The sequence below is a fragment of the Cervus canadensis genome, chromosome 1 (genome assembly GCF_019320065.1).
Source record: "Cervus canadensis isolate Bull #8, Minnesota chromosome 1, ASM1932006v1, whole genome shotgun sequence".
Taxonomy (NCBI): Eukaryota; Metazoa; Chordata; class Mammalia; order Artiodactyla; family Cervidae; genus Cervus; species Cervus canadensis.
In genome coordinates this window covers 40,826,771-40,936,348 of record NC_057386.1, presented here as the reverse complement: position 1 = coordinate 40,936,348, position 109,578 = coordinate 40,826,771, and the positions used below count along the sequence as shown (strand labels likewise).

General features: G+C 49.6%; 2 protein-coding genes, 1 long non-coding RNA gene and 1 other non-coding gene across 8 annotated transcripts; 1 reads left to right on the top strand and 3 right to left on the bottom strand.

Moving 5' to 3' along the window:
• Nucleotides 1–10,072: 10,072 nt before the first annotated feature.
• LOC122448658 lies at nucleotides 10,073–24,450 on the bottom strand. Its single transcript, XR_006271717.1, has 3 exons — nucleotides 24,380–24,450; nucleotides 18,787–19,001; nucleotides 10,073–10,273 (listed from the first exon to the last, which is right to left on the bottom strand). It is a non-coding gene; the product is annotated as an uncharacterized LOC122448658 (long non-coding RNA).
• On the bottom strand, nucleotides 22,914–22,986 carry TRNAG-UCC. Its single transcript has one exon. It is a non-coding gene; the product is annotated as a tRNA-Gly (tRNA).
• LGALS9 (galectin 9) lies at nucleotides 23,814–42,103 on the top strand. 3 transcript variants are annotated; one of them, XM_043480127.1, is made up of 11 exons: nucleotides 23,814–23,961; nucleotides 30,060–30,151; nucleotides 32,581–32,782; nucleotides 33,634–33,744; nucleotides 35,066–35,161; nucleotides 37,007–37,042; nucleotides 37,700–37,750; nucleotides 38,413–38,454; nucleotides 38,926–39,014; nucleotides 39,111–39,273; nucleotides 41,427–42,103. In XM_043480127.1, exons 1-11 carry the CDS (start codon nucleotides 23,923–23,925, stop codon nucleotides 41,571–41,573), a joined length of 1,068 nt encoding a protein of 355 aa, XP_043336062.1. In that variant the 5' UTR covers nucleotides 23,814–23,922; the 3' UTR covers nucleotides 41,574–42,103. The 3 variants fall into 3 exon arrangements, with proteins under 3 accessions (XP_043336062.1, XP_043336079.1, XP_043336070.1); XM_043480135.1 differs by lacking the exon at nucleotides 35,066–35,161 and having other exon boundaries at nucleotides 23,815–23,961; XM_043480144.1 differs by lacking the exons at nucleotides 35,066–35,161; nucleotides 39,111–39,273 and having other exon boundaries at nucleotides 41,427–41,505.
• A 1,442-nt stretch (nucleotides 42,104–43,545) lies between these two features.
• On the bottom strand, nucleotides 43,546–84,514 carry NOS2 (nitric oxide synthase 2). Of its 3 annotated transcripts, XM_043480100.1 has the most exons (27): nucleotides 84,326–84,514; nucleotides 82,604–82,776; nucleotides 73,748–73,832; nucleotides 72,846–72,968; nucleotides 71,215–71,363; nucleotides 67,448–67,610; nucleotides 66,384–66,475; nucleotides 65,294–65,435; nucleotides 65,063–65,202; nucleotides 64,330–64,504; nucleotides 64,135–64,236; nucleotides 59,553–59,747; nucleotides 58,432–58,514; nucleotides 57,526–57,670; nucleotides 56,575–56,679; nucleotides 55,363–55,412; nucleotides 54,835–55,009; nucleotides 53,921–54,053; nucleotides 52,730–52,808; nucleotides 51,548–51,729; nucleotides 49,790–49,953; nucleotides 48,293–48,500; nucleotides 47,358–47,445; nucleotides 46,780–46,901; nucleotides 46,309–46,457; nucleotides 44,955–45,149; nucleotides 43,546–44,141 (listed from the first exon to the last, which is right to left on the bottom strand). In XM_043480100.1, exons 2-27 carry the CDS (start codon nucleotides 82,711–82,713, stop codon nucleotides 44,022–44,024), a joined length of 3,474 nt encoding a protein of 1,157 aa, XP_043336035.1. In that variant the 5' UTR covers nucleotides 82,714–82,776; nucleotides 84,326–84,514; the 3' UTR covers nucleotides 43,546–44,021. The 3 variants fall into 3 exon arrangements, with proteins under 3 accessions (XP_043336035.1, XP_043336044.1, XP_043336050.1); XM_043480109.1 differs by lacking the exons at nucleotides 82,604–82,776; nucleotides 84,326–84,514 and adding an exon at nucleotides 77,125–77,315; XM_043480115.1 differs by lacking the exons at nucleotides 82,604–82,776; nucleotides 84,326–84,514 and adding an exon at nucleotides 76,470–76,544.
• Nucleotides 84,515–109,578: the final 25,064 nt, after the last annotated feature.

The following is a 109,578-nucleotide window of genomic DNA, read 5'->3' as shown; positions in this document are numbered from 1 at the left end:
TCGGTGTTGACCATCTGGTGATGTCCATGTGTAGTGTCTTCTCTTGTGTTGTTGGAAGAGGGTGTTTGCTATGACCAGTGCGTTCTCTTGGTAAAACTCTATTTTGCCCTGCTTCATTCTGTACTCCAAGGCCAAATTTGCCTGTTACTCCAGGTGTTTCTTGACTTCCTACTTTTTCATTCCAGTCCCCTATAATGAAAAGGACATCTTTTTTGGGTGTTGTTTCTAGAAGGTCTTGTAGGTCTTCATAGAACCGTTTAACTTCTTCCACATTACTGGTTGGGGCATAGACTTGGATTACCATGCCATTGAATGGATTACCTTGGAAATAAACAGAGAGCATGCTGCCATTTGTGAGATTGCATCTAAGTACTGCATTTCGGACTCTTTTATTGACTATGATAGCTACTCCATTTCTTCTGAGGGATTCTTGCCCAGAGTAGTAGATATAATGGTCATTGAGTTAAATTCACCCATTCCAGTCCATTTTAGTTTGCTGATTCCTAAAATGTCAATGTTCATTCTTGCCATCTCCTGTTTGACCACTTCCAATTTGCCTCGATTCATGGACCTAACATTCCACGTTCCTATGCAAAATTGCTCTTTATAGCATCAGACCTTGTTTCCATCACCAGTCATACCTACAACTGGGTGTTGTTTTTGCTTTGGCTCTGTCTCTTCATTCTTTCTGGAGTTATTTCTCCACTGATCTCTAGTAGCATATTAGTCACCTACTGATCCGGGGAGTTCATCTTTCAGTGTCCTATCCTTTTGCCTTTTCATACTGTTCATGGGGTTCTCAAGGCAAGAATGCTTAAGTGGCTTGCCATTCCCCTCGCCAATGGACCACATTTTGTCAGAACTCTCCACCATGACCCATCTGTCTTGGGTGGCCCTAGACAGGTGCCTTGTAGTTTCATTGACTTAGACAAGGCTGTGTTTCATGTGATTAGATTGGTTAGTTTTCTGTGATTGTGGTTTTCAGTCTGTCTGCCCTCTGATGGAGAAGGATAAGAGGCTTATGGAAGCTTCCAGATGGGAGAGACTGACTGAGGGAGAAAATGGGTTTTGTTCTGATGGGCAGGGCCATGCTCAGTAAATCTTTAATCCAATTTTCTGTTGTTGGGTGGGCTGTGTTCCCTCCCTGCTATTTACCTGGGGCCTAACTCTGGTGGAGGTAATGAAAATAATGGTAGCCTCCTTCTAAAGATCCCATGCATATACTGCTAAATCAAATCCCTTATGATTATACAGTGAAAGTGAGAAATAGATTTTAGGGACTAGATCTGATAGACAGAGAGCCTGATGTACTAAGGACAGAGGTTCATGACATTGCACAGGAGACAGGGATCAAGACCATCCCCAAGAAAAAGAAATGCAAAAAAGCAAAATGGCTGTCTGAGGAGGCCTTACAAATAGCTGTGAAAAGAAGAGAAGCAAAAGCAAAGGAGAAGAGGAAAGACATTCCCATTTGAATGCAGAGTTCCAAAGAATAGTGAGGAGTGATGAGAAAGCCTTCCTCAGTGATCAGTGCAAAGAAAGAGAGGAAAACAATAGAATGGGAAAGACAAGTGATATCTTCAAGAAAATTAGAGATACCAAGGGAACATTTCATGCAAAGATGGGCTCAATAAAGGACAGAAATCGGGGGCTACAGTCCACAGGGTAATAAAGGACAGAAATGGTATGGACTTGACAGAAGCAGAAGATATTAAGAAGAGGTGGCAAGAATACACAGAAGAACTGTACAAAAAAGATCTTCACGACCCAGTTAATCACGATGGTGTGATCACTCGCCTAGAGCCAGACATCCTGGAATGTGAAGTCAAGTGGGCCTTAAAAAACCTCACTATGAACAAAGCTAGTGGAGGTGATGGAATTCCAGTTGAGCTATTTCAAATCCTAAAAGATGATGCTGTGAAAGTGCTGCTCTCAATATGCCAGAAAATTTGGAAAGCTCAGCAGTGGCCACAGGACTGGAAAAGGTCAGTCTTCATTCCAGTCCCTAAGAAAGGCAATGCCAAAGAACATTCAAACTACCGCATAATTGCACTCATCTCACACGCTAGCAAAGTAATGCTCAAAATTCTCCAAGCCAGGCCTCAACAATATGTGAACTATGAATTTCCAGATGTTCAAGCTGGTTTTAGAAAAGGCAGAGGAACAGAGATCAAATTGCCAACATCCTCTGGATCATCAAAAAAGCAAGAGAGTTCCAGAAAAACATCTATTTCTGCTTTATTGACTATGCCAAAGCCTTTGACTGTGTGGATCACAATAAACTGTGGAAAATTCTGAAAGAGATGGGAATGCCAGACCACCTGACCTGCCTCTTGAGAAATCTGTATGCAGGTCAAGAATCAACAGTTAGAACTGGATATGGAACAACAGACTGTTTCCAAATAGGAAAAGGAGTACGTCAAGGCTGTATATTGTCATGCTGCTTATTTAACTTATATGGAGAGTACAGCATGAGAAATGCTGGGCTGGATGAAGCACAAGCTGGAATCAAGATTGCTGGGAGAAATATCAATAACCTCAGATATGCAGAAGACACCACCCTTATGGCAGAAAGTGAAGAAGAACTAAAGAGCCTCTTGATGAAAGTGAAAGAGGAAAGTGAAAAAGTTGGTTTAAAGCTTAACATTCAGAAAACTGAAGAAACATTAAGATCATGCCATCTGGTCCCATCACTTCATGGGAAATAGATGGGGAAACAATGGAAACAGTGACAGACTTTATTTTCTTGGGCTCCAAAATCACTGCAGATGGTGACTGCAGCCGTGAAATTAAAAGATGCTTACTCCTTAGAAGAAAAGCTAGGACCAACTTAGACAGCATATTAAAAAGCAGAGACATTACTTTGCCAACAAAGGTCCGTCTAGTCAAGGCTATGGTATTTCCAATGTCATGTATGGATGTGAGAGTTGGACTATAAAGAAAGCTGAGCGCTGAAGAATTGATTCTTTTGAACTGTGGTATTGGAGAAGACTCTTGAGAGTCCAGGAGATCAGGCCTGAGTGTTAATTGGAAGGACTGATGTTGAAGCTGAAACTCCAATACTTTGGCCACCTGATGTGAAGAGCTGACTCATTTGAAAAGACCCTGATGCTAGGAAAGATTGAAGGAGGGAGAAGAAGGGGATGAGAGAAGATGAGACGGTTGGATGGCATCACCAACTCAATGGACATGAGTTTGAGTAAGCTCCGGGAGTTGGTGATGGATAGGGAGGCCTGGTGTGCTGCAGTCCATGGGGTCACAAAGAATCGGACACAACTGAGCAACTGAATGAACTGAACTGACTGATTCCCCACTTCTGAGCAAACTCTCAGCCTAACCAAGAGATGTAATCAGAATTTAAGGCATTAGCATCACTCTCAGCTGCTGATCTATAGTCTGCACAGCTTTGTTCACCCTTGGAGTGATATTCAATGCTCATGAGGTATATGTTTAATCCTGTGACATTTGTAACAGAACAAGACCCAAGGAGGTTTCCTGGGACAACCCCATCCCACTTCCATGTCTGGTGGTAAAACTTTAGCCTCCTAGGCTTTTCTAAGTTTCAAGGAAAAAATTTAATCAACAAAGTGAGAAAATGCAGAAGCAAAGGAAAACAATCAAGCAAGACAAAATGATAATAGTTTAGCCATTAAACACAGTCAAAGACCTTTAGTTCCTCCTCAAGGGCTATAGATAATATTCTGAGCCAAATCCTTTGTGCTGTTTTGCATGTATAGAAACCCCAACCACGTGGAAGGAGTTAACTGTATGCTGCCCACAAGGACATAGAACCTGGAAGCTTGATGATGGTGATTCCTGTTTACCTCACAACCCACCAGTCTGAAGACATCCATGAGCTAATCACACATCCCACAACCCTCTCCCTCACCCTGGGTTTAAAAGCCTTTTACCTGAAAGGCATCAGGGAGTTTGTGTGCTTTAAGCAATAGCTACCTGGATTCCTTGTTTGGTGCCTCCAATAAATGCTACACTGTCCATCATAACCCAGTATTAGTAGATTGACTTTACTGAATGTGAATGAGCTCTTAGTGAGTGGAGGTAAATCTGATCTAGATAGTGATGGATAGATTGGAAACTTTGATGATAATTTCAATTGAAAAATTACCTTCTTTAGCAATGGATTGGGGAATACAGATAGGGCATTATCTTTCCAGATCAATGCAGAAGAAAGGAAAGGAGAAGGAGAAAGGGTTTCATGTTTATTTAAAATATGAAGTCTTAATCCATTATCCCTACCAAAGGCAGCCTACCTGAATGTCAGCTACTTTTCTTCCTCATCCGTTTGATTCGGAGGTTTCCAGCACTTGTCAGGAGCAGGTGGCAGGTGGGGTCATCTTCACTTGTGAGACGGGTACCCAAGGTTCAAGAGTTTGACTACCATCTGGGCAGCTGAGAGGACCTGGTACAGTTCCTTCCAAGCAGATTAAAGGGCAGTGTTGGCTTTTGGTGATTCCAAGCAGATGGTAGAAGACAGTTGGGAACATTACTTTGTTGTGTCATAGCCAGATGTTTGAAGAAACTAGAATTCAGGATCCAGTCTAGTTTGCAGGTATAAGACAAAACCTCAAAGACAATTAAGAGCACTAGAATCTAAGGTCTACAGAGGTGCAAGTATAATTATTCCATGAACAATCCACTTTTCCCAGCTTAGGAGTGGCTTCCAGAACAGTCCTGCCCATTATGCCAACTCACATGTTCAGTTCAGTCAGTTCAGTCACTCAGTTGTGTCCAACTCTTTGCGACCCCATGGACTGCAGCATGCCAGGCTTCCCTGTCTGTCACCAACTCCCGGAGCTTGCTCAAACTCATGTCCATCAAGTTGGTGATGCCATCCAACCGTCTTTTCCTCTGTCATCCTCTTCTCCTGCCATCAACCTTTCCCAGCATCAGGGTCTTTTCCAATGAGTCAGCTCTTTGTATCAGGTGGCCAAAGTATTGGAATTTCAGCTTCAGCATCAGTCCTTCCAATGAATATTGAGGACAGATCTCCTTTAGGATTGACTGGTTTCTCCTTGCAGTCCAAGGGACTCTCAACTCACCTGGGTCAAGTACAAAGATGTAGGGCCTGAGGGGCATCATGAAGGAATGTGTCCCATGCTGCCTGGAACCCAAAGTACATGTGCAGTGGAGAAAAGCAGGTCACTGGAAAGACAGAATGATCTTTCTACTTTCTCTGTAGAGAACGTGTCCAATCTTCATCACACGAAGAACCAGAGTGTGAGGCCAAAAAAAGAAAGTCTTACGGTGCCAAGATATTAATTAATAAAAATAGTATTTTCCCAGATTTTTGTGATGTCTAGGGTATTTGTCAACAGCTTTGGCTTGAATATGGTGCCCTGCCATCCACCCAATTCATGTGACTATTGTCCCCCATTTTGGCCCCCAGTAGTTTTTATTTATGGATGTAGTAATGTTTTTCATTCATGGTCATGACACAGGGTTTCTTTAAAAAAAAAAAAAAAAGCTCAACAAAGATATAAAACTACAGTCAACCACAGAAAACATCAGTCACCCTTAGATGGACATCGCTATAAAGACTCTGAGGCCTGAGACTAGCAAGAGGGGGAGGCCCAATGCCCCTCGCCATCCCAGTTCAGCAGGAAGTAGCCAGAGAGACCTCGACGCCCCTATTCCCAAAGAATCGGGCCTCCCATCTCTTGAGGGGGGGAATGTTAGGTAGTTAGAATAGGGAAAAAGAGTCCAAAATGGCGGTGGCTAAAAGACCTGGAAGGGAAAGCCCGCGAAAATAGAACAAAGGAAGGTCTGAGGACCGGAATGAGAACCTCAGGTAAAACAAACAGCACTCCTGGCTGGCCCAATTTACATAAGACAGGCCCAGGGACAGAGAAACGTATAAAAAGAGAAGCCAAAGCTCTTCTCTCTCTCTCTCCCGCGCGATGGGGCGACCTTCTCTTCGCATCTTTGGATCGACGTGCCCTCATGCCTCTAAGATGGATTTTCCTGCTATTATCTAAATAAATAGAGCTGTAACACTGATTTATTTAAGAGCTATAACACGGTCTATCCTCCGAGAGCTGTGACCTGCCGAGGGGGCTTCAATGTCCGTCACTCCAAATTTTTGTTGTGACGAGACAAAGAACCGAGGAGCATACACTCACGTGACAGCCCTCATGACTTTAAACAACTAAAGCCTGGACGTTTTTTTTACCATGGCCTGAGTTCTGTGCTGAGTTCTCCACTGCTCAAACCCCTTCACGAAAATCCATGTACCTTTAGGTTAAAACTTTCCCCAGTTTGCTTTTGAAGGGGAGGGAGACACTGCTTTGGCAGAGATCATGAGTGTTACTTGTCACAGAAACAATAAATGCTTCCTCCCCGCCCCCCCCCCAAAAATGCCTATAATAAGTTGTTTAAAGGAAATTGAGAAGTAAGGTTGATTGGTCCCAAGGGAGTCACACAAAGCCTGAAAGCAGAAATAGCTGCCAATAAGACACAGATTCTCCCCCAAAGGAGGAAGTGTAACCAGCTCGTGACTTCGAGGGTGCTGCATCCCTTGGGGCTACAAGTTCTTCTACTCCTTACCCCTACCCCTCCCATCCAAGGAAAGGACACCTCTGACCCTTCACAACCCAGCCCAAGGGCCACCTCCTCTCTGAATTCTCTCAGGGCCTCGCAGGTCAGATACTGGAGGGCACAGACAGAATCTATGGGGTACTTGCTTTGTGTCAGGCATCAACTAAGTGCCTTAGAAGCTTTAGCTCATTCAGTGCTCACAGCAGTCATATAAAATAAGGCCTGTGATTAGCTGCTTCTCACAGAAGAGCAAATACTGAGGCTTAGAGAGTGTTGTTGTTTAATCACTAAGCAGTGTCCGACTCTTGGGACCCCATGGACTGTAGCCCGCCAGGCTCCTCTGTTCCTGGGATTCCCCCGCAAGAATCCTGGAACACGTCCAGGTCTTCAGGTGATCTTCCTGACCCAAAGATGGAACTTGAGTGCCCTGTTTGGCAGGCAGATTCTTTACACTGAGCCACTTGGAAAACCTTTAGAGAGATGTAGGGAAGTAAAGTTTGTCACCCCCTAAAATATGTAGTTTTGCTTTGCCATGAGGATTCGTTTAAACTGATTTTTTTTTTTTTTTGGCCTCCGGGCAAGCAGGATCTTAGTTCCCCTGACCAGGACTCAAACCTGTGACCCTGCAGTGGAAGCGCAGAAACACACAGCCTTAACCACGGGAAAACCAGGGAAGTCCCCAGGCTGATTCTTTTTCAGAAATGGAAGACCTGAAGTTTTCTTGCTGTTGTTTAGTCACTCAGTTGTGTCCGACTCTTTGTGACCTCAAGGATTGCAGCACGCCAGGCTTCCCTGTCCTTCACCACCTCCCAGATCTTGCTCAAACTCATGTCCATTGAGTTGGCGATACCATCCAACTCTCTCATCCTCTGTTATTCCCTTCTCCTCCTGCCACTCAATGCCAGAAAGAATGTAGATAAAGGGCCTGTTCCAGAAATAGAGCCATGACCAGTGATATTTATGGGAGAACATGGGTGAGGTGTGGTGGGGGAACCTGGAAGGGCCTCGAGATTGGAGTCAACTCTGTGTCCAGCAAGCACTTATTTACCAAACATTTGTTTTCCTGTGCATAGCCTTCCTCCTCACTGAAGTCCCAAAACATTACTCTCAACATTCTCTTGTGTCTTTAGCTGAAAGTGGCATTGAAGGTGAGGGCTTTGACTATTTTGTTAGGTTAGTTCTCCTGCATCTCTCCCTCGTATATGTGTTATTAAACCCTTGTTAGATTCTTCTCCTGTTAATCTGTCTCATGTCAATTCATTTCTTAGACCAGCCAAAAGAAGCTAGTCAGGTACAGGAAAATTTCTTCCTTCCCCAACATCCATGTTGTGTCAGAATTCCCTTTCCCTTTTTAATTTCTTTTTTTTCTGGCTGTGCTGCACATAGTGTGAGATCTTAGTCTCCTGACCAAGGATTAAACTCAGGCCCTTGGCAGTAAATGCGCAGAGTCCTAAGCACTTGCCCAGCAAATAATTCCCAGAATTTCCTTCCTTTTCAAGGCTGAATGATATCTCATTGTATGTACAGACCACATTTTGCTTATCTAGTCATCCATGATAGACACTTGGGTTGCTTCTATCTCTTGGCTGCTGTAAATAATACCATGAACACGGGTGTACATACATCTCTTCAAGTCCCTGCTTTCAGTTTTTCAGGGTATATACCCAGAAGTGGAGTTTTGGGATCATACAGGAATTCTATGTTTAGCTTTCAGAGGAATCTTCATACTGTTTGTTAATGTCCGTCTCAGCCTATGCACAGTGATGCTAAGCATTCAGGAATACCTGGGGCCCTCACAGGGGCTGTCACCACTGGTGGGAGTGCCCAAAGGCATTTCCCCAGTTGGAGGCAAAGTTGTGGCTGGACAGGACCTTGGAGTTCTTCTTACCGTTGTGAGACACAGATTAGCAAGGATCATCAGGGGGCTCCAGGCTGGTTCCTCCCAGGCCCTGAGGGCCAACAGCGACCACGGCCAGTGGAGGGGAGATGGAGAGAGCACGGACCTGGGGTTCTGCCTTTATTGGGACCCAAGGGTGGGGCTCCTTGGACCCCAGATAATAACCGAATATCAGTAACCTCAAATATGCAGATAACACCAACCTTAAGGCAGGAAGTGAAGAGGAACTAAAGAGCCTCTTGATGAAAGTGAAAGAGGAGAGTAAAAAAGTTGGCTTAAAACTCAACATTCAGAAAACGAAGATCATGGCATCTGGTCCCATCACTTCATGGAAGATAGAGGGGGAAACAATGGAAACAGTGACAGATTTTCTTTTCTTGAGCTCCCAAATCACTGCAGATGGTGACTGCAGCCATGAAATTAAAAGACGCTTGCTCCTTGGAAGAAAAGCTAGGACAAACCTAGACAGCATATTTATAAGCAGAGACATTACTTTGCTGACAAAGGTCTGCATAGTCAAAGCTATGGTTTTTCCAGTAGTCATGTATGGATGTGAGTTGGACAACAAAGAAAGCTGAGCACTGAAGAATTGATGCTTTTGAACTGCAGTGTTGGAGAAGACTCGAGAGTCCCTTGAACTGCAAGGAGATCAAATCAGTCAATCCTAAAGGAAATCAGTCCTAAATTGAAGGCAAGAGGAGAAGGGGATGACAGAGGATGAGCTGGTCGGATGGCATCACTGAGTCAATGGACAAGAGTTTGAGCAAGCTCCAGGAGTTGGTGATGGACAGGGAAGCCTGTCCAGCTGCAGTCCGTGGGGTTGCAAAAAGTCGGACTGAGTGACTGAACTGAACTGAGCAGAATTGAAGGGTGGGGTGCTTAGGCAGGAGCCAGGGGGCAGGAAGAGACATTTGGGTTCTCTCACATGATTATCTAGGTTCTTTCTCCAAGGTTTTCTAGAAAACAGAACTTCATGGGCTGGGCTGGCCTGGCGCCTTGCATTGAAGCTATCTCCAGCTGGAGATGTGTTTATTCAAGATGTGTGTTTGAAAAGGATGCTTTAGCAAAGAGAAGCTTAATGCCTCGCCCTTAGGCTCAGGCACATGCACTGCATTTCCCGTCACAGCTTCACCATTTAACATTGCCAGAGCTGGGCTGCTGGATGAGATTTTATGTTGTAAACAGCTGTGTCACCACCATCTGGACCAAGCTCCAGACATTTTCAGCACCCAGATGACTCCTTCAGGTCTCTCCTAGTTGGCTCCCACAATGAGTAATCACTTTTCTGATTGGCTGTTGGATTTTACGTAATCAAAATGCTCCCAGCCTGTGCTCAGCTGTGTCTGGCTCATGCGCTCAACTGTGAGGTTCATTGATGACCTTGCCTGTATCTTCAGTCCCTTTTTATTGCAGAGGGCTAGTACATTGTAGGTATATTACCATTCATTTTTCCTTTCTCTAACTTGTAAACAGTTGTGTGCTTCCAGTGCGGGGTTATGATGAGTGAAGCTGATATGCACATGTGCATATGTTCTCATCTCTCTTGGGTAAATATCTAGGAACAAAAGAGCCAGGACACAGGAGAGGTAGAGGTTTGACTTTATTATGATCCACCAACATGTCTTCAACACTGTTGTGTTTTACACTCCAACCTGCAGTGAATGAGTTCCAGTTGCTGTGTATCCCAATCAATGAGGAAATGGTCCCCGCTTCCCTGGCGTCGAAGAGGATTGCAAAGAATGTGTCCTTCTTTTCCTCCTTTTTGCTCCCGCTGTGTCTTCTGCCTCTTAAATCCATTTGAATTCTGGTTGATCCAGGACTCTATTGGGATTGGAGGGTAGAGGAGGCAAATGGGCTCAGTCTATAGGAACATCTCAAAGAAGTCGGTCTTTGCAAATTCTGGGGCACCCAGGTAAGTGCAAGAAGAGAGAGGTACAGACACATATGTAGACCTAGGGACACCTGCTCCCCCTCAGTGCCTGTAGGATGTCAACTGCCTGTCCAGGCTGGACCCTAGGGCCCTGTCTCTAGCACACGATGGGACCCACTTGACATCACGTAAGTCTATTGTCATTGTGTCTTTCCTCCCCACCCTGCATCCTTACCCAGCTGATCCTGAGTCTCTGTTTCAGTCAATCACTTCCTTTGACAAGGTGCTGTTGCCCATTAAAAAGAGTTTATTCAATACATTGCACCCGCCTTCATGTCACCTGAAATTTTGTATTATGTCTGAGACCTCTCTGCTCCCCATTCTAAAGCCCAGAGAGAGAAGAGAGAAATTCATAGAGAGGAGGGATCAGAAGCTCCCGGGGCATCATTGTACACAAGGATAAGGGAACTTCCATTATGATGTTTTCTATTTGCAAGACATTTCTTTCTACATGATAATGTTTATATGTGAGGAATAGAATTTTAAAGGGGAGGAAGACCACTTTAAAAACCCAAGTAGCCTCATATGGCTCAGGCTGCCACTAGTGAGCTATGTGACCTTGGGCATGACCCATAGAGTCTCTGAGCCTCAGCTACCCTGTCTGAAAAATGGGTATAACCAGGCCTTCCCAGCAGCACCGCCATCCCATACACAGGCAGGTCCCATCACTTGGGCTTGTTGTCTGGACATTCATGACATAGCCACACGCTCAGGGGCAGTGTCTTCTAGAAGCTCGCTGTGGTGTGCATGTGGTGAGGATCTCTGAACATACATGAACCTCTATGAGCTATCTGGTCTCAGATCAGAGAGCAGGAGGAGAGCAGAGAGAAAGGGTCTTGGGTGAGGAGCACCCACTTCCATCCTCAGCCCTCCTCCCTTTCTCCTCTTCTCTAAACCCACATTATCTTATTCTTGGCTCCTCCCCATTGAATAACTGCTAAGTTACTTTAAATTTTATATCTTGTTAAGTCCTCTCCAGTGCAGGGCCTGATCACTCAGCATGCAAAGTGGCAGTGGGCACAGAGGTGGGCTTCATTGACCTTCGTTGAGAGAGACGACCTTCGTTGACACCCAAGCTGCCTATGTGAATCCAGTGAGTTCCAGGGCTGGGGGCAGCCTCAGTGGGCAGGAAGCAGCTCTGGGGCTCTGAGGAAACAGTTCCTGCTGGTGACCAGGGGGTGGGAGAGGGTGGCGTCCAAAAGAAAACACAAGGACAGATACACCAGATATGGCAACCTTACACAACTTCTGCTCCACCCCCGTCTCCCAGGGGTCCCTCTGGGTTGGAGTGGGTGAGCATCCCCAGGTTTTGCGCACCTGACACATGTTTACTGCCTCTCCAGGCACCTCTCCTGTTCTACGTGCTCAGAGGAGCAAGAAGGACCTACGTAACAACTAGTAAGGAGATGCTCTTTTTTTTATTGTTTTGCATGAAGGGAGAGGTAAACAGAGCCTCTGGGAGGGTAACAACTCACCATGGCAGCAAAAGGTACTTACCTTGAAGAAGTCTTCCCTGGGTTCAGCCACTTAATAACTGGGTGACCTCAAGCAAATAACTTTCCCTCTCTGGGCCTCAGTTTCTGTATCTGTATAATGGGGATAATCCTCCAGTCACCGCCCTGGGCTGGGGGGATGATAAGTGACTTAGTCCATTAAGAGAACTTGAATGGTGTCTGCCCCACTGTAGACACCACGGAGGTGTTTAGAATTGCTAGGAGTCTGGGGGCAGCAGGGAAGGCCTCCTGAGGAGGTGTCTGCCTACTGAGGGGTGAGAGAGCAAGGCAGGGCAGGTCAAGGGTGTCTGAGTCAGGGGAGCAGGTGTCCCTGCACTGTGGGGCACAAATGGCTGCCTGTTTGCTTCCTTTGTGGATGCACTGTCCTGGGCAGCCTTGTTTAAAACAGGGTTCCCCAAACCCCAGCCCACAGACTGGTATTGGTCCCTGGCCTGTTAGGAACCAGGCTGCATGGCAGGAGTTGGGTGGCAAGAGGGTTAGCAGAGTTTCATCTGTATTTACAGCCCCTCCCCATCACTCGCATCCCCACGTCCTTGGAAAAACTGTCTCCCATGATACCAGAACCTGCTACCAAAGGCTGGGGACAGCTGGTTTAAATCCCTATCATCCCCATATCATATACATAAGACTGAGTTTTATAGAGGTAGAGGCCACTTGTCAAAGGCCCCTAGATGGCAAGTGGCTGAGGAAGGAGGTGCCCACAGAGAGGGCCCTGGGGGAGGAGGAGGCAGGCAGGCGGGCAGCAGCCTGCGTCCCGGGAGGTTTCTGTGCTCCCTGTGGCCTGGCCCGGCCCTGCAGTAGGAGTCTCTCCCGGCCTCAGCTTCCTGAGAGGCTGGACAGGTGGGCTGATGGAGCCCTTCACAGGCATAGGGGTGGATGGGGGGCAGCAAGTGCTGGGGGGCTGCTGAAGCTCACGTTTAAGCCCACAAAGAGAAGGAGGCGGGCCCACTGACCACTGTGTTCTCCCCGCAGCCTCTGTCCTTCACAGGATGATAGTATGGGGTCTCCAGGATGGACATAAGGTCACCATCATCGGGACCTTTCTTCCCTCAGATGAAAACAGGTACCGGAAATTGTTGTGTCTCTCAGCCTCACCCCTGAGGGAGCCACAGTGCTGTCAGCTCAGGAGGGTCCACCCAGCATCCTCTGAGCACCCAGATCCAGCTCAGGGGAAGCCCCGGCCCTGCCAGCAATGCTCGGCACCCCTGCCACCTGTCCACAGCATCCAGGGCACCATTAAGCAGACTCCCCAGAGAAAGGGGGTGATGGAGGCTCACGGTCTAGGGAGGGAAGCAGGCCAGCCCAGAGAAAGAAGTTCTAGGACTGAACTTCATATATGGTGGCCCAGCACTGCAGATACATCAACCTCCTTCCTTCCTACAGCTGCCCCCATTGACTTTGGAAACCTCATGTGGACTGATGTGGAAACATTTAAACTTGCCTCTAAGTTGTAATTTGATCTCTTTCAGTTTCAAGATCATTTTTGGAAAATGCTAAATCAATTCAAAATATTAGTATCTCAGCTCTGTTTCCCATCTCCCTCCTTCCCAAGGTGGGCTGTTCGGGAACAGAGAAGAACTTGCACATATTCTCAGAAGTGGGAGGGATCCTCAGGTGTTCACAAGGAACTCTGCTGAGCTCTGGGTGGCTGGGAGGCCTGGGACCTGTGCCAAGTTTGGGTGGGGTCCACATGCGCTGCACCGTGAGGTCCACAGTGCTCATGGGAGCCCCTCTAGACATATGGCCTATCACAGAAGCCTCTCTGTGTGATTTCAGCTGGCTTCTGCCCTCACTGGTCCTCTCATCACTTTGCATGGGGTCTAGGACCTTCTGGATCCTTCCAGGCCCCTTCCCCACAGCTCTACCTCTGCATCTGGGTTCTGGATGACTTCCTCTGCCGCTGCCTCCCCTGCCCGCTGACCCGGCTACACTGACCATGGGACTCTGAGAGCCCTGAGTGCCCCCAGGGGACTCGGAGGGAAGTGAGGCACCCAGTTCCCCAGAAACCCTCCCAGCAGGGGAATCCGCAGCTTGACTCTGAACTTCCATCCCTCTCTCTCCCTCTTCCTCTGCTGACCCTTCCTCCCAGCACAGGAGCACTTCTACTCCCACTCTGTCTAATAGAGCCTATCTCTACCTCTGAGGGTCCCCCTTCCGATGGGAGCTGCTGTTCTCTCTTTCCCTGGGGCGGAATTTTCAAAGAAACACAGCAATGAAGCTGGGGGACTGCAAAGGGAAAACTACCCACAGAGATATTTCAGAAACACTCTTCATTTTAAGAGGAGAAGGAACTTAGATTTTCTTGTTCTAGGATCACCAAGAGCTCCCTTTCCATTTGGTGTTTCCAGGGGGAGCAGCTTAGCTCAGCTTTCAGCCGGCTCCTATGAGGCCTGCTGGTTGAGGGCTTACAGAGTGCCCCAGTGTTGAGGACAGCATCCAGAACTCGCCCCCTTAAGTGAGAAAGCAAACAGGTTCTCAGGAATTCCCTGGTGGTCCAGTGATTAAGACTCCACACTCCCAATGGAGAGGGTGCAGGTTCCATCCCTGACTGGGAAACTAAGATCTTACAAGCCAAGCCACAAAAAATAAAAACCGAAACAAAACACAGGATCTGCAGGTAGACTGTCCATCAAGGGCCACCCATGGGTGTGGTCCAGCACCTAGCTCTGTGGGGATGACGTGGGGGTGAGGCATGCTGTCTGACTTCCGCGTGTTAGCTAGGGAGCCTGAGTGACCCCAGGAAGCTGCAAAATATACAGGTGCTGAGTTCAGGCAAGGTGGTGGGAGTCAGACCCATACTCACTGGAGAAACTGAGATTGGAAGGGCTTGATTTGGGAACATGAGCGAGAGCTGACTGGGAAAAGGCAAAACAAACATTTATTGTGCTCTCTCCCTGATAGCTCAGCAAATAAAGGTTACGCCTGCAATGTGCGAGACACAAGAGACACGGGTTCCTTCCCTTACTTGGGGCAAGCCCCTGGAGGAGGAAATGGCAACTCACTCCAGTATTCTTGCCTGAAAAATCCCATGGACAGAGAAGCCTGGCAGGCTACAGTCCAAAGGATCTCAGAGTTGGACACGACTGATCGACTATGCGTGCTTGGTGAGTCAGGCCCCTTGGAAGCTCCTTGTGTTCAGTCTTCTTATACTCATGGCTGTACTCAGAGAAAATTGAGACGTGAGGCGCTTCCTCAGAGGAGAGTTTAGAGCAAGAGTTACTTGCTTGGGAGCATACTTGGGCTGCCTCAGTCATCATTCCTGAAGGAAGGCAGTCACCCCCTTTCTGGGTAGACCTCGCAAGGTCATTGCAAATGACAAACAGGGCAGATCTGGGGTCAGGGTCCAGCCTGCTGACCTCACTCAGGTCAGGTGGACACACGACAGCCTCTACTGATGGACAGACACACACTCTGAGATCCCAGTGCCTGGAGATCTAGTGTTTATTATGTCTCCTTTAGACACCATCGCTGTACATGTCCCATCAATGCACCTGTTCTTTCCATTTGTCCTCTTCTTTTCCAACTGAGCAGACCTGGGCTGGCTTCCAGTGAACCACCACTTGTCCCCAAAGACTCTCATATCCAGGCACATTTCTCCACTTCCATCTTGGACACAAATTTCTTTACCCATTCCCTCCTTATTTTTAGAAAATCACACTCAAGGGCAAACTGTGGTAACTACACCAAGACACACTAAATGCAAATTAGGTAGACAAAAGTGATGGCAACAAGCTAGGCATGGTACCAACCAGGCACAGAGATTGCTTGCAGGTTCCCAGACGGATGTCAGTCAAAGTGTGAGCACCTCCTGTTCCTGCCCTTGGCAGTAAGCCAGCACACTCTCTGATTTCCCACCATCTAGGTTTGCTGTGGACTTTCAAACCAGCAACAATGACATTGTCTTCTACTTCAACCCTCAGTTTAAACGTGACAGGTATGTGGTCTGCAACACAAGGCAAGGAGGAAAATGGGGGACTGAGGAGAGGATCTGGGAGGTTCCCTTCCAGAGGGGAGGTCCATTTGATCTCTGCTTCCACGTACAGAGCTCGGAGTTCAAGGTGAGTTGGAACTCTCCTGTCTTCCCTTCAGCTGCCTGTCCCCCAGCTCAGTCAGGCCCATTGAGCAGTCTTTAAATAGTCACGTGAGCAACACCTTTGTACAGAAAAGAGGACCGTTTCCTTGTAAGGCTGCAGTCCCCTTACACATCTTCACCTGCATCTACAGGTACACCTGTTCCTTCTGTTACTCTCACCATAGTGCTTTTTGGCCTCCTGAGTCTTTAATATCCAAAGGATTTCCATTTCTCTGCTGTAGCCCTTCTTCCACTCCAGGTCCCTGGGGACATTTGTTTTTCTGTTACAGTGTTGCTTAGTTCCTCCGGGCGTTGCACATTGCTTTTGCAAGCAGAGTGGTGTCTCTGGGCTTGGGGAGATGGGAGGGGAGCTGGCCACTCATCTTTTGTCATTCTCCATCGCCCACCCTGGTTAGGTGGCCATGTGGTTCTAGAAAGAACCCAGGCTTGGAAATAAAACTGAATCCAGTTTGAATCTCCAGTTCTGCCATTCTCATTGGCTGGGAGATCTTAGAAATGACTTCACCTCTCCCAGCCTCATGTCCTCACCTGTGGAAGGAGCATGGTCTGCTGTCCCAGGGGTTTTTGTGTGAGTTCAACGAGGCACTCTACATCAGCGGGCACAGAATAGCCTGTCTGGGTCACAGCTGAGTCTATTTGACCCTCTCTGTGTTTTCAAATTCTTGAATGTCTAAAATTCATAAAGGGCAGGAATTCACAGAGCACCGAGGTGAGCTTCCTGAGTCACAGGGCAAATTCCCAGGGGCTGTCTGGTTTACTTATGGTAAGAGGAGTGGGAGATGAGAGGGAGGTTCAAGAGGGCGGGGACATATGCATACCTGTGGCTGATTCTTGTTGATGTATGGCAGAAATCAACACAGAAACCAGCAACAATGCTTTACAATATTGTAAAGGAATTATCCTCCAATTAAAATTAAATATTTTTTTTAAAAAAGAAAAGGTCAGGAGCTGTTTTGCAAGATGAAAAATTCTAGAGCTGCATGGTGGTTTGTTGGCTCCCCATCTATGGGACTCAACTCTATACCACTAAACTGTACAGTTTAAAATACTTAAGATGGTCAATTCTTTGTGATGTGCATTTCACCACCATTTAGGAAAAAAAAAAAAAAAAAGGTCACACAGATTGCTTCTTCCTCCTGAGGATGGAGAGAGCCCAGGAGGCAGATTACCTCCAGGGTGCTGACCAGAAAATTCCAAACTGGCTGATTAAGACTACATTTCTGGGGAAGGTGGAAGCTATAATTAGGTCAGGTATTACATTGAGGTTTGGTATCATAGGCTTTAGCAAAAGTGACTTCATTTTGACCCTGTGGTTTTCTCTTTTACTATTCCCCACTTTTGAGCAAACTCTTAGGTTAACCAAGAGATAAGGCATTGGCATTACTCTCAGTAACTGATCTTGTTGACCTTTGATATGGTATTTAGTGGTCATGATGCTTCTGTTTACTTTCCATAACATTTGTAACTGAGCAGGGCCAACGGAGGCTCCCTGTGACAGCCCTACACCTACCTCCCTGTCCATAGTAAAAACATTAGCCTCCTAGGCCTTCCCCAAGTCCAAGGAAAAACATTTAATCGGAGAAGTGAGAAAAGTGCAGAAATGAAGGAAAACCATCAAACAAATCAAAATGATGATAGTTTAGCAACTAAACAAAGTAGAACTTCCTCAGGGGCTATACGCAATATTCTGAGGCAAATCCTTTGTGTTGCTTTGCAGATGTAGAAAGCTCCACTAGGTGGAAAGAGTTACCTCTGTGCCACCCACAAGAATGTAGACCTCAAACAGGCTGGAACCAGAAGCTTGATGATATTGACTCCCAGTTATCTCACCATTGTCAGCTACAAATTGGCACTCACCAAGAGCATTGTCAAAGGCTGAACAACAAAGGCGTTTGCCATCTGCCTCTGTGGAGACTGAACCCCATGCTGCTTTGCCTGTTGACCTTCAACAACCCCTGACGGAGTTCAGGGTGCAGTGAGGCGCTCTGTGACCCAGGGAATGTGGTGGGACAGGCCTTTAGGTAGTTGGATGTTTTTAGGAACAGATTTTATGATCTCAATGCTCATATCTCACCTCATATGATCTCTCCTCATATCTAGAGAAGCACTAAATCCCTTCATGGTGACATCAGATCCTCATGACTAACAAAAAGCCTTTTGTAAAATGACTGTTTCCTGGTATTGAATTCCCTCTTCACCAAAACCTATATATTGACCTTTCCCCATGGCTGCTTTGGAGCAGTCTCTCAGAGCTATCTGAGATGCTGCCTCCCACACTACGGTCCTCATTTTGCCCCCAAATAAAACTTAACTCACAACTCTCAAGTTGTACATCTTTTTTTAGTCAACACCACCAACCAGTCAGAAGCTTTCCATGAGCTGATCATGCCCCACTCAACCCTCTACCTCACCCTGTCTTTAAAACCTGTTCCTGAAAGCCATAGGCGAGTTCAGGCCTTTCCAGCATTAGCTGTCTGGACTCCTTGCTTGGTGCCTGCAATAAATGCTGCACTTCCCTTCCCTGCCACCCAGTGTCAGTAGACTGGCTTTACTGCAGGTGGATGAGCTCTTAGTGAGTGGAGGTAAATCTGATCTAGATAGTTACAGATGGATTGGAAACTTAGATGATAAATTCAGTTGAAAGATTACCTTCCTTAGCAATGGCTTGGGGAATTTAGATGAGGGTATTATCTTTCCAGGTCAATACTGGAGGAAAGGAAAGGGAAAAGGAGAAAGGGTTTCATGTTTAATTAAAGTATAAAATCTTCATCCATCATCTTGGACAGAAGCGGTTTACCTGAATGTCAGCTACTCTTCCTCCTCAGTTTGCTTCAAGGTCTTCAACATTTGTACAGCACCAGGTATCAGGTGGGATCTTCTTCAGTGGTGAGATGTATATCCAAGGTTCAAGTCCCTGGAGCCTGACTGCCATCTGGATAGTCGGGACGACCTGGTACAGTCCCTTCCAAGGAGATTAAAGGGGAGTCTTTGCTCCGAGTGGTGTCAGATCTCCTGATGGAGGACAACTGGGATTCAGTTTGGTGAGTCATAGTCAAACTAAGTGCTTTCCAGCCTTAGCTCAATCAATGTTCATGACAATCATATCAAATAAGGCCTGCAATATGCTACATCTCGCAAATGATGAAAGACTAAAACAGTGTAGGGGAGCAAAATCTGCCATCCCAAAATGTGTCAATTGGGCATGAGGATTCATTGAGGCTGAATCTTCTTAAGAAACTGAAGACCTGAAGTTTTTCTTGTTACTCCCCCTCAACTGCTGCAAAGAAATTAGATAAAGGACCTGTTCCAATAATAGAGCCGTGACCTATATTTACAGAACATGGGCGAGGTGTGCTGGGTGAAACCCAGCACCCTGTAGAGATCAGAGTCCAGTCTGCACCCAGCAAGCACCTATTAACCAAGCATTTGCTTATCTGGCTTCTTCCTCATTGAAATCCCAACCATCACCCTCTACATCCTCTTCTGTCTTAGCTCAAGATGGTATTTAATGTCAGGGCTTTGACCATTTTGGTGAGTTAGTTCTTCTGGGTCTCTCCCATATATATGTGCTAAACTTTTGTTAGATTTTCTCCTGTTAATCTGTCTCCTGTCAATTTAATTCTTAGACCTGCCAGATGAACCTAGAGGGGTAGAGGAAAATTTCTTCCTTCCTCAACATCATCAAAGTTCACACATGCTGAAACCTGGGTCAGAATTCCCCTCCTTTTCAAGGCTGAATGACATTGCACTGTATGTATAGACCACATTTTGCTTATCTAGTCATCCATAATAGACACTTGGGCTGGTTCTGTCTCTTGGCTGTTGTAGATAATACCATGAACATGGGTGTACCAACATCTCCTCAAGTCCTTGCCTCAGTTCTTTAGGGTTTATACCCAGAAGTGGAATTGCTGGATCATATGGTAATGCTGTGTTGAGTTTTTAGAGGAACCTCCATACTGTTTTGGACAGTATGAGACATCCGTCTCAGCCTATGCATGGTGACGCTGTCAGCATAGGAACATCTGGGGGCACTCACGTGGGCCTTTAGAACCTGTGGGAGCCCCCAGGTCATTAGCCCAGCTGGAGCCAGTGCTGTGGCTGGACTGGCCCTTGTGGTTCTCACTAGTATTCCAGGACGCAGCTCAGCAACAACCATCTGGGAGCTTTGAAAAAAACAAGGATTATTACTCTCAAGTCCTGAGGGCTACATAAGGAGATTGTCCAAATGGGAGGTGGGAGTGGGGGCCCTTACTAGGGTCCAAGGGTAGGGTGGTTAAGCAGGGACCAGGAGCAGGAAGAGACATGTGGGGTCCCACACATGGTTATCTAGGTACCCCAAAGCTTCCCAGGAAGGAGAATGTCATGGGTGAGGCCAAACTGGGTGCTTACTTAGAAGTTGTCATACAGCTGGTGATGTGTTTACACAAGATGGGTGTCTTCGAAATGGATGCTTTGACAATCAGAGGCTTAATGCCGGGCCCTTAGGGTCAAGCACATATACTACATTTCCCACCACCACCTCCCCATTAAATATTCCCACCCACAGCACAAAAGACCTCCTTCCTTCATGTCCTCATCAATACTTGTCAGTTTCTGGTTTTTCAAGAGTGTGAGGTGGCCGACACGTTTAGAACAGATCCTACCCTCTACGATGCAGAGAATAGAGAGCCTCAGACAAGTGTCTGGAGTTTGAATAATGGAGCTCTGAGGGCTGCCTCTCACCTTAAGACCAAAGCCAGGCCCTGGGAACAAGTCTCATGACTACACGGTGATGCCAGGCTGCTGAGGTCAACTGTGCCAGGCACTGGGTCTTGGAGACGCCTCCCCACTGTCTCCATCACCTGAAAACCCATTGGCCTTCGTGTTGGCTGTTGCCCCTCCCTGCAGGGCAGGAGCAGAGGACCCTGGGCTCTTCTCTGGGGGTGGACTCCCTGGGACTCACCTCCAAGCCACCTAGCAATGCCAAAGTGAGTACTTCCTGGAACTCTAGCTGTGCCCGTGTCTGCCTGGGCCCTGGGAGGTTTTTTTTTTTTCTTAATATATATAAAAATAAAAACAGAACTTTATTGAGATATGATTCAGGTAAATCCACAGACCCTAGTCTTCTGGATGAGTTTTTATGTTGCAAACAGCTGTGTGGCCACCATTGAGGTCAAGCTCTAGGACATTTCTAGCACCCAGATGACTCTTTAGGGTCCTTCTCAGTTGGTTCCCTCCACAGGTCATCACTATTCCGACCAGATGTTGGGTTTTATGTAATCAGAATGCTCCCAGCCTGTGCTCAACTGTGAGTTTCATTGATGAACTTGCTTGTATCTTCAGGCCCTTTTCATTGCTGAGGGCAGCCCACTGTAGGGCCTCTCTGTGCCTCAGACCATTAAGAATCCACGTGCAATGCAGGAGACCTGGGTTCGATCCCTGGGTTGAGAAGATCCCCTGGAGAAGGGAATGGCAACCCACTTCGGTATTCTTGCCTGGAGAATTCCATGGACAGAGGGGCCTGGCGGGCTACAGACCATGAGGTCACAAAGAGTCGGCCACAATGGAGTGGCCAACACTTCCGTTTTCAGTCCATTGTAGGCACATCACCATTCAATTTTCCTTTCCCTGCTGGAAAACAGTTGCATTGTTTCCAGTAAGGGGCTATGATGAGTGAAGCCATTATGCACACATGTGTATGTTCTCATCTCTCTCAAGTAAATATCTAGGAGCAGAAGAGCCAGGACACGGGAGCGGTAGAAGTTTGACTTTATTATGATCCACCAACAAGTTTCCAATGCTGCTGTATTTTACTCCAACCTGCAGTGAATGAGAGTTCCAGTTGCTCCATATCCCAGCCAATGAGAAGACAGTCCCCTTGTCCCTGGTATTGAAGAGAATTGCAAAGAATTTTCCCTTCTTTTTCTCCTTTCTGTTCCAACTGTGCTACCTGCCCCTGCCCCTTAAATTCGGTCAAGTTTCAGTTGATCCAGGAATCTAGTAAGGATGGGGAGGGGAGAGAGGAGGTATACGGCCTCAGTCTGTGGGAACATCTCGAAGAAGTCAGGCTTTGCAAATTCTGAAGCACAAGAAGGGAGCAACCCTGGAGCACCTGCTCCACACTTGGTTCCTGTAGGACCCTCAACAGCTTGTCCAGCCTGGACCCTCAGGCCCTGTCTCTGCCACATGGTGTGGGGGACCCTCTTGACCTCAAGTAAGACTATTGTTGCTATGTCTTTCCTCTGTATCTCCATCCGTGATCCAGTTGATCCTGAGTCTCTGTTTCAGTCAATCATTTCCTTTCACAAGAAGGTAGAGCCAATTAAAGACAGCTTATTCAATATACTCTCCCAGTATCCATGTCAGTTGGAATGTCTGAGACTTATCCGTTCCCCATTCTAAAGCCCAAAATCAAGGGAGAGGGAAGAAAGAGATAAATTGGTAGAGAAAAGGGTCAGAAGCTCCTGGGGCATCATTATACACAATGCTAAGGTAACCTTGGGCTTTCCTGGTAGCTCAGCTGGTAAAGAATCCACCTGCAATGCAGGAGACTCTGATTCAAGTCCTGAGTTGGGAAGATCCCCTGAAGAAGGGATAGACTACCCATTCCAGTATTCTTGGGCTTCCCTGATAGCTCAGATGGTGATGAATCTGCCTGCATTTCGGAAGACCTGGGATTGATCCCTGGGTTGGGAAGATCCCCTGGAGAAGGGAAAGGCTACCCACTCCAGTATTCTGGCCTGAACAGGTCCATAGACAGAGGAGCCTGGCAGGCTACAGTCCATGGAGTTGCAAAGAGTCGGACATGACTGAGCAACTTTCACTTCACTTCACTTCAAGGTAAACTTCAATGTGAGGTTTTATATTTGCAAGACATTTCTTTCTATGTGATTATGTTTTTCTTTTCTTTTTTTTCCATGCCAAGCAGCTACAGACCCTTAGTTCCCTGACCAGGGATCGAACCCATGAGCCCTGCAGTGGAAGTGCAGAGTCCTAACCATTGGACCACCAGGGAAGTCTCAACATGATAATGTTTTACATTAGGAATAGAATTTTAAAGGAGAGGATACCTTTTCCAGACCCTACTGGTGCTTTTGAACTGTGGTGCCAGAGAAGACTCTTGGAAGTAGCTTGGACTGCAAGGAAATCAAACCAGTCAATCCCAAAGGAAATGAACCCTGAATATTGGAAGGATTGATGCTGAAGATGAAGCTCCAATACTTTGGCTACCTGATGCAAAGGGCCAACTCATTGGAAAAGACCCTGATGCTGGGAAAGATTGAGGGCAGGAGGAGAAGGGGGCAACAGAGGATGAGATGGTTGGATGGCATCACGGACTCAATGAACATGAGCTTGAGCAAGCTCCGGGGGATGGTGAAGGACAGGGAAGCCTGGGGTGCTGCAGTCCATGGGGTCACAAAGAGTCTCACATGACTGAGCGACTGAACACCACCACCAAGTAGCCTCAGATGGCTCAGACTGCCACTAATGAGCTGTGTGACCTTAGGTATGACCCTTAGACTCTCTGAGCCTCTGTTACTGTACCTGGAAGAATGGTTACAGTCAGGCCTTCCCGGTACCACTGCCAGCCCACGCACAGGCAGCCCCAATCTGCATGGGCTGGCCAAGCAGTCCCACTGTTGTCTGGACATTCACGACACAACCACAGGGACAGAGTCTCCTAGAAGCTCGCTGTGGTGTGCATGCAATGAGGCTCTCTGACCCTACATGAACTTCTGGAACCTATTCTGACTTGGAGCGGAGCACAGGAAAGAGGGAGGAGAGAGAACACTGGGTGAGGAGCGTCCGCTTCTATCCTCTGCTCTTTGTCTCCACCCATTTCCTCTTGCCCTGGGCTCCTCCCCATTGAATAACTGCCAGATTGCTTAGGTTTCTATTTCTTCATTAAGCCAGCCGGCGAAGTGGCAGCAGCTACAGAGGTGGTGGAGACATGGCCTTTGGTGGTGCCCAGGCTTCCTACATAAACCCAGTGAGTTCCCAGGGCTGGGGGTGGCCTCAGCTGGGGGAGGGGAGGGACAGGTATCACAGCTCCTGCAGGTGACAGGAGCTCTTGCAGGGCAATGGGGGGAGGGGGGCATCCAAATGAGAACACAAGAAAGGCAGACACACCCGCCGGCGTGATCCTGACAGAATTTCTGCTCTGAGCTCGTCTCATCCCCCTAGCCCCACTCAGGGCTGGAGCGGATGAGCATCACCAGGATTCAGTAAGCAAAGGTTTACTGAGCTTTCTCTGGGTGCCACTCCTGCTCTAGATGCTCAGCGGGGGATGAAGGGCCTATATCATAACTAGAAAAGAGATTATTAATAATTTTTTTTTGCACGAAGGGAGAGGTACACAGGGCTTCTGGGGAGGCTAACAACCCAACTCGGAAGCGAAGTGCACTTACCTTGAAGATGGCCTCCCTGGGTTCAGCCATGTACTAGCTGGGTGACCACAAGCATCCTAGGTGGCTCAGCGGTAAATAATCCATCTGCCAATGTAGGAGATGTGGTTTCCGTCCCTGGGTGAGGGGACGGAGGAGGAAATGGCAACGCATTCCAGCATTCTTCCCTGGAAATTCCCATGGACAGAGGAGCCTGGCGGGCTACATTCCATGGGGTTGCAAACAGTTGGACACAACTAAACCACTGAGCAGGCACGCACATGCAAGTTGCTTTACCTCTCTGGGCCTCAATTTTGCATCCATACAATGGGGATAATCCTCAGGTCACTGCCCAGGGCTGGGGGAAGAATTAAGCCAGGAAGTCCACTGAGAGAGCTTGAAAGGTGTCTGGTTCACTGTGGAAGTGTTTAGAATTAATAGGAGTCTGGGGGTGGCAGAGAAGGCCTCCTGAGGAGATGTCTGCTCCCTGAGGGGTGAGAGAGTAAGGCAGGGCAGGTCAAGGATATCTGAGAAGGACCCTCCGGGGAGTTATGGGGGAGAGGGGGCCCTGTGGGGTGCAAGGGCTGCGTCTTGTGCCCTTTGCCTCCTGTGTGGAGGCCCCATTGCAGGTGGCCTGGTTTAAACCCTGCAAGCCTTATCATCCCCAGGTCATAAACGGAAAACAGGTTCAGACAGGTGGAGGTCACTTGTCAAATGTCCCCAGATGGTAAGTGACCAAGGAAGCAAGGGCCCACAGAGAGAGACCTGGGTGAGGAGGAAGCAGGCAGGCGGCAGCCCGGGTCTCAGGAGGTTTCCATGCTCCCTGTGTCCTGGGCCTGGTCCTCAGTAGGAGCCTCCCCCAACCTCAGCTGCCTGAGAGGCTGGGCAGGTGGGCTGATGGAGTCCTTCCTGGGGAGGCGTGGGGGGACAGCAGGTACTGGGGACTGCTGCACTCCACACTCAAGCCCACCTCCCCGGGGGCCCCACTGGGCCTGCTTGCTCCAGGCAGTGTCCAGTGGCCCTCAGCTCACTTTGGGGGGATCCTGTTGGGGTTGGAGGAAGCTGGGGCCCCCCCAGAGGGTGCCTCCATGATGACCTCGGGTCAGGACGTGACACCTAGGTTTCCTTCTTCCTCAGATGGGGGACCCAGAGCCCGTTCCAGGCCCTGACGTTTTATTATTCTGAAGACACACATTTTTCCTTTCTAATCCTTGGATTCAAAAGCCAAAGATTTGAAATTAGAAGGAAATTACTTCTATCGACAACAGAGAGGCAAGACAGGGCCTCGGAGTCTGGACGAGAAACAGGCTGGTGCAGCCCCCCAGGGGCCAGCAGCACTGTTCACCCACGTGGCCGCCCGCCCCCAGGTCACCCAGTGACCTCTAGTATCCGGGACCTCACTTCCTCCCAAGTGCAACATGAGGGTCACCCGCCTGGCCAGTCAGCTGAGTCAGTGCTTCTAGGATATGCCTCAGGAGCAGCCCTATTGCTCGCCCATGCCCCGCTCTGGTCTCATCTGGCCCAGCCCCCGGAGGGCCAGGAGGGCAGCAGCTATGAGTCAGGACAGGACTCTCTGTTGGGTCCAGCAGGGTCAGGGCTTCACCGTGAGAAGCGGCCCAGGTGAGGGCTAAGAGCGTGGGTGCTGGGATTCAAACCTGCCTCTTCCACTGCCCAGCTGTGTGACTTCGGGAAAGTTAGGCAACCTGCTTGTTCTGTTTCCTCATCTGTAAGCACGGCACCAATAATGACCTGCGTGGCTTCGAGGAAATGGGATGATGAGATAACAAAGACAAGGAAAGGAGGCCACCAGAAGGGTAGCAGCGCTGCCCTCTGTGGGTGAGCCCCCAGTCAGGGGTGGCTGGGTGGCCTCTGTGACACGGGGTCTCCAGAAAGGGAATTCCCACCCCTGGCCTATAGGGCCTAGCTCCTCTTTCTGGAAGGATATGAAGAGGAGGGAAAGATCCTTAGCCTTCAGGCATGGCCAAGAGCTGAGACCTAGTTTGGACCCAGCAGAAGGATTAAGCCATCCTGACGCAGACAGCTACCCTTGTCAGTCTTTCCAGCCAAGGACTTTCCACTTAGCCTTTCACCTAATCCTCTTAAGGACACTGCCAGGCTGGCCTCGCTAGTATCTCACCTGTCTCACAGTTTTGAGGCGGGAACTGGGGTGCAGACAGGTCATGTGACTTGGTCAACATCAGAGCTGCCAGTTTGGGGAGTTGGGAGGCAAGTCCATGCTGTGCGGCCACAAATCCAACATAAAAATCCTTCCTCTGCGTCCTCTAGGTGCTGCTGTTTCTTGCTAAGATCACAGACACACAGCACACACATGCATGGAGGGGTCCTTGGTCAGCCAGGCTAAAAGTAATACAAATTTATTCTGTTACAGTTCTGAGGTCAAAATCTAAAATCAAAGTGTCAGCAAGGCTGTTCCCTTCTGGAGGCTTCAGGGGAGAATGTTTCCTTGCCTTTCTCAGTTTCCAGAGACTGCCTGCTTCCCTTGGCTTGTGGCCCCTTCCTCCTTCTTTAAAGCCAGCAGGTTCTCGCTTCTGTTGTCACAGCTACTACTGACCCTCCTCTTCTGCCTCCCTCTTTGAGGACCCTGTGACTACATTGGGCCCAAGCAGATAATCTACAATAACTTATCTCAAGATCCTTAACCTAATCACATCTGCATAATCCTCCTTTGCTGTATAAAGTAGTATATTCACAACTTCCAGGAATTAGCATGTAGACATTGTTGGTAGGGCAGAGGGAAGGGTGATAATTATTCAGCCCACCCTACCCTCCTTGGAGTCAACCAAGATCCTGATCCCCTGGAGAAGGGAATGGCAACCCATTCCAGTAATCTTGCCTGGTAAATCCCACGGACAGAGGAGTCTGGTAGGCTGCAGTCCATGGTGTCACTAAGCATCAGACATGACTGAGAGACTTCACTTTCACTTTTCACTTTCATGCATTGGAGAAGGAAATGGCAACCCACTCCAGTGTTCTTGCCTGTAGAATCTCAGGGACAGGGGAGCCTGGTGGGCTGCAGTCCATGGGGTCACTAAGCGTCAGACATGACTGAGCAACTTCACTTTCACTTTTCACTTTCATGCATTGGAGAAGGAAATGGCAACCCACTCCAGTGTTCTTGCCTGTAGAATCTCAGGGACAGGGGAGCCTGGTGGGCTGCCGTCTATGGGGTTGCACAGAGTCGGACACGACTGGAGCGACTTTGCAGCAGCATCCATTTTTGAATAATCCATGTGGCATCATTCTATATCAATTCTCAAAGAGTTCCCTTCTTCCTCTTCTTTTTTTATTAAGTCTTCATACAGTCCATTGTATGGAAACACCAAATTAATTTAACTATTTTCTTCCTAGTGGACTTTTTGGACTTGCTTTTGATTCTTTACAATTATAATGCAGCTATGAATAATCTTGTCTTTAGGACTATACTCAATTTGAAATAATCTTGTGTTTCAGAATTTGAGGATGCCATTTAAGACATTAAAATCTCACAAAGCTTTTTGGGGGAATCATTTCCTAAGATTCTTTACTGTCTGAGCCATGGCTTCCTTGGTGGCTCAGAAGTTAAAGAATCTGCCTGCCATGAAGGAGACTCAGGCTCAACCCCTGGGTCAGAAAGATCCCCTGGAGAAGGGAATGGCAACCCACTCCAATATTCTTGCCTGGAAAATCCTATGGGTAGAGGAGCCTGGCACTATAGTCTATGGGATCGCAAAAAGTTGGGCGTGACTGAGCAACTAACACACACACACACACACACACACACACACACACACACATTTCCTAAGATTTACTGTACTGCCCGCCCCCATGACCCACACAGGGCTTCCTCCATCCTGCCTTCCTTCTGTGCCCTAAGGACCTCATCCCATCACACTGTGCTTTCAGTTCTTTATACCTTTGTGTGAATATGCTTGAGGGAGGCGCCCATGCTGCCAGAAGGATATATTTTAAGCCTTGTCTTTCATGATGGTATGAAAGGTTCTTAAGAGGCTTCAACAAACAAATAAGGGGATTCTTATTCAGGAAAGTTCACCATGGTGGTCAGCCTAACTGGGTCAGGCTGATCCTACTCCAAAATCACTGACATGGACAGACAACAGAAAGAACTCAGAGATGCAGAGAGGTTGTGATTTGCTTAACATCACCAAAGTATTTAATGGCAGAGTTCAGACCTGACCTGGGGTGCCGCAAAAGACACCTCTGCCCAAGGTCCATGGAAAGCAGTCTGTCTGAACGGGATCCTGGCATCACTGGTTATCTCCCAGGGCCAGCAGTGTACACTGGGCTCGGAGGGGCTTCCCTGGATTCTGAGTGGTTGTACGACTCAAGGACACAGGGTAGGACTGAATTGGGCTGGTGAGTGTCTTTTGTTTGGCCAGCACAGGGATTACTTTAATTTGCTGCCAAAGAAAATGTATAATGTGGAGAGAACGGTATCATAAACAACACACACCCATCCCTCAGTTTCAACTCTTGACCTCTCTGCTTCTCCTCTACCCAAGCCTCCTTCCTTTTCCACCCCTGGATTGTTTTGAAGCTAATCTAGATATATCATCTCATTGCAAACATTCATTATGTGTTCCTATCACAAAGAAACTCTCTACAATCCTTTTTTAAAGGAGTTTTGCCCCAGAAAGTATAAAGCTTTACAGAGAAATAAAAATCCAGATTTCTGTCTTCTCCTAATAAGTTGCAAGCTCTGTCCACACTGGCCTGGAAGGTAATCACGGGTTACAGTTGAGTGGACACTGCTCTTTAGATAAGGAAGATGATGCCTACTTTGCTGCAGTCCCCACCACTCCCGACTGTCCCATACCTGGCCAGCTTAAATATGTAAATCACCTGCCTCATCTCTGTCAGCATTGCATGTGTGTGTGTGTGTGTGTGTGTTTTCCTTCTTTTTTTAAAAAATAGTTTCTATATTTTTATTTTCTATTGGAGTATAGTTGATTAACAATGTTATGTTAGTTTCAGATGTACAGCAAAGTGATTCGTTATACATATATATGTATCTATTCTTTTCCAAATTCTTTTCCCATTTAGGTTGCTCCATATCATTGAGCAGAGTTACTTGTGCTATACAGTAGGTCTTTGTTGATTATCCATTTTAAATAAGCATTTAAATTTTGTAGGGAATTGACTTAAAGGAGAAAGTAGACAAGACTTCAACAGCTTGAAAAACGTGAAAATTGACTAGGAGACTATACGATGTGTAAGGCAATTTGTAGAATCCCATTAGGCATTTGGAAGGAAGCCTCGAAAGTTGGAATGTAACCAATTTAGGAATTTTTCTCAGAGACCAAGGTGGAAGCGGTGGGGGCTGGGGGTGGGGCAAGCAGTAGAGAGACAACCTACTATATTACATGACAGAATCTTCCACAGACTTTCTCATTCAATCATGAATCTCACCCTAAAAGTGGGGTTTATCCCTATATCACAAATGAGGAAACTGAGGCAAAGAGAAGTTGAGTAAGCTTCCCAAGACCACTCAGGTTAACGAACAGCAGATCAGGATTCAAACCTGGAGGATGCCTGGCTCTAAAATGAAGCCTCTTCACCAGAACCATGGATCCTTTATTTATTTGTTTATTAAAATCTTTTTATGTCTGCACTGGGTTGTGTGCGGGCTCTCTCTAGTGTGGAGAGAAGAGCGCAGGAGACACTGACCACCATCTCCTCCCCGCAGGTGGTCCCCTTCACCGGGATGATCCAAGGGGGTCTCCAGGATGGACACAAGATCACCGTCATTGGGGCCATTCTTCCCTCAGGCGGGAACAGGTACCAGCAAGCATCTCTCTCAGCCTCACCCGAGTGAACCACGGTTCTGTCAGCTCAGGACAGTTCACCCAGCATCCTCCAAGCAACCTCACCTGGCTCAGGGGATGGGAAGGGCTTGGCCCTGCCAACAATGCATGAGACCCCGGGCACCTGCACGTAGCATCCAGGGCACCATTAAGCAGACTCCCCAGAGACAGCGGGGGATGGAGGCTCACAGTTAGGGAGGGAAGCAGGCCAGCCCAGAGGCGGAGTTCTGGGACTGAACCTCATACACAATGACCCAGAGCTGCAGATACATCAACTTCCTCCATTTCCTACAGTCACTTGCATCTACTTCAGAACCCTCATGTGGGCTGATGTGGAAATATTTAAACTTGCCTTCAAGTTTGCAGTTTGGTCTCTCAGTTTCAAGGTCGTTGCTGCTAAAGCCAATTCAAAATATAAATATCTCAGCTCTGTTTCCCATCCCCCTCCTTCTCGAGGTGGGCTGTCTGGGAACAAACAAGAGCTTGCACAAATTCTCAGAGGCGGGAGGGTCATCAGTTGCTCAAGCAGCCCTGACTGACCCCTGCCGAGGGCCGGGTGACCCAGAGGCCTACAACCTGTGCCCGTGTGGGTGGGGTCCAGGTGGGCTGCACCCTGAGATCCACAGTGTACACCGAGGCCCCTCTGGACACGTGACCTCTCTCAGAAGCCTCTAGATGACTTCCTCCGTCACTGCCTCCCCTGCCCGGTGACACAGTCATACTGACCATGGGACTCTGAGAGTCCGCAGTGCCCCCAGGGGACTCAGAGGGAAGTGAGACACTCGGTTTCCCAGAAACTGTCCCAGCAGGGGAATCGGGAACCTTGTCTCTGAACCCCCACCCCTCTCTCTTCCTCTCCTTCTGCGGACACTTCCTCCCAGCACAGCAGGGCTTTCTACTCCCACTCTGTCTGACAGAGCCTGTCTCTACCTCCGAGGGTCCCCCTTCCGATGGGAGCTGCTGTTCTCTCCTTGCCTGGGGCGGAATTTTCAAAGGAACCCAGCAATGAAGCTGGAGGGTGGCAAAGGGAAAATTACACCCAGATATTTCAGAAACACTATTCTTCACTTTAAGAGGAACAAGGACTTCGATTTTCTAATTCTTGAATCACTTGGAACATCCTTTCCTTTTGGTGTTCCCGGAGGGAGCACCTGGGGCTCAGGTCCCAGCCAGTTCTGTTAGTCTTGCTGGCTGAGAGCTCACCAAGCACCTTAGTGCTGAGGACAACATCCCAAACTCACCCCCATAACTGATAAAGCACATGGGTTCTCAGGGTTTCCCTGGAAGGCAGGTGGGCACCACTCCACGCTTCCACTGCAGGGGGCAAGGGTTCCATCCTTAGCTGAGGAACTAAGATCCTGCAGGCCATGCTGCACAGCCCAAACAAACAACGAAGAAACCAAAAATGGGCCCTGCAGATAGAATGTCCGCTGAGGGCCACCCATGGGTGCACCGCAGCGCCTGGCTCTGTGGGGATGACGCGGGAGCGAGGCGCGCTCTCTGACTGCTGTGTGTTAGTTGGGGAGACCAGAGTGACTCTGAGAAGCAGGCTGTGAACCGCACTGGTTCTGAGTTCGGGCAAGGTGGTGGGACAGACTTCTTGCTGGAAGAACCTCAGACTGGAACTTGGTTTGGGGACATGCAAGAATTCCATCTGGGAAAAGTCAGAACAAACATCGACTGCACTCCCTTCATGAGCCAGGCCCCTTGGAAGCGCCTTTTTTATTTTAGCCCTCACCTGAGAGTCATGGCTGTACCCAGAGGAAGTTGGGAAGGTGAGGAGAGACAGGAACAAAGAATCACTTGGCATCCCCGGGCTGCCTTGGTCATCATCCCCGAAGGAAGGCAGTCACCCGCTTTCCTGGGTGGGGCAGCTTGAGTAGTGTGGTCTCGGTCATCGCAAGTGACAAACAGGGCATTGTCAGGGGTCAGGGCCCAGGCCTGCTGACCTCACTAGGGGCAGGTGGACACACGACAGCCTCCACTGAGGGACAGACACACACACTGAGGTACCCATGCCCGTAGACCTAGTGTTTATTCTGTGTCTCCCCTTTAGACACCATCTCTGTAGCCAACTTAATGGACGTGGGCAGGCTTCAGCAACCACTTGGTCCAAAAGGCTCTCACTTCCAGGCACATTTTTCGAGTTCCAACTTGGATACAAATTTCTTTACCCATAGAAATCCACACTGTAAGGGCAAAATGTGGTAACTGAACAAAAAGACATTAGTGCAAATTAGGTGAACAAAACAGACAGCAGCAGACTAGGGGTGGGTACCAACCAGCCGTGCAGGCTGTATGCAGATTCCCAGACGGATGTCAGTCAAAAGCTTGAGAACTTCCTGTTCCCACCCTTGGGAGTAAACCAGGACACCATGCGCTGCCTGATTTCCCTCCATCTAGGTTTGCTGTGAACTTTCAGACCGGCTATAATGACAATGACATTGCCTTCCACTTCAATCCACGGTTTGAAGAGGGTGGGTATGTGGTCTGCAACACGAAGCAGAGAGGAAGCTGGGGACCGGAGGAAAGGAAGATGCAGATTCCCTTCCAGAGGGGGAGTTCGTTTGAGCTCTGCTTCCACGTACAGAGCTCAGAGTTCAAGGTGAGTTGGAACTCTCCTCTCGTCCTTTCAGCTGCCTGGCTCAATCAGGCGCCATGTGTGGTCTTAAAATAGTCACGTGAGCAACACCTTTGCACAGAGAAGAGGATCATTTCCTTGTAAGGCTGCAGTCCCCTTACACACCTTCACTGCATCTACAAGTGTACCTGTTGCTTCTTTTGCTCCAGAAATAAGCACTAGAGAAGTCACCATGGTGCTTTTTGGCCTCCTGGTGTCTTTACAGTCCAAGTTATTTCCATTTCTCTGTTGTACCCCTTCTTCCACTCCAGGTCCCTGGGAACATTTCTTTTCCTGTTACCTTGTTGCTGCCTTTATCCAGGTGTTATTAATGACTTGGTTTTGTAGGACACTGCACATTGCTTTTGCAAGCAGAGCAGTGTCTTTGGGCTTGGGAAGCAGGCGGGGGTGGGGGTGAGTCCATTTGTGTCTGTGCTTCTCTGTGTGAATACAAATGTCGCCACCCCCGTGTCATGTAACCTGATGTCCCCTCTCCTCTGCTCCCCACCAACATTTGTATGTATATTTCAATATGCATATTTCAATAATGCCCCAGGTGAGCTATGATCAGAAAGACAAACCTACTGCAATAAAAACAGCCAGAAGAATGAAAAAGCAATGACTAGAGCCAGACAGAGATAGTGTTTGGATGCCCTCTGGGTCCCAAGCATGTTCCTGTGACTGGCACATCTCTGAAGGCTGATGCCCGGATCTACAGGGAATAAAGGTGAAAACTAGACACAGGTCTCAACTTCTAGAAGCAGGGGTCCCAGAGGCTCAGGTGTGCTCCCACCTGGCTGGGGTCCCCCTCCTGCCACATGCACGTCTCTCGGCAGGTGACCGTGAACGGGAACCTCTTCACGCAGTATGCCCACCGCGTGCCCTTCCACCGCGTCGACACCATCTGCATCACGGGCATCGTGAAGCTGTCCTCCATCAGCTTCCAGGTCAGACTGTCCACCCAGCACTCGTCCCCAGGGGCTGGGTGTGGGGCCCAGTTCACTGTGCCTGGGCCCTGCTGTGTGGACCCAAAGTGCCGGCCGGTCTCCTTTGCAGGCGACTCTGTGGACACGCCCCTGGCTCCCTTCCCCTCCTTCTTGTGTCGCTGTCTCTATCTGGGACACTCGCTCAGTCTTCTGGACTCAGATGCCACTCGTCTCTGTTACTTCCTATCCCCACTCTGCTTAGGAGGCCGTGTGGTGGTAGAAAGAACCCGGGCTTGGGAATCAAACTGAATCCAGCTCAAATCCCCAGCTCTGCCATTCTCATCGGTTGCGGGATCTTAGACAGGTGACTTCACCTCTCCCAGCCTCAGTTTCCTCAGTTGTGGAAGGAGCAGGGTCTGCTGCCCCATGGGTCGCTCGGTCAGCTCAATGAGGTCACACCCATCGAGGGCACAGAACAGCCTGCTGGGCCACTCCCAGGCCTATTTGATCTTCTCTGCATTTTGAAATTTTTAACATGTAACCGACATCTAAAAGGTCAGGAGCAGTTTTACAAGATGAAAGAGTTCTGGAGTTGGATGGTGGGGATGGTTGCACAACTGCGGAAGTCACCCTAACACCACTGACCCACACACTTAAAAAGTAGTTAAGATGATCTGTTCTATGGGATGTGCATTCTGCCACAGTAGCAGAAAAAAGGTCTGGTAATAGCACATGGATTTCTGTTTTTGTGTGAAAACTGAGAAGACTGGGGTACAGTGGGCCCATGTTCTGTAAGGGCCTCCGGCTCCTCACTGGGAGCTGTCGTCAGCACTCTGGTGTCTGTGCATGCACCTTGAGACGGGAAAGGCACGCAGCAGGCCCTCCACAAGTGCAGGGGCCTCTTCTTTGGTCTTCATCTTCCATATTCCTTCCCTCCTTAACTCTCTCCCACACGGGTGGAGGAGAGAGGAGAGAAAAGTAGAGATGGAGAGAGAGATGGAGGTAGAGAGAGAGACAGAGAGATGGAGATGCAGGTGGAGACAGGAAGTGGAAAGAGAGGTGAAGAGAGACAGTGATGGAAAGAGAGATGGAGGTGAAGATGGAGAGATGAAGGGAGAGAGAGACGGAGGTGGGGAGAGAGATGGAGAGAGAGATGGAGGTGGAGAAGCACTGACCAGCCTGCTGTCACTCACTGCAGCCCAACCTTCCCTCTGCCTGTCCTGCGCATCCCTCGCTCCCCCACCTGCCTGGTTCTCTCCTCCCTGCCTGGCCCCTGCTTTTCCACTCTTCCTTGGCTCCACTAATGCTTCTCTTCACCCCATGGCGCCTTTTGTTTTAACAGAACATCCGCGCAGCTCCCAAGCAGCCCGCCTGCTCCATGGTGCAGTTCTCCCCGGCTGCCTGTTTCCCACCCAGGCCCAGGGGGCGCAAATCAAAAGTGAGTTTAACAGAGGCCTGGGGAGGCTGAGCCATCAGCACGAAGGACAGAGTGTCTGAGGCTGGTCTAGTCAGCAGGCCAGCCAGGGTCTCCAGGCCCCGGTATGCCCAAAGCTCCATCCATACCCCCCAGCCCAGAGCTGGGGACCTGCGAGTTGTCCTCAGCTCTTCCTTCCATCATTATCTCTCCAGGGCACCAGCGCCTCTCCTCCCAAAGCCACTGGCTCGGTCCAGACCATCTGCCCCCTCACCACCCGCCCATGGCCTGCTTCTCCACCCCCACGCACCCACCCACCACCACTGTTTGTTCCCACGCACAAATCCGATTGCATCTTCCCCCTGCTTTAAAGCCCTAAAGGCCCCAAGTCCTTCTAGAGAAAGCCCAGATTCCCCAGCAGAATCTGAAGAATCCTCCCCAGGCTTGCCCCAGCCTCCCTGCCAGCCTCACCCATGAAGCTCACACGGCCTCCACTACTCACGAGGGGCAGTCTCGGGCCACCATGCTTTCGGTACGTGCCGCCCCTGTGCTGAAAGCACGCCCTGCCATTCACCCCCAGCCAACCCTGAATGGCTCTTCGAACCTCTCCTTAAGTGTGGCTCTTGTGGAGCACCGTCCCTGATTGGTGGATCACTGGATGCCCCTGCATCCCTACAGACTCTCGATAACTCTGCCACGTCAGACATCATGTCCTGCTATAATTGTGTTTATGTATGTCTCTCCATCACTCCCCTCCCCTGCTTCCCTACACCCACCGGGCCCTCTGTGGGCGCGGGCTGTAGCTGGTTCAGTCGTGTATCCCAGCATTTTCCACAGCGCCTGGCATGCAGTAGGGACTCAGTTAATGAATGTGGAATAGGTTTGCAAGAGGAACAGTCTGCTGGGTGAAGGCAGGGTCCCAGACAGGAAGGGGAGCAGGGCCTGCCCTTTCCTCGGCCACTTGAGGGGAGAGGGGTCTCTCTACCCAGCCCTTCCCACGCCCACCACGGTGCAGCTAGGATACCTGCTTCCTGCCGTGTGGACCCAGGACTGGTAGAGCTCCAGGGAGCCTTTGCAGGGCAGCCCGACTCTGGCCCTGGCCTGGGGAGGATGGGGCGTGATGGATACTATCAGAAGAACTGGGTACCATTTTGGATTTGATCTCTTGTTATCTGGGTGAGCTTGGGCAAGTTGCCTAATTTTTCTGAGAACTGGTTGCCTCACCAGCAAAACAGGAGGTAAGGATGCCTCTCTCATTTGTAAAGCCTTGAAGCCAGGGCCTGGCACACAAGAAATCTCCAGCCAATGTAGGTGTTCACAATATGGGTGAATTACGGCACCGGGAATGATGGTTTTGTCTCGGGGAGCTAAACGAAGCGAAATGGTCTGTATCAGATATGGCCTCCTCTCCTTCTGAGGGCTTCCCTGGTGGCTCAGAGGATAAAGAATCTGCCTGCAATGCAGGAGACTCAGGCTCAATCCCTGGGTCGGGAGGATCTCCTGGAGAAGGGCATGGCAACCCACTCCAGTATTCTTGCCTGGAGAATCCCATGGAAAGAAGAACCTGGCGGGCTACTGTCCATGGGGTCACAAAGAATCAGAAACATCTGAGTGACTAACATTTTCACTTTCCCCTTCTGAAGAAGCCAGTGGGAAAGTTCCCCCTCCTCCACTTCCAAGCCCTCCCCGACACTGTTGCATAACCACAGTGTATCCTGGTGGGGGAGGGTGAGAATCTGGGCGCCCAGAAGGCTCAGAAAGGCTTGCTTGGCAGCAGGAAGGCGGCATTTCTTACCACAGCTCTCGCCGTCATCTTATCCTCACGCGGCACCAATGTTAACCACCATTTTCGTTTCTCATCCCCTTCAGCCTCCAGGGAGCTGGCCAGCCAACTCGGCTCCCATTGTAAGTCTCCTGCTCTCTCTTTAGACACTCTTCACTTTGTTTCTTCCTGTGGGTTAAAAGAGAGCTTCCCTGGTGGCTCAGAAGGTAAAGAATCTGCCTGCAATGCAGGAGACCCGGGTTCAGTCCCTGGGTGGTGCTTTAAAAGGAGGAAGCAGAGCCAAACACCAGGCTTCTCCCACTGGAACGTGGAGCCCCCAAGGCCAGAGCCCGGGACCGTCTGCCCGGCTGTGGTGGTAACAGTGGGAGGGTCTGGGGTGTGTGGGGGGGTGGCTGGCCCTGATGAATTGGGAAGCAGCCCCGAGCGCCACTGGTTCGCTCAGGCCCCTGCAGTCTGTGGGCAGCCGCAGGACACCAAGGCCCCACTTCCACTTCTTCCTTCTGCAAAGTGAGGCTATGCTGGAGTGATTCCCCTAAGACAGGCCACACGCCACAAATGCAGCCATATTTCTTCTCAGAAGAAACCTTTGCCCCTGTCTCATCCCCTTAAGAGAAGAAGTATCTCTACCCACTAATTTGGAGGTACCTTCTGGCTGGTTACAAGCTCAAGATGAAACTCTCCTAAGAGGAGGGAGTTGAGTGTTAAGGGCCACCTCTGGGGGCAGGTGGTGGTCTCCGCACAGGTGAGAGCTGGTTAAAAACGTGGTTTCTTCCTTCCAGACTCAGACCGTCGTCCACACCATACACAGCACCCCTGGACAGATGTTCCCTGTAAGTCTGAACACTCTGGTCAGCTCACAGCCCTACTCCGTGCCCTTTACCAAAGGCTGAATTCTCTAGGTCCAGGGTCAGCAAGAAAGCAGTTTAGCAAGGAAGGTGGGGACATTTGGGGCTGAGGCCCTTCGCTCAGGGGACATGCACACAAAACTCTCCTTAGAGATGGCAGATTCTGGATCAGGCTGGATTTATCCAGCGTAGCAAGAAATAGATCCCCTAGGGGCCGGCAGGAAAACCGGTCCTTCTGTCACTGGGGTGGGGGGTGGAGGTGGAGCGCAATGCTCCCAGTAGCTGGATACAAGACCCTGCATCCAGAAGACGAGTCCCTGGGATGCCTATCACTGCTGATCACGGACATAGGCTGCTTCTCCTCCACCGCCTCCTGTCAGAACACGCACACAGGGACCCGGAGTCAGCGGGGCTGTCCCTGGAGGGGCTGAGGGGCAGGTGACCATGATGGCATCCAGGAACACGACAGGAAGTCCCACCAAGGCTGACATGGGGAGGAAGGTGGCTGGGAAAACCCAAGGGCTGAAACCTTTACTATTTCCATCTCCTGTTGGAACATCCGCTCTAGAACATGCGGTCTCACGAGAATGTGCGCGTATGCGAGCTTGCGCACTCCCGCCCTGACGTTCTCAATCTCGTTTGCACAGAATCCCGTGATCCCACCCGTGGTGTATCCCAACCCGGTTTACGTAAGTGGTTTCTCGGGGAGGAGGGGAGGTCTGGTTTGTGCTTTGCAGGGTTGAGGGGTGGGGGGAGAGCGCAGCTTACAAAATTAAAAGCAGTGCCTTAGTAAACTGAAGTTCTGGAAACTTCCGAGTAACTTAGAAGACTTACAAAAGGAATTTTCACCTTTAAAATCGTCCCTTCACCCTGAGCATATCATACAGCCTCCCCTTCTCAGCCTAAGCATCCTTTGCATCCAACCAAAAAGCTCTTTTCCTGAAGGTAAATGTCCATTAATTTGAGGAATGCTGGAAAGGTTTTCTTTGCCATTTACTGAGCCAAGTAAAGATACCATGGAGTTCTTTCTTGAAGACACTCACAGACACAGCAAACTGTGGGCTGACAGTCCAGATGCATAGAAATTGGCACAAAGGTCCCCCTAGGGTGGCAGCTGCTCTGGCTGCTGCTGGCTGACCTGCCCCACCCCCTCCCCACAGCAACTACCTTTCTTCACCTCCATCCTGGGTGGGCTGTACCCCTCCAAGAGCATCCTGGTGTCGGGCACCATCCTGCCCAGTGCTCAGAGGTAAGCCAGGGCTCCCAGGGAGAAGACACCCCAAGGGCATTCTGGCCACCCCTCTGCCTTGGGGCAGAGAGTCAATGGGAGTGGCCCGCCCCCCAGGTTCTACATCAACCTGCGCTCAGGGAGTGACATCGCCTTCCACCTGAACCCCCGCTTCAACGAGAACGCGGTGGTCCGCAACACGCAGATCAACGGCTCCTGGGGGCCTGAGGAGCGAAGCCTGCCGCGAGGGATGCCCTTCTTCCGAGGCCAGAGCTTCTCGGTGAGATGTCGCCACCTGGAGCTCGAACGGGCTCTCAAGGGGCAAATGGAGGAGCGTGTGGAGGGCATCTGGGGCCACATTGATTGAGACAAGAGCTGATGCCTCTAGCCTGAGGCCTGGCCTCAGAAGAAGAGAAAGTGTTCACCAAATGACTGCTATTATCATTTTACTGTTACTGCCCTGCATAAGGCAGGGGGCAGGTAGTATCAGCTGTTACAGATAAGGAAACTAATTCACAAATGTAGGTTACTCGCTAAGGTCACACAGCCAATCAGTGCGGGATGGGAGGTGTCATTCATTCATTCACTCATTCAACTGTCATTTATCAGCTGTTTCATCCAGGCCCACTTTGAGCAGGAAGTACCCTAGGTGCTGGGAGGAGCTGTGATGCCAGCGGTCTAGGTCCTGACCCCACGGAGTTTACAGTAGAGGTGGGAGGTGAAAGAAGGACAGACCACTGTGGAATAGCAATGGGTACCAAGCCGAGAGCAATGTAGGATAAGGAACAAGTGAGCCCCAGGGTCATGTGGCCTTAGGTGGGGGCAGGTCTCAGAGGAGGCCACAGTGCATGTGGGACCTCAGTGGTGGGGGGAGCCCAACTTGGAAAGATTAGGGGCAACAGAGGGAAGGGTCATGGGCACAGCCTGTCCAGGAAGCAGGGAGGACAGGGAGGTGGGGGCAGGTGGGAATTCTGGAGGCTGGGATGACACAGAGCTAGATTCTCAACCCTGACTACACACTCAGATCACCTGAAAGCTTGAAAAAGAAAAATCAATGCCTGGCCCCACCCACCGCAGGCCCATGAGGGGGTGAGCCTGGGCACCTGTATTTTTTTTTTTTAATTTATTTTTGGGCGCACTGGGTCTTCATTGCTGTGCATGGGCTTTCTCTAGTTGCGGCTAGTCGGGTCTATGCTCTAGCCGCAATGCATGGGCTGCTCGTTGCAGTGGCTTCTCTTGTTGCAGCCGTGGGCTCAGTAGTTGTGGCACCTGGGCTTAGCTGCTCTGTGACACGTGGAATCTCTTCAGACCAGGGACCAGACTGGGGTCCCCTGCATTGGCAGGTGGATTCTTAACCACTGGCCCACCAGGGAAGCCCCATCTGTGCTTTTAAATATGCCCTAATACTCCTCCCAGAGTTGAAAATGACTGATAGAGGGCCTTGTGGGCCATAGCAAAGGAGGTTGGATTTTAGTACCAGGTGTTGGTGTGTTGCAAGCCAGAAAGCAGTACACTTTGATAGCTGTGTGACCTTAGGCAAGTGACCTAACTGCTCTGTGCCTCAATTTCCTTATCTAAAATATGGGACTACAAGTAGAAGCAAGAAGTCAATGAGATCGTGTTTGTGACATGCTTAGGACAGTGCCTGGTGTGCAGGGACCGCTCTTCTGGTGTTAGTGTGCGGTGGGCACAGTGATAGTTTCACAGAAGCGCTGCCGCTGCCTCTTGGAGGATGTTGGGAAGGAAAAGACAAGGGGCTACCGCAGCAGGAACCCAAGCACTGACCATGCCCGTGTGCTGGGTCCTAGGGGTATGAGTGACAGAGGCCAGGTCTAAGGGGGCATCTGACTTGACTCGATGGGGGTCAGGAGGTGGGGAGCTTCCCCGATAGCCCTGCAGGTAAAGAATCCACCTGCCAATGCAGGAGACATAGGAGATGTGGGTTCGATCCCTGAGTTGGGAAGATTCCCCTGGAGAAGGAAATGTGACCCACTCCAGTAGTCTTGCCTGGTGAATCCATGGACTGAGGAGCCTGGCAGGCTCAAGTCCAAAGGGTCGCAAAGAATCAGACACGACTGAGCAACTGTGAACACACAGGAGGTGCGGGAAGGCTGGGAAGGCTGGTTGGAGGGAGGAGGGTGAATCCTGAAGAGGGATTAGCAGTGATCCATGTGGACAAGGTGTGCAGAGCGGGGAGCAACGACATTCTGGGTGGGGGTGCGAGGCGGGGAACAGAATGTGTAAAAGGTGCTGGGAAGGAGAGTGCGAGGCATGTTTGGGCATGAGTGAATCCTTCGGTGTGGCTCAAATGCAGGTGTGGGTCTTGCTTGACTGAAGTTTGGGAAAGGTGGGAAGGAGGGAGGGAGACTAGCCTGCCTTCCGCTTGAGGACAGCCCAGGTGGGGTGCAAATGCCGAGGGGCCTGTCTGCGCAGGTGTGGATCATGTGTGAAGGCCACTGCTTCAAGGTGGCCGCGGATGGTCAGCACCTGTTTGAATACCACCACCGCCTGAAGAATCTGCCTGCCATCAACAACCTGGAGGTGGGGGGCGACATTCAGCTGACCCACGTGCAGACATAGACCAGCCCCGCCCTGTGTTGCTGTCTGGATCTGCTCACCACCCACATCGTCCCTGCCCAGGCCCCAGCCCCAGCCCGCCCAGGATCTGGGGGCTTTGCTGGAGAGACCATGACCTTGACTGGCTCTGTTCCTGGCTGCAGCCGGCGCTGAGCAGAGAGGGCAGCTGGCCAGGACTGGGCAGCACCCAGATCCTACAGAAGACAGGTGGTCCACAGGCAGAAGGGCCTGTTCAGTTCCCGTGGCAGAAAGGGAGGGTCCTGGCCTTCCCAGGCTCTGGGCCTGCAGCCCCACCTGCCTCGAAACCACATTCCCATCCCCCGTTCAAGTTCACCTAGTCCGAGTGCCAGCTGTCACTCGCGTGGGAAGCAGTATCCTCGACCCCTCCCCTTTCTCCAACCTCGACCCCGTCCCCGCTCTGTTCATTCTACCCTGCTGACACCCCTCTGGCCCCCACTAATGGACCGGAACCTTCTCAGCAGGGGGCTGTCCCTTTTCCCAGTGTCCTTCGAATAAAGAAAGAAAGAAAAAGACTTGTTGGTACATGTGCATGGGATAGTTGTGGTTTATTAAATGAATCTGGAGACATTTTGTTGTCTCCGGAATTGGGAAGATCCTGGCTGAGGGAAGGAGGAGGAGAGATCACTGGCTCACTTTGATCAGGGGGCTTCCTGACATTGGAGCCTGCTCCCAGCGGGTCCCCCACCCACCCCACAAGGGTGTGGGAGAAAGCTCAGGCCCCCCTCTGGATGGGAATCTTTGCTGGGAGCTTGGTGACAGAGGTGAAGCCCAGAAAACCAATGGCTCCATGCTTCTGAAATGGGCCAAGGGCTGGGCCAGGCAGCCACACGGCAGGGTCAGTTCAGCAGAACCCTGGGTCCCGGTGGGAGGAGGGGGCCGGTGAGCTCCGCAGAAGCTGGCTCAGAAGAGAGGCCTGTGTGTGTGGTTCTGCTGTGGGTGCCCCGGCATTGGGGGTCAGTGTGTGTGGGGAGTGGGAAAAGACTCAGTGTGGGGGTTCCGCCGGTCACAGAGCCAGTGCCGGGGGACCCAACTGTGTGTCCCCATGACGCCAGCACATCCTGCTAACTCCAAGAATCCAGTCCTCGGGAACCGGGGTGGGCTCGGACCAGCAGCACCTGGGGGCTCCTTAGAAACACAGAATCTGGGCTCTGCTGCAGACCTCCTCAGTCTGCGATGTAACAAGAGCCCCGGTGGTCCCCTGCTCGCTGGAGTGGGAGAGGCGCTGGTCCAGGGGACTGTCCTTGGCCACGTTGTATAGATGCATCGCTGGGACACTGGTGGCGTGCCCCTTCTCCTCCTCCCCACCGCCTGGCCACCCCATCTGAGCAGGAGTGGGGGAGGGAAGAAGGGGGCCAAGGAGCCAAGGTAACAAGAGTCCAAACCCAGGCTGGCAGCCAGATTTAGCCAACCCTCCACTTAGCCCCTGGCTGAGTTCCTTCCTTATTCCCCCCGGGCTCAGTCCCTGAAGAAGCCTTCCCCGTGGAAGAAGTGTGTCCTTCACTCACCATCAAGTCCTTGACACATAGCCCAGCCTCACCTGCTTTGTCACTCAGGGGCCAAATCATTATTGCCAAACTGTCATGAAACAGGCAGCCCCAGAGCAGAAGGTGGTGACTCCCGAGACGGGCTGCGGGGCAGGCCTTCACTAAAGGACTGGCAGCTCGCGTCTCCGCGACACCCCGTGTGCGATGCTTCCCATGCAGGGCTCAGCTAGCTGGCGCCCTCAGGCCATCCTGTGCTTCCTCACCTCCATCACAGGTTTTCAGATGTGCACAAAACTTCATGTGCTGCCCCCAGGCCCAGTGGGCATTTCAGAGAAGCAACGTGGCCAAGCTGGTATGTCCCTTTGTGGGGGACTTTTGTCCAAGCTGTGGCAACCCCACCACCACCACCCCAACCCTAACTCTACAGCTTAAGGCCGCTTTCCTTACAAAACACACATATACATATACAGTGTGGTTAAAATAAAATGTATTTCGTATAAATATCTCCATCATGTAATCATACAAGGAAGGCCCAAGAGACAGATTGGGGTTTGCTCGTTTTAAATACAGAGGCATAAATAACTGTACATGGGCAGCTAAATACAGAGTGGCATGACAGCGCCTCCTAGTGGTCACTCCAAGTGGTGCACTCCAGGAAGTTCCCTCTTTCTCACCCCCTGGCCAGACATGGCACTGCAGACCTAGTCTCCAAGGGACCAGGGAGGCCTGTCTCTCCATCACCCTGGAGCAGGGGCTCAAGAGAGACAAAAGGTTACACTCTGTCTCCAAGGCTGCTACTTGGTAGCAGGTCAAGTACAGGGTTTGAGAGGGAAGATGGGGAAATAAGATGTGAAGCTTGGGGATATAATCTCCCTCCAGTCGCCCCAGTCCTGTGACCTCAGATAATCGAGAGTGGGGGCCGTCATTAAGTTCCATGCCAGCAGCTTTAACTTCTCATGTGGGTGCCTGGAGCTCTGGGATCACTGGGCAGCCCTGCTGCCTCATCCTTTTTCACCTCATAGGGAAATACAGCACCAAAGATGTCTTCATGATAGCGCTTCTGGCTCTTTAAGGGAAAACAGAGACCAAGGTATTAATATCAGCTCTGTTGGTGCAGCGTCCTCTCACTCAGCAGGTCCAGGTTGGGACCAGCCCCCAGGGTTCCCTGATTTCCCCATCACACGGACACTCATGAACTATTTGCCTTCCCAATTGCCATGCTTAGATTAGATTTGAATCTCATTTAAGACTCTTTAACTCCCATGAGCACCCACTCTGGTGTGGACCACAGAACATCTCCCCAAGCTTTATGACAGCCATTAAAGCCTATTCATTGGAAAATACCCTCATGCCAGGAAAGAAGGCAGGAGGAGAAGAGGATGACAGAGGGCGAGATGATTGCATGGCATCATTGACTCAATGAACATGAGTTTGAGCAAGCTCCAGGAGATGGTGAAGGACAGAAAGGCCTGACGTTCTGCAGTCCACGGGGTCGCAAAGAGTCGGACATGACTGAGCAACTGAACAACAACAAAGCCTGCCGTGTGCTTGTCCCGCGGGGCTCCAGGAACTGTGGGCTCTGAGATAAATATGGTTGGGAAATGCTGTGCGCTTTCTCCGAGTCTTCAAGCTCTTTGATGCACAGCAGCGTGTTAGGGGCTCTGAGTGTCTTGCAGAAAATCAATGTTTGCCTTTGTCCAACTGAGCAACCAGATCAGGATGGACAGTCAGGCCTTCTAACAGCCCACCCCAGCTCTGACCTCCTGCCCTCTCTAGGATTCCTTTGAGTTCAGTCTGAGCCTGAGTTCCCTGGTCCTGGCTCCCAGGCCCATGCCTGTGACCTGCATCCCGAGCCCACACACTCCACCAGCGGCCCTACCTTGAGCTGGAAGAAATAGTCCTCCACCTGCTCCTCGTTCAGGCTCAGCGCAGTAGCCACCAGCTGCTTCAGGGTGCAGGCCACGTCCCGGGCCATGCGCACGTCCCCGCAGACATAGAGGTGGCCTTGCTCCTCATGGAGCACACGAAGCACCTCGCCTGCCAGCCGCTGCCGCAGGATGTCTTGAACATAGACCTGAAACCAGAGGAGATGGTGGGTCCAGGCCCCCGCCGTTGAGGGCAAAGGCTGTGGTCAGGCCTCCTGGCCATGGGGAGGCGGGGAGGGGGCACAGGGGGCTGTGGAGTGAGCACCCTCCCGGCCAGGGAGGATGATCAAGGTCGGGAGGAGGAGGTGCACTGGCGCCTTGCCTGGCCCAGGCCTGGGCTGGGGCTGGAGAGGTGAGTACCGACCACAGCTCTGCCCTTGCGGAGCTGGCCTCCAGTGGAGCTCCCAGATTTAGCACACTTGCTCTGAATTTAGCACACTCCAAAGAGGCATCAATCAAGCCACTTGCCCTGCCCAGGGCTCTGAGGCCCATCTGCTTACACCCCAGAAAAGGGAGTCTCTCAGTGCAGACTGTCCAGGGGACCCTCCTTTTAATTCAGAGAAGGGTCTCCCCAGATATTCAGAAGTCCTGGAGTCAACCAGGGCTCTCTGCCCTTGCTTCACACAAGTGATGCCACCAGGCATGGAGACACCACCAGGCACGGAGTACCAGCGTGGGAGGGGCCCAATGGGACAAGTTCACAAAGGCTGAGCCAAGAGACTGTTCTGACTGTGCAGGCTCTTGGGGCAAAGTGCCCACTGGGACAGCAGGGTGGGTCAGCCGGCCAGTCAGGGAACAGCAGCCATCCTCCAGCCTTGCAGTGCCTGGACCACCACCCACCCAACAGTTGTACATCCAGAGGCGGGAGCCTTCAGCAGGCTGGGCACTGGGGATGAACCCATACATGACCCTGACTTAGCCCTGACCATCTCAGGACCTGTCTCTTCTCCTGGAAGAGTGAACATACTATCAGTAGCTTCACAGCACCGCTCCGGTGACTGTATAACTGCTTCCATTTTATTTTTAAATATTTATTTGTTTGGCTGCACTGGGTCTTTGTTTCCGCATGCAGAATCTTTAGTTGTATGATGTGGGATCTAGTTCCCTGACCAGGGATCGAACTCGGGTCCCCTGCATTGGGAGCACAGAGTCTCAGTCCCTAGACCACCAGGCAAGTCCCTTGCCTCTATTTTGGAGCTGAGGAGGTGAAGGCTCACAGAGGTAAGGGGCTTGTGGGGAGCCAGACACCCACCACAGTCTGTTCTTTTAATGCTCCACCCTTTCTACACGCACAGTTGTGGCATTTACCTTGGGCTGGTCAGGCAGGCGGGAATAGGCTGTGTGCACCTCATGCAGCACCCCCTTGCGGGCCATCTCCAGCATCTCCTCCCAGTAGAGGTGGTCCTCTTCCGGGCGGCGGCACCCGAAAACGAGGGTCATGCGGCCACCCTGGAGCCCTGCAAGACCCAGAGCAGGTTGCAGTTACCAGGGTGGCCAGCAGAGGGCGGGCAGATCATGCTGCAAGGCTGGCTGAGCTGGGCGCCCAACTGGAATCCCATTTCATTGCCACAGCCTATTGAAAATAGTACTGTCCCTATTTTACAGATGAGGAAACTGAGGCCCGGGGCATTCATATCATTTTTCCACACAGGCTGAGGTAAACTTGGGAGAGGGGCCAGGAAATGTCTGTGAGATGGTTACAGTTACAGTTCTACTCCCAGGCAGGTGCTGGGCACCACCTGGTGCCCCCTCCCACCCCCGGGAGCCCCCCAGTTATACCTTTGTGCTCAGCCTCATGGAGCCGCTGCTGCCAGAAACTGCGGAAGGGGGCGATGCCCGTGCCGGGTCCGATGAGGATGCAAGGACGGGAGCGGTCCTCGGGAAGCTGGAAGCCGCTGGCACTGAGGGGACAGAAGGAAAGAGGTCCTGTCCTCAGACACTCTGGGTCTAATGCACACACACAGGACAGGCATGGGAACCGTGGTGGTTGAGGCAGCAGTGTTGAGGGGTGGGGGGGTTGCGGTGGAGACAACGAGCTCAAGTTTGATTTCCCATGTCCTGCAGGCTATTTCATGTCCCCCATCCAGGCGCACCATCACCTCACCCTGGGGTCCTTTGGGAAAAAGGCTGAGCTTCGTTGTTCTGAGCCCACCACCACTGTCAGCCTCTGTCCCTGCTAGAGACCTGGCTGTGGTCTTTCACCAGGGATTAGAATGGAGAGGCCCCGTGTGACCCCAGTGCCTTCGTTATGGGCCAATGGTCCCAGAGTGGCATCTAAGCCCCAGAAGCCTCCCTTTCAACCCAGTACTCCCCAGGGCCAGTGGTCCCACAGTAGATATATTGGAGGGAGTGCCTACCTTCGCACAAAGCAGGGCACCGGGTCTTGGGGCTTCAAGCTGCTGAGCCACGTGCTGCAGACACCATGGTGCAGGGGACCTTGGCCATCTGCAAGGACAGCACACACTGACCTACGTGGTCCCTGCCACCCGTGCATGAACGCTTTCGGTGGCTCCTCCCTGAACTGCCCGCTCAGGCACTACAGGCTTTAGTCAGAGGGCTGCTCTTCCTCCTGGTTCTGAGCTATACTCTCTATGTGCCCAGAGTCAGCAAAAGCTGAAAGGGACTCAGAGAGCAGGCAAGCCTCTCTCACTGCAGAAGCTGAGCCTCAGAGAGGGAAGGTGACTTGTACAAGGTCCCTCAGGTAACAGTAGAATCAGGTCACAACTCAGCTTCCCTAACTCCTACTCCAGTGCTCCTAACTGAGCAGTCCTGTTGGTTTCCCTCAGGGTGGGATCCTGCTTTCATAGGATGTGCACCTGCCTCCCCTCCCCTGGTCCGAGGACTGAGACCTGGCCTCTGCAGGTGTTCTTTGAGTGAAAGTCACTCAGTCATGTTTGACTCTTTGTGACCCCATGGATTGTAACCTGCCAGGCACCTTTGTTCATGGAATTCTCCAGGCAAGAATACTGGAGTGGGTAGCCGTTCCCTTCTCCAAAGGATCTTCCCAACCCAGGGATGGAACCCAGGTCTCCTGCAAATGTTCTTTAGCAGAGCAAAGCGGGTCTCTGCCTGGTTTTCAGAAACCATGTGAATGTGCTTCTCAGATCACATCTACAAAGAGGTTAGCTCAGTGCCTGATTCATAGTGATCTCTCCCATATACTCCTCCCACTGCTGTTAACAGGTCTGGAAGATGGATGTTTAATGATGAGGAGATCAAAGCTCGGAGGTGTTGACAGTTGCCCAGTAAGTAGCAGCCTTGGGCCGCTCCCCAGCCACTGCCCCAGCCTCACCTCGGGTGCGGTACGTGAGCACGGCCACAGTGAGGTGGATCTCCGTGGGTGTGAGGTCCCTGGAGGAGCTGATGGAGTAGTACCGGGGCTTCAGAATAGGGAGCTGGGAGAGCAGGAAGCTGGCAGACACCCGCAGGGACGGGAACTCCTCCAGCACCTCCAGGAATGTGGGGCTGTTGGTGAACTTCCACTTGTTGTAATCCGAGGGCTGAAAGTCAAGGGCAATGTGAGTGTCTCTGGGAGCTTGCTCCACATGGAGGGAAGAGGCTGTCACAATTCAGTATTCATTCATTCACTCATTCATTCCCACAGCAAATATTTCAAAGAACTAGGTGCTGTCCGTGGTGCTGAAAATACTACGGTGGAGAGGAGTAGCCTCTCTCTAACTTGTGTGCTTAGAACCTTACTGTCAACTACTGGTGGGCAGCAGTCAAATATTTATCACAACCTAATTTGGGGGAGTGTTTTGGAATCATACATGGGCAGCAGTCAAATTTTCATCATAACCTAATTTAGGGGAGAGCTTTGGAACCATATCCTGGAGAAGGAAATGGCAACCCACTCCAGTATTCTTGCCTGGAGAACTCCATGGACAGAGAAGCCTGGCAGGCTACAGTCCACTGGGTCACAAAGAGTCAGAAACAACTGAACAGACCTGGGTTCAAACCTTGCCTGAAGGCTCTTACTATTTGTGGGATCTTGTCCCCATTACTTAACCTTTGTGGAATGAGGACAGCATTGCCTACCTCGTGGGGATGTTGTGAGAATTAAGTGATAAAATGTGTGCCAAGTTAGTGTAGTGCAGCCACAGGTTAATGGCAGTAATCAAGATAATTAGAGACAATGATATCCAGTGCCTTTGCAAAGGGCTTCCCTGGCAGCTCAGATGGTAAAGAATCCATCTGCAATGCAGGAGACTCCAGTTTGATTCCTAGGTCAGGAAGATCTGCTGGAGAAGGGATAGGCTACCCACTCCAGTATTCTTTGGGTTTCCCTTGTGGCTCAGCTGGTAAAGAATCTGCCTGCAATGCAGGAGACCTAGGTTCGATCCCTGGGTTAGAAGTGCCTTTGCAAAGACTTGGGCCTAGAAAGTTTCCAGTGAGTTAATGCATTCTTTCATTCATTTATTAATTCAACTACTACACATCTTTTACTATGTCCATTCATCCACATCATCCATCCTCCAACACTTCCTGAGTTCCAGGCTTCTTCCAGGGGTGGGGAATACAAAAGAGAATAGTTCTCCTTTTCTAGCTAATTTCTGAGGAAGGGCACTTAGGTTGCATCCTGCAGACATTCAAAAAACTCAGTTCACTTAATGCAACTATGTCCTAGAAATGGGAAGGAAGAGGATGTCTGAATTCCCACCAGCCTTTGACAAGTCACACTTTGGGAAGTTGGGGTGGATCCTCTTGAAGCTTAAAAACCAGCTCTAGGCTCAGGCTCCCCCGACTCTGGGACCCTGCCCCAGCCTCACCCACCAGCCCCAACCTTCACCTGGCATAGTGTCTCCAACCTCTGCTTCTCAGCCTCTTCCGTGGCCAGCTGGGCCAGCTTTCGGAGCAGCAGCTGGGTTGGTGGGGTGGTGATGTCCAGGAAATAGGTGAGAGCCTGGCTGAGTGAGCAAGGTGGCAGTCGCTTGTCCTTGACCCAGTAGCTGCCTGAAGAGGGAAGAAAGGAGACAGGATAGGAAAGAAGCCCCATTTAGGTTTCCCAAAGAGTGATTAGGCTTCTGGGACAGACACCCTCCATCCTCCAGCTGCGGGCGAGAGAAGACACTGAAATTCTGGTTCCAGGAACAGTAAAAGGGCTCACATGCCCAACTCAAGTGCAGGAGGATGGTGCTCAGAGATAGGACTGCTAGGAAAGGCTGATCAATAGCCCCCCAAAGGGCACCCAAGTGGACACAATCCTGCAAAACTAACCATGCACCAGAGTCCAGCCCCTCTCTGGCATGGACTTGAACTTCAGCAGTACACACACAGGTGAACTACAGACTCACAGTGACTAAATTCACCAAAGACTGATGTACACCCTAGAGGTAGGTGAGTTGTTCATTTAGAGAAAAATCTTTTTCTATCCTGTGGTGGCTGCTACTGTTATTGTTATAATATTAATTATTATGACTATTCTTGCATATCTGCCTCCTGTACTAAGTAATAGGTTTTCTGAGGGTAGACATGAAGTCTCATTCATTTTAGCACAGGTGGGAGCTTCCCTGGTGGCTCAAATGATAAAGAATCCGCCTTCATTGCAGGAGACATGGGCTCAATCCCTGGGTTGGGAAAATCCTCTGGAGGAAGATATGGCAACCCACTCCAGTATTCTTGTCTGGAAAATCCCATGGGCAAAGGAGCCTGGTGGGTTACAATCCATAGGGTCACAAAGAGTCAGACACGACTGAAATGATTTAGCACACATGCACACATAGCCCAGGATATAGATGTTTTGTAGCCTGGTATACAGATGGTATTGGGCTTCCCTGGTAGCTCAGAGGGTAAAGCATCTGCCTGCATGCAGGAGACCTGGGTTCAATCTCTGGGTCCGGAAGATCCTCTGGAGAAGGGAATGGCAACCCCCTCCAGTATTCTTGCCTGGAGAATCCAATGGACGAAGGTAGGCTACAGTCCACAGGGTCACAAAGAGTTGGACACAACTGAGTGACTTCATTTTCTTTCTCTCTATACAGATGGCGGTGGTGATAGTTTAATCGCTAAGTTGTGTCCGACTCTTGCAACTGTAGCCCACCAGGTTCCTCTGTTCCATGGGATTTCCCAGGCAAGAATACTGGAGTGGATTGCCACTTCCTTCTCCAGGGGATCTTTCTGACCCAGGGATTGAACCTGCATCTCCTACATTGCAGGCAGATTCTTTACTGCTGAGCCACCTGGGAAGACCCTGGTATATAGATACGAGTGGTTAAAATTTCTATGGAAAAATGAATCAATCAACCAAAGTGGCCAGTTAAGGAACTGAATGAAGGGGAAAGACAGCCCAGCCTCTGGTGTTGGGCAGATAGTTCCAAGGAAGAATCCCTTCTTGCTGGAACTATTATAGTCCAGAATATATAGCCCAGAATAAATAGTCCAGAACTATTTGCAAGGCTGCTTTGGGGCAGGCTTCAGGAGTCCCCTACTCAGCCAGAAGGACAAGACTAGATGAGTGTTTGCAGCCCAACCCATCAGTGGGGCTGGAGTGGGGGAGGTGGGAGGATGCTGAGGTCGCCTCAGCCAAGCTCCCCTGCAGAAGGCTCACCATTCTCACAGAGGGTCTCCAGGCACACAGGCTGGTGCGGGTCAGGGCCATCCACCACTCGCTCAAGGATGCCTTGGACCAGGGCTGGCTGGTTGCATGGGAAAACTCCGAGGTGCTCCCCTGGCAGGTAGCTTGGAGCTTGACTGCCCTCACAGGAGAGTTCCACCAGGAGGGTGGTGCGGCTGGAGAAGGAAAAAGAAGCCTCTGATGATGCCACCAGGATTTCCTCCCATGCTCCCCGATGGGTGGGCCAGCTTCCCCAGGAAACATGCCCTCCTTTCATGTTCCTGCCGGGTTCCATGAACACAGGTTGCCGGCATCCCAGGGCTGGGGGCTGATAGGGACTGTGGCTTCTCCATGGGGAGAGGGTGGGCAGTATCCCTCCCGTGCCACCCTCCACAAGAGCTTGGCCACAGACTGCCTAGAGAAAGCATGTCACTGGGAGATACGTGGGCATTGAGACAAAACTTTCCTAGTGTCAGCACAAATCTGGTTCTTATTAGAACACAGCCCAATTTTGCTAATGAATGTAAGGACAGCACAGATAAATTACAGGGAATCCACAACACTGGCTGCCCGGCGGGGAAACGTCCTGCCCTGTCAAAACTTCTCCTGAAAGTTCTTAAGGAAGAGCCAAAGGGTTTGAGTTTCTCTTGCCCTCCTTTTTTTGGTGAAATAGTTAAATCACAAAGGACAGGAGGTGAAGCAGGTTCCTGATTCTCAAGCTGGAAAACTGGCCCACGGTTAATGGAGGCCTGATGTAAAGGTGCTGGTGGCCACAGGGGTGAGCAGTTTAGCTGGTCCTACCAATAGCACCATAGATAAGGCCAGCGGATATGTTTGTTTTCTTCTTTCAAAGACTGACTTACTCTGGTCTTCCCTTGATTAAAATAAAATCTGTGGGGACCTCCCTGGTGGTCCAGTGGTAAAGAATACACCTGCCAACGCAGAGGGCATAGATTCGATCCCTGGTCCAGGAAGATCCTATATGCCTCGGAGCATCTAAGCCTGTGTGCTGCAACTATCAAAGCCCATGCACCCTAGAGCCTGTGCTCCACCTGTGCTCCAAAACTAGAGAGTGGCCCCCACAGACAGCAACTAGAGAAAGCTAGTGTGGCCATAAATAAATAAATAAGTAAAATCTGTGGAATTTCACCCCAGAAGTCCTGTCTTCTGCTCTACCTGGACTTCGGACTCTGCAGATTCTGCTGCGATTTGAGCCTCATGGTGAACACATGCTTGGCGTGCATACTGCTCAGGGCTGTGGAACAGAGAGACGGTGAAGTGGCGATGCAGCTCGTGAGTGTTGGCGGGGCAGCCTCCACGCGCTGAGTCGATTACACCCGACATTCCCCTGGGTGTCTCATGGGGACGGTGCTGGGGTTTTCCTTCCCTGCCTTTTTTTCCCACTATGTTTCCCAATCACAGATAAAGACCCTTGGTCTGACAGAAGGTGCTTGTGCTGCTGCTAGGTGCTGGGGAATGCAACTTCGATGCCCGCGGTATGGGGATTTCTAGAGCATCCCATGGCTTGGGATCCACAGGAGAGCATAGTTGAAGCTGAGGATATCCTAAACATGCAGAAACCTGCAGGACCACTGCAGTTATGGTACAAGACAAGAGGCATCATGGGATCCAGCATCGATAGGGGCCATCCAGAGTTCCCGGACCGCAGCCTGGAATTGCCTCTGCAAAATGCCCTTCATTAATACCCCGATGCCACTGGAGCTGGAAGGCCGGGGCCCACATCCCAACTTGGCCTCGTGCCAGCAACTTGTCACACCTCCCTGAACTTCAGTTTCTCTGTCTGTGCTTTCCACTTGGGCTGAGTGTCAGAGATCACTTAGAGCAGGTGGACAAAGAGCCCAGGAGCACCCTTCTCTTTCCACCACCCTCCCAGGGTTTCCTTCTGAATTCCCTTCCTCAGAGACCAGACAAGCCCTGGGCCTTGCATCCCTACAGACTCTTGGACCCAATAAGAGAGAGACGCGTGGTAGCCCTAGACTAGCTGCCTCCATTCAGAGGGTCCTAGTGGTCTCCTTGGGCTTCCCAGGTGGCACAGTGGTAAAGAATCCACCCACCAATGCAGGAGACACAAGAGACCTGGGTTTGATCCCTGGGTCGGGAAGATCTCCCGGAGGAGGGCATGGTAATCCACTCCAGTATTCTTGCCTGGAGCATCCCATGGACAGAAGGGCCTGGCTAGCTATAGTCCAGGGGGTCGCAAAGAATCAGACATGACTGAGCAACTAACACACACATGCACATACACACAACAAACACACAGTGTTCTTGACCACAGGCTCAGGACTCAGACACGCCCACCCCAGCAGGAAGGGCAAACAAGCTCCGCGTGGTGCAGGGAAGCAGTACCTTTGTTGAGTTCCAGAGGCTCTGAGTCCTGCCTGAGCCTGTAGTGGTGTGGGTCCCAGGTCACATTGGAAGTGTAGAGCTTGGGGATCTCAATGTGGTGCTTGCCACTGACATCGAATGTCTCACAGGCTGCCTGGGTGAAGATGGAACAGACCAGTGTTAACAACCATTCCTGTCATCAGCGGCAGCATTACCACCCCTGGGGCTGCCATGTTCCTTACAACTGAGCTAAGTGCTTTAATTACTAAGGACACTTAATCTGGTAGGGCTATTATGAAGACTGTATAAAGCGGCTGGTCCTAGCACAGAGTAGCTGTTGCTGCTATTATGAATATTAATAATAACGATAGCATCTCCTTTTATCTGCATGCCCACACCATGAGACAGGTTTGATTGCTCCCATTTTCCTGATGTGGAATCGTGTGGAGGAGACCGGGGCTTGGGAATCATGCCGGCCCCTCTCAAGCTGGTGCTCATAAGCCCCGCTGCGGGGTGAAAGACTTTGCTTCAGTGAGTTTTCTCAGTCAGTGGGGTCAAGCTGCAGGCCCTAAAGACCTACTGAGATAGCCCTGTCTCAAGTTCTCTGTAGCTGGGACACTGAAATGAGACAAGGATGTCAGGAGGTGACCTGGATAATCAGAGGGGGGAAGATCTTAAACCATAGCTCCCCGAGGGCCGGGAAGCATCTTATCTACCTTCTCCCACCTGGGGGACACATGTCTCAGTGGAGCTCTTCTGGGGGCTGTTGGGGTGCAGTAGCGACCTGAGTCCTCCAACCTGCCCACACTGGGATCATGCCTACAGGGCCCAATAGGGGTGGTGAACCCCAGGATGCCTGGCACAGGTGTCTGGGGCACACGCACACCACAGCTTCCCTGCCCATGTGGTGGGGCAGCTCCCAGCTGTGAACTGACCTTGAAGGTTTGCACGGCCCAGCTGCGGAAGGCCTCCTCCTGCCCGCTGAGTTCGTCCCCTTCCCCGGTTGGGGCAAGCTGAGAAGCCCCCAGCTGGGACAACTTCTGGTCGATGTCATGAGCAAAGGCGCAGAACTGAGGGTACATGCTGGAGCCAAGGCCAAACACAGCATACCTGCCAGAGGAGGACACGCATGGAGCCTGGGTGAGCCGACCTGCCACCTGCCCCAGGGCCAACAAGCCATAGGCCAGCCCCCGGACATGTTCATGCCAGCTGGGCAAGGATCACCAGGGCACACGTCCCCTTCCTGTCTTCCCTGACTGCCGAACCTTGTCATCAACTCCCAAGACCAACCCCACCTTGGCCTGCAGACCCAAGAGAGGTACTTGGTTTTCGTGCTTTAACCAATGCACCCTTGAAGACAGGCTCTCTTTGTGCCTGGACGTCCCAGAGAAATCCCCCTCTCGTAAATCCCCAGCTCCATGCTCAGGTGGAACCCAGACTCTGGGAGCAGGGAAGGGCATTACCGGAACTTGTTGGTGAGTTCTTTCAGCATGAAGAGGGACTTCTTCAGTTTCTAGAAAGAGAATCACAGATGTCTCAGAACACGATTAATGAGAGCCCTGCGTCTCCTACTCATCCAGTGGCTCATTTGAAGACTGGCCAGATCTGGCAGGACAAAGTCCAAGATCCTCACGTGGAGGTTGGTATATGTGGATCACCTGACTGGGACTCAGGGACAGTTTCAGCCTCAGCAACTCACGGGGGCCTGACCTTTGATGGGGGACCCAGGAGAGCCCAGCCCTGGTGTGGGGGGGTGCTGTCTAATAGCAGGGTATCTCCAGAGGATCTCCTGATGGGGCCTGAGCCTTTCTTCTTGTCAGATTGACAATTGGTCCCATATTCTCCAAAATAACCTTGATTTCCCAGAAACTCAAGATAACTTCCCAGGTGGTGCAGTGGTAAAGAATCTGCCTGCAATGTGGGAGACCTGGGTTTGACCCCTGGGCCAGGAGGGGAATGGTGACCCACTCCAGTATTCTTGCCTGGAGAATCCCATGGACAAGGAGCCTGGCAGGCTATAGTCCACTGGGGTCGCAGACACTCAAACATGACTGAACAACTAACAATTTCACTTTCTTTTGTTTTTTTTTCCAAGATAACTTGAGATGGAAAATAGTGTCAAATCACATGGTAGGAAAATATTCTTTTTTCTATAATTTTTAAATAGTTACTCCTGTTTCAAACATTTTATTTTCTTGTCCTGAACTCTAGGGAAAAATCTCAGATCACTGCCAGTGGAGACTTAACACTTCTCTAATACTTACTTATTACTCTTTTTGAAGAACAAAGTAAGCCATGGTTAGGCAACAGTATCTGGCTAAAATTCAATAACTGTTTGACTTTCATTGGATGTACGTGGGACCACTCTTTGCTGGCTTTCCATTTGTGAGACTGATATAAAGTTTCCTCTAAAAATGAATTTTTGAATTTAAAAAGGCAGGTCAATTTACTGAAATATATGAAGCACGTCATAGGCTTGGCAGCTCGAGTATACACTGGTAATTACAAAGGAGGAAGGAAGGCTGATGGCTAACGTTAGGGCAACCCACAGTGATCGGAGCTCTCACTCCCAAATGCCCTCCTTAGGACATGCTGAGTCCCCAGACCCTTCCCTCCGTCCTCTCGGGCCCTTACCAGCCCCCAGACCCCTGGGCCCTGGGCCCTGGGCCACCCACCTCTCCATTGCCGGGGGAGTCTCCGTTGCCAAAAGTGCTGCTCACCACCAGAAGCAGCTGCTCCTCCTCCAGATGGCTTAGCTGGTACTGATCCATGCAGAGAACCTGCAGGGCACCCAGGGTGGACGTCAGCCCTCGTTCCCCAGGCCGACTCCCTCCACGCCCTCCCCAGGCACCCAGCGCTTGGGTCCCCATCATCAGCTCCATCCCCTAGTGCCTGGCACGGAGGAGGTAAGTACTTAACATGTCCCTGCCAACCGAACCTATTTGCACACAGCGTCCTGGGTTCTTCGATTCTCCCACGGCTAGCACATCACCCAGCCCTGGGGGCTCTGCCTCCAAAACACTCCATGTCCCACATCACGTCTCACCACTTCCACCGCTATTTCAGATTCCAAGAATGCGGACATATTTTTCACAAAAACAGCATGAGCGGGTTACAAAATTGCTCAACCCCTTTGGCATCTTGAGAACACAAATGCTTTGCCTGAAGCTAATCTCAGGTGAAATACGTCACAGCCTCAGGTTATAACCCAGGCCAGCCTGAACCCGGGATGCTTCAGTGACTTCAATGATGGAGGCTCAAATCCAACACTGCTAGAAAGAATGAGTCACCCTTAGGGGTTTCGTTTTGTTTCTCTGCATCTTGTCCATTCTCTGTGTCCTTCGCCTTTAGCCCCGCACCCCATATAGGAGGTGCTCCATGAATGATAATAAAATTCCTCTGGAACAGCTCGGAGACTTGGCATCATTAGGAACATGTTTCTCAAATTGTGTTTCCTGGAACACTATGGAAAGCTTATCTACTGGGTAAGTTGGGAATCCCGGGACACATATCTCTCCTTCTATCACAGAGTTGCAAAGTATGTCCCGAGGCTCAGAGATATCTAGGAGCAGAGCAATCACTGTAAACCGTCCCAGACTTCCCCACACACAGGCTGAGGTGGCTACCTTGGGGTTGAAGGCACAGCTGAACAAAGCTCCGAGGTCCTGGGCCAGCGTTTCTGATCTCCCTGTCTCCGTTGCAAAGAGGATCGTGGCTCTGACCCGGGATGCCATGGCCTTATGCATCAGCACCGAGGCGAAGAACACGGCTCTGTGGGGACGACAGAGTAGGTGCCAAGTCAGCCTTCCAAAAAGGAAGACGGGGGCCCTGCGCTTACAGCGGGGCAGGTTGAGGGAAAAGAATCCAGGCTTCTTACCAGCTATGGACTTTGTTTCATTCCCCTCCCCTGTTCAACCCACCACTCAGGTCCTTTGGGAAAATAGAGACGAGAGAACTCTGGGGCAGAGGTGGCAGGCGACCCATGGAATTGGGGTCTGGTGGTGCCTGGGGTAAAGACTCCGTCTGCCAGTGCAGGAGACATAATGAGACACAAGTTTGATCCCTGGATCAGAAAGATCCCCTGGAGGAGGGCATGACAATCCACTTCAGTATTCCTGCCTGGAGAATTCCATGGACAGAGGAGCCTAGCAGGCTACAGTCCATAGGGTCGCAAGAGTCAGACGCGACTGAAGTGCCTTAGCAAGCACATATATCTGGGAACAAAACCCTTTCTCTCTCTTTTTTTAACTAGTTTTAATGTGCTTTTTAAAGAAGATTTTTAAAGTCTTTATTGGATTCATTACAATGGTGCTTCCGTTTTATGCTTTAGTGTTTTGGCCATGAGGCATGTGGGATCTTAGCGCCCCCAGCAGGGATCAAACCCGCGCACCCCGCAGTGGAAGCGCTGAGTCCTAACCACTGGACTGCCAGAGAAGGCCCTCCGTCCGAATCCTTTCTCTTTGTTCCCTGTCCTTCAAGGCCTAGAGGGAAGGGCTGCCATTCAGATGTTAACATTGACCGCTCCTACTTACTTGACCAAGACTTTGAATCGAATCTCTCTTCTCTGGGGCCTCCGCCTCTCATCCTGCCAGACGTGGGTTTTCCAGGCCTCTACCTTCAGAAAAGAGGACAGTTATGTAGGCAAGACAGGCCCTGGCTTGGCTCTGGCTTGGAGAGACAGAGGGCCCTTCATGCCCCTCGTAAGTTGGGGGGGTGGGGAGGCAAGCAGACCCTGTCCCCACCCCCTCACTGAAAGCCACACAGGGAAGGGCTGCATCTGTCTGTCTCCCTCAGACTTGAAGCTCCCGTCTGGCACAGATCAGCTGATTTTCATTCAGCTGTCCCCCTGGAAGGAGGGGCCTCACTTCTCTTTCCTTTTGATGTCTTATCATTGGAAGCCTATATAGACTGTATATAATGTATAGTCTGACCTGGAATGCCGTTGAGAGTAGGAAGTGCTGTGACAACAGGCCCACAGTGTCCCAGGCAGTCAGTCACCCTCCTTCTTACCTTTAGAACAAGGAAGCTCCTCCCTAAATCTAACCAAGGTCTTTTTGGACCAAAAAAAAAAAAAAGAGCCCGTTTCACTGGGTGGCAGTTCCTGAGTGTACTCTGGGTAGGGCACTGGGCTGAGCTGTTCCGGGCACCAGCTCACGGGATTCCTGACCACCTCTGCCATCATGGAGCTGACATCCATCTTTTCAGAGATGAGAAAATCAGGGCTTAGATGGGTGCAATGACCCACCCGAGAACACACAGCTAGGAAGTGGGAGAATCACCCCAGATGTATGTGGCTGGGAGCCAGGATCCTCACCACGGTGCTCTGTGACCGTCTACAGCCCCCCTGGGCGGGCAGGCACAATGGGGGTCACCCCCATGAGCTTCAGCTCTCTCAGAGCTTTGGGCTACTAAAGGTACAATGAAAGGTATTTCCTTCAGTCTCACCTCTGTGGAAATGGACAAAAGCATCCTTGAGTGAAGCCCAGAAAGCATTAAATATATGCCTCTGTGTCCCTGATTCTTCCCTGGATGTCCTGCACTAGTGAGCACACACAGGTACACGCAAACACACACACACACGCACACGTGCAGACGCACACACGCTCCCTCCACCCCTGAGTTCCCAAGAGAGTAGAGGAAGCCCCCCTTTTACCTGGTAGTAGTAGAAAGGGGACAGGACGTAATTTAACATCTCCTGGTGGAACACGGGAGTGATGCTTCCAGAAATCGGGGGGACCAGCCAAATCCAGTCAGATGGGCAGCCCCCTCGGGAGCGGTACTCATTCTGCATGTACTTCATAAAGGACTCTGCAGCGGAGTGGTGGTCCATGATGGTCACATTCTGCTTCTAAATAGGAAGGTGGCAAGAAGGTGAGTTGATGAGAGGAGTGAGGAGAGTGGCCGGTGAGCTGCAGGGCTCCCGGATGGACCGTGGGAGGGCCTGGCAATCTATAAAAAGGGAGCGAAATCCCCTGGACCCATTCTCACTGATGAAAATAAATACCCAAATGCAAGGTACAGCCAGAGCCTCTGAGGTGCCCAAGCAGACACAATAGCCATGGTAAGCCCTCAGACCACAGGCTGCCACCCTTGGCCCTCTGGTGGCGGTGTCCAGCTTCTCGGGCCATGCTCACACTCTCCCCAAACACCCAGCAAATGGCTCTCTGGATGCTGTTGAATCAAACCACAGTGCCTTTTTTTTGTCACTTGTTGGCAGAGAGTTCCAGGAATCACCTCCCAAAGGAGTGGCTGTCTCAGCCAAGAAGGAACTAGACATCTCTGAATAGGGCTGAAGCCCTGGGGGAACTACAGCATATGGAAGACAAATAACTACCATGTCCCATGTCTTAAAATTAGAATCCAAGGGGCCTGAGCCTTCCTGGAATGATCCAGCAAGAGCAGCCACATCATCTGGAGCAAGTCATGCAGTCAAGAGACATTTGTTTCATGGAGCAGTTCAAACCTTGGGCTCTCATTAGCTCTGTGACCTTGAGCTATTAGTTCCTTAACCTCAGTTTCCTCGTCTGTAAAATGGGGATGGTAATGGTTGGCACATCATCATGTTGTTGAAAGGATGCAATAAATAAGGGATGTGTTTGGGGGTCCAATCGCTAAGAATCTGCCTGCCAGAGGGAACACGGGTTCAGTCCCTGGTCTGGGAAGTAAGATCCCACCTGCCGTGGGGCAGCTAAGCCCATGCGCCGCAGCTACTGAGCCCGTGTGCCCTAGAGCCCGTGCTCTGGAACAAGAGACGCTACCGTAATGAGAAGCCCACGCACTGCAAGCAGAAAGCAGCCTCTGCTCGCTGCAACCAGATGAAAGCTTGTGCACAACGAAGACCCACCACAGCCAAAAATAATTATTAAAAATCTTAAAATAGTTAACAAGTAAAGCATAAAACATGCTCGGTAAACGTTAGCTGCTATTATTATTTCTATCTACCAGGCACTGCATATAGAGGAGAAAGACGCAGCCCCGTTTCTGCTTTAGATCATGTTCTAACTGGGGGAGGCAGAAGGACCTCAGCCGTTTCACGAAGTCTGACAGAAGCTACCCCGGAGGTCAGAGCAGGTGCTGACGAAGGGCTGACAGGGGCCTGGAGGAGAGATGGGGGAACTTTAGAGACAGCTCCTAAGAGGAGGTGAGTTCTTTAGAGACAAGCTCCTAAGAGGAGGTGAGTTTTGAGAGACGGGTACCAGTTAGGCAGCGGACAGGCATTGCTTGAGACCAGGTCAGGAGGCAGGAGAGGAGCCCGCTGGTGGCGGGACTAGTAGGATCAGCCGCGCCTGGTAAACTTTTACACACCCGGCAACTGGGGGCTTCCCTGGGGGCTCAGACAGTAGAGGATCTGCCTGCAGTGCAGAAGACCCAGGTTTGATCCCTGAGTCGGGAAGATCCCCTGGAGAAGGGCATGGCAACCCACTCCAGTGTTCTTGCCTGGAAAATTCCATGGACAGAGGAGCCTGGTGGACTACATACAGTCCGCGGGGTGGTAAAGAGTCGGACACAACTGAGCGACTAACACTTCACTTTTCACACGGCAGCTCCTGGATGCCAGACCAGTTTTAGGCTCAGGAGCTGATGGTGATGGTGGTGAGATGGTTGTAACAGTAATAAATAATAATAACAACAAAACTGATGCTGGACTTCTATGGTGGTCCAGTGGCTAAGACTCTGAGCTCTCAATATGGGAGGCAGAGGGGACTAGGTTCGATCCCTGGTCGAGGAACTATTAATATCTAATAGAGTCTACATGCTATAACTAAAAGCTTCCTCAAGCAGCAATGAAGAGGATCCTACATGCTGCGATGAAGACTGAAGATCCCTTGTGTGGCAACTAAGACCGGGTGTAGCCGAATACATAAATAAAACAGAAAAAAAAAAAACCCGAATATTTTTTGAGTGTTCACTGTGGGTCAGGGAGTGCAGCTAAACATTTTGTATTGGTTTTCATTTCATTCTTACTGTAACCTAGTGAGGGAGGTACCATTATTATCTCTGTTTTACAGATGAGGAAATGAGCCCAAGTCTTTTGAAGTTGACCCCGAAGGAGGGTCATGGGGAAGTCCTGCCTGGAGACTCTCAAGCAGTGGAGGGACGTGGTCAGCAGTGGTCAGGAGACTGCTGAGGGTCAGCAGATTTTCTGGGACATATCCACATCCTGCCAATGTCAGAGCTGATCCCGGGGTCAGGATGTGTGGTCCTCAGCCTTAGGGCCTTCCCAAGCTGGGCCAGCCACAGGGGGCTCTTCCTGTCTTGTCTCAGAGCTTCCCCATGCCCCCTACTCCCTACAGTCAGGCACAAGCTTGACCCGTCTATAGGGTGACCAGCCCTAGGGAACAGCGCGTGATCATATGTATTTACTGGGTGTTTAAAGTCAGCTCCCACTACTTTCCACAAGGTCAGGGTTTCTGTCTGTTTTGTTCACTGCTCATATTCTTTGCCTGGCCTAGTGCCTGACACATGAAAAATGTACAATAAAACTTCGCTGAATGAATGAATGACTCTCAGCCCAGTGGCCGGGTTTCCAGGACATCTGCCAGCTTTATGGAGATGATCCCAGTTTCTAAAGCAATAATAGCTTCACACGTCCCATGGCTCCTTCCCACAAGCGGAGTGTTTATATGAGAGAGAGCAGCAGATGGGCCAGAGGGCTCAGTCCCACACAGAAACCAGCCTGCTATGTGTGGTGGACGCTGCCCCCCAGATAGGGAAGCAAGATAACCACTGCTCGTGTGGACGTGGGCTCTGGGTCTTTCATCGAGGGAATACATTTTTAGCATCTCCACGTGCCAGACACTCTTCTAGGCTCCAGGGTTAGGGTTAGAGAGACAAGGCCCCTGCCCCATGGAGCCTACATTCTAATGGGGCAAAGAAAGAAAGAAGAAGATGGACTTCTCTGGTGGTCCAGTGGTTAAGAATCCACCTGCCAATGCAGGAGACATGGGTTCGATCCTTGATCCGGGAAGATCCCTCATGTGACGGGGCACCTAAGCCCGCACGCCACAACTATTGAGCCCATGTGCTGCAACTACTGAAGCCCACATGCTCTAGAGCCCACGCTCCACAAGAAAAGCCACTGCGATGAGAAACTCATGCACCACAACTAGAGAGCAGCCTCTGCTCGCAGCAACTAGGGGAAGCCTGTGCACAACAATGAAGACCCAGTGCAGCCAAAAATAAATACATAAATAAAAACAGAAAGAGAAAGATGGACTATATCAGGATCTAATAACAATTGTAAAGGAAAAGAAAGGGTTAAAGGAATAAGAGACAGGATGAAGGTGGGGTGAGCATGCCATTTTTATGATGTCAGAGACGGCTGCTCTGAAGAGGTGATAATTGAGACCTGGCTGAAGGGAAGGAGCTGTTCATAGGATGATTTGTGGCAAGAGTTTTAGGCAGAGGGAAAAGCAAGTGCAAAGGCCCTAGGGTGGGGACCATCTTGGTGAGTCTGAATAAAAGTCAGAATTCCAGTGTGACTGGCACAGCTGTGGAGGATAAAAGCCTGACTGGAGGAGGTGGGAGGTGAGAATGTATTATGAGGTCTTTCAATGGTTTGGGGGCTTCCCTGGTGGCTCAGATGGTAAAGAATCCACTTGCAATGTGGGAGACCTGGGGTTCCATCCCTGGGTTGGGAAGATCCCCTGGAGGAGTGCATGGCAACCCACTCCAGTATTCTTGCCTGGGAAATCCCATGGACAGAGGAGCCTGGTGGGCTACAATCCATGGGTCACAAAGAGTCAGACACAACTGAAGCAACTTAGCACATCAATGGTTTTGCTGTAAATGGAAGTAGAAAAACAAGGTAGTAGCTGGTTAGGGGGAGTATTTGGCTAGTTAGTCATTTATCTCTTTGAGATAGGAATCATTACAGCTTATTGGTCATCAGTAGAAATGATCCAATGGATAAGGAGACAGCTGCTATGAGAGGGTGAGGATTTTCAGGAATAAAAGTCCTTGAAAACTGGGAGAGGACTGCTCAAATGCCAGGATTGATCAGTCTTGAGAGGTAAGGAGTTGCCTGTTGCTAGAAGCATTCAAGTTTACACTAGAAGACCTGAGAGGGCTTGTCTCTGTATCCCCCAGCACCTGACATAAACTGGGTATTCAACACTGTTAGGTGCACAAATAAATGAGCAAAGCCTTAAGGGGAAAATCAAGAATGACATGAGCGGCTGGACCAGATAACCTTCTAACCAGAGTGCCTTCAGACCCACAGACAGTGGACATGCCTGGAAACTGTGGAGCACAGCAACGTTGATCTCAACGACAGCCCGGTCCTTCCAGAGTGAGGCCAGCTTGTGCGTTTCCAGGCCCATCCTTCTGCCCACTTCCTGTAGAGGCAGAGAAATGGGGGTGAGGCGGTCCCTGGGGCCCCACCCGCAGGCCCGCACCTCCAGCCGGCCCAGCTGGACGGCCCTCATTACCTCCAGGATGTTGTATCGCTGGACGTCGCAGAAGTCCCGGACTCCAATCTCCGTGCCCATGTACCACCCATTGAAGGGGCAGCCTGGGAACTCGAGGCCGCCCACCTCGAGCAGCATGTTGGCCACGGCTGGCAGGGCGTACCACTTGAGCTCCAGCTCCCGGAACCATTCGTACCTGGCAGGGAGGCAGGGCTGGTGGCAATGGCGCCTTCACTGCGGCCCATGCTCACCCCCTAATAAAAGCCTCAGAAAAACAGTCAACCAAGAAAACGCCTTTTCAAGTGCTGATCTCTAAGTTCATCCCACCTGGAGAGGTGAATTGGACATAACATGTGTCATTGGCTAATTACGCATTCATTCGTGAGATTTTTCAAGGACTCGTATTAAGCATCAAATAAGTGGCAGGCTCTGGGCTAAATGCTGAGGACTCAACAGAACATAGCCTTTCAAGGCTTCCCCTCCCGGGGTCACCACTTCCCAAGCTCCCAGGGCCCAGTCTACCTAAGCCATTGCTTTCCTGTCCCCAGCAGCATCTTCTCATAGGTCTGAGGCCCAACAAAGCTGCTGAACAGGGTGAAGTGATGGACTTGGAAAGCCAGCCCTTCTGGGCATCAAGCTGCTGCTGGCTGGGCTTTGGGGGAGGAGCAGGGAGGGTCCTGAGGACTGGATCTCTCTTCAGAAAGGAGGGGGCATGCGTGTGAACGCACACTGCCAGCACCCACAGCCTGCTTACCTGGGATGTTCCATGGGCACCTCGAGTATAAGATCAGGGGGGATTTCGAAGAGCTCTGGGTCGTGGCCGTCAGCCTGCAGAACTAGAGGCAACACGTCGAAGCGGCTGTACTTGGGCTTCCAGCCCAGGTCGATGCACAGCTGGAGGCAAGACACGCCCAGTGAGCCTGGAGATCCAGGTCCCTGGGCCGCTCTGGGCTCCGCTCTCACCCGCCAAAGCTGGGTCCGATACCTGTGTAAACTCCACGTTGGCGGGGTCCCCTCTGATGCTGCCATCCGGCATCTGGTAGCCAGCATAGCGGATGAGCTGGGCATTCCAGACCCGGAAGTCGTGCTTCCCATCGCTCCGCTGGGGGAACACGGTGATGGCCGACCTTTCCCAAGATGAGGATGGTACTGTTTGCCACCCGGCTTCGGTGGGGGCTTCCAGCCACCACCCCCCTAACAGGTCCCCCTTCCCTCCCATCTTCCCACTCCCCAGCGCTCTACACCCAAGCTAACTGAACCAAACCCCTGCAGCCCTGAGACATGCCAAGCTCTCGCCAGCCTCTGTGTAGCCTGTCCACTTCCTGACATATCTTCTCCGTCCTTGTCCCTCCAGCTCCTACCCTTCCTTCCAGATCAGCGCAGGGACCACCACCAACCCTCCAGGGAGCCCTTCCCACCCTTCAGGCTGTCCCAGCCCTTTCTGCAGATGGACCGTATCTCTCTTTTAGGCATTGAGTTAGCTGGGTGCTTGTCTAGTGCGAGGTGTAGGTTCATAGCGGGCTGGAGCCTCGTCTTAGGGTCCTACTCACTTCCCACCCCCAAGCCTAGTCCTGGGTTGGGTCCCCATCAGGCAGACACTGAGTGTTTGCCAAATAGAAAAATGAATGAATGACCGAATGAGTTGGCCTTGACCTCCTTGTTTGGGCGGGGGTGGGGGAGGGGGGGGACGGTAAGGCAGGGGTGGGTATGGATGAGCAGCGAGTCCCCCACCCCCACACCCCACACCACACTGGACCCATCGGCTGCAAAACCAACTTCTCATCCCTTCTACAAAGTGGGGACCCTAACCTTGAAGAGTGAAGTTACCCCCTTAAAGATCCCCCCTGTCTCCTCCAAATGGCTCCAAGTCAGAAAGAAACCAAGGAAATGGGCCACTGATGATGCACTAAGCTCACGGAGGCAGGCTCACTGTGAAGACTCCCTGAAGAAGCCGAGGTCTTCCTACTTTCTTTCTCTCTGGCCTCTCCAGGAGCTTAAACCTGCCTGCATCTCTCGGCTAAGCCTCAGGGGGCTGTGCGGGGCCCCAGCTGTAGCCTTGGGAAAGGCACACGCACCTGATGTTGCCATTGTTGGTGGCATAACGCACGTGTCTGCAGAGGTGTTCGAACATTTCCTGGGCCGTGGAACAGTTCCGGGCGTCGAAGACCTGCGCACAGCCCACCCAGACCATGCCCATCAAGGACCAGGAGGACAGAGGCCTCAGCAGGGCTGATCAGAAGCTAACTCATGAGGGACTGAAAAAGTGGCCCAAATCCCCATCACCAGAACATCCTGCAGAGGCATGCACCCACCCCCTGCCCCTTCTTCCTTCTTCTGCTTTCCTAGGGGGGAGCCCAGGTGCCCCCCCACACCCCCCACTTGGAAGACCCTATCTAAACCTAACTCTCAAGAAAACCAGATTCTCAAGCACCATGAACCAGGATTCCCACAGCTTAGTTGCTTTACACATTTCACACATGGCCTCCAGCACATTTCATTATAGCCACAGCCCATTCCATTGGCATGTCTCATCTATTTATCTGTCCAAGTACTTTCACTATTGTTGTTGTTGTTTAGTCGCTAAGTCGTGCCCGACTCTTTTGTGACCCCATGGACTGTAGCCCACCAGGCTCCTCTGTCCATGGGATTTCCCAGGCAAGAATACTAGAGTGGGTTGCCATTTCCTCTTCCAGGGATCTTCCCGACCCAGGGATCGAACCTGCGTCTCCTGCATTGGCAGGCAGATTCTTTACCACTGAGCCACCTGGGAAGCCCACAGTTACCCAGCAATAAATGTAAAGATGATGACTTAGGAGGCTAGGATAAAGAAAATGTTTTCTAAAAGCAAGAATTCAATCAAGGTAAACAACCGGGTCCACAGCAATAATAGCAAGGTCATTGGTTTCATGCTGGCATTTAGTCTCTCAGATTTAACACAAGGGAGAAAGATGGGCTAGAAATCCTGGTGCAGAGATTGGAGTCTAGACTCTGGGGGGTGGGGGTGGGTGTCTGTGAGCCCCCATCTCAAGTGCGGGGATGGAGGGAGAGAAGGTGAGGACCCTGCACACGGTTCAGGGCCCGCCTGCCCACCCCCCAGCTTCCTCTCCCGCTCCTCCCTCCTCCATCTAAAGGCATCGACCTGCAGGTTCGACCACTGGATCCTCCCGATGCAGCGGGGGGCATTGCGCCAGGCCTGCTTGGTGGCGAAGATGAGCTCATCTCCCGTCAGCTGGTAGGTTCCTGTTGTTTCTATCTCCTTTGTTACCGCTTCCACCCTGGCCAGATGTTCCTCTATTTTTGCCCTGCGGGACAGGAAGACATCAGGAAGATCAACAATGAGATGGCTTTAAATGGAGACTGACTGAATCCACAGAAGCAGGAACTGAACGAGGACACCAGGAGGGCAAGATGTCGCTCATGGAGACCATCCCCTCCAGGGCAGCTTCATGGGCATGCGTCCAGGGCACCGAGCTCGGCAGGGCCCCACATGGGGCTTAATGCTCTGCTCTGACTGTCTTGAATTCTCAATCATTCATGAACAGGAAGCCATCTTTTTATTTTCACACTGGGTCTTGCAAGCTACATAGCTGGTCCTGATCCCACCGGCACCCTTCTTGTTTCAAGGCGCCTTTTTTCTAGTCACACACATCTCAGTGAGGAGTGCAATGCTTTTCAATGGTCTTGCAAGACCCAGACCAGCATCCATCAGGCTGCAGCCACATCCTGCCCCTTGGCCAGGGGAGCACCCATCCACCTTCTCTTGGTTAAGAGATGAGTCAGGTCTTCCCCCAGCGCTCCTCTGCACAGTCACTAATGAGCCAGGTCCTGGGCAACACCACACATAGTCAGGGTCCCACTGAGTCTGTGACGGAGGCGTTTTTGTGTCCTTGTAGTAGGTGTGTCTGGAAGGTTAAGTACTGGCCTGGAAATAGAAGTGTGATAAAAAGCAAGCCCAAGATTCAGACTCGGGTTGCCCCAATGCCAAGCCCAGGCTCTTAACCTTCTACATTCCACCCTGGGGGTGGATCGCAAGCCCAGAGATGTGGAGGGCCTGCCCACACTTTCCTGGTCAGGTCCAGACAGGGACTGGCTCTCAGGACTCAGCCTTCAGGGCCCCAGGGCGGTTCAGGGAGGTGTCCTCCGCAGTGTAGTCCAACATCGCAGGGTCTCCGCAGCAAGCTTTCTCAAACCTGGTGTCACTCAGCCAGCTCTCCCATGCGAGATTGACAAACTGGCTCCTGCCCTCCCCTCCCAGGCTTGTAAAAACATCCCACAGCCAGGAAGGTTTTGAAACACATGCACACAGAGCAACCTTGAGATTTCCAATCAGCACCAAAGACATCTGAAAGTGCAACAAACAAAACTATTTAAGGAATGAACTCTTGATTAAGGAGAGTGGACAACTCAGGACAAAATGGCCTTTCAGTGGATGAAGAGTGTCTCGACAACTCTTCCTTGATTAAAGAAAAAAACTCAAAGACAAAACATTATCTTCAAGGACACTCCTCGCATAAGGGACTGCTGGGTGAGGTTGAGGCTGCCCCACCAATGGCAGCCCTCCCCCCACAACCTGCAAAGCTTCTAGCAATATTTTTCATTCTGCATCCAAGCAGGAAAATAGTAGCGACTACCACAACAATGATGCTGCCAACATCCTTAGTAGTGTTAATATGTGACTTTTTAAGAAAAGATTACATTTTCACTCAATTCCTTTGGAGTTTTACATTATACCGTTGTTTTCAAATAGTCACATTTCTGAGACACTAAAATGCTATAATGCCTATTAGTTCTGAAAAAAAGGGAGTGGCTTTTGGCATCAGTAAACTGGCTTTGGACAGAATATTCAGAAAGTTATCATTTCTGACTATACAATCCTTCACCTACGAAAGACTGAACTGGCCCAGGTGTGAGAATGGGCTGCCATCTGTCACTCACACCCCCGAGACCTCTTGGGGGAAACCAAGACACGGACTTGTGACTGTGAAAACTTCTTCCCTCTGTGAAAAGCAAATGGGTTTGAATAGCTATCATCAGCAGCCCTGTAGCTTCCCCAGCTAACCACCCCCCAACTGCCTTCCAAACACGAGCAGGAACCCCTTAGGTCCAGCATGAAGCCAGAGCCTTCAAAATCAATGAGCTGGATGCTAGAGCATTGAGTTTTAAAGCAAGGGCTCTGGCTTAAAATGCCTGAGTTCAAATCCCAGCCCTGGGACTTCAGAGCATGTGACTTTGAACAAGTTACATCTCCTCCATGGGCTCTGGCTTCCTTGTCTGTAGAGCAGGTAGAGTAATAACGGTACCAGTCCCAAAAAGCTGTGGTGAGCCTTACGTACAAGGCAGAGTCCAGAATATACCTAGCACATCAAAACAGTGGCCCAGTGAAGCCCACTGAGAAAATTCCTGGGGGCTTCCCTGGTGGTCTAGTGGTTTAGAATCCACCTGCCAATGTGGGGGACATGGGTTTGCACCCTGGTCTGGAAAGATCCCACATGCTGCAGGGCAACAAAGCTCGTGTGCCACAACTACTGAGCCCACACGCCACAACTACTGCAGTCTGAGCACCTAGAGCCTGTGCGCCGCAAAAGTGAGAAGCCCACGCACCCCAATGAAGAGTAGCTCCTCAACTAGAAACAGCCCATGTGCAGCAATGAAGATCCAGGACAGCCAAAAGTAAAATAAATAAATCTTAAAGAAAAGAAAATTCCTGGGCCCTGAAAGTCTTCTTAGTCAACAACCAAGCGGAAAACCTAAGGACCTTGGACCTCCCAGTGACAGAGCATTTCTGCAGAGGTTTTATTTACACAACACAGGCGGTAGCAAACCCCTGACGGAGTTTTCAGTCTACTTAGAATTGCCTCCGGAGCTTTTAGAGAACAAGGATGTCCGCCCCCTCCCCACTTCCTGAGAAGCTGATGCCCTTGCCCAGGGGACCCTGGCATCAGTATTTTACAAGGTCCATAACAGCAACTACTGTGCAAGCAGGCTGCAGGATCACTGGCCCCAGAAGATAAGGACCTCCTTCATAGACTCAAGGTCCCTTCCAGCTCACACACTGCAGGCCAGAGCCAAGGGGTGTGGCATCACCAGGAGCCAATCTTTCTGCTGCAGTGGGTCCCAGGGTACTTCCGTGGCTTGCTTCCTGCAGTAAAGTGCCTTGTGGGGCTGCATCATAAAAGCCACACTCCCCTCCCAGCCCATAAAACAGCAAATCCATTCCCTCGGCCTTTCTATCTTACAATCCCTTTGCGCATTTTTATTTTAAAGATATAAATGGACTTAAATTAAGAGCCATATATTTTATGCAACTCAGAGATACAGATCCCCACAGAGAACAGTGCAAAGAGCTCTCTCCAAGTCAAGCGGCCTGAATTCCAGCTGGGACTGAACTCTAGCTGCTACTGGGCTTCCTGACTCACACCTGGAGGTGGAGGGCTTGGCTCATCGGTCTCCAAGGTCCCTTCTATCTCAAACATTTCATACTAAAAGGTTTTGCATATCGACTCATTGCTTTGCACCAGGATGCTGTTTCAAACTTATTTAATCCTCGAAACAATCTTAGGAACGGTTTTATCATGACCCTGCTTTGGACCTATGAGGAAGTGGAGATGCAGAGAGGATCTATTTGGGAAACAGATTTCCCAAAAACACAGAACCAGCTACTGGTTGAGCAGAATCCAAACTCAAACGTTTAGACACCTGACCCACATTTTCAACCACTACCGCCATGCTCCTTTCTCTTATGGTTTTGAGAACCTATCCAAGGTCTTTTCCCTGAAAAGCTGTGTCTTAGCCTTGGATTCACTGCAAATCTGGAAAGGGAAGAGGTTTGGGGTCAGAGGGAGATGGCAGGAGACTAGAGAGTTCAGGGGAGGGAGAGAGAGTGATGCTGAAGGAAGCGAGTCTTACTCTTTGAAGGAGCCGTAATACTGGTTGACAAATTCGATAGCTTGAGGTAGAAGCTCATCTGGTGGGGTTGGCTTGTCCCGGGGTCCTATGGTCAAACTTTTGGGGTTCATGATGGATGCCAGGCAAGACTTGGACTTGCAAGAGAGATCCTGGAAAGAAAGAAGAGGCAGTGAGGCTGACCGCTTGGTTCCTCGGCACAGGCATTGATGGCCATCCTCTTCCAGGGCCAACTCTCCTGGCCACCTCCTTCTACTCTGGCTGTTCCAGCTCCCCACCACCCCTCTCTACCTCTGTGGCACTTCTTCCTTGGGGTCGACCAGGCTTTCCCCCCATCCATATCTCCTCTCCTCTGACTGGCTGAATACCACGGACTGTGGGCTGGGGCTGCCTCCCAGCCAGCCCCAGTTGTTCTATAGTCACTCAATTGTGTCTGACTCTTTTGCAACCCCAGAGACTGGAACCCTCCAGGATCCTCTGTCCATGGGATTTTCCAGGCAAGAATACTGGAGTGGGTTGCCATTTCCTTCTCCAGGAGGGTTTTCTGAGCCAGGGATCGAACCCGAGGCTCCTGAGTCTCCTGCATTGGCAGACAGATTCTTTACAACTGAGCCCCAGCCAGCCCCAGACCCAGAGCAAAGTCAATAGTTCGAATGCTGGGAACATCTTGACTATCTTCTCATTTAAAGAAGCTGATACGACTCCTGGGGACAAACTACTGCTGTTCAGCCAAAATGAATTGAGAAGGTGCAAATCCCAAAGTAGGAGATGGCACAGAAAAAATACTGACAGAAAGTACACCCATAGGTGAACAGTGGTCATTTCTGGAAGGTGTGGGAAATGATTCTGCTTTCGTGGCCTTGAAATTTTCAATCCTTTCCTACTTTACAATCACAGAATGCATATAAACTTAGAATAAGAAACCTAGAGGGTAAGAAGCCTTAAAGGGCACTTAGTCCAACTACTCACTGGATTCTTGGAACCCCTCTCCAATCTCCCTATCAAATAGCACTTGAATCCTTTTTGTGACAGGGAGCTCACTACCTTATGATGTAGTTCAGTCCAGCTTTGGGCAATTCTGTTAGAAAATTCTCCCTGATATAATGATGAAATCTGTCTCTCTGAGAAACAATTCATTTGTTCCTATAATTCTTTATCTCACCTTCTGGATTATCCATCATCCCTGAGGTAGGGGGAGGGAGGGTGGGTGGGAGGGTGGTATGAAGCTAACAGAATTAGCATCATTTAGTCCTACTGTGATTCATGAGAAACAAGAGTCTCTGTTCCCAGTACCCTTTGCTGAAGCAGATGGCTGTCTGGTTTGCTGAGGGGGACATCTGTTTGATTCATTAACAGCCTTGATGGCTTTGCCAGTTTGGGACAAAAGGGGTTCTTGAGGGACTTCCCTGGTGGTCCAGTGGTTAAGAATCTGCCTTGCAATGCAGGGGATGCAGGTTCAATCCCTGTTTGGGGAACTAAGATCCTACATGTCACAGGGCAACTAAGCCTGCGTGCCACAACTACTGAGCCCACACTGGAGACCGCATGACATAACAAAGGTCTCACATACCCCAACTAAGACCCAAGGAAGCCAAAAGAAAAGAAAAAGGAAAGTAGTTCCTCAGACTGCTCACCCCTTTGGCCTTCTGGTGAAGCGTGTCTTGGAAAGTCATTCCGCTGCCCCAGTTTTTGACCCTCACATGCCGTGGACAGGCTGATGGGGGTGCGTCCAGCTTGCCCAGGGACTCTGGAGACGTCTAAGAGGGAGGGAAAAAAAACCAGGGGTTTCCAAGTGCCTCCGACCCCAGGACCGCAGGGGTCTCTCCCGCCCCGAGGCCCTGCTCGGGCTTCGGGTGGGTGGGGAGCTGTGGGCGGGAACACGGGTAGAGCTGTCAGCAGCTCCTCCCTTTCCGGTAGCCAGGCCACCTGGGCCAGAGTCTGCTGGGAGCTCCAGGTGCCTGGGCCACTGGCCAGGTTCCTGTCCTCATCCAAGAGCCTGCCAAATGCTCTCTCAGGGGAACTGCAACAGGAGGGATTAAGGGGTCTACACGGCACAGATTACCATCACAGCTGCTAATCTTGAGAATAAAAAAACGGGACAAGGAAGAAGGGATCATGGCCTTCAGGCAGGCACTGAAGAATATGCAAACCAGTCCTCTGCCCACCTCTGTGGAACACTAAGGGCCAAAGCACATAGGGAAGACAGAACCAGTGGACCAGAGGCTGGGGCCAGGGTTGGAGGCTCACCTGCCAAGTCTGGGATCACTTCTGAGGGTCTCACTGACTCTACGAGTGGTCTGCTCCCTCCCAGGTCTGCCAGCCCACACAGGCAAGTCACCCAGATGCCCACCCCCGTGGGGGGCCACCACTCCTGATCACCATGGTTCACCCCCTCTCTCCCAAAGCTCTTCCTTGCCCCCACCTGTGTCCCCGGGTTTCTACTCACTGCCCAGATCCCAGCGTCCACCAGGCTGCCCAGCCCGCACCTGCTGGGCGAGGGAGGAAGGGGCTTCCCACACCCGAGTGACTCACTGACCTTTACCGTCCCCGTGAGGGGCTGGGGAGACTCATTCCGGTGCTTGCCCGGGCTGTGACGTTTGGGGTCATCCTGTGTCACTGGACTGCAAGAGGAAACAGCTCTCATGAGATGGAGTGTCCGAGGGCAGAGAGGGAACTCAGGGTCGCCTCGGCCGGCCCTCATTTGACGAAGTGGGGAGTGAGGTCTAGAGGGTGGGAGTGAACATCATGGTTTCCAGCCAACGTGGTGGAGGAGGCAGCCTCTGCACCATCACCACCCAGCTTCCTCTTCTCCCCCTCACCTGGCCCCCCAACAAAACCAAAGAGTCAAGAGGGGAGCTGAGCCAAAGCTAACAGGCCAAAGGGTGACCCACAGAAGCTCTGTGAAGATGACTCCCTCAGAAGCCAAGTACAAACAAGGTACAAAGCGGAGCTGGCAGAGAACAGCTCCTTCAACCCTGCCCTCCCAGGCCAGCAGTATTGCCCGCCACCCCACCCACTCCCTCTTTGGGACTTAAGCTTTTTTCTTTAAAGCACTTGGTTCATCCTGGTTTATTTATTTATTCTAAAATTTTATTATGGAAAATGTTAAACAGACACAATTAGAGAGAAGAGTGTAATAAACCCCTGTAAGCCTGTCACCCAGATTCAGCCCAATTAAACAATTAATTGTTGATAATTAAACAATTATCAACCCACGGCCAATTCTGTTTCAACATTACTCTCCCAGACCCCGCTCTCATTTTAAAGCAAGTCTGAGACATCATGCCACCCATAAATATCTCAGTATTTCTGGAAGATAAGGACACTTAAAAATATATTGGTTATATTTGTTTAAAAACAACAGATTTAAAAGCATTTAACTTGGGACTTCCCTGGTGATCCAATGGCTGGGACTCTGAGCTTCCAATGCAAGGGGCCCAGGTTTGATCCTCTGGTCAGGGAACTAGATCCCAAATGCCGCAACTAAGACCCAGTGCAGCCAAATAAATATTTTAAAAAAGAAGAAGAATTTAGCCTATCATTTGAAGAAGAAAAAGGTAGCTCATTTTCCACCTTATACACATTTGTGATGTTGGAAAATGACAAATGAGTGTATGGTGCTTTGTTATTAGAAAAAGTAATGACGTTTACATCGAGCTGTGCTGTGCTCAGTTAATCAGTCGTGTCTGACTCTTTGCAACCCCGTGGACTGTAGCCCACCAGGCTCCTCTGTCCATGGGGATTCTCCAGGCAAGAATACTGGAGTGGACTGCCATGCCCTCCTCCAGGGGATCTTCCCAACCCAGGGATCAAACCCAGGTCTCCCACGTTGCAGGCAGATTCTTAACCGTCTGAGCCACCAGGGACAACTGTTTACATTAGCATTATGTAATTAACTACATATATTATATGGTTGCATTGTATGATTTATAACTATAAAGAGATAGTGTCCCTTTAAGAGAAAATGAGTATGTATCAGAAAGCATCTTCATTCTGATTCAAGTGATTCAGGGGGCCTATACCACGCCTTCCCTGTGACTGGCTATTGTCACCCCACTGATCTGATCTGGTGTGCCCCGCCAGAAAAAAAGCCAATACAGGGTAATCTGGACACTCAGGACAGGTAAGCCATGACTGAGTAGTCATCATGGGGCTGCTTACACGGGAAGATGTTTTGAGGCTGGGGTCCTCAGGGAGGCAATGCCTTACTGCTCTGCTCATGCTCTCACCATCACCCGCTCACCCCGTTCCACCGTTTCACTCTTGTTTCCTCTCCGTCACTTCTGCCTGGTGGAATGGCATCACTGACTCAATGGACATGAGTCTGAGCAAGCTCTGGGAGTTGGTGATGGACAGGGAGGCCTGGCGTGCTGCAGTCCCTGGGGTTGTAAAGAGTCAGACACGACTGAGTGGCTGAACTGAACTGATAGAACTGGAGAATCTGCGATGCTTACTGGGCTACAGTAACTTTTAGATTGAGAAACTGTCCCTGTTCACTTAGCAAAACCATTGCCCCCCCAATTTAAAATGGTGGGGCTTCCCTGGTGACTCAGATGATAAAGAATCCACCAGCAATGCAGGACACCCAGGTTCAATTCCTGGGTCGGGAAGATCCTCTGAAGAAGGGCACGGCTACCCACCCTAGTATTCTTGCCTAGAGAATCCCATGGACAGAGGAGCCTGGCAGGCTACAGTCCGTGGGGTTGCAGAGTCGGACATGACTGAGCAACTAACACACACTCACACACACATTACCTAAAAATCCACTCTACCAATGGACTATAGTGAGTCTGACACCAGCATCTATGGCTGGATTTTAGGAAGCATCCAATTTCTTCACTATTATAAACAATGCCTCAAACGCTATACATGACCTGATGACTCTGTGTGTGTGTGAGTGTGTGTGTGTACAAAGGCATAGAAAAACACCTGGAGAGGGGAATGCAAGTAAATATTAACAGTGATTAGCACTGATAAGATCACAGATGATTTGAATTTTTCTTTGTCCTTGTCTGTTTTTTCCAACTTTCTTCAGTGACCGCAAATTCCTTCCGTAATTGGGAAATTTCTTTTTAACATGAAACATGAATATACGAAGCTATGCAGAGTCTCCTTTCTCCCCTAGTAAGCGGATTTCTTTGGGTTAGTTGCTGGAAGATAAGGGTTCACCCAGAAGCTGGGTGAACATATCAAGGTTCTGGAATGCGGGCGTTCTCAGTCGCTAGATCGTGTCTGACTCTTTGGTTCTGGATACTTACCGCCAAGTTATTGCGGTGCCCATCCAGACACTGCATTTTGGCTAAACCCACAGCTGTGCTGGGTCCTGCTTGATCCTTCGCGGGAACAGAGGACCCTAAGGATCTGGCATCAGAAAGAAAGCTGAAGCGCGGCCCTTGTTCAGACCCAGCACAGCCCACAAGTGCTCGAGTGACAGGACGCTGAGGTCAGAGCCGCAGTCGGCGGCTTCTTCCGGTGCTGATTCCCTTGTGGCCCCACCTGCGCCAGGCGCCCATCTCTATAAACGGGCGCTGGGGCGCCAGGAGGCGTTCTGGGAAATGGATCTTAACTTGTAAAACAAGAACCTCCTTGCTCTCTAAACCTATCTATCCTAACAGGTCTTGCAGCCCCGGTGCTGGAAAAGCTAGAAAGCTCCCAAGTGCACACAGCCCGCACAGTCTGTGCACACAGCCCGCACAGACGCCTCTCAGGGGTGCATCTGGGTCTTTGTGGCTACTCAGTTGCAATCCCTTATGCGTTCTACACCAGGAAAAACTTTCAAGTAAATCCCCGTAGGAATCCTACAGAGCGAATATCCCAACCCTCCTAATTTCCCCGGAAAGCCGAGGCTCAGAGAGGCTCGGTGCGCACCGGGGTTCGCCTCCCTCCCAGGGTGGACCCGGGCGCGCGCAGTACCTGGCTCGGCGCGGGCGGCAGGCGGGCTGCGGCCGGAGGATCCTGCGGAGGAGCCGGCAGAGCCGGGGCCGGGCGGCCTCGCACGCGACGCCCAGCCCCTCGCGCATGGCCCGGCGGTGGGCGCAGCTCCGAGGGCGCCTCGCGCCCCGCCGAGCTGGCCCCTTTATTGCCGCCGGATCCAGCAGCCCCCGCCCCGGGGCGGAGCGAGCCGAAGAAGCAACCTCGACTCGGTTTCATCCCGAGCCTGGATCCTGGCCAGAGTGTCCGCTCGGCCGGCGGCCGCCTGGTCCGGGCCGGGCGCCCCTCGCCCTGCGCCTCCGCTGCAGCGGGCGTCCGCGGGAAGGTGTGCCTTGCGGATGCCACCGGACGGTCTCTGGGCTGAGACTCTGGCCTTGGGTTTGTTATTCCCCATGAAGGAACAGTAATGACCATAATAATAACTCCCATTGTACGGTGCGTCATAGTTTACAAAGCAAACTTTCCTGTCCATTATTTCATCTACCCCTTACTAACTCCACTCAAGAAGGCAATTCTATATTGTTATCCTCACTTGATAGGAAGCGCAGGGCCCAGAGAAGTGAAGGATCTTGCCCAAGGCTTCACAGCAGCCCCAGGGCCACAGCTGAAGTTCTCCCAACTTCTAGGGCTGGCCCAGGAAATACTATTTCTTTCCTGCATGTTCATTTCGATTCCAGGAAAGAAGCCCTAAAGAAGTGCAGACCTGGGGTGACATTTAGTGGGAGTCAGGGTGGTTGGCCAGAGGCTTCCTCAGGTCCCTTCCAAGCTCCTGGTCCTTATTACCCGGAAGGCACAACTCGGCCACTGACCTTGCTCCCTCTGTATGTTGCTCCTTATACCGGGAACAGGATAACTCCTAGGGTCCAGACAGAGACAGGGCAGCAGCCCTTGACCCCAGAGTAAGGGGAGCCTTCCTACACATCCTCCAGCGAGTTTAATCCGAAACCCAAATTAACATGGAAAGAGGTTACATATTTATTCTGAGCCAACTGCAACCTGCCTTGATTTTGTCCCAAATCCCATTCAACTTCACCTAGATGTTCTCAACATTTGCCTTTGTCTCTAAAACACAGGCCCACGAACGCCCCATGTTCACTTCCTAATCATTTGTTTTCATAAAATACAGAACCATTACTCACATACAAAGTCCTGGGTCTTATTACACCTGAATGGATTTTAAAATTTCTTTTCCAAATCAAAGCATATTAATTGGCTCCCACTGCTTTCAGGATAAAATCCCCTTTGTACTGCAGCTTCCTCTTCCAGTAACATCCTCCCAACCCCCACCCCACTGGTAGGTGAAGTCCAGCTGGGCCTGCCTCCTCTCTAAAGCCTTCTCCCCATTCCCATCCCCCACCACCCCCCCACACTACAGCCAGGCCAGGCCCCCTACAATATTCCCAGAATAGATCCCAGCGTCCCCCAATTCTCCTGTAACCCCCTGTCTTCCTCCCTGTCCACCCCACCCTAATTTATAAATCTCCTTAACCTTCCAGTTTTTGTGTATTCTTCCCCAAACCAGCAAGAAAAACATCCTTTCCCCCACCCTCCCCCCAGTGGGAACTGGGTCTCTTTCCTCTGTGCCTTTCTCAGCCCAGCACCCCGCGGGCCCTCGTGGAGAGCCCATATAGTGTCGAAGTTATGAGTTTGGACTTGGTTCAAACCTCAGCTCTTCCCCTTTCCAGATGTTGACTTCAAGTAAGTCACTCAACCTTGTAATATAAGGCTATTAATAATTCCTACCTCATTACTGTCACAGGAATAGTGTTAATCACACAGTCGTGTCCGACTCTTTGTGACCCCATGGGCTGTAGCCCACCAGGTTCCTCTGTCCATGGGATTCTCCAGGCAAGACTACTGGAGTGGGTTGCCATTCCCTTCTCCAGGGGATCTTCCTGACCCAAGGATCGAATCCAGGTCTCCCTCATTGTGGGCAGATTATTTACTGTCTGAGCCATCAGAGAAGACAACACAGTAGTAAGGACTTTCTAAACAGTATCTGTTCTATTTAGCTGCTGTGTGTGCAATTGATGGGCTTCCTGGGTGGCGCTAGTGGCAAAGAATCTGTCTGCCAATGCAGGAGACGCAACAGATGTGGGTTGGATCCCTGGGTCAGGAAGATCCCCTGGAGAAGAAAATGACAACCCACTCCAGTATTCTTGCCAGGAAAATTCCATGGACAGAGGAATCTGGTGGGCTACAGTCACGGGGTCACAAAGAGTCAGACATGGACATGCTATGCAATATATTATTTACTTAATATATATAATATATTATTAACTTAGTTGATAAACAGAAGAGCTTCACCAACAGCCCTGTGACTCCCCAGCAAGATGTGAGAGGAGTAGCCCTCAGCAAATCAGCATTAATGGATGAAACATGCCCAGAACCAAAAGCAGGGCAGCCAGTGTAGTGGTCATCAGCCAACCTGCCTGGGTTCAACTCCTGCCTCAGTCATTTGCTAACTGTGAGATCTCAACAAGTACTTTAGCTTTCTAGCCTTCAGTGTCCTCATTACTGCAACGTGAGGACAACACAAGTTCCTTCCTCATCGATTGTTGGGAGAGTTAAATGAATTAATGTGTGGTGTTTTCTCCCAATCATCTCTAATATCTGATTTGAGTACTTCTTTCCAGCCCAGCCCAGCTTAAAAAGATGTGATAAGTCAGCTGGTTTGCCTCAGGTCAACCTACAGCTCAGGTCTCCTGAATGGTCCCAAAACACAAGTCAGTCCCATTAGAGGGTCTGAAATTCAAGGCCACAGCCTGTAGGCCACACTGTAAGGATTAGAGGAGGAGGGGGATTCAAGATGATCTCAAAGATTAGGGGATGGATTGGGTCTGGATGAATCAAGGGAGGAATGTGCCATGTACAGGAAAGTGAGGAAGGCCCGGCTGAGCAGGTGGGATGGACCCTTGGTCTAGGAAGGGTGATCAGACCAGCAGTCTGCCTCCATGTGGTGATAGGCAATGGGGAGCTACTGAAGACTCCAGAGCCAGAGCATGGCTTGCTAGAAGGCAAGTTGGAGTGAGAGAGGTCAGAGCCAATGTGGGGGCAGTTAGGGGAGGTCAGGAGGCCAGGGCTGCAATCATGACGTGAAGAAAGGCAGGAATGACCAAGAAGAGTCAAGGCAGACCCCTGGGGTTCAGAGACCCCAGAAGGAGGATGGAACTGCTATCAGACTGCAGCATCTGAGTCTGGAGGGCCAGGAGGACATCTAGAGGCAACCCAACCCTGCATTCTCATCCTGGGTCTCCGGGCCACATTGGCCACCACAGCCTAGACCACCTGGTCTCCAGCATTCTCTCCTCCAGTTAAGCCCACACTCTCTACCTGGACGGTCTTGCCCAAGAATCCACAATGGCTCCCGTTCGCAAGCAGAGGAAAATCCAACCCCCTGCTCTACATTCAAGCTCCCGAGCTCCGGCCTGGCCTCTCCTATCCCAGCCCACCCCCACCCCCACCCCGGGCCCCAACACAGTCAGGCTGGCTTGAGTCTCTGAGTCTTTGGCCACTCTGCCCCCTTCCTGGAATGTCTTCACTATATCTCTTCCCCTCTCTGCATTCTACCCACCCTTCCACGTCCACACCGAGCCTCCCACTCCTGTGCAGTGGCTAGAGGGGACTTTGTTATGTTGCTCAACTTTGTCCTACTGACTACAGCAATTAAAACGCTGTCAGCTGAGAGAGATGCTGTTTATGAAGCACAGACTCTGCCAGGCATGCGGTTCAGTTGTTTACATGTGAAAACTCACGTAATCTCCTACCACAACCCCAGGCAGGACACAGGCATTCCTACCTCCTTCTTACAGATGAGGCAGTTGAGGCTTAAGGCCAGGGGACTTGCCAAAGGTTATAGGCTTAAGGTTGCCATTAAGTAGTAAAGCCACCTGCTTATCTGGAGAAGGAAATGGCAACCCACTCCAGTATTCTTGCCTGGAGAATTCCTTAGACAGAGGAGCCTGGCGGGCTACAGTCCATGGAGTTGCAAAGAGTCAGACACAACTGAACAAGTAACACACACACCTGCTTATCTGCAAGCCCAGGCTCTAACTGGTGCTGCTTTTCTGGGTTGCCCTGCTGCCTGCCTGCAGGGGGCGCCCTGCCCACTGTAGTCCAGGGGGAAGGCTCCCCAGGAGCCCTGTGAGGCCTGGGGCTTTGGTTTGATTCCGGCAGTGGCGTCATCACAGGTGGAATTGTGTTTCCCAGGGAGTAAGCCTCAACCTGGAGTGCAAGGCCATGAGTTCTCCTAGCATTGGAAGCCTGTCCACTGATTGGCAGGCTGGCACACTAATTCTCTCTGGTTCTGTCTCGGGCTTGCTTCTCCTACAAGGTGCAAGGGGGTGGAAGAAATTCCAACTCTGTCATTACCAGTCACGTGACTTTGGGGGACGTCATACCATGCGTACGAAAAGTTTCTGTTGCCTTAACTGTAAAATGAGACAATAATTTGTACTTCACAGAGCCACCGAGGAGGGCAGTTGAGTGGCAGCCCCTGTAACGGGTCTTAAACGGCCCTGGCCCAAAGCGAGTGCTCAGTAAGTTATAATAAACGCTTGCATTTATTGAGCACCTACTCTTTATGGGCACACTGCTGATAGATCTACATGCCCACTCTCATGGGGCTTCCCTGATAGGCTATACAGTCCATGGGGTCTCAAAGAGTCAGACACGACTGAGCGACTTACACTTTCACTTTCCCACTCCCATTTCATCCTCAAAATGCTACAAAATGGGTCGCATTGGTTCCCTGGACTGCAGATGAGAACATCTGAGGCTCAGAGAGGTTCATCTGCCCTAAGTCACACAGCTGGTGAGAGACATCTCAGAGCCAGTGAGCACGGCCCAGCACAGGGCTTGGGTATAGTTTATCTAACATGTCCATGTTCAGCTGTTTGTGACCCCATGGACTGTAGCCCACCAGGCCCCTCTGTCCGTGGGATTCTCCAGGCAAGAATACTGGAGTGGGTGCCGTGCCCTCCTCCAGGGAATCGTCTTGACCCAGGGACCAAACCCACGTCTCTTATGTCTCCTGCATTGACAGGCTGGTTCTTTACTACGAGCGCCACCTGGGAACATCCTGCCCCAGGTTGATAGTCAAAATATCTAATCACCAGTGAGGCATGCACGCTGGCAATTCAGAAGGGATGTCGGCCACGATGCTGCCTGGCTCTAACCACTGGCCTCTACTGCCCCCATCCCCCGCCTTCTCAAGTCAGTTATTGCATATCACCTTCTCAGATGCTCCCTCCAGGACTGTGCCATGGCCCTTCCTTCTTCACATAGTGTCAGGTGCAACAGTGGCTAAATCAAACCCCAACAGGGACATCAAAGAAGCCTCTGGCGAGAGCAGACCTCCAGTAAGAAGCCAGGAGCAGAGAGAAATTCCGAGTGGGCAGAGTGGGGAATGGAAACCCAGAGGAGACCAGCAGGAGGTGGCAGGCAGCAGGGGAGAGCTTACCTGGACAGAGGCCGGTAGACTTTTTCCACGTTGTTGTTGATGTCCAGTTCCGTAGCCAAGTCCACCTTTTGGGATTTGGTTTTGAACAGAAACTGCCAGGGACAGGCCATCTCTGCGGTTTTGAAAAGCACGTCGTTTGTCTGGATTTAAACTTGGAGGTTCTTCTCTGCAGGCTGAGGAAGAAGAGGGAGAGCATGACGGGAGGTTGGGAAAGAGTTGACAGACCTGGGCCTTCTCAGCGTGGTTAGTTTACCACACTGAGGCATCCGTGCAGAGGATAACATACGTAAGTCATGAACTGCCACTTCATCAGGGTTTTGCAACCTCTGTTCCTCTTCTGGAGTTGCATGTTGGGATCTTATGGATTTAATTCTACAAAGCAACATAACTCTTTAAAGGAAGAACACATAACTCAATAAGGACAAAGCACAAACCCTGTGGGCCTCTTGAGTGGGACCTGGCGAGCTTCATGGTTGACATGAGGCAAGGAAACTGCTGCTCATTGGAATACCATCTGCCTGGTCCTGCAGGCAGAGCACCTATCACTGGGGAAAGCATTCAAGCTGTGCTAAATCTTTTCTGATTTTGCAGTTGTTATCAATGCTGCCATCTGTTCCTTTTTTAAATTTTATTTATTTATTTGGCTGCACCGGGTCTTAGTTTTGGAACATGGGATATTTTATTTTGTGGCATGTGAACTCTTAGTTCTGGCATGTGGTATCTAGTTCCCTAACCAGGGATCGAACTTAGATCCCCTGAGTTGGGAGCATGGAGTCCCAGTCACTGGACCACCAGGGACATCCCTGCTTCTTTATTATTATGGGGGGGGTGGGAGCGGGGATAATTATTTGTGGGGGAAAATGCACTCAATTCTCAACATTTGAGATCATCTTCTTTTAAAAAAGGATCAAAGAAGAAGACCTACGTGGAGGCTCAGTTCTGGTCTGGGCTTGCCCCACCCCCTACACCTCCCTACCCCCCATACCCCCCTACCCCCCACACCCACCCCTGCATATCTCCTCCAAGGAAAAATCACTGGGAGCCAGTGTGGTGAGATATGGCCCTTGGGACCTGGGACTTAGAATCTTAGAGCCTGGGACTTCCCTGGTGGTCCAGTGGTTAATAATGCACCTTATAATGCAGGGGATGTGGGTTCGATCCCTGGTCAGGGAACTAAGATCCCACATGTCATGGAGCAACTAAGGCCATGTACCACAACTAGAGAGTCCCTAGATCCTATATCCTGCAACTAAGACCCACTGCAGCCAAATAGATAAGTTAAAAAAACAAAAAGACTCTTAGGGCTCCCCTAATCTGGGTTCAAATCCTAGCCTTACTAGTTATGTGACCTGACTCAAGTTATTTAAAAGACTCATTTTTTTTTCTTCCATAAAATAGGCTTAATAATATTTAGCTTACCTTTCCCCTAAAGCTGCATGTTACAAGGACTGGACAGGATCACCAATGTAAAAAAGAATTATCAGTAGATTACTCCCCATTTTCCAAAAAGTTTTCCCTTGAAATGTAGCAACTACAGCAAATTTGGCAGAAAACAAAATATGAACAAGATGCCAAACCTCATGTTAGCATTTCTTAGATTTTTTTTTCCCACCAGTTTATCTCTATAGGCAGAAAAGTCCCACAGTTTTCTGAGTCTTCCCAAACAGGAAGAAACAGAATCCTCTCAAAACTGTAGCTTCCCCAGAAATGAAGACAACTCACCTTGTGACCGGCCACAATGCCTATGCAGGATCTGGACAAGAGAACTCGGAAGATCTTCACGCTGAGAGCTTTGGAACCGTCTATAGCTGCCCAATTCCCTCACCAAGGGTGGCTGAGAGGTTTCAGACCAGAGACACTGAGTTCTCTAGGGCCAGAGAGCCTCAGTCTTCAACTCACTGCAAAGTTGTGATTACATCGGCAGCTAAGAGGAATTTATACCCAACCTGTGGCATCCAGGGAGCTATTTTTGCATAAGAGCTTTTTTTTCCCTTCCCCTAGGGAGTGTCCCAGGCTGCGTATACAGTTAGCTAATTTATGACTAGCCTTTGAGTGACTTGATGTTGCTGTTACATCACTCTGTGTGGGACATCCTCAGTAAACCCACCTCTTCCTGGTCCTAGGTCCAAGGCGGCGGTTCATCAGCAGGGTACTGGGTTCAATAAAGGAGTCATCACAGAGCCAAGTTTTACTTAGCTAAACCACATTGCCTCACGTTCATACTCTGGGGATTTTTTTTTTTACACCTCAGCAGGGAGCACTCCAGTTCATCTCTGTCCAACCTCTTGGTTTTCCAGTTCATGGCAGAAATCCAGGAAGCCAAGGAATATTGACAATATGGAACACACTGGAAAATGCCCAGGTTACAGAAGGCCGGTGATGCTGGGTCCCACCAGTGTTCCCAACAGATCTCTGAATCATTCAGCTTGAGGTTTCTGGAAGGGAAGGAAAGCCCTTGGCACAGAGAGACCTGTCAGATGCTGGTGTTGCTAACGTCTCTCACTTCAGCTCTGAGTAAGGGAGGGTAGAGTGGCAGGTAGAGTGATTTTCTACAGGGGAAAAAAATCCTTTCTTATAACAGAAAGTATATCTTAACTTCACTATACTTTCTTAAAATTCCATTTTATTATAGTGCCTCAAACACAGTGTTCTTATATGGTATGAATTGTTCCATTATAAAAGAAAAATAATAACTATGTTAGGAAAAAGTCGAAAATGGAGGGGAAAAAAACCCACCCTTGTTTTCACCATCCTAATGCATTGCTGTCACAATCCATTCATTTCCTTCCTGCATTTTCCAAATTAAATGCAGGATTCTAATCAATTGGATATGCCTAAGATAGGAAAAAACTGGAGAGAGGAATGGCTACGCACTCCTGTATTCTTGCCTGGAGAATTCCATGGGCAGAGGAGCCAGGCAAGCTACAGTCCATGGGATTGCAGAGTCAGACATGACTGAGCAACTACTGAATAAATACATGAATAGGAGCTCAAAAGATCTTTGTAGAGTGAGTGGTTGAATGAGTGAATGAATGAAAAATAGGAGTAGCCTTCAGTGAGTTTCAATGTATCCAGACCATTCTTGCTTTAGGCTTTAGCCAGTTCAGTTCAGGGAAGCTAATGCTGCTTGAGGAGAGATAACAGAGTCCCTGGGTTCAGGGAGTACAAAGCTTAAAGAATGGATAATTGTGGATAAGTATATGGAGTGATCTGTGCAGTGATGCAAGGGTGATACAGCTGAAGAAGCTGAAACTGCATTGCTCAGGGAAGGTGGACAGGGGACCGGACACCAGGACAGGGTTTTGAGGGATAATTAGGAGTTTGTCTTACTCTAACCATGTCCCCTATAATTGCTCCCACATATTCTGGCTATATCTGCAGCAGATACATGTATTAATCCTTTAACTCCTCCAACAACCCTGAAATGGTACTACTCCTTGCCATTCGTGAACTCCTCTAGAATCTTATCTACTTGACCTCAAAAGCCCTGGCTGTTTTTGCTTCAGAAGATGCAGTTATTCAGTTATTTAATCAATCAGACATATGATAGCTGGGCTTTGGATGCATGGGCTGTAAGATCCCAGGATGTGTGTATGTTGCCTTTCACTTGAGGCTGGCGCCCTAGCTCACTCTCTTAGATGCTCCCACCCTGATGAAGAAGACCACTCCCAAACGCAGTCCCCAGAGAGTGTCTCTGTGTCCTCATTATCTTCTCAGTGTACCTCCACAAGGGGCCTCCCTTTCCATGACCCCCTGAAATACATGATGCCTATAATCGGCCAGCTGCCTGTGCGTCCACGGCGTTCTTTGATTCCCCTCCCTGAAGCACCTGGAGTCTCAGGTGAATCTGTGGCAGAGTCAGGTGAGAACCCAGATCTGGTGACTGTCTCCCCACTAAACTGTGAGCCCTGGGGAGTAAGGGACCATGCTGTCCCCATCAACCAACATCTCCAGCACCTACTGACCAGCATGGAGTGGGCACTGGGGAAGAACTAGAGGAATGAATGGTGGATGGATGATGAGTGGTGCCCCTCTAGGGGCACTGGAGTGCCTGGCCCAGAGTTAAGGCTCTATAACTATTTGTTTTCTTTCCTGTTCCTTTGCATGCTGTTCAGGCTACCAGCCTGAGCTCCGAGGCTGCTATCTCACCTTGGGTCTTGCTCTAACTCAGCATCTGCCAACCGTGATGTTCTTGGCCCCTGGCAGCATTTGGGTCAGCAGTGACTGTCTGACCTGAGCACCAGGCTCAGCGCCTGATGCAGCTGCAATTAGCCTGAGAGGTCCTGGGTTCTTGTGACAGTTCTGATACTGGGCTGCTATGTGGCGTCAGAAAAGATCAGGCCTTAGGACTGACCTCAGGCCCTCTAGTCTCTGGGCCTGATTTTTCACATTAGAAAGGGTGACCAAGATAAAGTGAGTAAATGAGATACAAGAAAATGCTTTGAACTATGGAGCAAAAAGGTAATCACGTAAGAATTTCTGGTTCCCACTGTGGGTCAGAGAAGAACAGTTTACTTTTTTTTTTTTTTCAATTTACTTTTTGATAAACAGCAAGCAGGTAAAGATCCCCTGGAGTAGGAAATGGCAACCCCGTCCAGTATTCTTTCCTGGAGAATTCCATGGAGGGTGGAGCCTGGTGGGCTACAGTCCATGGGGCTGCAAAGAGTCGGACATGACTGAGCACACACACACACATACGTGACATGACCTGCCTTTCAAAGTTCCCTTCTTCACAAGGGTCAGCATTCCACTGCAAAAATTTGTGTTTTTTAATTAATGAATTAGTTTGGCTGCACTGGGTCTTAGCTGAGACATGCAGGCTCTTTGATTTTCTTTGCAGTATGCGGGATCTATTTCCCCAACCAGGGATCGACCCCTGTTGCTCTGCACCGGGAGCACAGAGTCTTAGCCACTGGACCACCGGGGAAGTTCCACCGTTAGCTTTTAAATCCCCAATTCTCTTTCTCTGTATAACATTACATTTATGTATTCATCTTCTTATTAGGATAAAATTCATAGAACATACAATTCACCATTTTAACTATTTTTAAGGGTTACACGAGGTGGTGTACAACCATCACCACCCTCCCAATACTCTCTTAATTAGCAGATGGCAAAGAGGGGAGTGAAAACAGCACTAAGGGTGGTGACAGACAGAGAAGCTAAGAGACCGCCCACAGTCACATAGCAGACAGTCTCTGGGCTGGGACAAACAGGGATGCTCACCTCAGAGCTCTAGTTTGCAGGGTCCAGGGCTGGTTCCCATCCTGGAGGTTGCCATGGATTTCTATATCTGCTGTTCTGTGTGTTCTGGGCCCGCTTCACCCTTGGCCCTGCTTACCCAACAGGCCGCATTCCTGGGCGTCTGTTGTTGATGGATGTGGCAGGTGAATTCCGCTGAGGAGAAATCAAAGCCCAGTTTGAAGAGCAGGCAGAGGACATGTGGGCCCCCAGGAGGGTGGGGTTGCAGGTTCCAAGGCTGCTGTGAAGAAATAGCCTCTGCCCTACCTAACCAGTGCATCAGGGCACCATGCCAATAACAATTGATGCTGGAATTTCTCAGCTTCATCATCCTGGGATTGACTTGCCATCAGACAGAGTTGGGGCTTCCCAGGTGCCACTTGCCAATGCAGGAGGCATAAGAAACAAAGGTCCAAACCCTGGACTGGGAAGATTTCCTGGAGGAGGGCATGCCAACCCACTCCAATAGTCTTGCTTGGAGAATCCCATGCACAGAGGAACCTGGCAGGCTACAGTCCACAGGGTCACAAAGAGTTGGACATGACTAAAATGATTCAGCATGCACACACAGGCTCTAATCAGTAATTTGCATAAGAGGAATCTGCAGTTCCGGGAGGGAAGGTGACACTTTGTCACCTAGGGAGGACGGGGCAGAGCTGGGATTTGAACCCAGAACTGTCAGACCCCAGAGATAGGTTCTCCATGTGTTTATGCTGGGGGGGGGAGGGGCTGTTAGGCAGGATTCAGCATGCTAGTGAGCAGAGGGGTGATCCTCAAGACATGGCCTTTGTTCTCCTCACTCCAGATTAAGGGAAAGAGGGTGACCCTTCAGCATATCCCAAGTTCCATGAGGACAGGAAGGCTCTATCACATTTATCACTATATTACCTTGGTACACAGCAGGTGCTCAAGCAGTGATTACATGAAGGATCTCTGCACTTACTACATGCACAGTAACCTCTAGTAACCTCTAGACAACCCTACAATGAAAGTGTCATTGTTCTCATTTTGTAGCACCGAAGCTCAGAGAGGCGGCCCACAGTGGCTCGAGGACCCAGGGATCAACATGAACAGCCACAACTGCGGTTCTGCATGCTCCCAGCTCTGAAGCCAGGGGGGCTCTGCCCTGAGGGTCTCCGTGCCTGACTCCAGCACTCTGCCAAGTGCTGAGTTGTGCTGCCTAGATCCTGAGGGCACTGGGTCTTCAGGGATGGGGGCTCTAGGGCTTCAGGCCATGGGGGGAGGACTTGGAGGACAGAAGGACTTAGATGTGGGGAAGAGCCAGAGGAGGGCATCTTAGGCCAGGAGAAAAGCCTAAATCTCCCCTGATGCTAAGTGCCTGCTCTCCACAGGGAGAGTCGTATCTCTCTGGATCCAGGGAACCCCCATTCTCACCCAGGAGGCTCCGGCTCAGTATCCTTGCCACCTGGTGTCCCAGTAGGAGTAGAGAAAGCGACAGCATGTGGTTGTCATGGTGCTGGCTGCTCTCAGGGTGGTCTGGAGGACTTAGGAGCAGCCTCCCAGCTTCAGCCAGGCCCGGCAGCCAGGCAGCCTCAGGCAAGCACTGCAATGGCTGATTTGTCAAGTGATGTCATTTTGGCAAGGCTTGAGACAGTTGGGCTTACCTTCACCCTCGGTACACATGGGACTGTGAGGTCATCCTGGGGTCGTGAATGGTGTCCCAGGCCCAGCTCAGCCAGGTGACCTCGGCCAGATCCCTTCATCCCACCCCTAACCTCACTTTCTTTAGCTGCCAAAAGAGACCAGGAAGTGCTTCTCTGTAGGATTTTCCTGAGGATAAAATGAGATCCTCTCTCTTTTTTTTTTAAAGAGGTTTTATTTATTTTAAATTTATTTATTATTTTTGGTTGTGCTGTGTCTTCATTGCTACAATGGGCTCTCTCTAGTTGCTGCAAGCAGGGGCTGCTTGTAGCTGCAGAGCCCAGAGGTTTCTCTTTATGGAGGCTTCTCTTGTTCCAGGGCACGGGCTGCAGGGCACTTGGGCTTCAGTAATTGCAGCACGCGGGCTTAGTAGTTCTGGCGCATGGGCTTAGTTGCTCCATGGCATGTGGAATCTTCCCGGATCAGTGATCAAACCCATGTAACCTTCATTGGCAGGCAGACTCTTATCCACTGTACCACCAGGGAAATATGAGGTCCTGTCTTCAAAGTGCCAGACACTCAATAAATCCTAGGGGTTCCCATCCTGGCAGATGGGGAAGCTGAGGCCAAGAGTAACTCATTCCCGGGTCTCACAGCAGTTCGTACTGGACAACTTCCTCTTCTAGGCCAGCAGGCCCCTGACCTTCCTGGTAGCTACATCAGGCCCTTCTCTTCCTCCTTCCCCAGGCTCTCTGGTACCTCCTCCCCTACCCTTCGAGATGGTGACATGGATGCCGTCTCCCCACGTATAACCTCAGCACTCTGCACTCTCAGATGCTCAGTAGGTGCCCTTACTGGTGATGCTAAAGCTCCATATCTGCATGACCTGGGATCTCTTTTTCGGTCAAATGACAAGTTTCCCAAAACATGACCAATCCAGAGGAGATTTGGGGTGGCAGGTGGTGCTAGTGGTAAAGAACCCGTCTGCCAATGCAGGAGACTTAAGAGATGCAGGTTCGATCCCTGGGTCTGGAAGATCCCCTGCAGGAGGGCATGGCAACCCACTTCAGTATTCTTGCCTGGAGAATCCCAGGGACAGAGGAGCCTGGTGGACTACAGTCCATGAGGTCGCAAAGAGTCAGACACGGCTGAAGTGACTTAGCACATACCTGGAGTAACCTTTTTAAATTTTAATAGTTGAAGTATTTATCAATGTGTTTACTGTCTGTGATCATTTACTGATGTTTCATGTGCGGGAAATGATAAAATGGATTTGAGAATTACATTTATTTAAGTTAAAAGAGGAGTCGGTCTAAGGGGGAAATATCGGAGCAAATAATAATGTAGGTGTTAACAGGTGTGACAAAAATTATGAAGGTGGGATGCAAGAAAACTGCAAGGAGCGTCCATGAGAAGATGTGTGACTTTTGTTCTTTCTCTACACGTGTGCCTGTGTGTGACCTGTGATGTCTCTTGTCCTATTTAGGCTTCATGTGCCTCATGTGACAGAGGATGGCATTGGGAAGAAGCTCTCTAAGGATCCTCCAGTTCTGATACCCTAGGTCTCATGCAAGACCCCCGGCCCCTTCCTTGTCATTTGTTGACTAACCACTGGAGGGCGTGAGTCACAAGGTCTCCTGAGTGTGTACCACCTTGAATGACTTGGAGTTGACTGAAACAGGGGGCTTTTTGCTGGAAATGCCCCGGTTGTTACCTAAGGTGGACAAACCTAGGATGGACCAGGATGTGGACGGCTTTGATCTCTGAGTCCCTGGAGTATGATTCACGCTGGCTGGCACAAGCTGGCACTTCACTGGTAGGCTGGGCACAGTGGGCGATGACCTGACCAGCTCTTGGGGGCGGACCAGCCAGGAATTTTCTTTAAGGGCTCAATTTCTTGTTGATGCTTCCCAGAACATCGTCCCTTTTCTGCCCTTCCTCGCTGCTTCTCGGGTTGAAGATTAATACTTGGCGTGGCATCAGGGCAAGTCCTGAGGTGTGGTACTTCAAAGGTCAAGGATTAAGGTGCAATTAGTACCTTGGTTCTGTGCAGAGGACACCAGTAGGGGAGCAAGGAAGGGCAGGTAGCCATCAAGTGTGCAATGCTAAGCTAGTTACCGGAACAGGCAGCTGGAGTTCAACCCCACAGAGAAACCTAGGTAAAACTCAGACCTCACCCAAGGTACGAGACTGCTGACTGTTTGCCCGACAATTCTAGAGAATCGCTTCCAGGAGCAGGGTAGGGGCATTAACTCCCCAAGGCCTGCTATGGGCAGGGTAGCCTTCCTTGGCTTTGGAAAAGCCCGCAGGCACAGAGATGCCAAGGCTGGCAGCTGGAGTGGCCAGGCTGCACTGCCGTGAATGATGCGGGCAGAGCAGCAGCTGCACTGCTCTGAATGGGCTAGGGTGAGGTCAAACGGAAGACAAGTGTCTGGTCACTTTCTCCCCCACTTCAGCCTCTGAGGATGCTGGATGCTGATCCAAAGAGAAGTTCTAAACACCTTCTCACCAGCTTGGGTGAATGCATCATCTTGGATCCTTCCCTAAACAGCTGTGCATCTTTTGTTGGGCCCCATGAGCCTGCTGGGTCTCTGTTAAGGTTCTCTGGAGCCTTCCCAGCTCTGATATCTGGGTTTTTCTGAGTCTCCCCAACTCAAGCACATCTTGGCTCTGGTGCTCTTGGGAGAGTGCCCGTGCTGACTGGAGTGCCCTCCAAGAAAGCAGAGCACAGTAATAACCAGCGCCAGTGACTCCACACACAGGCCACAGAGATGTTCAGGGCATCACTGAACATAAGGCTCAGAAACAACCTAAATGATCATCATTCAGGAAAGGCGCCCTGGTCCAGCTTTAGGGGCCAGGGTTATGGTGGACCATTACATGAAGAAATGAAATATTTTAAGAATATTTTATGACAAGGAATAATGTTTATGGTATCAGTAAAAACATCAGATCATAGTGCGGAATCACTCCCACCAAGTAAAATAAAGGCATAAAAAGACATGAGCAAAAATATTAAAATATTAGAAGTGGTAGAAATAAGGGTGCTAGTTGCTTTCTTGTTTACCCTTCTTTGTATTTTCCCTACAGGAACAAGGGTGGGACAGGGGGCACGGGCAGTTTGCTTGCTGTGTATGTAAATCAGAACCTGGAGAGGTTCTTTCAGAGGAGGTTGAGCCTTTGGTTTTTTTAAATATTGATTTATTTTTTATTGGGCTTCACTAGGTGGGTCTTCATTGTGGCATTCAGTATCTCTAATTGCAGCACATAGGAACTAGTTCCCTGACCAAGGGACCAATGGGTCCCCTGCATTGGGAGCATGGATTCTTAGCCACTAGACGACTGGGGAAATCCCAGAGTTGATGCCTTATTTCCTCCTGCCCAGGGAATGTTCCTCTCATGTTACTGTAGGAGGGAACTTTGGCCTTTGGCATCTGACACTTGGATTTGTCCTGGTCCCTATTTCAAGGTTCTCCCCTTCTCCCGGGAGCTCCCCAGCCAGCCACACCTTTCCATAAGCTATTCTCTCTGCTTGGAATATCCTTCCCGGCAGCTCCCCATCCCCACCCTTCTCAGACTCTGCTCCACTTCATAATGCTGTCATCTCTAAAAAGTTCCCCTGACCTTTCATCCCCAGGCTTCCCTGGGTTCCCCTCCATCTCAACACTAATCGCACTCTTTCAGTTGTGAACTCACTCATTTGTCTCCTCTATGAGCTGCAAGCTCCTGAAGGCCAAGACAACATCTCACACATCTCTGCAGCACCAGCACTGTGCCTGACACATAGTAGATGTGTCAAGAAAATTTCTAATTGAGACATAATTCACACATCATAAAACCCACCCTTTAAATGTGTACAGTTCAGTGGGCTTTATTTTTACAAGGCTGTGTAACCATCAGCAGAACCTAATTCCAGAACATTTCCATCACCCTCAAAAGAAACTCCATACCCATTAGCGTCACTCCCCCTTTCCTCCTCCGTCCCAGCCCGAGGCAACTGCTAGTCTGCCCTTTGTCTCTATGGACTTGCCTATTCTGGATATTTTTTATATATGGAATATGTGACCTTTGTGTCCGGCTTCTTTCACTTCAGTTCAGTCACTCAGTCATGTCCGACTCTTTGCGACCCCATGGACTGCAGCACGCCAGACTTCCCTGTCCATCACCAACTCCTGGAGCTTGCTCAAACTCATGTACATCGAGTCAGTGATGCCATCCAACCATCTCATCCTCTGTCGTCCCCTTCTCCTCCTGCCTTCAATCTTTCCCAGTATCAGGGTCTTTTCCAATGAGTCAGTTCTTCGCATTAGGTGGCCAAAGTATTTGAGCTTCAGTTTCAACATTAGTCCTTCCAATCAATATCTAGGACTGATTTCCATTGACTGGCTGGATCTCCTTGCAGTCCAAGGGACTCTCAAGAGTCTTCTCCAGCACCACAGTTCAAAAGCATCAATTCTTCGGCACTCAGATTTCTTTATGGTCTAACTCTCATATCCATACATGACTACTGGAAAAACCATAGCTTTGAGTATACAGACCTTTGTTGATAAAGTAATGTCTCTGCTTTTTAATGTTTGTCCTAGCTTTTCTTCCAAGGAGCAAGTGTCTTTTAATTTCATGGCTGCAGTCACCATCTGCAGTGATTTTGGAGCCCAGGAAAACAAAATCTGTCACTGTTTCCATTGTTTCCCCATCTATTTGCCATGAAGTGATGGGACCAGATGCCATGATTTTAATTTTTTGAATGTTGAGTTTTAAGCCAGTTTTTTCACTTTCTTCTTTCACTTTCATCAAGAAGCTCTTTAGCTCCTCTTTGCTTTCTGCTATAAGGATGGTGTCATCTGCATATCTGAAGTTATTGATATTTCTCCCTGCAATCTTGATTCCTGCTTGTGCTTCATCCAGTCCAGCATTTCGCATAATGTACTCTGCATATGAGTTAAATAAGCAAGGTAATAATATACAGCCTTGACATACTCCTTTCCCAATTTGGAACCAGTCCATTGTTCCATGTCCTGTTCTAAGTGTTGCATCTTGACCTGCAAACAGATTTCTCAGGAGGCAGGTAAGGTGGTCTGGTATTCCCATCTCTTGAAGAATTTTCCGCAGTTTGTTGTGATCCACACAGTCAAAGGCTTTTGCATAGTCAATGAAAGAGAAATAGATATTTCTCTGGAATTTTCTTGCTTTTTCTATGATCCAATGGATGTTGGCAATTTGATCTCTGGTCCCTCTGCCTTATCTAAATCCACTTGAACATCTGGAAATTCTTGGTTCACATACTGTTGAAGACTAGCTTGGAGAATTTTGAACATTACTTTCACTTAGCATAATGTTTTCAGGGTTTTTTCACATTGTAGCATGTATCCGTACTTGATTCCTTTTTATGACCGAATAATATTCCATTGTATGGACATAGCACATTTTGCTTATCCATTCATCAGTTGATGGGCATTTAACTTGACTTCACTGTTTAGATATTATGAATAATGCTGCTATGAACATGTGAGCACAGTTTCGTGTGAAAAAATATTTTCAGTTCTCTTGGGTATAAAAGTGGAATCGCTGGGTCACAGGATAACTTCATGTTTAACTTTTTCTTATTGTTTAACTTTTGGGGGAACTGCCCTAATATTTTCCAAAGGAGCTGCTCCATTTTATGTTCCCACCAGCAGTGTATGAGGGTTCCTATTTCTCTATTCAAACCTTGCCTGTCAATTATTGTCTGTCTTTTTCATTATACAGTCACTTCCTAGTGGGTGTGCAGTAGTCAGTGGGCTTCTGATGAATGAATGAGTGGCTGGCCAATGGATGGATGGTTGGACATGTAAAAGTAGGTGTCAGTCCCTGAGCTCTGCGATCTGATTTTGGTGGGAGAGCCTGCTCCGCCCGCTCGCTGGGGGCCTGAACTAAGTAGAGACGCAGCAATCTGCAGCCTGCCCACCCCCCCCCGTGGCTCCAGACACCCCAAAGCTGCCTCAGTCCTGGGTGTCTTACAGCATGCAGGTGGCCTGGACTCCCCTAGACCCATCAGTAGGCTCTGAACGGGACCTGTTTCTGGGTGGGGCTAGCTCTGTAACCCCTCTGGGCCTTGGTTTCCTCTTCTGGGAAATGAAAATAAAGCTCAGCGTGTGGAATAACTGTAGGATGAAGCGATGCACGTAAATTGTCCACAAAGGGCACAGCACAGAGTGGGTGGTGCCTTTTTCCAGACTGTTTTCTCAGAAGTCTGCCCCATTCATGCATAAATGTCACTTCACTGGTTAATTGCTGGACAAGAGTTTGAGAAGAGGAGGGTGGTGGAAAGGGTGGGGTAAGACCAGAGGTTTACAGATAGCAGGAAACAGCGGTGGGGGCGGCCGGCAGTTGTGGAATAGGTGGGCAATGCAGACAATCCTGGGAGGATTATCACAGGCCTCCAAAGGGCACTTCCTCCCAGTCATTTGTGTCCTCAAGCTCTCTGGATTTTCAGACCCCTGAGTCTTCCATGTAGGCCCTTGAAGGGCATTGGTTGGGGGTGCTAGGGGGATGAGGGTTGGGGTGGGGAGCACCTGAGCAGTGCTGATTCAAACTCAACTGGGAGTCTACAGGCCAACCTCATGGAAGGGCAATCAGATGCCAAGATCTAGGATGGCATATGGCTTTTATCTGTTATGCCCAACTTATCAGATAAATAATAACAATTCGGCATCTCTCAGCAGGAATGAGTTCAAGGTTCTGTACTTTGAGGCTCAGTAGGAAAAAGTAGCCGTACCTGTCCCAGCTCAGGAGTGGGGCGTGGTCACAGCAACGACCCATATTTACTGTTCTAGACCTATATAAGGTGAGCTCTCTGTTGGGTAGTTTCTATGCCGCCTAAGTAATTTGTTGGCTCGGGCAGTGTAAAGGTCAAGAGAGATTCAGAGAATTTGCTGGAGTGACTGAGGGTGGTGGCGGCCATGGCTTCCCGCTCTAGCCGTCTTCCAGAGGCTCTAGCACGTGTCAGAACGCTGTGTCTGGTTTATGGGAAACCTGGGCAGAGGTTTACAGGAAACCCCAGGCAGAGGGTGTCACTCACGCAGAAAGGCCATGGAGCGCCTTTAGAGCCTGACCCAGTTGGGGGAAATTCTTGGCTCATCTGAATGGCTCCCAGTGAGCCGGTTCTCTGGTTCCGTGTAACATGGGGCCACGAGCCTCATGGGGCTTCTGGTCCAGGTGATCTGATGGACCCTGATCAAGAAAGTAAAGGTGCATGTGGGGGAAATGTATGCTCTCAGTTTGACCAGAAGAGAAAACTGCAGCCTGTACTAGGTGGAGAGAGATGGAGAAATTGCACTGAGAGAGGAGCAGCTTTGTGACTGCAGCTTGGATTGGCTTGGATTGTTTTGTCTGTGAAAAAGAAACAGTCACTCAGTCATGTTTGACTCTTCGTGACCCCGTGGACTGTAGCCCACCAGGCTGCTCTGTCCATGGGATTCTCCAGGCAAGGATATTGGAGAGGGTAGCCATTCCCTTCTCTAGGGGATCTTCCCGACCCTGGGATCAAACCTGGGTCTTCCACATTGCAGGCGGATCCTTTACTATCTGAGCCACCAGGGAAGCCCGTTTTGCCTGTAGTTCTGTGTTAATTGTTTTTTCATTAATACCTAATTCCCAGCTGGAGAGACTCCTAGAAGCATTGGGACATCTGCTCTGGCCCAGCCACTTCTGAGGAATATTCCGGGACTGTTTCCCTGCTGTGTACCATGTGACCCCTCCCGGTCCATTGGACAAGGGTGGGCGCCTCACCCTGGGGCAGCCAGTGGCCTCGGAGGTGGACCCTCTGCCTTTGAGTATTGAACTGGAGAGACAGAGGAGCAGCAGTTGACAGCAGTGTAGACCTCCAAAAGACCCCCGGAAAGAGAGAGGGTGGGAGGCAGAGGGCGGAGGAAGCCACCAGCAAACAGAGGTCTGAGATGGGGAGCAGAGGACAGATTGCAGGATGCCCCAGATGGGCAGGGTGGAGGAGCCCCAGGCGCTGGACGTGGCTCCCTTCCAGATCCTGAACTCTCCCCCAGGCTCTGTGACTCTGGCCATGTGACCCAGCTTCCTTACTGCCCAGAATATTCTCCAATAAACTCTTTATTCCCCAAAGAAGCCTATATGAGAGGCTTGTGTTTTTGCAGCTCCCTAACAGAGCCTAACACGGGTACTACTGCTTTATTGAGAAAGTTTCCTATTTCACAGTAAAAATGGAAGCAAACTGTTTATCAGGGACTGAGGAAGGAGAGGAGCTAGACGGTGATAAGGCTCGATGCTGGAAAGTACCTGACTCTGCATCTTCTGGGGCTCTGGAGCAGATGGCTTTGCCGAAGTTCCTGTTGGAAAGCAATCAACCTTTCACAGCCTACTAAGCGACTTTAATGAAGGCCAATTTTATGATTGCCTGGTGCACCCACCTGTCCTCCCTCGGTAATATAGAGGCATGGACTTTCTCACCATGAAGCTGGAGAAGTCAGATGCTTGCCTGAAATGACACAGCATCTACCACCTGACTTGTTGAACAGTTAAAAATGAACAGAAGCCTCAATTAAACAGACTTGAGAGACCACACAGCAGAGCTCCACTGACCTGTGCATCTAGCAGAGCCCAGCAGGAAGAAGAAAGACTCCTCTTCTTTCCTGGCAAGCACTCAGCCAAGGAAAGCCACAGACGCTTTGTTTGCACAGACTTCCCAGCTTCCTTCGCCCTCTATAAAAGCAGTCTTCTTCCCTTGCCTTGCAGAGACTTGCACATGGCTCTTGGACCCCAAATTGCAATTCTCTGCTGATCCCAAATAAACCCATCTTTAAAAAATTAAAAGAAAAAAAAAACCCATCTTTGCTGGAGAAATATCTGGCAGTCTATTGATTTCAGGTCAACCAGACCTTCAGTGGGCTTCTCAGCTTCCACTCCACTTCCCACGCACCAGATCTGCAGTCTGTCTGAAGACCTGGAGTCTGTCTTTCCTATTGTAGCTCCGAGTGATGAATCCAAGCGCCAGGAAGAATGAGGGAGGATTTTCAAGGCAAGTAATTCCTGAACAGAGCTTTGTTTTTTAAGTAGCATTGATTTTTCATTCTTTTGATGCACAGGCATAGGAGTGTTAATACTTGTGTAAATTCATGTAACCACCACCATATTCAGGATACAGAACAGTCCCATCACCCCGCCAAACACTTTCCTGCAGCCCCTTTGTAGTCACACCATACTCCCAACCCCAACCCCCTGGAACTGCTATGTTCTCCAACCCTACAGTTTTGTCTTTTATAGATTGTCATATAAATGGAATTATAAAGTGAGTAATATTTGAAACTGATTTATTTCACCCAGCATAATGCCTTTAAGCACCATCCATAGTTGGTTCCATTCTGTCGCAGAAGAGGAAGCCACTGTATGGACAAATGACAGTCTAACAGTTCATCCACTGAAAGATATTGGGTGGTTAAGTTTTTGACAGTTATGGGGAGAGCTGCTACAATCATTTGTGCGTAGCTTCTTGCATGAACATAAGTTTTGTTTCTCTGGGTTACACGCCTAGAAGTGGAAATACTGGGTCTTGTGGTAAGTGTATGAGAAACTGCCAAACTGTTTTCCAGAATGACCATATTAGGAATTCTCTGATGGCCCAGTGTCTGCACTTCCACAGCAAGGTGCATGGGTTCAATCCCGGGTCAGGGAATTAAGACACCACATGCTGCGATGTGGCATAAATAAATAACTAAATAAATGTAAACAGCTTGTCACCTCTTTCTAAACAAACAAACCCAGAATGGTCATACCGCATCACATTTCTACCAACAATAATGAGAGTTCCATTTGCTCCACACACTAGCCAGTACTTATTGTTGTCAGACTTTTGTTTGTTTAGACTAACATTAGGTGTGTAGTAGTATCTCACTGTGGTTTTGCATTTCCCTAGTGACTAATGGCGCGGAGCATCTTTTTGCGTGCCTATTCGTCCTTTGCACATCTTTTTTGGTCAAGTGTCTGTTCAGGTCTTTTGCTCTTTTTAAAAATTTAGTGTTTGTTTTCTTCCTGTTGAGTTTTGTAAATTCTTTATATACTCTGGGTACAAATTAATTTCCAGATATGTAGTTTACAAATACAGTCTCCCAGTCTTTTCAGTTTCTTTAAAGTGCTCTTACAAAGCAAGTGTTATTGATTTTGCTTTTTTATGGATCATTAAAAAGGGTTTTGAAGAACACATCCAAAGGATTCTAGGCAAAGGACATACTATGTGCAAGCAGCTCAATACTGCTGGAGAGGAGCATGTGGGGTAAAGGGTGGAGGGAGTGACTGGATCGTAGAAGGATCAGATCCCATGTCTCCAGGATGCTACACCAAGGAGGGTGGACAACTTGTCCTGTCGGTGAGGGAACTACCAAAGGACACGGCAATTGCTTGCTTTCATTTTGACTAACTTTTAAAAATGAGTTTCTCATAGGAAAACAAAGAGCAACAAAAAGACAGTCAAAACCTTGCATGATCCTACCACTGAGAGGGGAGTTACACTCATTAACATTTGGGCTGGTTCTTCTTTTCATACACACATGTACAGATACATTTTTATTTTTTTTTTACAGAAATGAGGCCATGTCATCATACTGCATCACCAGGACTTTAGGGAAGCCCCAAAAAAAAAGTAATCTTAACTGAAGAAATGAGGAAGTAAAAGAATAATGATATGGAAAAGTGTTCACAGATATTATTGTTGAGCAAAAGCAAAAGACATGTTATAAAATATATTTATATTTTATTTATTTTATTTTATTTTATTATATATTTATATATATATGTAATATTATATATATTTATATGTATGTAATTATATATATATTTTATATATATAATTTTTATTATATATATTTATATATATTATATAAATATATATATAATATAATAATATATTATATATTTTTTATTAATTTTATTATATAATTATATTAATTATATAAAATATATTTATAACATGTCTTTTGCTTTTGCAATATATATATATTTTATGCATATGTATATGCAATATATATATATTTTTATTAATTTTATTATGTAATTGTATTAATTGTATAAAATATATTTATAACAATGTCCTTTGCTTTTGCAAAATATATATATTATATATATAATATATTTTTATTATATATAATATATAATTATAAATATTTTAATATATAATTATATATAATATAATAATATATTGTTATATATTTTATTAATTTTATTATATAATTTTATTAATTATATAAAATATATTTATAACATGTCTTTTGCTTTTGCTCAACAATAATATCTGTGAACACTTTTCCATATCATTATTCTTTTACTTCCTCATTTCTTCGGTTAAGATTACTTTTTTTTTTGGGCTTCCCTAAAGTCCTGGTGATTCAGCGGTTAAGAATCTGCGTATCAGTGCAGGACACCAATCTGAACTCCAATCTGGGAAGATCCTATATGCCATGGGGCAGCTAAGCCTGTGGGCCACAACTACTAACCCCTGCATTAGAGCCCATAAGCCGCAACTACCAAGCCTACATCACGATGTGTGCCCTGGAGCCCAGGCTCCGTAACAAGAGAAGCCACTGCAATGAGAAGCTGGCACACCTCAAAGAAGGGTAGCCCCCACTCATCGAAACTAGAGAAAGCCCGGGCAGCAGTGAAGACCCACTGCACTCATAAAGAAAGAAATAACATAAATTTTTAGGAGATTAACCTTTTTCTTTTGTTATATTTTAATGTAAGATTTCATGCATTCAAATAAAATGCCCAACATGACAAATATGACAATATTATGAACTACCCTCTGGTTAAAGGATAAGAACACAAACAGTAGCATCATCTCTGTGTGAACATGTGTCTAGTGCTTCCTATCTGCCAGATGCTGTTCTTTATATATATGAACTCCTGTCCGCTCCAAACAGCCCCCTGAGGTAGTGACATTATCTCCATGTGACAGTGGGGAAAGGCGCAGAGAGGTTAAGCCAGCTTCCCCAAGGCCACACAGATAGTGAGTGGCAGAGGCAGGACTGAAAGCTTTGGGTATGGAAACAACAGGGAGTGGCCATGGAGGATGAGGGGGCGCAGGGCTCAGGGGTGACTCCCAGAAAGCTGCTGGGACTGAGGAGCAGAGATGCCACTTACTGAGCCAGGAAGACGGAGGAGGAGCTGATCTAGGGGTAGGGTAAGCTCAGGAACTCAGGGTTGAAATGCCTGTGGAGCAGGAAGGTAGAAATGAATGAATGATTGCAAAATGGAAACAAGAAATGCATGCATGAATGGAGAAATGACCCACCCCAGGCAAGGACATTCACAGCATAGCAGCAAAAACCTCTTATCAGTCAGGTCAGGGAAGCCATAAAGCTGCAGGGTCTAGTTGAAGAGGGTCACAGCTGTTTACAACAGGATTTGGGAGCAGGTTGTTTCACCAGTGTTTATAAAGTACCCAGGGTCTGGCAACTGCTCCATCCACAAGTTACTATCTCTACTCTGAACCTGGGAGTGGGGATCGGGTGGAGACCATATCCACCGCTGGGTCCTGCCATCCCAACACCCAGCTGGGAACAAGGCACATTCCTCAGAGGTCAGGGCAGGAGGGAGGTGGTGGGATGGGGGATGCTTCCATCCTTCTTCTCAGAAGACAAAGGGCTCTTCATGATTTAATTAAAATGCCCATCAAAGGCCTCAGAAGATAAGGGCTAGTTGGAATGAAATAAAAGTTGCTGGAGTGAACATATTACCAATTTAATTTCATTCTGGGGGCATCTATGAGGTTCCAATATTAAAGAGAGAATCCATCACTAAATTCCCATCTGTCCTGCCATGAGTGAGTGAGTGGGTGGGTGAAAGTCGCTCAGTCGTGTCCAACTCTTTGTGACCCCATGGTCTGTCCACGGAATTCTCCAGGCCAGAATACTGGAGTGGGTTGCCATTCCCTTCTCCAGGGGATCTTCCCAACCCAGGGATTGAACCCAGATCCCTGGCATTGCAGGCAGACTCAGACTCAGGTACCATCTGAGCTACCAGGGAAGCCCCATCCTGCCATACTGGGGGCTTTTCTGAAGATGTCCAAGTTCTGTTTGAAGAGGCCTGGGGAGCTCTTAGCAACTGAGCTCATCTGTCCTTTGTTTCTCAGTGAGAAGAGAGCTGTAGGGGGTGAGAGAATCTAGAATACAGGGGGCACTCAATTAGTGCATGTGAAAGGGAGGGAAGGAGAAAGGAAGGGGGGTGGGGGGTGGGGAGAGCTTTGGATTTAGAATTTACCTCATCTGAGGGTGAGTCAAAGCCTTGCATGAACAGATTTTCCTCCAGATAATCCCATGACTCCCTTCCTCCCCACCTTCAATTCTTTGTTCATGTGTCCCTTTTCATTGAAGCCAACTTTGCTACCTGTTTAAAAGTACATCCCTTCCCCAACCCTGACCTTCCTGATCCCCTCTTCCCTGCTCTATCCATCTCCCCCAGAACTTAACTTCACATCCTATATAATTTACTAATTTGTTTGTTCATTGTCTGTTTCTCCCCACTAGAACGAAGTCCCCGTGAGAGAAAGAATTTTTGTCTCTTCTGTTCATTGATGTATATATATACCCAGTGCCTAGCATCATGCCTGCCTTGATAAGCATTTTGGATGAATGCATTGATTCATCTGGCAGAGAATAAATTATTTGTTAATAATTTATTAACTGTCTCCTTCCAAGGAAAGTGAGTCTCAAGAATGATCCTGACACTTCCCAGTGTCTCAGTAAGTCTCTGACCGTCTCATGTTGGTTCTTCCTGGTCCAGCCTGCAGTCTCTCCTGAAACCAATCCAGGATGGCCTGCCAGTCATATGCCTTTTGTGTAGCTCTGACTTAGAGCAAGAGGAATGTTTCATAAACACTGCACAAATCTTAAAGTGTACATAGTCTATACCAACCAGGAGGTGAAAAGTATAAGCCCTTTCTCCAAACTAAAGAAACTTTGGGCCAGGCAAGGCCTCTTGTCAATAAAAAAGAAAAATTTAAGTTTAAAAAAAAAGAAGAAGAACATTTCTGAGTTAGCGGAGCCCGCCAATCCAAAGGCGACTTATCCCCTGTTGCACCTGCACCTGCAGACTCTCAGGTATAAATGACGAGTCAGGGAAGAACTACTCTTCCAGCATCAACTCAAGGGTCATAGCCCTCACTCCCGGGTCTGCTCCCTGGCTCTGTGCCCACCAGCCAAGTCCAAACCCCATACACTTGGGAAATGGTGAGACATAACAAGTGCCCATCGGCCCCTTCCTCGGAGTGTCAGAGTGAAGCCTACAATAGCAGCTTTCTTGTCCCTCGCAGATGGCAGGGTGGCTGCTGGCGCTCACGTAGCCAGGGGGAAGGCCCTGGGGCGCAAGCCAGGAACACTCTGGACAGTAGTCATCTGTCTGGAAAACATTAGTCCTCAGTCTGATGTGTGCAGAACTTGAGCCCGGACACTCTTTCTCTTTCACTTACAGAAATAAACAGTTTGGGGCCTCAGAATACTCAGGACTTTCCTTGGTTACTGCTACTGCCAGTGCTGGTTTAGTCTTTCACTATTTAAAGCCTGTTCTTCTCTGGAAGCAAACATTTAGTCTGGGCAATGTGAAGAGTAATGAAAACATTTTAAAAGGCAAAGCTGGGCTCTTTCCTCCAAGGGTAATTTCTTGGAAATCTTGTTTTGCCAGCAACACCTAAAAAATCTGGCCTGGTGCAACATCCTTCTAAGCACTATGGAGACAGAATTTTAGAAATGGAAAGAACCAAACTTTTTCCCTTATATGTCCCGTCCATCTTAGAGTTGATGGCTCCATATTATTCTCGCCCAGAGCATCTAGACTCTCTGCCCCTTCATCTCTTTCTTCTGAGGCATGGTTCAGAGACCCTCTCACTAGTGCAGAGACCCTCTCAGATTTGAACACTCTATGGGTCCAGATCCCTTTTAAAGACTAGATCTAAGATTAAGTGCACCCCTCCTACCCTGGGTGGAAAGTATAGAATTTTCACTAACTTGAACTGGAACAGTTGGGTTTCCATAGGGAATGAATATAAAGAATTTTGAGCCCTACATCACATTAAACACAAAATTTAATTCAAAATGAATTGCAGGCCTAGACATGAAAAGGTAAAACAATAAAGCTTCTAGAAGAAAACATAAGATGAAATCTTCTTGACCAAGGGGTAGGCAAAGATTTCTTAAGCAGAACGCAAAAAGTTCTAACTGTAAAAGGAAAGTTAATAAATTAGACCTCATTGAAATTAAAAACTTCAGTTCATCAAAAAGATATGATTAAGAAGGCAAAAAGTTGGCCATAAACTAAAAGATATTTGCCATACTTACAAGTAACAACATATTTTGTATATTTTTGTGTCCTGAATATGGGCTTCCCAGGTGGCACTAGTGATAAAGAATTCATCTACCAATGCAGGAGACATAAGAGATGCAGGTTCGATCCCTGGATTGGAAAGATCCCCTAGAGGAGGGCATGGCAACCCACTCCAGTATTCTTGCCTGGAGCATCCCATGGACAGAGGAGCCTGGCGGGCCATCGTTGATAAGATCACAGAGTCAGACATGACTGAAGCAACTTAGCACACACACACGCACATCCTAAATATATAACAAGCTTCTAAAAGTCAACAGGAAAAAGACAAATGATTCAATTATTAGGAACAGCAGAAAATGTTTACTTCACAAAAGAGAATATTACATGGCCAAAAACAGCATTTTAAAAGGTGCTCAACATCAGCAGTCACCAAGGAAACACAGAATCCACAAGGCGATAACACAATGTACCGACCCAAATGGTGGAGTTGAGTACATGTAGCAGAGACTTATGTAGTCTGTGTAGCTGAAAATGTTTATTATCTTACCCTTCACAGAAACAGTTTGCTGACCGCTGGTACACAGCAGGTCTTTTTCACAAAGATCGACTCCCTGCTACATGCAAAAGCCTGAGTGATTCTCACAGACAAAATGTTCAGTGAAAGAAGCCAAACACAACTGCACCCATATGATTCTATTTAGATAATGTTCAGAAGCAGGCAAAATTAATCTCTGGGGATGGAGGTCAAGCTAGTAATTACCACTGTGTGGATGCGAGGAAGGAAGCAACAGGGAGCCTGTGCTCCTTGATGGGGTCAGGGTGGAGATTCCACTGGTGTGTCATTATGCAAAAACCCATCAAGCTGCTTAGTGTAATTTTGTGCATGTTACTGCATATAACTTCTCTTCAATTTTAAAAGGGAAAAAGTGCTGGTCTTCAGGCAGGGCTTCCCTCATAGCTCAGTTGGTAAAGAATTCGCCTGCAATTCAGGAGACGCCGGTTCAATTCCTGGGTCTGGAAGATCAGCTGGAGAAGGGAATGGCTACCCTCTCCAGTATTCTTGGGCTTCCCTTGTGGCTCATCTGGTAAAGAATTCTCCCACAATGTGGGAGACCTGGGTTTGATCCCTGGGTTGGGAAGATCCCCTGGAGAAGGGAAAGGTTCCCACCCCAGTATTCTGGCCTGGAGAATTCCATGGACTATATTGACCATGGGGTCCCAAAGAGTTGGACACAAGTGAGTGACTTTCACTTCATTTCACTTCAGGTCTACTATATGCAAAGTACATTAGGAGGGATTTCTTCTTTCATCCCAGAGACTGAACTCAGTCTTAGAGTGGCCGCACCCTGGCCCCTTGCTGACTCGAGCATGCCAAGGTCATTGCATTTATAGCCACAGACCACCATGCTTAGTACCACTTGAGCCCATCAACCTGGCTCCAGATAGCTAGATCCAACTGATGGTGTCGAAGGCAACTCTCCACATCTAGTCTTCAGACTTTAGGACAGCTGTAAATGAGAGTTTGCTAGTGACGCCTATTCCTGGCCCCTCCTGCCCCAGTTTCTACTTCTTTCAGGTCCTGGGTCATTGTCAATAGTCTGGCATGTGAATCTGACCCAGAAGATCCGGAAACCACACTTTGAGAGGCGTTGCCGGGCAGGCCGAGGCCGGAGGTGTGAGGGTGCAAAGGGAAAGAGACAACTTGCTCTAGAAAGTGAAGAAAGAACCCGAGAGGAAGAGGCAGTGGAAGAGGAAGTGGGTGAGACTGAGGGGAGAAAGGAGATGAGTAGGGAAATGGGGTTGGGGATCTTTATGAAGTTGGTGTCTAGGGGAACACCTGTTCTCCACCTCTCCACCCAAGTGTTGTAAAGATCCCAGTTCTTATTACTATACTAAGATGTGCCCACCTCCGAGGTGAGCTCAGGATGAGAAAAGAGCCTGCCCTTAGAGATTCGGTCACACCCAGGAAACCACCCAGGAAAATGAGTATCATCCTCCTTTCAGTACTTGGGGTCAGTCATTCCCCTTCATAAAGTCCAGGTTCAAGTTGCCCCTTCCACCATATTCAGGCAGGTTTTTTTTTTTTTTTTTTCTATTTAGGAATTTTTTATTTTTGAAGAAAGCACTTGAGTGATATTCTTTGAATGATTTTTCTTTCTGTGGTAAACTGAAGTTTTACAGAGAATCCATACCCTTTGACCTGGTGGTTTGGGCTTCTGAATGAACAAAAAACAATTAATGGGGTTATTTTCTTCTCAGGCAAAGTGAAGAAACTGCAAGAAAGAGAGGTGTACCTTTTATTTAACAAAAGTTGATAGAAGATAAGTTACAAGTGGTAGCCTTACTAACAAATTTAACATCACCTGCACCTGCAGATTGGAGAAGGAAATGGCAACCCACTCCAGTGTTCTTGCCTGGAGAATTCCAGGGACGGGGGAGCCTGGTGGGCTGCTGTCTATGGGGTTGCACAGACTTGGACACGACTGAAGCGACTTAGCAGCAGCAGCAGCAGCACCTGCAGAACATGATTTGGAATTGTATAGCTTTCCCAAGCCTACTAGGTCAAAGTGTATTAGAAAAAATATGGTATTTTCCACCATATGCGTTTCATGTTGCCTGTGTACAGATCTGGAATTTTATGGATCTAGGGAAGGAACAGACAGTTAAAAAGTAAAGTAGACACTCAGTGTTTGGACCTGTGGAGAATCATGGGAAAGAAAAACACTTTTACTAGATTTTATTTTTAAAAGAACAAAATGAGAATAGGAAAAGTAAGCACAGAGACACCTGTGTGGACCCCAACCTGACTACCATGGGCAAGATCAAATAAGCCAGACAGTGTGGCCAGACAAGTCTGCAGGAACTAGATTATATTAAGTAAACTGATGGAGTCTTCAGCAGTTGTTACAAAGAACAAAAAAAAGCAAGACGTGATAGTATTATATGACTTTATGTATCTTTATATGACATTACGTATCTTGGAAAGAAATGGGCACTGCCTCTGGGAAGGGAAACTGGGTGTGGGAGAGAATCAGGGTTGGGTGAAAGTGAAAGTGAAAGTTGCTCAGTCGTGTCTGACTCTATACAGTCCATGGAATTTTCCAGGCCAGAATACTGGAGTAGGTAGCCTTTCCCTTCTCCAGGAGATCTTCCCAACCCAGGTCTCCCACATTACAGGCAGATTCTTTGCCAGTTGAGCCACAAAGCAGGGTGGGGAGGAAGACTTAATTTCTGTCCTACGTTCTCTGAGGCTGTTGACTTTTTTACCCTGCATAAATTTTGTCTACTAAAAAAATAAAAAGAAAGGAAGAGAGCAAGGAATGGGAGGAGGGAACAGAGTATTTGGTGGGCATTTGTTCTTGAAAAGCCAGCTCAGAGCTGTTCCAGAATGAGACGCACGCACAGGCTCCAGAGGGTTCCTGCTGGCCAGCACGTGGGGCCCACAGGCAGCGTGCCAGGTCTGTCACCATGCCCGGCACTCCGTCCATCACTTCCTCCACAGCCTGAGGTAAGAACGTGTTGTCTTGAGGTCATGCCCACACCCTGGGTGGAAACACCATGGTGTACCAATGTGGAATTTCCAGCAGCTCTTGCAGCACAGTGTAGGAGATTGGAGAATGAACTCCAAGGCAGAAGCAAGAAGTGCAGAAGGGACAGAGGTTAGAAGATACACAAAGAACTGTCAGAGGGCCTCCTGGTCATTGTCAGAGCATAAGAGTTGAGAGGCAGGACAGAGTAGTGGTTACAGGTCTGGACCCGTGTTACCTGGGGTCAAATCCTGGCTTTTCCACTTAGAGACCGAGAGACCCTCCAGAACATCATTTCCCCCATGTACAATGACAAAATCTACCATGCAGGAATAGTGAGAATTAAATAAATTAAGGTGTTAGTGTTTAAGCACAGAACAAACACGTAGCAGATGTGAGCTCTTCTATCTTCTTTGAATTCTCATAGTACTGTGTCAGACAGGATGTGATTATTGGTCTATTTTCCTTTGATACACCAAAGTTCAGATAAATAAACTTCGTTAAGGGTTAGACAAAGGAGTCTCTGATACCAAGCATAGGGTTTCATCCATTACATCAGCATTTCCCAAACTCTGTTCCAGTGGACAATTGATGTATCACCAAAATCTTAATGAATGTTCCTCCAACACAAGGTTTTGTGACCAATAAGTTTGAGAAACACTGATTAAGTGAAATTAACCAGGTTATTTACTGTAAGATTCATCAGAGCCTTTAAAATGCTAATCCACCCATGACTCCATGATGGAGTAGCATTTCCCAAGTCACGTGACCACTAAACAACTTTGTTTTCCGTGGCATACATATTAACACACAGAGAAACATTAGGGTTCTATGGAAAATAGCTCTGGACATGCTTTGCTACATTAAAGGACAAGCATGGCACTTCCCTGGTGATCCAGTGGTTAGGAATCTGCCTGCCAGTGCGGGGAACACAGGGGACCCCTCGTCAGGATCCAATTAAGTCTGTGAGCCACAACTACTGAGCCCATACTCTAGAGCGCCGCTCCACAACCAGAGAGGCCATCGCAAAGAGAAGCCTGCAGGCTGCAACGAGAGAGTAGCCTCTGCTTGCCGCAACTCGAGAAAGCCCTCGCAGCAACAAAGAGCCCACGTTCCACAACAAAGACTCAGAGCAGCCATAAATAACTAAAAATTTTGAAAAGGACAAGCACTACTAGAAGAAAGAAGGCTATTTAACATCTGTTTTCATGTCGGTCTCCATCAAAGAGAATGTCTTCCAATCACGAAGTGTAGAACATATTTGGGCATGGTGGTTAAGACAGAGACGAT

Excerpts from the sequence above, each read along its gene's own strand:
- LGALS9 (XM_043480127.1), top strand. The coding sequence starts at position 23,923 with ATGGCCTTTGGTGGTGCCCAGGCTTCCTACATAAACCCA. Across the intron at positions 23,962-30,059 it reads AGGCTTCCTACATAAACCCA|GTGGTCCCCTTCACCGGGAT; the intron begins GTGAGTTCCCAG and ends TCCTCCCCGCAG. Across the intron at positions 35,162-37,006 it reads CCAGGGGGCGCAAATCAAAA|CCTCCAGGGAGCTGGCCAGC; the intron begins GTGAGTTTAACA and ends CATCCCCTTCAG.
- NOS2 (XM_043480100.1), bottom strand. The coding sequence starts at position 82,713 with ATGGCCTGTCCCTGGCAGTTTCTGTTCAAAACCAAATCCCAAAAGGTG. Across the intron at positions 72,969-73,747 it reads CCCTCACGGGGACGGTAAAG|ACGTCTCCAGAGTCCCTGGG; the intron begins GTCAGTGAGTCA and ends CCTCCCTCTTAG. Across the intron at positions 65,436-66,383 it reads ACCAACAATGGCAACATCAG|GTCGGCCATCACCGTGTTCC; the intron begins GTGCGTGTGCCT and ends ATCTTGGGAAAG.